Below are 142400 nucleotides of genomic sequence, written 5' to 3' on the forward strand. Positions count from 1 at the left end.
CTTCGTCCGGAGGGAATCTTCGTAAACGATTCGAAAATCGCGTCATAGCTGCTTGGTTTGGAGCTCAGACGAAGACCATAGGGGGCCCACATTATGTGTCTGTGTAGCCGATTGTTATTACAATCGACTCCCGATAACTCCGAACCTTCAAGGGAAATTGAAAAAGGTTCGAGTTATCGGGAGTTCGAGTTATCGAGGGTAAAATTATATAGAAAATGACCTGAAAGGAAAGGAGAATTGGTTCGAGTTAGCGCGAGGTTCGAGTTAGCGAGGGTTCGAGATATCGGGAGTCGACTGTATATAGTAAATGCACTGGATTTACCGTTTGCTTCACCTACAGCGATATATCGCTAACTATGTATATAAATCAATGATAAATAAACGTTTAATTACCTTATCTGTGGTATATAGTCGTCCTTTTACCTCAAAAGCGGTTTATTGAGCGATTTTGAAGAAGTTTGAGTTCGCCGTTGACTGTTCCATATATAAGAAGGAGAAGGGAAGAATCAAAGTTTTGAAAGGGTTCCAAACGCATCGCTCCGCTTTCAAACTTCACAGCATAAACGTGTAGTATATAATATACTACACTGTATATAAACTATACAGTATATACTGTATATAAACAGTATAAAACTGTATATACAGTATAATATAACAGTACAAAACTGTATATACTGTATATAAACAGTATAAAATGCAGACTGCAGACTGCAGTCAGCTGCATTTTATACTGACCGTGATTGAAAGCAGAAATAAAGCTTACTGGTAGTTTCGCTACAAAGTCGTTTCGCTACACTGCAGTTCAGGTGATTCGCTAATATTTGAACTCAATTTGCTTCTTATGGAAACACTGTGAAACGTAGAAACAGCTAAGATAATTTTTCACACGACCGGATACCGAAATTAATGATTCTTCACAGGGGGCCCACACAAACTATGTGACCGTTTGTATGTTGAATTTATAGAGGCAATGTATGGGAATATCGAAAATCCTCGTATTATCGTACTAGATTGCGATAAATATTCTCATTTAACTTCAAAATAAACGTAGTTTTACCTTAAATGTTGTGTGTTGTCGTTCCTGAGGTTGAAGACAGCGATTTTAGCCATTTGAAGGGTTCGGCGTTGAACGTTCACTCGAGCGAAGAGTGAGAAGGGAGGAAAACTTGTTTTGAAAGGGTTCCAGCGCCGGAGCGATTTTTCCCCCAAAAAACGCATCGCTCCGATTTCAAACTTCACAGCATAAAGGTCAAAAGATTTTCGATTCTTCTCGTACCTTCCAATCGAAAATCCATCCAAACGGCCCGGAGCTAGTCCTCGAAGAAAATCAAAATCCCACAGTATTCGAGCGACTGGAATGCGTGGCAAAATTTATACGTGCCAGTGACAAACAGTCCCGCTGATTGCCCCTTTCTGATTGGACGACGTTAAACAATGGCACGTACAAATTTTGCTACGCATTCCAGTCGCTCGAATACTGTGGGATTTTGATTTTCTTCGAGGACTAGCTCCGGGCCGTTTGGATGGATTTTCGATTGGAAGGTACGAGAAGAATCGAAAATCTTTTGACCTCTATGCTGTGAAGTTTGAAATCGGAGCAATGCGTTTTTTGGGGGAAAAATCGCTCCGGCGCTGGAACCCTTTCAAAACAAGTTTTCCTCCCTTCTCACTCTTCTATTACGCTCGAGTGAACGTTCAACGCCGAACCCTTCAAATGGCTAAAATCGCTGTCTTCAACCTCAGGAACGACAACACACAACATTTAAGGTAAAACTACGTTTATTTTGAAGTTAAATGAGAATATTTATCGCAATCTAGTACGATAATACGAGGATTTTCGATATTCCCATACATTGCCTCTATAAATTCAAAATACAAACGGTCACATAGTTTGTGTGGGCTCCCTGTGGATTCTTCGACTTCAGAGGGATTCGTTGACGTTTGGCTTTCCCTGGACAAGTCCATCAGTAAATTTTCTATGGTAGCAAGAAAATGAGTGTTCTAATATGACATTAGGTCTTTAATCACTCTAATTATTTTGACTGGCAAACACTTCGACTCGACAAGGTTCGTTTAGATTTTTCAAAGGATGCCCTTCTCAGCGCGAGACTTGCGGATGAAGTGTGATATGCAAATCAGCTAAGAAATGGTATCTAATGCGCATGTGCACCAGATGACAAAACGATCAAATTACGCCGCCCAATTTTGGCACTGACTAGAGCAGTTCATTAACCCCTCTGAATTTTATACAACATTGCTTCTTTACTGCAATATTCTACAAAAATAAAGCAGTAGCCACATGCGGTCATAGACTGCCTTTTATTTTATTTCCTTCCTACAGAAGTAGCTACATGTAGTCCTCGACTACCTATTTTTTCTTTTGTTGACGTCTTGCAACTGAGGTGGACTTGAAAATACGGGGGAAACTACTCCGTTCTTCCCCGTGAATTCTCGAGCAAAACAGGCGGAGAGACTGCTTGTAGTCTAAAGGCAAAGTAACTATTAAATGTACCACAAAACAGCAAACTTCATGTCACAAATTTATTCAAATCTAAAGACTTGGAACCCTATGGCTCCCTTAATCAAAAGTTAGAGTTACAATTTTCGGTCATGCTGGTGATATAACTGTTCTTGATGTTACAATCTGCTAATATTTTCAGTTCTTCAATTTCAGTGCACTTAGTATGCTCAAGTGCTTCAACAATTTAATGTTTGCCTTCGACGCTTAGTTTGTTTAAACGGAAAGAGGTTTACAGACCGTAATGCAAGAGGTGCTAGACATGCTCGTATATAAATGGCTAAAGGTAATTAATTATTTTGCCATTACCGTCCTCAGTAATTATAAGTACTTCAACCGAGTGCTTTTCACCTTCATAGTTTTTAATCATAATAATAACAGATATCTAAGGTCTTTCGTTCGAAATTACGGTGCTTGAGTGCTTTAGCCAGGTATTCTCTACCTTTCTCTTTTGTTTTGTTCGGTGAGAGGAATAAACTGTTTAGTTTGCATTCACCGTGCTTGAGTGCTTCAGCCATGTGCTTTGCACCTTCATCAGTTATGTGGCACCCACAAAGGCCTAATCTGTTTAGTTTGCAATTGCCGTACTTGAGTGCTTCAGCCAAGTGCTTTACACCTTCATCAATTATCTTGCACCGATTGAGGTATAAGCCGTTTAGTTTGCAATTGCAGTGCTTGAGTGCTTCAGACAAGTGCTTTGCACCTTCATCAGTTATTTTGCACCCAGAGAGGTTTAAGTGTTTTAGTTGGCAATTACCATGCTTGAGTGCTTCAGCCAAGTGCCTTGCACCTTCATCAGTTATGTTGCACCTAGAGAGGTTTAAGTATTTTAGTTGGCAATTACCGTGCTTGAGTGCTTCAGCCAAGTGCTTTGCACCTTCATCGGTTACAGTGCTAAACCCAGAGAACTCTAAGCTGTTTAATAATTTGCAATTACTGTGCACGACTGCTTTAGCAAAGTGCTTTACGTCTTCATCAGTTACGTTCTTACGCAAGAGGTCTGAACTCTCTACAGGCAGTTGGCAATTAATACTACTGTAATCACTGTCAACAATGAAGTTTTTGTTATTGTTGCAACCCAACGACCTAAAGTTGTTTTCAAAGAACTCTATGTGAAATATTCCGGGTGCATTTCTAAGGACATACAAGACAGCTGCACAGTCGGCAGGTTCTAGCAAATATTTACCAACATTTATCGCATTGAAATTTATTTCTGCTAGTTTGCTTTGTATGATAGAATGATGCTTTTCATCTAACTCGTACAAACACTTACATAAGTTCACTGCTAAAAGTTTGTCTTCTTTACTCTCGGCTGGCCAATAGGTCAGTGCGCTTTGCTCTGAATCTACACTCAGTTCCCATTGGTTTTTCCGCGTCAGCCTCTCACATGTATCCTTGGGAAGAAGTTCGGTAAAAATGTCGCTGTTTTGCTCTTTTCCTTCGGGATCAGGCTCGAGCAATCCGGCCACAAACTGCAGCACTACTTCCGATGTACCTTTGTGTATGTGATCGGAAACAAATGTCCGCAAGTCGCCTTTTTTTGATAAAGTGTCTGTTACATGCATAGCAGCAAGAAATTCCTGAACAGTGAGATGGATGAAACAGAATTGCGTTCTGCCCAGTTCAAGGCCGGCTCTATCATTCGGTAATTGATGGAGTAGTCCACAATTCTCTAGTCCCTGCACTTCGGTTGATTCAAAGATCAGTCTCCCCTCTTCAATCCCATGAAAAGCGATTTCTCCCAGTCTCTCGAAATCCCCTCTCACTTGGGAAGGTAGCTCGTGAAATTTGCCTAAAATGAACTTATCATCATCATTGACAGTTGAAGCGGAGCGATATTTACTACTGTGCCTGAAGTAAAACAGTCGCACGGCAATGCTGTATAACTTGGTAAGCTTCGTAGGTAAACTGGAACCGCCGAAACGTAGGAACATCCATGACAAGCAGTGACAAATGATAAAACAATTCACGGGGATATAACACAAGGAGAAGAGGTTTATGTTTGTGCTGATGTGTTGCCATAAGCTTCTCCACATAGCTTCTTTTGTCTTCGTTTTTGTCTCATTTGCACGGGCGTCGTGATCACCTGTCGTAAACTTCCCGACATATTCTTTCACTTTCTGTGATGTAAATCCAAGAATTTCAACAACTCTATCAAAGTTTAAATGTTTAACGTTCGAGGTAGCAGTCGGTCGTGTCGTCGTTAAGACTGTGGCACCGGTGAGAAGTAATCCCGACGCTAGCTTGTTGTAGAGACAATGAAGAGGCATTTTTTCTTCCACATTGTTCTTGTAATCTGAGTGATCTTCAGTCGCGATATGTGACCTTGTAGACATTTCGTCAATCCCATCAAAAATCAAAAGTACTTTGGTTGGATTTGTTATGATACAGTCCCAAACTTCATCATCCACGCGTTCTACTGTTTCTGCGCGTGTCAACAGTTCACGAAGATCGAGGTTTGTTTCCAAATTATTAAAGCGCCTGAATTTCAGGAGGAAGGCTACATTAAACTGCGTTTCTACATTTTTTTCATCATTAAATGCACCACCAGACTGTCCAGATGCCCACTTTCGAAGAAGCTGAGTGCTCAGTATTGTCTTGCCAATACCAGGTCGACCTACAACGAGAACATTCTTGTTTTGAGCGTCAATGATATCGTCTGGTCTTTTAAACCGAGCCTGATTCGCATCGGCGGGTTTTGGGTATACTCTGAGCTGCTCCCACCTGCTCCAATATTCAGGAAACATATAATAAGTTCTACCTTCATAAATTTCCAGATCTACATAAATTTCGTCGATTTTAAGATCTTTAGGTTTTGGGCCCTCGCCTGGATCACGTAGGATAGGTTGTTTAAGATCCACAAGTTTCTCCGTGTATTTAATGATGTTTTCCTTCATGCTTTTTATGGATGCTTGCAATTGTGATTCGTGTTGTTCATCCCGGGGCTCTTGCTGTTCTTGCGGCCCTTGCTGTGTTAACAGAGGAATTTGCTGCAGATTTTGTTCGTGCTGCAGTTCTTGCTCGGGTAAATGATCAGCATCCCGGTGCTCTTGTTGTTCTTGTGACCCTTGCTGAGGTAACAGAGGAATTTGCTGCCGATTTTGTTCGTGCTGCTGCTCTTGCTTAGGTAAATGATCAGCAAAAAACTGCGAGTCTTCCATGAACTTTTTACCTTTCCTGCTCCGTGATAAGATCAAGAAAAACTCCATCAATACCAAAAAGGCAAAATTTCCATTAACCACAGCCACGGAAACAGTCCAGAAGGTTTTCTTTCTTGCTCTCTGATTCTGGCATTCGTAAGCTTGTGTTCGCGTAAAGTTTGCAAGTAGATAACCTGAATTATTGCCTTCTCTTGTTAGAGCACACTCAAAGTTTGAGGGAAAGGTACTTGGATAAAGGATTAGGATTTGCAAGACGATAAAGAGGATTCCAAGAGCAAGTCTGAAAGCAAGTTGGGAACAGTACGCGATAAAAAGTCGTCTGCTTGGTTGGTTTCCTTTTTCAATCTATCCTTCAACATCTGTCGCCACGTTGCGCCTGTTGCTTGCTTCCAGTTGATTCACTCTTGACTTCACGCACTGTGAGTAAATCACAGACACAATCGCAACCACAAAGAAGTTAACAACGACGAAACCGTAAACAGGAATATTGAATTTGTTGTATTCCTTCTGGTATTGATCGAAGCACTTTCTCTCGATGAGCTCCTTGTCGACAGTTTTCGCATCGTCACAGTATACATCCAACTTCGATTCGCTGTTTTCCAGACCAGCAAAGATTCCTAACAGAATCGCTCCGAATAGAATCCAAACGATAACTACTCCAAAACCGAATTTGTTGAAAGTTTTTGGTGTCATCAAATCTTTTAGAGTTTCCATGTTGCTTCCTTACGCTTATCAAATGTCGACTGTCTAGCTACCAAACCGCTTTCGAAACAGTGAAGCGTGTCGGGGGCCTATTCTGATCACATGATTGCATGAGCATGCTTATTGGTCTAGAAAAATTAAAGAAAAAATAAAATAAAACTAAAAATAAAATAACTGTTTATACACTGACGATCAAAAAAGTGCGACAGGATTGAAAATTTGGCTAGAAAATTGAAAATGAAGGGAATCTAATTTTGTAAGTGGGGTGACAAGTCGAAAATAAACGACATTAAATTATGCACCCAAACCCTTCTTCAATTTTGCATAGCTAATTTGAACTGAACTGAACTTTATTTAACATGGAAAAACATGCACTTAGCTATATGATTTAGTTCAAGGCCTGCATTAATCCCCCAGACATCCACTATTTACTAAACATACTCCGCTTTAGTTCCTTAGCCCCGTTTCGCGCGCGTCGAAAAATACAGAAATCGGCTTTTTAGTCCAGAAAACTCCACGAAACGGCTGTTTCGCAAGCTATACGCGCGAATAATATTGACACAATGGCGTTCACTTTTGTCAGGTCTCATTTTGAACTTATCAAACTGACGGCGCACCCTGCTACTGTGTCTGATCTGCGTAATTGATTTCACAATGAAACGTGGCGGCGTTTCAGCTCTAATGCGAGCACTCAAGCATTGTATAGTGTTTGTTTATGAATCAGTGCATGTCTTGAAAGTTATCAAGTTCGGCAGAAAATAAACTGATCAAAATGCGCGTCAGGACATTAAAAGGCAAACATTTTAATTAAGCTAAAAAAATACGGGATCTAGGGTAAATAATTTCGGACATGGAGTGAAAGTAAAAAAAAATAGTTTACTTTAGGTTTATAACTTCATGTACACGTTAATGAAGTCAAATCGTTCTTCAATATGCATAGCTAATTTGTAATAATTAATAACTCAGACATCGACTATTCACTGTCAACAACATACTCTGTTCAACTCCTTTTCTTTTTGTCTCAGCTATCGAGCTGTTGCCCGATTACAAGTTCCGATCCGAATTAGTAATCGGAGGGTCTTAGGTTCGACTCCTAATAGGAGCACTCGGGTTTTTTCCGAGTATGCCTGTGACATTTACTGATTAATACATCATTCTCATTTACAGTGGAACCCCGCCTTACGACCACCTCTTTAATAGGACCACCTCGTTATTACAACCACATTTTCGTGCCCTAAATGAATTAAAATTCCAGTCATCTCCTTAGTATTACAACCTCGTTAATCCGACCACCACGTTATTACGACCGCATTTTCACGGCCCGAAGGTGGTCGTGTTAACGTGGTTCCACTGTATTCACCAAGCTTAAAATACAGTAATAGCCCACGTATAAGAACCTGAATTTTTCAATCTAGCCGAACTAGGTTCTTATATAAATGGTACTTAAAGCAAATTTAGGCTACCAAGGTTCTTAAAATAGGTTCTTATATCTTCGTATGAATTTCATCTGAATATACTATATATATATTATAAATATCATCTCATAATACAGCATAATGGCAAACACAATAGACGTACAACATGGTACTTAAGCTTGAAAGATAAAAGTTATGTCAAGTTACTTTTAAATAGATGATGATCTTAATTCAGCAGTATCTACCTATACACTTTCACAGCAACCCCACTGATAAGAACCTAACTTAAAATTTCAGCCTAAATAGGTTCTTATGTGGAGGGGGCTTAAAATGAAAATTTTAGCCTAACAGGTTCTTAAAACCCAGGTTCTTATACGCGGGCTATTACTGTATTCCATCACATTATTTCCATTGTGCATATACCACACATTGACATTCCAAACCTAGCAGTATGCAGGATGTTTGTCCCATGAACCTAGTTAAATGGCCTTAGCTCCCACGAGTCTCCTGTAGCTCAGTGGTAGAGCATCCAAACTAGTAATCGGAAGGTCCTAGGTTCGACTCCTGATAGGAGCACTCGGATATTTTTTCCGAGTATGCCTGTGTCATTTACTGATTAATGCATCATTCTTTTCTATTCACCAGGCTTAAAACATTCCATCACATTTATTACCATTGCACATATGCCACACATGACATTCCAATCCTAGCAGTATGCAGGATGTTTGTCCCATGAACCTAGTTTAATGGCCTTAGCTCCCACGAGTATCCTGTAGCTCAGTGGTAGAGCATCCGAACCAGTAATCAGAAGGTCTTAGGTTTGACTCCTGATAGGAGCACTCAGATTTTTTTCCGAGTATGCCTGTGTCAGTTACTGATTAAATGCATCATTTTTTATTTATTCACCAGGCTTAACATATTCCATCACGTTATTTCCATTGCGCATATGCCCCACATTAACATTCGAATCCTAGCAGTATGCAGGATGTTTGTCCTATAAACCTGGTTTAATGGCCTTAGCTCCCACGAGTCTCCTGTAGCTCAGTGGCAGAGCATCCGAACTAGTAATCGGAAGTTGCTAGGTTCGGTTTCTGATAGGAGCACTCGGATAGACCATAGACCATCGACATTGTTCTGAGGTAATGTCGGATTTTGTAGCTCAAGAGGTACATTAACACATTAAATTGTGAGGAGTATGCGTCATTTGCAGCCCCCTATTCTCCGTGTGATTGTTGAGATGGCATGCATCAGCCGCCATCTTGGTTTCTAATGGCAAGTGCAACTCTGGGAGACAGACCGAATTACTAACTGGGGGTGGAAGTGGTTATAAGCCCCCCTGGGATGGGGGGTGCCACTGGGACTCTGAAACCCTTACCCTATACCAGATCACGTTCAGCCACATTTTAACACCCTATTCTAGACCAGATACCAAAAATCCCTCCCCTTGCCTAGACTTGAGTCTAAATTTTTATTTCTGGGGTTCTGTTCCATACTAAACTGTACTCAGTGATACCCTATTCAAGAGGAAAACTCTGATTTCTATATCCTATCCCAGACTTGACTGCGTGCAAAACATACCCTTAACAGCGGCACACAGAAGTAGGAGAACCTCCCCCCCCTCCCCCCTGTCCCCACCACCCCCACCACCTTCTCCCCTGCGTTATAAGGAAGGTCATATACAATGTTACGGGAACTTAACAATCACAATGGAAAACATAGGACTGTAATAGGTATATAAAGAGATCTACTTCTTGATTGATACCGGTATGGATCACAGTACTGTGCTGTATTTTTGGCTCCTTCAAATGATTTCAAATAAACAACAATATTAATAACGTTGTCCTATAGCTGACTGAAGAGTGTGTGTGAAAATAAAATACTTACAAGATAGATACTGACATGCAAAAGGCAAAGTAGGCTGCGCACAGTCTCTGTTTTGCTCAAGAATCCGCGGGGAAGAACACAAGCGTTCTTCTCCGCGGATTCTCGAGTAAAACAGAGACTGCTCGCAGTCTGAAGGCAGTTACTACTAAATGTACCACAAAACAGCAAACTTCATGTCACAAATTTATTCAAATCTAAAGACTTGGAAACCTGTGGCTCCTTTTACAGGAGTTGATCTCTACTTAATTACTAGTAACAGTTACAATTTTTCGGTCATGCTGGTGATAAGACTGTTCTTGATGTTACAATCTTTGCTAAGATTTTCAGATCTGTAGTTTGCATATAGTATACTTAAGTGCTTCAACAATGTTATTACTTCCCTGGACGCTTAGTTTGTTTAAAAGGAGGTTTACAGACCGTAATATGAGAGGTGCAAGACTTGCTCGTATAAATGGCTAAAGGTAGTTTGCGTTTACCGTCCTCAAGTGCTTCAACCAAGTGCTTTTCATCTTCATAGTTTTTAAAAAAAGATGTCACACAACTTTCGTTCGGTATTACGGTGCTTGAGTGCTTTAGCCAAGTGCTTTTTACCTTCCTCAGTTATTTTTCCCAGAAAGATGTGTAAGATGTTTAGTTTGCATTCACTGTGCATAAGTGCTTCAGCCAAGTACTTTGCACCTTCATCAGCTATGTTGCACCGAGCGAGGTATAAGCTGTTTAGTTGGCAATTACAGTGCTTGAGTGCTTCAGCCAAGTGCTTTGCACCTTCATCAGTTATATCGCACCTAGACAGGTATAAGATATTTAGTTTGCAATCACCGTGCTTGAGTGCTTCAGCCAAGTGCTTTGCACCTTCATCAGTTATATTGCACCCAGAGAGGTCTAAGCTGTTGAGTTGGCAATCACCGTGCTTGAGTGCTTCAGCCAAGTGCTTTGCACCGTTATCAGTTATGTTGCACTCAGAGAGGTGTAAGCTGTTTAGTTTGCAACTACCGTGCTTGAGTGCTTCAACCAAGTGCTTTGCACCTTCATCATTTATTTTGCACCAAGAGAGGTCTAAGCTGTTTAGTTTGCAATCACCGTGCTTGAGTGCTTCAGCCAAGTGTTTTGCACCTTCTTCAGTTATTTTGCACCGACGGAAGTTTAAGCTGTTTAGTTGGCAACTACCGTGCTTGAGTGCTTCAGCCAAGTGCTTTCCACTTTTATCAGTTATGTTGCACCCAGAGAGATCTAAGCTGTTTAGTTGGCAATTAATGTGCTTGAGTGCTTCAGCCAAATGCTTTGCACCTTTCTCAGTTATGTTGAACCCAGAGAGGTTTAAGCTGTTTAGTTTGCAATCATCGTGCTTGAGTGCTTCAGCCAAGTGTTTTGCACCTTCATCAGTTTTGTTGTACCCAGAGAGGTCTAAGCTGTTTAGTTTGCAATCACCGTGCTTGAGTGCTTCAGCCAAGTGCTTTAAACCTTCATCAGTTATGTTGCACCTAAACAAATCTAAGCTTTCTAGCTGGCAATTACGGTGCTTGAGTGCTTCAGCCAAGTGCTTTAAACCTTCATCAGTTATGTTGCACAGACGGAGGTATAAGCTGTCTAGTTGGCAATTACAGTGCTTGAGTGCTTCAGCCAAGTGCTTTGCACCTTCATCAGTTATGAGGCATTGCGACAGGTCTAAGCTGTTTAATTTGCAATTACCGTGCTTGAGTGCTTCAGCCAAGTGCTTTACGCCTTTAGCGGTTATATTGTTTAGAGGCAGATGTAAGCTGTGTAATTTGCAATTACCATCCTTGAGTGCTTCCGCCAAGTAATTTGCACCTTCATCAGTTATCTTGTTTCCCGACAGGTCTAAGCTGTTTAATTTGCAATTATCGTGTTTGAGTGCTTTCGCCAAGTAATTTGCACCTTCATCAGTTATGTCGTTTAGAAGGATGTATAAGCTCGTTACATGCAGTTCGCAATTACTGTTATTATAATCACTGTCAACAATGAATTTGTGAATCTCTCTACATCCCAGCGGCCCAATGTTGTTTTGAGCGAAACGTATGTGCAATAGTATTCCTGGTGTATTTCTAATTACATGTAACACAGCTGCACAGTCAACAGGTCCTTTGAAATGTTCTTCATTGAAAAAAACTGCATTGAAATTTATTTCCGCTAGTTTGCTTTGTATGATAGAAAAATGCTTTTCATCGATCTCGTACAAACACTTACATAATTTCACTGCTAAAAGGTTGTCTTCTTTACTCCTGGCCGGCCAATAGGTCAGTGTGCTTTGTTCTGAATCTACCCCGCACTTCAACCGGTTTAATATCGGCCTCTTAAGTGTGTCCTTGGGAAAAAGTTCGGTAAAAATGTCGCTGTTTTGAACTTTTCCTTCGGGATCAGGCTCGAGCAATCCGGCCACAAATTGCAGCACTACTTCCCATGTACCTTTGTCAATGTGATCGGAAACAAATGTCCGCAAGTCGTCTTTTTGTGATAAAGTGTCTGTTACATGCTTAGCAGCAAGAAATTCCTGAACAGTCAGATGGATAAAACAGAATTGCGTTTTGCCCAGTTCAAGGCCCGCTCGATCATTCGGTAATTGATGGAGCAGTCCACAACTTTCTAGTCCCTGCACTTCCGTTGATTCGAAGATCAGTCTCCCCTCTTGCATCCCTTGAAAAGCGATTTCTCCCAGTCTCTTGAAATCCCCTCTCACTTGAGAAGGCAGCTCGTGAAATTTTCCGAAAATGAACTTTTCATCATCATTGACAGTTGAAGCGGAGCGATATTTATCACTGTGCCTAAAGTAAAACAGTCGAACGGCAATACTGTATAACTTGGTAAGCTTCGTAGGTAAACTGGAACGGCCGAAACGTAGGATCATCCATGACAAGCAGGAACAAATAATAAAACAATTCACGGGGATATAGCACAAAGAGAAGAGGTTTATGTTTTGGCTTATGTGTTGCCATAAGCTTCTACACATGGCTTCTTTTGCCTCTTCTGTCTCATTTGCACGGGCGTCGTGATCACCTGTCGTAAACTTCTCGACATATTCATTCACTTTCTCAGATGTAAATCCAAGAATTTCAACTACTCTATCAAAGTTTAAATGTTTAACGTTCGAGGCAGCAGTCGGTCGTGTCGTCGTTAACACTGTGGCACCGTCGAGAAGTAATCCCGACGCTAGCTTGTTGTAGAGACAGTGAAGAGGCATTTGTTCTTCCACTGCATTGTTCTTGTAATCTGAGTGATCTTCAGTCGCGATGTGTGACCTTGTAGACATTTCGTCAATCCCATCAAAAATCAAAAGTACTTTGGTTGGGTTTCTAATGATATGGTCCCAGACTTCATCATCCACGTGTTCTACTGTTTCTGCCCGTGTCAACAGCTCACGAAGATCGAGCAGGTTTGTTTCCAATTTATTTAAGCGCCTAAATTTCAGGAGGAAGGCTACGTCAAACTGCGATTCTACATTTTGTTCATCATTGAAGGCGCCACCAGATGCCCACTTTCGAAGAAGCTGAGTGCTCAGTATTGTCTTGCCAATGCCAGGACGACCTACAACGAGAATATTCTTGTTTTGAAGATCAATGATATCTTCTGGTCGTTCAAACCGAGCCTGATTCGCATCGGCGGGTTTTGGGTATACTCTGAGCTGCTCCCATCTGCTCCCATCTTTAGGAAACTTGTAATTAGTTCTACCTTCATAAATTTCCAGATTTACACAAATTTCGTCGATTTTAAGATCTTTAGGTTTTGGGCCCTGGCCTGGATCACGTAGGATAGGTTGTTTAAGATCCACAAGTTTCTCCGTGTATTTAATGATGTTTTCCTTCATGCTTTTTATGGATGCTTGCAGTTGCGATTCGTGTTGTACGTTCCGGTGTTCTTGTCGTTCTTGCTGCCCTTGCTGATGTATACGTAACAGAGGAATTTGCTGCAGATTTTGTTCGTGCTGCTGCTCTTGCTTGGGTAAATGATCAGCAAAAAACTGCGAGTCTTCCATGAACTTTTTACCTTTTCTACTTCGTGATAAGATCCAGAAAAACTCCGTTAATACCAGAGAGGCAAAAGTTCCATTAACTACAGCTACGGAAACAGTCCAGAAGGTTTTGTTCCATACTCTCTGGTTGCGACATTCGTAAGTTTGTGTTCGTGTAAAGTTTGCAAGTGTATAAGATGAACTATTTCCTTCTCTAGCTAGAGAACACTCAAAGTTTGAGGGAAAGTTACCTGGATAAAGGAGTAGAATTTGCAAGACGATAAAAAGAATTCCAAGAGCAATTCTGATGACAAGTTGGCAACAGTACGCGATAAAAAGTCGCCGCCTTCTGCGTGGTTGGTTTCCGTTTTCAATCTGTCCTTCGGCATCTGAGCTGCGCCGGTTGCTTGCGTCCAGTTGATTCACTGTTGACTTCACGCACTGCGAGTAAATCACAGACACAAAAGCAACCACAAAGAAGTTAACAACGACGAAGCCGTAAACAGGAATACTGAATTTGTTGTATTCCTTCTGGTATTGATCGAAACACTTTCTCTCGAGAAGCTCCTTGTCAATAGTTTTTGCATCGTCACAGTATACATCCAACTTCGATTCGCTGTTTTCCAGACCAGCAAAGATTCCTAACAGAATCGCTCCGAATACAATCCAAACGATAACTACTCCAAAACCGAATTTGTTGAAGGTTTTTGGTGTCATCAATTCCTTGAGAGTTTCCATATTGCTTCCTTACTCTTATAAAATGTCGACTGTCTAGCTAGCAAACCGCTTTCGAAATGAAGCGTGTCGGGAGCCTATTCTGATCACATGATTGGCATGAGCATGCTCTTTGAACCGGAAATAAAAAAAAATAAACTAAAAATAAAATAACTGTTTATACACTGACGATCAAAAAAGTGCGACAGGATTAAAAATTTGGCTAGAAAATTGAAAATGAAGAGTACCTAATTTTGTAAGTGGAGTGACAATTCGAAAATAAACTACATTATATGCACCCAAACCCTTCTGAAATTTGCCATAGCCAATTTGAACTGGGCGGAACTTTATTTAACGTGGACTGAAAGACATCCGCTTAGCTAAATGATTTAGTTCAAAAACTGTATTAATCCCCCAGACATCCACTATTTACTAAACATACTCGGCCTGAGTTCTTTAGCCCCATTTCGCGTCGAAAAATACGGAAATCGGCTTTTTAGTGCAGAAAACTCCACGAAACGCATGCTTCGCAGGCTAAACCGTGCGAATAATATTGACACAAAGGCGTTCCTTTTTGTCAGGTCTCATTTTGAACTTATCAAATACGCCACATCCTGCTACTGTGTCTGATCTGGGTCATTGATTTCACAATGAAACGTGGCGGCGTGTCATCTCTAATGCGAACACTCAAACATTGAATGTATATTGCATGTTTATGAATTCATGTCTTGAAATTAATTAAGTTCGGCTAAAAATAAACTGATCAAAATGCACGTCAGGGCATTGAAAGGCAAACGTTTTAATTGAGCTAAAAAATACGAGATTTAGGGTAAATAATTTCGGACATGGAGTGGGAGGTAAAATAACTAGTTTAGTTTAGGTTTATAACTTCATGTACGCGTTAATGAAGTCAAACCGTTCTTCAATATGCATAGCTAATTTGTAATAGTTAATCATCCAGACATCGACTATTCACTGTCAACAACATACTCTGTTCAACTCCTTTTCTTTTAGTCTCAGTTATCGAGCTGTTGCCCGATTACAAGTTCGCATCCGAACTAGTAATCGGAAGGTCTTAGGTTCGACTCCTGATAGGAGCACTCGGGTTTTTTCCGAGTATGCCTGTGACATTTACTGATTAATACATCATTCTTATCTATTCACCAGGCTTAAAATATTCCATTAAATTATTTCCATTGTGCATATGCCACACATTGGCATTCCAAACCTAGCAGTTTGCAGGATGTTTGTCCCATGAACCTAGTTTAATGGCCTTAGCTCCCACGAGTCTCCTCATTAGCTCAGTGGTAGAGCATCCGAACCAGTAATCGGAAGTTCTTAGGTTCGGCTCCTGATAGGAGCACTCGGATAGACCATAGACCATCGACATTGTTCTGAGGTAATGTCGTATTTTGCAGCTCAAGAGGTACACTCCAACTTTAAATTTTGAGGAGTATGCGTCATTTGCCGCCCCCTATTCTCCATGTGATTGTCGAGATGGCATGCACCAGCCGCCATCTTGGTTTCTAATGGAAAGTGCAACTCTGGGAGACAGACCGAATTACTGATTGGGGTGGAGTGGTTATAAGCCCCCCTGGGGTGGGGATGCCACTGGGACTCTGAAATCCTTACCTTATACCAGATCACGTTCAGCCACATTTTGCCACCCTATTCTAGACCAGATACTTCCCTTACCTAGAATTGAGTCTTAATTTTTATTTCTGGGGTTCTGTTCCATACTAAACTGTACTCAGTGACACCCTATTCAAGAGGAAAACTCTGATTTCTATATCCTATCCCAGACCTAACTGCATGCAAAACATACCCTTAACAGCGGCACATAGAAGTAGTAGCATCCCCCCCCCCCCCCCGCGTCTCCACCACCACATCCACCTCTTCCCCTACGTTGTAAGGAAGGTCATATACTTAACAATCACAATGAAAAATATAGGACTGTAATTAGTATATAAAGAGATCTACTTCTTTGTTGATACCTGTATGGATCACAGTACTGTACTATATTTTTGGCTCCTTCAAATGATTTCAAATAAAGAACAATATTAATTACATTGTCCTATAGCTGACTGAAGAGTGGGTGTGAAAATAAAATACTTACAAGATAGAAACTGACATGCAAAAGGCAAAGTAGGCTGCGCACAGTGCCTGTTTTGGACGAGAATCCGCGGGGAAGAACACAAGCGTTCTTCTTTGCGGATTCTCGAGTAAAACAGAGACTGTTCACAATCTGAAAGCAAAGTTACTACTAAATGTACCACAAAACAGCAAACTTCATGTCACAAATTTATTCAAATCTAAAGACTTGGAAACCTGTGGCTCCTTTTACAGGAGTTACTCTCTACTTAATTACAATAACAAATTTTCGGCCATGCTGGTGATAATGATGTTACAATCTTTGCTAAGATTTTCAGATCTGTAGTTTGCATATAGTATGCTTAACTGGTTCAACAATTCAACAATGTGACTATTTCCCTTGACGCTTAGTTTCTTTAAAAGGAGGTTTACAGACCGTAATATGAGAGGTGCAAGGCTTGCTCGTATAAATGGCTAAAGGTAGCTTGCGATTACTGTCCTTAACTACTTCAACCAAGTGCTTTTCACCTTCATATTTTTTTATCAATCATAAAAGATGTCTAAGGTCGTCCGTTCGGAATTACGATGCTTGAGTGCTTCAGACAAGTGTTTTTTTGCCTTCCTCAGTTAATTTTTTTTGGAAAGATGTGTAAGATGTTTAGTTTGCATTCACTGTGCATAAGTGCTTCAGCCAAGTGCTTTGCACCTTCATCAGCTATGTTGCACCGATTGAGGTATAAGCTGTTTAGTTGGCAATTACAGTGCTTGAGTGCTTCAGCCAAGTGCTTTGCACCTTTATCAGTTATGTCGCACAAAGACAGGTATAAGATGTTTAGTTTGCAATCATCGTGCTTGAGTGCTTCAGCCAAGTGCTTTGCACCTTCATCATTTATGTCGCACCCAGAGATGTCTAAGCTATTTAGTTGGCAATTACCATGCTTAAGTGCTTCAGCCAAGTGTTTGGCACCTTCATCAGTTATGTAGCACCCCGAGAGGTCTAAGCTGTTTAGTTTGCAGCTACCGTGCTTGAGTGCTTCAGCCAAGTGCTTTAAACCTTCATCAGTTATGTTGCAGCTAAACAATGTTAAGCTGTTTAGTTGGCAATTACAGTGCTTGAATGCTTTAGCCAAGTGCTTTGCACCTTCATCAGTTATGTTGCACCTAGCCAGGTCTAAGCTGTTTAGTTGGCAATTACAGTGCTTAAGTGCTTCAGCCAAGTGCTTTGAACCTTCATCCGTTATGTAGCACCTAGACAGGTCTAAGCTGTTTAGTTTGCAATTACCGTGCATAAGTGCTTCAGCCAAGTGCTTTGCACCTTCATCAGTTATGTTGCACCTAGAGAGGTCTAAGCTGTTTAGTTTGCAATTACAGTGCTTGAGTGCTTCAGCTAAGTGCTTTGCACCTTCATCAGTTATCTTGCACCCAGGGAGGTCTAAGCTGTTTAGTTTGCAATTAACGTGCTTAAGTGCTTCAGCCAAATGCTTTGCACCTTCATCAGCTATGTTGCACCTGGAGAGGTCTAAGCTGTTTAGTTTGCAATTACAGTGCTTGAGTGCCTCAGCTAAGTGCTTTGCACCTTCATCAGTTATCTTGCACCCAGGGAGGTCTAAGCTGTTTACATTGCAATTACCGTGCTTAAGTGCTTCAGCCAAGTGCTTTGCACCTTCATCAGCTATGTTGCACCCATAGAGGTTTAACCTGTTTAGTTTGCAATTACCGTGCTTAAGTCCTTCCGCCAATTGCTTTGCACCTTCATCAGTTATGTTGCACCAACCGACGTTTAAGCTGTTTAATTTGCAATTACAGTGCTTGAGTGCTTCAGCCAAGTGCTTTGCACCTTGATCAGTTATGTTGTTTAAAGACAGGTCTAAGCTGTTTAATTTGCAGTTATTTCCGTGCTTGAGTGCTTCAGCCAAGTGCTTTGCACGTTCATCAGTTATGTTATTTCGAGGGATGTTTAAGCTCGTTTCATGCAGTTGGCAATTACTGTTGCTGTAATCACTGTCAACAATGAACTTGTGAATCTCTCTACAACCCAACGCCCCAATGTTGTTTCCAGAGAAATCAATGTGTAATAGTATTCCTGGTGCATTTCTAATTACATGTAACACAGCTGCACAGTCAGAAGTTCCTTTTAAATGTTCACCAAAATCTATTGCATTGAAATTTATCTCCGCTAGTTTGCTTTGTATGATAGAACGATGCTTTTCATCAATCTCGTACAAACACTTACATAAGTTCAGTGCTAAAAGTTTGTCTTCTTCACTCTTGGCCGGCCAATAGGTCACTGGGCGTTGCTCTGAATCTACACTCAGCTCCCATTGGTTTACCATCATCCTGACACATGTGTCCTTGGGAAGAAGTTCGGTAAAAATGTCGCTGTTTTGCACTTTTCCATCGGGATCAGGCTCGAGCAATCCGGCCACAAACTGCAGCACTACTGCCCATGTACATTTGCCGATGTGAACAGAAACAAATGTCTGCAAGTCGTCTTTTTTTGATAAAGTGTCTTTTACATGGTTAGCAGGAAGAAATTCCTGAACAGTGAGATGGATGAAACAGAATTGCGTTCTGCCCAGTTCAAGGCCGGCTCGATCATTCGGTAATTGATGGAGCAGTCCACAATTCTCTAGTCCCTGCACTTCCGTTGATTCGAAGACCAGTCTCCCCTCTTGAATCCCTTGAAAAGCGATTTCTCCCAGTCTCTTGAAATCCCCTCTCACTTGTGAAGGCAGCCCGTAAAATTTTCCCAAAATGAACTTTTTATCATCATTGACAGTTGAAGCGGAGCGATATTTATCACTGTGCCTAAAGTAAAACAGTCGAACGGCAATGCTGTATAACTTGGTAAGCTTCGTACGTAAACTGGAACCGCCGAAACGTAGGATCGTCCATGAAAAGCAGGAACAAATGATAAAACAATTCACGGGGATATAGCACAAGGAGAAGAGGTTTATGTTTGTGCTGATGTGTTGCCATAAGTTATCCTTTTTCTCCTCCGCTGTTGACTCATTTGCACGGGCGTCGGCATGATCACCTTTCGTGAACTTCTCGACATATTCATTCACTTTCTCTGATGTAAATCCAAGAATTTCAACTACTCTATTAAAGTTTAAATGTTTAACGTTGGAGGCAGCAGTCGGTCGTGTCGTCGTTAAGACTGTGGCACCGTCGAGACGTAATCCTGACGCTAGCTTGTTGTAGAGACAATGAAGAGGCATCTTTTCTTCCACATTGTTCTTGTAATCTGAGTGATCTTCAGTTGCGATGTGTGATCTTGTAGACATTTCTTCAATCCCATCAAAAATCAAAAGTACTTTGGTTGGGTTTCTAATGATATGGTCCCAGACTTCATCATCCACGCGTTCTACTGTTTCTGCCCGCGTCAACAGCCCACGAAGATCGAGGCTTGTTTCCAATTTATTCAAGCGCCTGAATTTCAGGAGGAAGGCTACATAAAACTGCGTTTCTACATTTTGTTCATCATTGTAGGTGCCACCGGATGCCCACTTTCGAAGAAGCTGAGTGCTCAGTATTGTTTTGGCAATGCCAGGACGACCTACAACGAGAACATTCTTGTTTTGAGCATCAATGATATCTTCTGGTCGTTCAAACCGACACTGATTCGCTTTGGCGGGTTTAGGGTATACTTTGAGCTGCTCCCATCTGCTTCCATCTTTAGGAAACTCATAGTTAGTTCTACCTTCATAAATTTCCAGATTTACATAAATTTGGTCAATTTTAAGATCTTTAGGTTTTGGGCCCTCGCCTGGATCACGTAGGATAGGTTGTTTAAGATCTACAAGTTTCTCCGTGTATTTAATAATGTCTTCCTTCATGCTTTTTATGGATGATTCCAGTCGTGGCAACGGAATTTGCTGCAGATTTTCGTCTTGCTGTTTCTTTTGCCGCGGGAAATGATCAGCATCAGCATCAGTCATACTTCGTGACAAGATCCAGAAAAACTCCATTAATGCCAAAGAGGTAAAAGTTCCATCAACCACAGCCACGGAAACAGTCCAGAAGGTTTTGTTTCTTGCTCTCTGATTGCGACATTCATAAGCTTGTGTTCGTGTTAAGTTTGCAAGTACATAATCTGAACTATTGCCTTCTCTTGTTAGAGCACACTCAAAGTTTGCGGGAAAGTTACTTGGATAAAGGACTTGAGTTTGCAAGACGATAAAAAGAATTCCAAGACCAAGTCTGAGAGCAAGTTGGGAACAGTACGCGAGAAAAAGTCGTCTGCTTGATTGGTTTCCGTTTACAATCTGTCCTTGAACATCTGCCGCCGCGTTGCGCCGGTTGCTTGCTTCCAGTTGATTCACTCTTGACTTCACGCACTGCGAGTAAATCACAGACACAATCGCAACCACAAAGAAGTTAACAACGACGAAACCGTAAACAGGAATATTGAATTTGTTGTATTCCTTATGGTATTGATCGAAACACTTTCTCTCGAGAAGCTCCTTGTCAATAGTTTTTGCATCGTCACAGTATACATCCAACCTCGATTCGCTGTTTTCCAGACCAGCAAAGATTCCTAACAGAATCGCTCCGAATAGAATCCAAACGACAACTACTCCAAAACCGAATTTGTTGAAGGTTTTTGGTGTCATCAATTCCTTGAGAGCTTCCATATTGCCGGCTTCCTTTCTCTTATTAAATATCGACTGTGCAGCTGTTGTAGTAAGCCGCCATTGTCGTCCCCAGAGCCGCCTGGCCCTCTTAGCCGCCAGAGACTAGGGACGAGGACCAGAAAGAAAAACAGGAAGCTCTGGGACGAAAATGGCTGAGAATGACGAAACTGGAGCGTGCCGGGGTTTTTTTAATCGGTTTTCTAGTGCAGAAAACTCCACGGAAACGCTTGCTTCTCAGGCTATACTAGCGATTAATATTGACACAAAGGCGTACATTTTTGTCAGGTCTCATTTTGAACTTATCAAAATACGGCGCACCTATCTACTGTGTCTGATCTGCGTCATTGATCAGTTCACAATGAGACGTGGCGGGGTTTCAGCTCTAATGCGAACACTTAAACATTGTATAGTGTATGTTCATGAATGCATGTCTTGAAATTAATTAAGTTCGGCAGAAAATAAACTGATCAAAATGCGCGTCAGGGCATTAAAAGGCAAACATTTTAATTAAGCTAAAAAAAATACGAGATTTAGGGTAAATAATTTCGGACATGGAGTGGAAGTTAAAAACATAGTTTACTTTAATCTTTCCTCAACATGCATAGCTAATTTGTATTAATTAATCACCCAGACATCGACTATTCACTGTCAACAACATGCTCCGCCCAACTCGTTTTCTTTTTGTTTCAGCAATCGAGCTGTTGCCCGATTAGTAGTTGGCATCCGAACTAGTGATCGCAAGGTCTTAGGTTCGACTCCTTATAGGAGCACTCGGGTTTTTTTTCCGAGTATGCCTGTATCATTTACTGATTAAATACATCATTCTCACTTATTTACCAGGCTTAACATATTCCATCACATTATTTCCATTGCACATATGCCACACATTGACATTCCAGTCCTAGCAGTATGTAGGATGTTTGTGCTATTAACCTAGTTTAATGGCCATAGCCTGCTTAGCTCCCACAAGTCTCCTGTAGCTCAGTGGTAAAACATCCGAACCAGTAATCGGAAGTTCTTAGGTTCGACTCCTGATAGGAGCACTCGGGTTTTTTTCCGAGTATGCCTTTGTCATTTACTGATTAAATACATCATTCTCATTTATTCACCAGGCTTAACATATTCCATCACATGCATTATTTCCATTGTGTCAAATACTTTTTCTGCTCAAAATTCTCTTTAGTTTACCATCATGATATGGTCAAGATAATCGATTTACACAGTGTATCTCTGGTATTCCTGACTCAACTTGAATAATCTAATCTTACCTTTAAATCTTTAAAGTCAGCTTATTACTTGAAATGGTGATTTATGCAACTTTAACGCAGTTTTCAAAATAGTGTACAAAAGCTGCCCAAGTATCCTAACTAGACTATGTTTTCACATTTATTTATCGGAAAATAGTCAAAAGTTATATTTTGTCATTGAAAAGTAACAACTATTTAAAATCGCAAGAAATTGACAAAATTAACTTAAAACAAATAAAAATATTAAACTGCTTTTAGTTAATTGTTACTGCAGATTATAATTATTAATGGAGATGAGCTAATGACCATTCAGAATATATTTTATATGTTTTTCAACAATTTACATTAGCCCTGCGTGACACAGAATACAATATTTACAATACTAAACACCACTTACATTGTTAACGGTAATTACAGTATACTTACAATACTTACAATATATACTTACTATACCTGCCTTACTAACAATTGCAATACTGATGTGAGTCCACATTTTAAAAATTTATGCATGTTTTTTCATGTCATCACACTAGTGTTAAGAAATGTCTGTTTTCCAAGAGGTGCACTACAGTGACTGACGGCGGTGAAAAACATAACGAGTCTCCTGTAGCTCAGTGGTAGAGCATCCGATAGGAGCACTCGGATTTCCTTTTTCCGAGTATGCCTGTGTCACTCACTGAATAATTCATTATTTTCATTTGATGGAATGTTGAACTTCAGGGTGTAGGTTACTGAAAGACGCAGTAAGAAATATAAGCACACGATTGAGGCGGAGGCGCATCTCGGGATGGTCCGGGAACCTCTAGTCTCTTAAGGAAGATTACTACTGATTCAAAGACATTTTTGCGCCGTTTTTAGCCATACGGAAAAACAAGATCTTATAAAGGGCTTTTGAAGTCCAAAAAGAAAATTTGGAGTAACCACGCATTTTCCAGAGATAATTAAGCTTCAATTTTTCATATACTGCCATACACTGTTATGTATTTTAACGCTCTTTGGAGCCTCTGAGTATCTGAGATACGGTATTAGTGTTGATGGCGGAGTACACCCCACCCCCAAATTTTTATTTTGGATTCCAATGGCCCTTCCTAAGTTCTGCTTTTCCCGCATAGTCATAAACGGCGCAAAAATACTTCTTTTTTAGGAGGCACCGTCCTTAATGCCTGGTTTACAGCTACTACGCAAGCATAAGCACAATGATGTTTACACGTGCGATAAGCATAAGGTTACATACGCAAGCACAGAAGCATAAAAATTAGCTGCCGCCAGTTTACAAATGGCAACGCGTGAGTAACTAGAATGTTCGCTGACAATTTGACACCGTTTTTCAGTTTTCTTTCCTTGCGCTTGTGCTTATGCTTGCGTCACCTCAGTTTACACGTACGACGCAAGCACAAGCCCAAGAGAATGGAAATCGTTCCATTCTCTTGTGCTTGTGCTTATGCTTGCGTCGTTGCGCCGTACGTGTAAACCGGGACGACCCAAGCATAAGCACACGTGCAAGCAAACGCATTTTCCAGAGAGGAAGAACACAAGCGTTCTTATTCGCGTATTCTCGAGTTAAACAGAGACTGTTCGCAGTCTGAAGGCAAAGTTACTTCTAAATGTACCACAAAACAGCAAACTTCATGTCACAAATTTATTCAAATCTAAAGACTTGGAAACCTGTGGCTCTCTTTGACAGGAGTTAATCTCTACTTAATTACTAGTAACAGTTACAATTTTCGGTCATGCTGCTGATAAAACTGTTCTTCAGTTGATGTTACAATCTTTGCTAAGATTTTCAGATCTGTATATATAGTATACATATAGAGTGTTTAAGTGCTTCAACAATGTAACTTTTGCCCTGGACGCTTAGTTTGTTTAAAAGGAGGTTTACAGGCCGTAATACGAGAGGTGCAAGACTTGCTCGTATAAATGGCTAAAGTTAGTTTGCGTTTACCGTCCTTAAGTACTTAAACCAAGAGCTTCTCATCTTCAAAGTTTTTAATCATAACAGATGTCTAAGGTCTTTCGTTCGGAATTACGATGCTTGAGTGCTTTAGCCAAGTGCTTTTTACCTTCCTCAGTTATTTTTTCCTGAAAGATGTGTAAGATGTTTAGTTTGCATCCACTGTGCATAAGTGCTTTAGCCAAGTGCTTTGCACCTTCATCACTTATGTTGCAATAAGACAGGTATAAGCTGTTTAAATTGCAATCACCGTGCTTGAGTGCTTCAGCCAAGTGCTTTGCACCTTCATCAGTTATGTTGTACCCAGCGAGGTCTAATCTGTTTAGTTGGCAATTCACGTGCTTGAGAGCTTCAGCCAAGTGCTTTGCACCGCCATCGGTTATGTAGCACCTAGACAGGTCTAAGCTGTTTAGTTTGCACTTACAGTGCATGAGAGCTTCAGCCAAGTGCTTTGCACCTTCATCAGTTATGTTGCACCTAGATAGATATAAGCTGTTTACTTTGCAATTACAGTGCATGAGAGCTTCAGCCAAGTGTTTTGCACCGTCATCACTTATGTTGCACCTAGACAGGTATAAAATGTTTAATTTGCAATTACAGTGCTTAAGTGCTTCAGCCAAGTGCTTTGCACCTTCATCCGCTATGTTGGACCTGGACAGGTATAAGCTGTTTAGTTTGCAATTACCGTGCTTCAATGCTTCAGCCAAGTGCTTTGCAACTTCATCAGTTATGTTATACCCAGCGAGGTCTAATCTGTTTATTTTGCAATTACCTTGCTTGAGTGCTTCAGCCAAGTGCTTTGCGCCTTCATCAGTTATGTTGCACCAAGACAGGTCTAAGCCGTTTAGTTTGCAATTACCGTCCTTGAGTGCTTCAGCCAAGTGCTTTGCACCTTCATCAGTTATGTTGCACCCAGCGAGGTCTAAGCTTTTGAGTTTGCAATTACCGTCCTTGAGTGCTTCAGCCAAGCGCTTTGCACCTTCATCAGTTATGTTGCACCCAGCAAGGTCTAAGCTGTTTAATTTGCAATTACCGTGCTTTAAAGCTGCAGCCAAGTGCGTTGCACTTTCTTCAGTTATGTTGTTTACAGACAGGTCTAAGCTGTTTAATTTGCAATTACTGTGCACGAGTGCTTCAGCCAAGTGCTTAGCACCTTCATCAGTTATGTTGTTTACAGACAGGTCTAAGCTGTTTAGGTTACAATTACGGTCGCCTTCATCAGTTTGGTTGTTACGAGAGAAATCTAAGATCCTTACATGCAGCTGGCAATTACTATTACTGTAATCACTGTCGACAATGAACTTTTTGATCTCTCTACAACCCAACGGCCCAATGTTGTTTTTAAATAGCTCTATGTGAAATATTCCGGGTGCATTTCTAAGGACATACAACACAGCTGCACAGCCGGCAGGTCCTAGCAAATATTCACCAAAATTTATCGCATTGAAATTAATCTCTGCTAGTTTGCTTTGTATGATAGATCGATGCTGTTCATCCAACTCGTACAAACACCTACATAAGTTCAGTGCTAAAAGTTTGTCTTGTTCACTCTCGGCTGGCCAATAGGTCAGTGTGCGTTGCTCCGTATCTAAACTCAGCTTCCATTGGTTTTTCCGCATCAGCCTCTCACATGTGTCCTTGGGAAGAAGTTCGGTAAAAATGTCGCTGTTTTGCACTTTTCCTTCAGGATCAGGCTCGAGTAATCCGGCCACAAACTGCAGCACTACTTCCCATGTACCTTTGTGTATGTGATCGGAAACAAAGTTCCGCAAGTCGTCTGTTTTTGATAAAGTGTCTGTTACATGCTTAGCAGCAAGAAATTCCTGAACAGTGAGATGGATGAAACAGAATTGCGTTCTACCCAGTTCAAGGCCGGCTCGATCATTCGGTAATTGATGGAGCAGTCCACAATTCTCTAGTCCCTGCACTTCCGTAGATTCGAAGACCAGTCTCCCCTCTTGAATCCCTTGAAAAGCGATTTCTCCCAGTCTCTTGAAATCCCCTCTCACTTGGGAAGGTAGCTCGTGAAATTTTCCCAAAATGAACTTTTCATCATCATTGACAGTTGAAGCGGAGCGATATTTATCATTGTGCCTAAAGTAAAACAGTCGCACGGCAATGCTGTATAACTTGGTAAGCTTCGTAGGTAAACCGGAACCGCCGAAACGTAGGATCATCCATGACAAGCAGGAACAAATGATGAAACAATTCACGGGGATATAGCACAAGGAGAAGAGGTTTATGTTTGTGCTGATGTGTTGCCATAAGCTTCTCCGCGTAGCTTCGTTTGCCTCCGCTTTTGTCTCATTTGCACGGGCGTCTTGATCACCTGTCGTAAACTTCTTGACATATTCTTTCACTTTCTCTGATGTAAATCCAAGGATTTCAACTACTCTATCAAAGTTCAAATGTTTAACGTTCGAGGCAGCAGTCGGTCGTGTCGTCGTTAAGACTGTGGCACCGCGGAGAAGTAATTCAGACGCTAGCTTGTTGTAGAGACAATGAAGAGGCATCTTTTCCTCCACATTGTTCTTGTAATCTGAGTGATCTTCAGTCGCGATATGTGACCTTGTAGGCATTTCGTCAATCCCATCAAAAATCAAAAGAACTTTGGTTGGGTTTCTAATGATGTAGTCCCAGACTTCATCATCCACGCGTTCTACTGTTTCTGCCCGTGTCAACAAGTCACGAAGATCGAGGCTTGTTTCCAATTTATCAAAGCGCCTGAGTTTCAGGAGGAAGGCTACATCAAACCGCGTTTCTACATTTTCTTTATCATTGAAAGCGTCACCAGATGCCCACTTTCGAAGAAGCTGAGTGCTTAGTATTGTTTTGCCAATGCCAGGACGACCTACAACGAGAACATTCTTGTTTTGAGCATCAATGATATCTTCTGGTCGTTCAAACCGAGACTGATTCGCTTTGGCGGGTTTAGGGTATACTCTGAGCTGCTCCCATCTGCTCCCATCTTTAGGAAACTCATAGTTAGTTCTACCTTCATAAATTGCCAGATTTACATAAATTTCGTCGATTTTAAGATCTTTAGGTTTTGGGCCCTGGCCTGGATCACGTAGGATAGGTTGTTTAAGATCTACAAGTTTCTCCGTGTAGTTTAATATGTTTTCCTTCATGCTTTTTATGGATGATTGCAGTCGTGATTCATGTTGTTCATCCAGCGGCTCTTGTTGTTCTTGCGGCCCTTGCTGAGGTAACAGGGGAATTTGCTGCAGATTTTGTTCGTGCTGCTGCTCTTGCTTAGGTAAATGATCAGAAAAAAACTGCGAGTCTTTCATGAACTTTTTACCTTTCCTACTTCGTGACAAGATCCAGAAAAACTCCGTTAATACCAAAAAGGCAAAAGATCCATTAACCACAGCCACGGAAACAGTCCAGAAGGTTTTGTTCCTTGCTCTCTGATTGCGACATTCGTAAGCTTGTGTTCGCGTAACGTTTGCAAGTGGATAACCTGAATTATTGCCTTCTCTTGTTAGAGCACACTCAAAGTTTGCGGGAAAGTTACTTGGATAAAGGACTTGAGTTTGCAAGACGATAAAAAGGATTCCAAGACCAAGTCTGAAAGCAAGTTGGGAACAGTACGCGATAAAAAGTCGTCTGCTTGATTGCTTTCCGTTTTCAATCTGTCCTTCAACATCTGCCGCCGCGTTGCGCCTGTTGCTTGCTTCCAGTTGATTCACTCTTGACTTCACGCACTGCGAGTAAACCACAGACACTATAGCAACCACAAAGAAGTTAACAACGACGAAACCGTAAACAGGAATATTGAATTTGTTGTATTCCTTATGGTATTGATCGAAGCACTTTCTCTCGATGAGCTCCTTGTCGACAGTTTTCGCATCGTCACAGTATACATCCAACTTCGATTCGCTGTTTTCCAGACCAGCAAAGATTCCTAACAGAATCGCTCCGAAAAGAATCCAAACGATAACTACTCCAAAACTGAATTTGTTGAAGGTTTTTGGTGTCATCAATTCCTTGAGAGTTTCCATATTGCTTCCTTTCTCTTATCAAGTATCGACTGTGCAGCTGTTGTAGTAAGCCGCCATATCTCGTCCCCAGAGCCGCCTGGCCCTCTTAGCCGCCGGAGACTAGGCACAAGAACCAGTAAGAGGAACTGGAAGCTCTGGGACGAGAATGGCTCAGAATGACGCGAATGGAGCGTGCCGGGGTTTTTTTTAAGTCGGGACCAAGGACCAAGTCGGGGCCCATTTTCGACCACAGAGCCTCTTGGCTTGACCATGTCATACAGCTATTTCAATTAACGTTGTCGGATTAAAATTAAGCTCAAAGACAAGACCGCAATGTTTTGTGGGATTATTTTTTATGAATAATTTCATCAAAATCATCCCTGCTCGTGCAGGTCATTGTACGGCTAATTACAACCTATTGTTTTCTCCAAGCATGACTGATATTGATGAATTTATTCATAAAAATCCCACGTAAACTTTCGGTCTTGTCTTTTAGCTTCATGCTTTGAACCGACAACGTTAATTGAAATAGCTGTATACACCGAGGGAAGAGCTCTGAACTGAGTCGAGAATGATCGGCGGCCTATTCTGATCACATGATTGCATGAGCATACTCTTTGAACCAGAAATTAAAGCTCGCTTGAAAAATAAATAAAACTAAAAATAAAGTAATTGTTTATACACTGAAAATCAACAAAGGAATAAAAAGCCAAACTTTTTATTTTGGCTACAAAAATAAAAATGAAGGGTATCTAGTATTGGCAGTCGAGTGACAATAATTAAGAAAAGAAAACGACGTATATATGCACCCAAACGTTTCTTACATTTTGCATAGCTAATTTGAACTGGCCTGAACTTTATTTAACGTAGAAAAACATGCGCCTTATACCTATATGATTTCGTTCAAAAACTGCATTAATCACCCAGACATCCACTATTTACTATACTCCGCTTTAGCTCTTTAGCCCCATTTCGCGCGCGTCCAAAATTGCCGAAATCGGCTTTTTAAAGCAGAAAACTCCACGGAAATGCCAGATCTTATTTTGAACTTATCAAACTGACGGCGCACCCTGCTACTGTGTCTGATCTGCGTCATTGATTTCACAATGAAACGTGGCGCTGTTTCAGCTCTAATGCGAACACTCAAACATTGAGTAGTGTATGTTCATGAATCAGTGCATGTCTTGAATTAAGTTCGGCAGAAAATAAACTGATCAAAATACGCGTCAGGGCATTAAAAGGCAAATATTTTAATTGAGCTAAAAAATACGAGATCTAGAGTAAATAATTTCGGACATGGAGTGGCAAACTTAGAAAAAGGAAATTAAAAATAGTTTATTTTAGTTTTTACTCCATGCATGTATGCGTTAATTAATTCAAATCGTTCCAGTCAATATGCATAACTAAATTGTATTATATAATCACCCAGACCTCAACTATTTACTGTCAACAACATGCTCTGTTTAGCTCCTTTACTTTTTGGCTTTTACCGAGCGAAGATTTTTTAGCAACATGAAAGAGTCCTTTCTCTCTTTGTTTCTTGTTATATTTTGACCGGAGAGGAGCGTACGCAATCTTGGGGACTAGTCAGGTTGTTTAGTGCGTCAGTAATGCAATTCTTTTTTTCAGTACAATTACTTAATCTAGTCTGTGAGTTATAACTAACGACATCAGGAAAGTTTGATAAATGCCTTAAACAACCTAGTAAAGCTATCAAGTTTTGTTCTGAGTAATTTGTAAGGAATTTATCATTATTCTGATTTGGCCTGAGGGTGAACGCTTTGATCAAGAAATTAAACACAGCAGGATGGATCAGCCATGTAAGTAATCTACGCAACGAGCATTTTTATACTAACAATTCAATTATTAAGTTCACAGATGCTTCTTTGTTCGTCTATTTTTCGTGCATGGTTTACCCTGCAGAGATTTCTTTTTTTTTTTTCTCCTCAAACAGAATTGAGTCACGAAGCCTGCCTCCTCCACAGTCTCCTCTCTTCTTTATGAGAACGACTGCGAATACGTGCTAGCGGAGCATGGGTACCAGAGCGAAGCGGGGGCTTATGGGAAGGAGACCCCCTACAGTTTCGAGCGAGCGACTGGGGACGAGGCAGCCACGAAGCAGCGACAACGATCTGACGATAACAGATACAGCAGTTCCCATGAAGTTTTAGGCTGAATGAAAGAGGAAAGAAATTTGTGTTACCATGTTTATGCCGAGAATTTGCTCCACCCATAACGATACTGACAACTGCCGCTCGTCGGTACGGGCTTTTTCATATTTTCGTGTAAAAAAAAAAAAATAAAAAAAAAAAAAATAATAATAATAATAATAATAATGACTCGTTTGCTCTATTCAGTGCTCTCTATGCAAATTTTGTTGAGAGGTCATGTCAAAAACTCAGGTTTCGTGTTTCATCAAGGGTTCCAAACACCTCGAAACAATAAAAACACTGTTTCTCGGTGTTTGGACACCTGATGAAGCTTTCGCCCTCATTTTTGACATGTTACATCAAGAATACTCTCTACAGGCCAGGCTGTCTCCAACACAACTTAACACGAAAACATAAAGCTGGGATATCATAACTGCATCCCATCCAGAGGCAACAGATCACAAGGAGATGGTCGGTGTTAATTTTGCGACAAGGTATACAAGTGGTTGAAAAGTGTGAACTACCAAAGGACAATTGTTTTTTGAAGCTTTCAAATTTGGTTTGAACCAAACAATAACACGACGCCACAGAAAATGGCACTAAAAGTTAGTTTTTTAACCACCGGATGGAGTGAGCTCAACACAGCAGATTCCAGTGAGCTTAACTAACAAACACAACACAAAACAGTAAATAAAAGGGACGATTTTAATTTCTTGATTTCAGCGCAGCTTTTTACAATTCAATTAACATTAACGGCTCCAATACGCCGCCATGATGACCTTGATCTTTTGCACAGAAAAGCTTCATTTCAAAGCACATATAGCATATATAAATATTAAATTTGCTCTAGAAAATAAATAAAGAATAAGAAAAAAATGTTCAAGTTACTTAAATGCACCGTTTCGTGGATTGTGCGCCTTTATGCCTTACCATGAAAAATCTTCGAAATATTGTGTGAAATACTTTCACTGCTTAAAGTTATACAGCTTGAAGATTTAAAATAAAATTCTCCTTAGTTTAATATCATGATATGGTCAAGATAATCGATTTACACAGTGTAACTCTGGTATCCCTGACTCAACTGGAAAAATCAAATCTTGCTTTTAAATTTACTCAACTACAAGGAAGACGATGTCCAACGGTTCCATTTTTCAAAGCCGCCATTCAATGTGGTGATAGACCACCGAGTCCTTTCATATTTTTGGGTACGACTGTCACTTAGGTCTCCTTTCCACTTAATTGCGAGAGGTTTCAATTGCTTGTTGTGTTCTGAAGTTTAGATTTTCCAAGCTTCGAAAGGTGTCCAAAAAGGCAACCGCCGATCTTTGGCAGTTTCCCTTGCATTTGACAAACACAAGTTGACAAGACAAAATATAAGAAGGTTCCAAGGTTACCAAAATTACACTGTGTATCCACTAACCGCATGATCAACTACAAGAAGAACTCAATTTTTTTCAGTCCTAATCGTGACTGATAAAACACTTCTTTGAGAATGTCATTTCTGAAAGCGTAAAGAAAATGAAAATGCTGAAAATGAAGCATAAAGAAAACAAAAGAAACGAAAAATTGTTCAGGAGCTTAAAAAAGCGTTTGACATCCCTTACCAAATAATAAAGATCTTATAAAGAGGAAAATTCTCAAAAAAAAAAAAAGTAGAAAATAGTATGACTTACATACAACTTTTGCTCATGTGGCGGCAAGATTTTAACGCCAGTAATCTATTTTGCTAACCCCTTTAAGCCCTTTAGTGATCAGCATCAAATTTCTCCTTGTAATATCAATGCATATTCAACCGCTGAGGTCATGAGAATTAAGGATACGATCATCCAAGGTGAATTTGCTTGATATTTTAATGACTTCTCCCCAGTACTTTTATAAGAAAAGTATGGGGACAAGTTACAAGAATTTGTTAGTTTGATGTTAGGGATTAAAGAATTAAGGTTTGATCAAGCAAGCTGACCATGGATTTCTGGAAGCAGTATAAAAATGACAGAAAATTTCTTTATGTCATAAAACATAAACGCCTTGAGCAACAAGGCAGGTTTACAAGTTGTCCTTGAAAGACTTAAAATCTTCGACATAAAAACCCATTATCTCAAATAACTACTATTTAAAAAATGTACCTCTCTTAAAGTTCTGAAATATTTGAAATCTTGGGGTTTTATGATGTTACAGGTCACAAAAAGTCTCATTTTCACAATTCAGTACAAGCCACTTTGGCCTGAAGATTTGGCGACATGCCTACTTTAAAACTGGAATTTTAAAAAATGTAAGTAATATGTTGGTGCTTGAAAAAGATGTTAAAAATTCCAGTAATAAGGCAGTCTGAAATGTTTCTCTAATTTCTCTAATGACAAGTAAGACTAAAGGGGCTGACATTTCAAACTACAGCAAGCCAGCACAAAATCACTGCTCCATATTAATCTTCCACAGTCAGCCCTGTCACCAAAACGCAAATTCTCCTCACTGTTGCTCATGTATTTTCTGATGGTACCAATATAGAGAAGATGAAACACAAAGACAATCAATACCTTGAAATAAATATCTTCTCCCTACTTGCCACCAAAAGAAATGTATGAAAAATAGTGAAGAGAATTTACAGGTTGATATTGGTGATTCAAGGGTTGCAGACTGTTTGACTCTTGGAATAGCTGTAGTAATTAAAACTGGGTAAAAAGTGCACAACGTTTACTAATAATTACTAGAAAACTTGCTATCATAACCAAAACTTTACAAAGTGTTAGATACCACCAAGACGAATATTATTTCAAGAGTGAGTCGACAGCAGAAAAAAAAAACTTCCAATTTTAACACTAAAGGAAAATCTTTTCCCCATTTTAAGGATCAATTTGGACAAAATTCTACATTCATAGACATACGAATGGGTTATATACAAGTAATTATATGGCCTTTCTAATGATTCAAGTCATTTTTGTTCACCGTTCAATTTTTTTTTTCATTTTCCACAGAACATCTAGTAATTTCAATCTCATTCAAATGTACTCGTTTTAAGTTGTCTGGGTTAGAAAACACTTGTAATGTTCCACCATGGGCTGCAGATCATCAACAGAAGCATTGCCAGCATATGCTTCATAACAATAGTTAATCAAACTGAGCTCAATAATATTTTTTAACTACATATGTCCTTTTTGATTTATGGATATTTTTATCTTTAGTGACACTCTTTAAAGAGATACTCCAGATGAAAAACAAATGTTGCTGAAGAAACCACTTCAGTGCTTATAATTAATATGCAGAAACAAAACTGGGGGAAATTTAATAAACTACCTACACTTGTAGTTTAGAAGCCAAGCTGTTCGTTTTTCATGTATACAAAAAAAGAAAATCCTCATTTTAAGGGGTAGTAGTATACAAATTTGATGTCATTTCAAAATCCAAGAATGTTTGTCTGTCAACAGAAACAAAAAATAATACTTGTCTAGTTTTGTAACAAATTATCCCCCAGTGCAATAAAACTGTTGGTTAGTGCCTCTGGCCAGAGACAGAGTAGGTTGGATTGGATTGAAACTTGAAAATTGTTAGGCTAACATTTGCCAAGTTCTCGCATTTTTGTTTCCAAAATGCGCTAGAACAGATCATGAGTTGTTCATTTCAGGAATTGAGTTGATCTCTTTCCTCTCGTTGTTCTAGAATTATTTTGTAGCTAAAGGTCTTGTTTCAACTTTTTAACAAAAGAGTTCAAAACCCCCATAAAACTCTGCCTTTCTATCTTTATTGGACTCCTTTTGAACACGCAAGCATAATCACTGCAGCCCAGATTGTTGGTTAAGGGTGCAAACATTTTATTAAATTGGGTCGTTGTCTATTGCAATAGACCAATAACAAAATGTAAGCATTCTCAATCCATGAGTACAGGCTACTCCCCAACCAGCCCATGTGGAAAAAAAAAAGAAGATGAAGAAGAAAAAGAAAAATAATTTGAGAAAATTCTTTGCCTTGAAAATAAATTGCTCATAGCTATTTACAGCCAAAGTAATTTGTACAGCACGTTTCTTTACAGTTAAACTGGAAATAATATATATATTTTTAAAGCTTATTCACAGAACAGCACTCTGCATGAAGTGAGAAATGATATTTTCAAACTCATTAATAATTGATGAAGATAAACAAAGCTAATCAATACCATAAAGGAGGTTTGAAAATATGATCTTAATAATTATCATAAAATTTGGTGAACTTCTCGAAGTTGGTTAAAACAACTTGACGGCACCTCTTCCTATTGTTAATATTGTACACTCTTCCTGGTGTTAATATTGTATGTTATGTCACAATGGCTGTTTATCCAACTTTGGACAAACCAGTCACAATGGCTGTGGAAAGGATTAACTCAGTGCCTTTTACATGATCAAAAGTTTACAAAAGAAAACAATACAAGGCCAAACAACGAGGTAACCATGGCTCAATGTTGTTTCAATTCCAGTTGACTTCACACAGAGCGGCTGTTGTTCTTACCAATGGCAAAAAAATAAATCCATAAAATTGTAACAATTATTTATCATTACATTTGCTCCTATTCTTAACAATAAAATTATTAAACCTAATGAAATTTTGTTGGTGTAAATAAAATTGGCCTCCTCCCCAAAGCTTTTCTCACCAATATTGATCATAACCCACTCAGCACTGATTTCAATGTCATCTCTGCAGAGGACTAGCAGCACTAGATAAGATTGAGTCTAAAAAATGACTGCTAAAAACAGGGACCACATATACTACCACAACTGTGGAGAGCTTTGCTGATCTGGCTGTGGAGCGACGCCAGAGCTATGAATAAAACAAAACAGCAATACCATCAAGAGCATTGTTCACCAAAGAAGCTACAATTTAATCCTCAAAATAATTCTCAAGACACTAAACATGAAAAATGATGCTCCTTTCAACGCCAACCACTTGTCTTTCTCTAACCAAACACTCCAAGAAATGAGTAAAAAACAAACAACAATTTAAAAAACAAAACAAAAAACTCTTTCCAAGGCTACTGCCTTAAGAAACATTTGAAGGGTTCCACAAGGCCAAAGACTGACTAGTAAAATCTTTAGGTGCCTGGAGCAATTCCTTGGGCGAGCTACTGTTAAGCATCAGCCTTGCCACCAAAATGGACAACAAGGTAGAAATTTCAATTTCAAGTGTCAGGCCCTTTTAATCTTCAATCCCAAGATTGCACAAACCATGCATCACTTTTAAGGGATTGCAAAAAAAGCAGTTCCACAGGAAAAGAATTCTCAGTAAATTTCATTTCGATGGTGGGATAGAAATTTTTATCCACAAGTTAAAAATTATGGCATGAAAATTTGGTTCCGACAATGACAGGGTTAAATATTAAGGGTGGAGTACAGCATGATTTAATTCTGCAAGTTTGTCTTGGAGTGGCATCCACTAAGAGGGAGCTTTTGGAAGGAAACAGACTAGCATTGCACCCCATCTGTGGGGGTGGGGGGGGGGGGGGTTGGAGAACAGATACTGTACTGCTGGATGCTTCATGCTATCGGAACTAGGTTATGCTGTGGCTCTCTGGGTTGCCTGTGGCTTTTGTTTACTTGACTTCTTGGCCATGGGGAAGAAATTATTTTCCAACAGAAAACTGTTTTTGGCAAAAGAAGGTGTGAAGCAGGCTTACCTTTGAAAGCTTTTAAAAGAAGGAGAAGCTACATTGATACATAAAGGAACTGAGTTGTGATGGCGGTTTGTTATAAACTTGTAAAGTGAATCTGCAAGACAGAGAAAATAAATTAGTTTAGAATATATCAGTTTTCAGATTATTTTTTCAAGACTACAGTAAAAGTAAAAAAATTATGCCTGATTGCAGTTCATTATTGTCTGGAGGTGCAGTTAAAATATCACCAATGACAGTCTTGATTCAAGACTCCTCTAACCCATACATTCACAGAGTACCAAATATTATTACTGTCACGTTCCTGACAAGAACAAAGAACAAATAGTCCCTGAGTGTTTCTAAAGTGCATTGTATTCTTTTTAGTTTTCACCACAAGAGTCGTAAATAGACGGCTTAGCCTGATCCTAATAAAAGCATTAGTCCTGCTGCCCTTGCCGTTTACTTCACTGTGGTTGACCTGGCGAACTCCAGTACACAACACCCCGTGTGAACAGGACAGTGAAAAGTCTGCTCCAAAAACGGATATTCGGTAATCATGCAATCAAAGAAACAAAGCTACACACAAAAAAGAACAAATAGTCCCCGAGTGTTTCGAAAGTGCATTGTTCTTGTTAGGAACATGACAACTACTCCCAAACTCAACCAGTAATTTATTTTGTTAGAATTTAACTTTGTACAAACCTTTTACTTGGGATACTGAAAAGAGGTTTGCTTCATAACTGTCATCAAATTTTGATGGACAAAGAGGCTCAAAGTCTGCAATGAAAAACAGCAAGACCTTTCAGTTATTTGGAAGCTTCTTTGCAAACCCAGGTGAAAACTACTTTAAAATGCAAAAGGGTAATAAATAATACAAATTCATGCATTCCTGACAGTGAAAGTCACAAAATGGTTCCCTACGATTTACATGTAGATTGTTTTCACTGTTTCCTCTTACAATGCCACCATCAGGAGAGAATTTACCAGAAATAACCTTGCTATCCAGACTAGCAGCCAATACACAGCCAAGTCCCCCCTTTGGATTCCTCTAAAACAAGGAAATCTTACTAAAAGACACTTCACTTGGTTCTAAAGAGTTCATTTAATACAATTTTTGGACTCTCTCTTCCAGGGAAGAAGACACAGGGACTGGCCAAGTGCTAACAGAGCCATATGTTCTGAAGCAGACACAGGGGCTGGCCAAGTGCTAACATAGCCAGATGTTCTGAGTTGGATGAGGAAGTTCTTGTGGTTTGAATGTGAAATCATAGTGTCTAAAATGACATTACAGGTCAATCTTAGAGTGGATGTGATGATATTGGATGCAGACCTGGTGGCATTGATAATACATGTACATGTATATAATCAAGTCTTGAAACTGAAAAAAACTTCAATCCAACACATAGGAGTTTTGCACCATACCTGAAACGTACTGTCGCCCAGCTGGTGTGGTGTGACAACATTTGCACATGCAAGTGTGAAATCTTAGTCTTCCTTCATCAAGATAAGGGTGCGACAATGCATCAGTACAAGTTATTCTCTTTTTCTAGGACAAAAAGAAAAGAAATGAGCTGAGACTCCTTAACTACTGATTTGAATTAAATGTGAAAATGAAATGCTGACAGACATGGAAACAAATAAAAAAAAAATGACGTTTTGAGCTTGTTACTCACAGGATCAAAAACAAGCATCCTACAGAGAAGATGGACGGCCTCATGTGTCGCTTGGTTGGAGAGATTGTAAAGAGTGGCAAGAGCAGGCTAAAAACAAAAGAAAACAAATGCTTAAATCAGCATCAATCTCATGGACCAGGAACCCTACATAGTGCTTGAAGGCTGGTTTTCAACAGGACATAATCATAAGCATAAGCATACAGATAAGCAAATGAAAACACGAGCTACATAAGCATAAGGGTAGACGCACATGCAGAAAACTATTTCATGATGGCATTCTCGATACCAGTTCCACTTGATGTTAAGCAAGATGGTGGATGAAACGGTTGACTGCTTTGTGCTTGTGTTGCCCTCATTCTCATTAGCATAAACTGCGACACTAGTATAAGCACAAGAAGAACGAAAGTTTTTGTTCTTTTTGTGCTTATGCTTATGTCACAGGTGTTCTCGTTTAATTATACAGCACTTGAGATAATTATGCTGATAATGCCCTTGCCCAGGCTTGACTTTTCAGAGTGAAAACAACTAGAAGCAGCTAAGTACTGTATGTAATTAATCCACCATACAGAGAATGTTGGTATATCAATAAAATAACCCCAGCAATTTTGTAAGTTTCCTTAGCAATTTCTTTGTGCTCTTTAGAGCCCCCAAAACACTATACACATAATGGAGACCTGGCATTTACTTCAGCCTCTGAGATGAAGATAGAGGATTCACAAAGCTGGTCCTGTGCCAGTCAGGTTGCAAAGTTGCCATGTTTGTTAATGAATGTCACAAGTAATTGGACACTGAAGAAAACACTTATCTTGGTGAGTTAGAGAGCATCCATAAAGCTCATGGAGAGCAAACTTTCACTTTATTTCTAAGAACCAATATTGTTGTCATTTTAACCAGAACAGGTTCACAATATTTGTCTACACCTCAACAGTCCATACAGCTCAAACACTTCTGTTGATAGTATAACAAAACTTACTGCTTTATGTCTTTTCTGAAGAATGTACTTAGTGGCCCCTTCACTGGCTCCTGCGCGACATAGATCATCAAGACTAGGCGTTCCCAAAAGATTGATGATAAGGTTGAGCTACAAAGAAAAGAAAGATAGAAATGTTATCAGTGCCTCAACATGTACCAGTCTGCTCTTCATCACATACCAAACAACAACTTTATAGTCTCTTAAAATTATGAGGAATTGAGGATGCGGGGTAGGGTGTGAGAGTTTCATTCCCAGTTTTAATTATCTTTTACCTACAACAGTGAGAGTTTCTTTGCAGGTCACGTTTTCTAATTCTGCACTAAAAATTCATCCCTGTCATATTATTCTTGGGAAAACAAATTAAATATTTTTCAACATCTACAGTGCGATACACCTTACCGTAGCCACCCGACAAACTTTTTTTACAAGTTAGCCAATCAGATCCGCGAATTTGATCAACGGTCACGCCTCCTTGCAAAGTCCAACAGTCAAGTGACACAACAACGAATTATTGAAAACACTTTGGGTGGCCACGGTAAGGCGCATCGCAATGTAAGTCTCGGCAAAGCACTCCCACCAAAAATACCAGGGATGGCTGAGTGTGTTCTGAACACTAGCAGGGTTTGATAATATCAAAGACAAAAAAAATTATATAAAATCACAGTCCTTATTACCTGCTGAACTGGGCTCTCAGCTTGGAACAATATTTTTCTACTCAAGAGTTCGGCAAAAATACATCCTACTGACCACACATCCACTGAGAAGAAAACAAGGAAGTATTTACAGTTACTGTAGTCCTTTTAATTAAAAAGTGTTAGCCGCAGGCCATTCAAGCCACAGCCATATACAGAATATAATTAGTTGGCTTTATTTTGTTTTCATTGTGATATAACTCGTTAATTCAGTAAGTTACTGCAAGAGAGTTCAATAAACGTTTTATTATTATTATGCGCAGTAAAACTATCTGTATGCACAGTATCAGAAAGCAACACAGGGCGCGTAGCGTAACCTGTGAGCCAAGCGAAACTTAAAATAGCACGTGAATAAATTATTATTATTATAATATTATTATTATTATTATTATTATTATTATTATTATTATTATAGCAGTAAAAAACATCCATATGCTATTTACAAATAAAATGGTATGATGGGGTGCTTATATTATTATTATTATTATTATTATTATTATTATTATTATTATTATTTTAATAATACTTAAAAGTTTTCTTTTTCTTCAGCAAAACATAGCTAACATAGCTGTGAAGAATGCTGCAAATTTTGCCTTTTTTTTTTACATGACTGACAGTTATTTGCACATACCTGCTTGACCATAGTTGGTTGCCCCAGCAAGAAGCTCTGGTGCTCTGTAATACTGAGTAACTACCTGTCACAAACGCATCATTGAAAGTGTCAGACGAGTGCAACTGATAAAAGCAGTTCATTCACAGCTTTATCACAAATATAAAAAAATAAAATGTTATTCAAATCTATGCACAATATGTATTGTAATAGTACAAAACAGCCTAAATTTCTAAGGTCTTGACACCTGCAATACAAAGGCCCTTGCACCTAAGTATCATTTGGATGATACTTCATGCACGACGTTTTTATAATAAAATGCTCTTATGTTGATCAAATGTTCCTATAACAGCTCTTTACCTCCTGTGTCATGACTGCACTCTCATGTGGTTCTTCTAAACGGGCAAGACCAAAATCACATATCTAGAAACAGTGACAACATTTCTGTTAACAAAACATAACACAAGTACAGATGAACAAATTCATGTTCAGCTACAAATTAGAATAATGATGATACGCCTGGTTCACACTATTGACATAATGGGATACATGAAATGACATGGACATAACGACATCAAGAAAAGATAATTTTTTCTTTATGTAGTTATGCTTATGTCATTATCAAATGTTACAATGCTCAACTTTGGGACATGAAACATTTGCATAAATTTATATTTTGCATTTGCTTGACTTTGCCCTTACATCGTTATGTCACTAGAAAGTGTGAAACAGGCTTTACAGATAAATCACTGGACATAGAGCAATGGCTATTATGACAGATGATGAATCCAATCCCAACAATAACGTGCTCTAAGAAAAAATTATACTTGAATTCATCAAATGATTAGTACAAGTATTACAATAATATTGTTCAAAAGGATGAACGTTTTTAATGTCAAGCCAACAGGAACATAACTAAGGGCAATTTGGAAGGAGAATTTGGCAATTTATCAGAAATCAAACTGTATAACCAGAATACTTACTTTTAAAAGACAGTTGCTGTTGACTAATAAATTTCCAGGTTTTATGTCTCTATGTAAAATTCCAGCAGAGTGAAGATATTTTAGTCCTGTCAAATAAGAAATGATTGTATGAGATATAAGACATTATATTCAGAAATTTGCGACTTGAGGAAGGCCCAAGCTTGCTATTTGCAACTGCATCCAATCACAGGTATTTTGTATCCTGTAATGGTTTCGAAGCACCATGTGAATGTCAAGCAAAAATGACTGATATATGCAAGAGCAAAATGGAACAAATTGTGTTCTATAGGCATATAAAGATTGTACTAAAGGTTTTATTTTTGGTCCCTAAGAAGCCACGGACTGTAACTTGCTTCTACTCTTTTGCACATAAAATAGCTGCAGGGCTAGCTTCAGTCTTGCACACTCAGGCAATCAGTGGATAACAGACCACTGCTCATGAGAACAGTTTTGCAAATCCTTCAAATTGCTGGATTTCAAGGAAAAAAGAAGCAGCAGCAAATCCATAAAATATTATTTGGATTTGTTAATAAATTAAAATTGATCTCAGGGAAGGATTTCAGTGTGTCTAACTGTTTTTGGATTTAGTGTTTCATTGGGAAATCCAAAGTCTTGATTTTCCAAATAAAAACCACCCTAAGTTTTTAATTTTTTTTCAACATTTGTAGAAATGTGCACAAATGGATTCTAACCCAATTGGTCCTGGAATACAACTGCAGTGTTCTACCAACTGAAGCGAACTAGGAGCTGGTAATTTGAAAACTCATAATATAACCTTGGAAATTGAATATATATTAGAGAACATGAAGGTTGAAATTTCATTATGTATGCTGCAGATGAACAAGTCAATGAATCTCAGGCCACCACAGATATATTTAGTTATCTACATTCTACTGAGAAAATGCAATCCAAAAACTTACCTCTTAAAATTTGATACAGGAAAACTTTAACATGATCTGAACTAAGTGGTTGAGGGGACACAATGATTTTGTGCAAGTCAGACTGCATTAATTCTGAAACTATATATCTAATAAACAGCAAGTCAAGGAATATGGCATCGTAAGTAATTACATTATTTTTATATTAAGCTACATCCCTTAGACCCATTTCAAATGATACTTCTGTTTTCTGAGGGATGGGCAGTACTATTATTTTGATTAAAACTTTTAAAACATTTCAAATAGCCATTACAGACAGGGTCAACAATTGTTTTAACAACCAAATTACATGTAAATGAATGTGGACAGAAGACAGCAAAAAGGTGACACATGGCCGTAAACGAATGTTTAGTTTTTATCGTCAGAGTTGCCAAGGTAATTAGACCACCATAAAGAGATTTGAGCACTGCCATTTTGGGCGTTAGCCCTGTTTTTCACTCTAACGAAGGGCTAATGAACGTCCTTTGTTATTCACTCTGAAGAATGTGTAATGTTTGAAACAACAGCACTTGAATCTCTGAAGTTACATTGGCCAAATTACCTTATCAACTCTGTTTATAAAACCAAACTATGGTTTCTACTCCCCACCGACGCAGCACCAATGTTTCTTTTGAAAGTAACCCCCTTTCTTAAACGAGTTTAACTACATGACGTAAATACATTGAGGCATTTACTTTACACTAACTGCACACACTTCTACAGGAGTAACAGCTATGTGATAGGCTGCTGCATACCTTTAGTTTACATAAAAACATAAAATATTAATTAATTTATTTAAGCTGTGAAGGCAACAGGTGCTATTGCCTTGATTGTCACCTTCCAAGGAAAAAAAATTCATTGCTCCAAGCATGGATTTTCGGCTTTAAAACAATTCAAGGCATGCATGTAATAAAATTAAAAACTTGAAGACATTTGCTGTGACTATAAACCCCAAGGAGTTGAGACTGTTATAAAAACTACAAAGGATGACTCAAGCTGCTCTCACTGATAGAATCTTGCAAGTTACCTGAGGATAATGTTTGCATTTCATAGTTGTGGCTTTGACAATTATTCTCACAGCCACAACTATGAGCAAACCAACCTTTAAATAGAGAGACAAAACTTAAAACAGAACTAAAGTTACACCTAAATGTGAACTAACTACTTCCAACTCCAGTAAAGTAATATGGCAGAGTTCTAAAAAAATCTACAATTTTGTTTCAGGTTTAAAATGTACTCTAGCTAACCCAGAAGTTCAAAAATAGTGTCCTGCAATACTTATTTCTTTTAAGCAACTTGCTGGAACCAGCGCTGTCTTTAGCAGAAAACAGCCTGCTCCAATGGCATGGCTGAAAACTATAGTAAAGATAGCTGGCTACTTTGAGTTTGAAAATAACTAAAACTCAACAATAATGGGGGACTTAAACGGAGTTACCAGAGGTTTCTCTTGCAAAGCCATTTTCTCTAAAGATTAACAACAGCCCTGAGAAATTACTATTATTATTATTATTATGTGTTCACAAATAAAATTTATTGTAATTGTCTTAAGTATTTCCTAACAGTGATCAACAGAACATGAACATGAATCTATTTCCACTGTCAACCATAGCATTGATGGCAAGAGAAAAGAAAAACTACTAACTAGCTAGGTGATACAACAAAGAAGTCTTGGTGCAGGAAACCGACAGATACACTGGACTGATATTTCAAAGGATTTAGAGAAAGTCAGAAAGGAGACTTAAATTAATATTCGAGATAAAGGCCAACAGGAAATTGTTCACATGCAACAAAAACTTGTACTGTAGTTGTTAATTTACTGAAGGAAGCACAATCAAAATTCTTGCAGCCTATATACATGTTACACTTGTGTTCCCTATTTTAATGGGACAAAAAGACCTTTACTATTGGATATTTAAATAAAATACTGAGGCTTTAGAAGAGGTTTGAATAGCAGCCCTGGAAAGGGCAGAATGCAATTCATGCAGGCTTCTTTTCAGAGAGAAAACAACAACAAAACTTTTCCTTCCTTTCAGATAATACAAAGAAGGTGTAAATGTCATGGGAATAATTAAAAACTAAAGAAAATGTACAGTGCTGGATGAAACAAGTAACCACAATACATGACAAACGTTTGCACCTATGCAGATAACAATGTAAGGAAGGCACTGTTTTTAATTTTCCAATAAGCTTGCTTTGGTGGTCTAAACCTCTGTTGCATGATACAGTGTTGATTTTTCACAATAAAACTTTAACTGTAAGATTTATAGAATTTGCTTCATTCACTGTTGAGCTTATGATGCTATGAGCACAGTTCTCACTGCCAAATATTGTCATTTTGCATCTTGAACATTCTTGAAAGTTTTTAGTTACACTTAGTCCAAAGCGTTTTTGAACGTAATCTAACAACACAATTTTACATTTTACTAAGATACAAAGAAAAGCTAGGCTTTTGTTCCAATCAAAATAGAAAGATTTTTTTTAAGAACAACTGATGCCATGGAGATATTGACAGGTGACCTTTCAAATAGCAGTTTACCTTTTTCGTCATTCAAAATGATGATTATTACTGTATTGTAAGCTTTGTAAAATACTTTGAATGATTTCTATATCCAGGAAGTTCAGTTCACATTTGTGTTTGTAGTACAGTATTTTTAAATTCCGAACACCAAGAAAATAGCGACATTTGTAGGATAAAAGCTGGCCAATTTGGCTATGATGTATACTACGATTTCAATTAGGGAATCTTGTAAATTGCCTGAACACAGTTCCACATAAAGCGGAAAAGATCTGGTAAAGATGCTAAAAATACCACACAGGTTTGCGAAATACTTAGATAACAAATGAAATGATGTCTCAGATGCCAAATAAGTTCCGCACTATCAGATCCTTTCGGTTCTTTAAAAATGACAGGATATCACACAAAGGAAGCTACATCTTTTGTTGTCATGGGTTCAAAATACAGATGGGACATTTTCGTACCGGAACTCGACATTACGCACAAAAGAAAGCCGAACTTTCCTACGTACGCAAGTTTAATATACACCGCCATAATCGACAGCAGAAATACTAGACGAAAACGAAATAAGAGGGCCTAGCCAAAAAACTTATGTTAAATATAGCCACTGGCAAACAATTGGCACGAAATGTCGGCGTCTTGGAACTTGCCGAGCAACAGGTGGGAGCGAAAATCAGTCCGATAGCAAAGCGTTATTCAACAAAGAGAATCAAGTTCAAAATTTATGCAATACCAAAAACCCACAAATATTTGTCTTTTCACTGCGAACGAAAAACACCCTTCTACAATCGCTATGGGAGGCCACAACCTTTCTTTAATTCATTTCTTAAATTAAACGACTGATATTTGTTGCAAGGCTTTGAATATTTATTAAAATGAAAGTGAAGTTCAAGATTTCGTGTTTAATACTCGTTTTGAAGAGTCCTTCCGAACTCAACTTCCTTTCCAGAAAGCTTCATGAAACGGCAAATGTGAGCGACAGAGCATCGCCATTCCCTTCTCCGGCTAAACCTATGTCTGAAATTGAATGTCGATTGTTTCAGAACCGCACTCTGTCACGCTACAAAGGTAAATATATCTCAACATTCAAACTTTTTCTTTTGAAACAAAGGATACATCTCTTGAAAGAAGTCTACGTGGCCGGGATGAACAATGTCCAAAGCCGAGAGAACCTACATGATGAAAGAATAATCAGTTTGATATCCACAGACAGCGAAATTTCCTTGTGAACGGCGTAAGTCGAAAGAACGCCACCGGCCGGTGCCTCTTTGAATATTAATATTCACCATTCTAACAACTCGGCATTCAAAGAAATATTTGCCTTATAGGCCAAGAGCATAGAAAAACTTTGACTTACGTTATTATGCTTGAAAAAACACAACATCTTGAGTTCCCTGTAAGCCCTTTTCGAAGACGTCAGACTCTGAAAAACGTTGGGCATTTTCTTCAAAGCGACCCTCTTTCCATTCCTCGGATCTGTCACAGACCTGTGTATAACATGTAGATATAATTGTCAAGAAAAAATACGATAAAAGAAACTGTTGCTGGCTCTAAAAACTCACCACACTACGCCAAAAGCTCCATAACCGATTGGTCTATCCGGTTGAGTTTCTTGCTGTGGCTGTGGAGCGTAATGTGAATTGTGGCAGCCCGTCGACGGCTGTTGGGAACGCGTCGAGGGGAACGCCATGAAAGTCCGGCTCTTGCACACAGCCATTAAAGACGCGATGCTTCTGCCACCCAAGTCATTCTAGTTCCATGGTGTTAACTTACGCCTCAGAAGCGTTGCATGTTCAGCAGCTTGCTGAAATGAAAGGGAGAAGGAAAATCACTTTAGAGAAGGAGCGATTTCCTCTCGCATCCCTTCGCTGGGATCGTTGTTGTAGTGAGTGAGTCTGCTGAACTTTCGAACGCACATGTGGCGGTGTGGCAAATCTGTTCTGCGCACGCGTCACGCAACGCCCAGCGGCGCGAGGCAGTCTGGGTACACACTGCGAAAACAAATGGTCACGAAAAACAGCGCGATCACGCGAACAAACCTATCACATGCACAGTGTGCCAAATTAGCGTTTCTCACGAAATAATCCCTACAGAGGTGTTAAAATACATCTACGTACCTTGAAAAATAAGCCTTATTATTCTTTATCAGTCGTAACTGATTTTCCCTCAATTCTCGTTTATTCCGGATTTTTGCGCAATTGCATGCGAAAAAATACGATCCGTTTTCGTGACCACACAAGGACGACATTTTTTTGGCGTTCAAGGACCGGTAAATGATATTTGGACTGTCAGAACTAAACCTGCGGTGTTTTAGATAACTACGTTCGCTAAACAACAAATAATTCAGAAGAGAATCACGCGACAACCCACGAATTCTTAGGCCTTTATCATGAGACTAAGTTAGAATTGTCATTAAAAAGAAAAGGACAAAAATTAGACAAGGACAGACATGTCGAATGGTTAAAAGAAAAACAGAGGTCAACATTGTAAGAAAAGAAAACCAGAGGTCAGCGAATTAGGAACTTGAACCAACATGGTTGAGACTTGTTTTATGAGTAATGGCAATATTTTTTAAATTGTTTCAGGGAAAGAAAAAAATTCTTTCCCATGAGATTACGTAATGTGCGTGTTAGATGCCATCTAGATGTATTGGCTGGGCGACTTTTTTTCATTAACATACATGACCCCTACGTTTGAAGTGAAAATACAGGTTTGAGAATACCACTGGATTAGTATAGCGGGAACATGCTGATAACCTGTTGCGATCATTGTCTAAATTTTTTTTTATCCCAAACTCCTCTTAACAATATTTGAGATTACTACTTTGTGAACCCTGTAAACTTGAAAATTAAAGACAAAACATTCGCATTGTTATAGCCGTGTTTACGGACAACGTTACGAGTTAACGGCTTTTCAGGCAAAAATCATACAATAATAATAATATTACATTGGACAAAATTATAAGAAAGTTTTCTCACCTTGTGAATACAGAGTGTTCTTCCTTTCCAGTATATTTCAAGCTGTGTTTTGTAAATTAATGTATTGGTGACTATTCCACAGATAGTTGACTAAACTGATTCAGTTTTTTTGTGCCGACATTTTATATACGCAACTTAAGTTCCCTGTGTCATACTTCATATTCTGATGTCACGATTTGTAAACCAACTCCCTCATTACTTCCGAGGCACGAAATCAACCCACGTTGCGTCTAAAAAACGGAAAACGTTCCCCTCTGTTTAACAAGGAAGGTGCGGAAAATCACACGTTAGGAAGTGTATACCGGTCACTGATAAATAGCCAACGTAAGCACTTTCCAGCCCGTTTATCTGACTCTGCTCGTTGCTATCGTGTATGGACAACGGTTTTGTGTTTTTGTTAGGTTTACCGAATGTTTCGTGCCGTCATATTTAAATAATTTTCACGTGTCTAAGATGGACTTGATAACCAACTGCAACACGTGTGCATGTAAGATTCCGTGATTCTAAGTGAAAATAGGTTATCCGGCATCACAGCTAGTGTTCCAGCCAATTATGAAATTAGTGTAAATTTTCAAAATATTTTTTTGGTGAAATGAGCTTTGAGCTATGTCTCGAGGCAAACATGCTAAATTTATTTCTTCCAAATGCCTCGCGTGTTTTTGTAATTTTACGGGCTGATTTCACTACAGAACTCTAAAATAATTCATTTATCTCAAATCAAGGCTACTGCAGGTACTGATGGGGTTTTAAAGATTTCAGCCGTCCGGTAGATGTATTAAATTATCTGTGTCCCTTTATAATTTGCAATATCACATGATGAATCATGTATTAACACCGTTTATTTCAGACTCTTCCAGTGCGACAGAAGGCCTGCACCTTTCCTAGCTCTGTTTTCAATCGACCCAGATAATCTGCAGTTCCATTGTTTCTTGTCTAGGCCCATTGTTTCGTTGTTCGAGATCGCCCCAAGTATATTTTTTGTTATGGTAAGTCGGGTAATGGTTAGTAAGGATAATTTTCCCTCGACCTTATTGTTCAGTCGGTGTATATCACATGCAGGAAATTAATAACAAAAACTAGAACAAGCGATAAGTGATTTATTGGCCGAGCTAAACTCTGTTGGACAGTGGATCTCCCCGGCTGTTATAAGTTCAAAGTGGAATTAACGGACTTTTTACAAGATAATTGTCCATGAATGTAAATATATGAAACATATATTTTGAACTGCGAGGATCTTTCTTGTATTTGATAATTGTCCATCTTCGTTAACGAAAGCCGCTTTCTTTTGTACTGAGCTAGTTTCACCGAAATTTTTGCTTTGCCGAACCCAAACTGAAATCTCTTACTAATGAACGCAACTAATGGTCAAAACCATTCCTATATTCGAGCCAAACTTTGAACTCTCAAATTGATATTCCTTTTTAGGAGCCTCATACAGTCTTTTTTTTTCAGTATGGCATTGAATATCACTGATCTGCCTATTATTCCAAGTTTCTTAGTCGAATAGAAAGGTTCTTCAGCGCGCTGAGTTAAATTCTGTTATTTGATGCAGGTCTTGAGATAAAATCAAGTTGGGCCACCACAAGACCTGTTACCTTCTACCCCAACACGGCAAACTCGTGAGATCACGGGTCTTAACTTTAATTTATACTGCCGCTTGTAAGACCGAGCATTTCAAAAGAGCTTTTGTTAATAGACGTTTTTTTAACTTTGTTTATGGTCCCTTATTTCATGTCATGTATATCTCCTTGGTCTATTATTCCACGGGCGCGCGTTGGATACGAGATGGTAGATACCCAACGAGGCGAGTAGCGCCGAGTTGGCTATAACACATCTCGTATCCAACAAGAGCGAGTGGTTTTACAAACAACCACAAATATCCGGCGCTAAATCTTGCCACATTCTATTTCGAAAAACAAGACCGGAAGAAAAGGTATAGTGTATAAAGTATTCGTGGGGCATGGTGTAATAGCTCATATACCATGGCAGCAAAGCCAATCAAATCCTTGGAATCGAATTATACAATGATCCAGGTTTTTCTTTTGAAGAAATTATAATTAAAAAAGAGATCTTTTGATAATGCAATTAAAGAGTTTTAATTAGCTTAGAGATCACGCAATATCAGTGTGACCATTCAAACTGAAAGCTGCTGAGCAGTACTTCCCTATGATACTGTTTATTACGCTGTACAAGGTTCTTCGAACGTCTGAGTCTGGATGAAATCCTAAAGTGTGACCATTTAAATGAAAACTATCAAGCAGTCTTGAAGTCAGTTATTGAAACGACGGCCCAGTGAGTAGTGCCGCTTTCCTGGGCCCTTGTAGATTCTATAATCTCTTTCTAGAAACGGCGAGGAAAGCATGAAAAAGTTCGAGAATCAGTGAACTAACTCACCCCAAGGCAGCCAAGTCTTAAATATCAAGAGCCTATTTTTCAACTAGCTCTAAATATCAGCCAAAAGCTATTCTTTGTATGGGTGTTGAGAATAGTTTGACGTCGGCTACGATTTTAGACTTCCTTAAAAAATCGACCCTTAGATTTAGAACAAAGCTTAATCGTCATACACGTCTACTACGGGTAAATTCTTGGTTTTGGTCGCTACAAGTAACGTGTTTATATCAGAAACAACTTCGCCTGCTACGTCAGCAGTCAAGTGCCTTTTCAAGACCACGCCGATCCGGCGCTTGAGAGGTTCCAGCATGCGGCAGTTATAAAAACCATTTGAAAAGTCGGCCGGCAAGACTTGCATCATACATATTAAAACAAATCTCAATGAGGTTTAGGGGTCACTTTTAAAGACCATTCTTTCTGTGGCACCAGCAAACCAGTCTATCGTTTCATTTTCGGCCATTTGTCGTGCATGCAAAGCAGCATGAGTGACGTCACGGCACGCAAACCAACAGTCCAATGGGTTCCGCTTATGAATACGAAGTTGCCCAGACGTCTGGTAGCTGAAAATATCAAATACTGAGGTTGAATGAATGACCGGACCAGTTATGTTAGATATCGTTGAAAAACGCAAATGGTTTGTCGTATCCAATTTTAGATCGTGGGCGCCTTCAGACTCTCCTAACAACGTGAAACAAGTTCATTTTTTTCTGGTTACCGCCGGGGCGACTTCAAACTCTCCTAAAATCTTAGCACAAAGTCAATTTTGTTAACGTTGAGGCAAACTATCTGAACCAATGTTTATGAACTAGAAAAGCCTCATCTTTTGCCTTTTTTCAGATCTGGGATGATTTCAATGATTCGGATGCACGAAAAGAAACGACACCTGAATAATCTGTCAATGGGCCGAGGCCATAGGGATCTGGTGCTGGGGTAGAGTATGCAGAGAAGTGGTCAAAACTACTATACTCAAACAGAACCCACCAAACCACAAAACAGATTGTGGCCTCTGCCTGCACCCCCTTCCTCGACCCGGCTCAAAAGATGGTGTCTTTATCACAGTAGCCACCCCTCTATCCTGTAGTAAGAAATGACAATGAGATTCAAACTTCACTTTTCTTGTTTAGCTGACTCTTGCTAGCTGAATATTTTTGTGTCAACTCAAATTTTAAAGCCAATAAAAGTTTGTAAGTAATGCCCATGAGATAGGTGGTGTCTTCGATAGTCCACTACCCCAGACAAGGTGGGTCCTCTACGAAAAAAAAAAAAAAGACCAGTTCCGTGTCGCAGATGGTCAAGTGACACCTTTGGCTCAAAGTCTGCCTCTCCGCGTGAGTCCCCGGTCACTGGCCTCATTCTCCCACTATTTTCGAAGGCAAGGGCAGGTCTCCAGTGTTTCAGTGCGATGCTACACAGCCAGTAGCGACTATGGCCCTTTTAAAACCTCGCACCTTTCATACGCCATACTTAGTATCAAGCTTGGTCACACCTTGAAGTTTTGCCATCATTAATTTGCTAACCAAAAGGTACGGTGTTTGAATGTGATCAAGCTGGTGATGGCTATCAACAAAACCGCTTCACGAAGGAAAGTTTGGGAGAATAAAAAAAAACTGTTAAGTTACGATCCAAAAGTATGCGTTTTTGCAGCGAGTGCTTGTTTCTCGACGGTCCGATGTTTTTTCAAATACACTTTCTGCTAGGCCCAGTTCAGACGCCGAACTTTTCATGAGCCGAACCTAATAGCTTGAATGAAGTACATGAAAAGTTCGGCGTCTGAATCATTTGAGAACGGCTGCTTCAATTTGGAACGACTCAGCCGTACTTCCCGCCTGGCTTAACCGGGAATTTCGGCTTTGGAACGGGTTTGATTCAGACGTCGAACTTTTTATGAGCCGATGCATAAATTATTATTACGTATTTCAGATACAGTCTCTCGTAGAGAGCAAGTTTTGCTTCAAGAAAATTAAAACTTACTTTTAACCAAAAAGAACTGTACAAATAGGAAAAATGTTAAGTAAAACACAGCTATAAAATATTCCCCAATTCCGACAATTGTGAGAAAAACGCCTCAATTCATTCCAACAAATAAAGTTACAACAGGTCAACATTAAGTTTATTTGCATGACTCCAGTATGCATAATACAAGTGTCCTTCGAAGCCTCTTACATTACCACGAGTTCATTGTTGATTTGTTGAGTTTGCAGGTCCAAGTGGAGCACAGAGAATTTCTTTCTCAATATCTTGCATTTTGATCGTTCACTACTTTGTAATAATTTTATTTTCAGCTTAGCAGAGCGGTTTTCAATTGAAGGTCATTAAAAACAAAAGTAATTACTCTAACCAATCACAATAGACGCAAACAGCGCAATGAACCAATCAGATCGAAGCAAATACATGTAACCGGCGCCAAGCGCGGGAATACGCATGCGAGCGAGGCACGATTACTTTTGGTTGTCAACTTGTCATTGGTTGAAAAAGCAGCGTTCGTTTTTTAACCAATCACAGGGCGTCGGGAAGTAACGATGAAGCAAAGGCGAATTACTTTCAGCGCTCATTTGAAAACCGCTCTCAGCATGTTGCTGTTTATAAACTGAATGTAACTTGCCATAAAACCATAGTTTCAACTGAGTAATTACCGCTACAGTTTTCGTACGTTTGACCAGTGTCCAGGAAGTATTTTTATCTACATTCGCTACAAGAGTCTCCATATTTATTACGTTTGCTTTAATATATTGCAGTAGCTTCTTTGGATGTGGTCTTCTGTACAAATCATATGTTTACCACATATTCCTTTTACCAGATCTCATTCACTTTTAAATTCATTTTCTTTGAGACACAAGATAACATGAACAAAGAAAAACAAAAAAACAGCAAGATACAAAGTACGGACAGCGTGTTTCTTTGCTAACAAATTTTTCAATTATTTCGTCAACTCAGTGAAATAGAATAGACAAATCACCCATTTTGATTTGATTGCTTATTTATTTTCTAACAGACTAAAGTTTGATGGGTAATTCAGTAACATGGTGGCAAGTTTCCAGTCAGTAGACGAGGAGCTGTTTATTATGCCGTACAAGGTTGCTCAAACTTGCGAGTCTGTGGATGAAATCCTAAAGTGTGACCATTCAAGTGAAAGCTACTGAGCAGTACTTTCCTGTGGTGCTGTTTATTATGCTGTACAAGGTTGCTCCATCCTGTGAGTCTGTGGACGATGGTATCCTTTGATCATCCAAATAAAAGCCACCAAGAGACCTCGCCCTCTCTTGAAGCCACTGATTAATAATATCTTTGGTGCCCTTCGTTTGCACGTTTTACGATTTTGGGATTCTTTTTTTAATTTTTACAAAGGCAACACTGAACCCCTTATGAAATCCCTCACTCATGCCCGGTTGCGAGTGAAAAAACTGGTGAGTTTATGTACAAGAAATAACTTAAAGAAAAGAGAAAACCTTGGATAAATAAATAATTGGTACTAATGTCGCGTAAGCAAGAGAAAACAAGCAATCACGCACACTCCAACAGCGGCCTCAGTATGCCAAAATACACAATAAATTACCACTAGCAAAAGCCTTTTACTCTAGACAGCAAAAAAACAAGGACAAAAGCAAGGCACCGGCGTACAACAACACTTTTCACTCCTAAATATTGATCCCGATAAATGTGGTTGAAATACAAGAGCACGACCAGTCAAATGAAAGCTACTGAACATATTTTTTGTGGTGCTGTTTAACAAGCTGTACAAAGTGATACTAACTTCTGAGTCTGTGAATGAAATCCTTAAGTGTGACCATTCATAATGAAAGCTACTGAGCAGTACTTTCCTGTGATGCTGTTTATTGTGTTGTACAAGATGGTTCTATCTATTGAGTTCGTGGATGAATCCTAAAGTGTGACTATTCAAATGAAAGCTACTGCACGAGCAGTACTTAACCGTAGTACTGTTTATTATGCTGTTCACATGGGATCAACTCAGAAACCCAAAATATAATTATTGCAACGGAACCTAATCCCCAATTCTTTCCCGCGTTTTTCCCTGTTTGTTTCCTAGTATAACAAAAAATAAAGTTGTAAGGTTTGAAGCTTAACAGTCTAAGGAGTGATAGTGTTAGTGCGCTTGAGTACACACATCAAATCAGTTAACAGTCGCAGCCTGCTGTCGTTCAAGTTCCTCCACCGACATCACCTTCCTGGTGTAGTCAGGCGTGACTGATCGCTGTCCGGGGTGAGCTTGCTGCAGGACGTCTTCGCTGAACCACTTCGACAGGATGTTACCCCCTCCCGCAGGGGAATGACTTTGTGGCGGGTGATTCATCACTGGACTTGCCACTGAAAAATAAACAGATAAAACGTCTGTATAAAGGGGTTTCCAATTGAGTGTCGTAGAACTAAATCCAAAGTAATTACTCTGGCCAATCGCAGCGAGCCAATCAGAATTCGAAGCAAATACATACAACCGGCGCCAACCGCGGGAAAACGCGTGCGGCCAAAACACGATTGGTTTTGGTTTGGATTCTCATTGGTTGAGAAAGTGGCGCGAGTTTTGTTAACCATTCACAGAGCGTAGTAATGCAAAACCAAAAACACTCAATTGAAAACCGCTGTGATGCTTGCAATATAAAACTTAATTCGTTTCTCTTTCCCCACATCTTGGACACAACAAACCCTGAGATAATTACGACAGTTGAGTAATTCTAATCACAAGTGGACAGACAGAATACTAACCAAACTTATAGGAAGACACATTATTTCATTTTATTTTGCTTCGTCAACAGCCACAGGAAAAAAAAAATTATAACTGGCGTGTAGACAGGGAGACCACAACAGCCTAACTAATTACAGCAAAGGGAAATTTTCACCAGGCAAATAAAATTTACTGTCAGTCTTCTAACCAGTTTGGTTTGTTTACGTGTTTAAAAGTGACGTCTGGCACGTGCATCTCTATAACAACTTGCTTTAAGGGCGATTTAGACGGTACGATTTTCTCTTACGACTGTCGCATGCGATTTCTAGAGCGCGCGCTGCTTGCGTCATGTAAAAATCGTACACAACTCTCACCACTCAACATTGCCTTTACCTACGATTGTCGTAGGATTTTAAAGGGCGATTTAGACGGTACGATTTTGCCTACGATTTGTCGCATGCGACACGCTTACGCTATGCCTACAACACGAATCGCTTCGTGTAAATCAACCTACAACATCCTTACGACAGACGCACACAACACGAAAAATGTCGTAGGATTTTAAAACATGTTTTAAAATCCTACGACAATCGTAAGTAAAGGCAATGTTGAGTGGCGAGAGTTGTGTACGATTTTTACATGACGCAAGCAGCGCGCGCTCTAGAAATCGCATGCGACAAATCGTAGGTAAAATCGTACCGTCTAAATCGCCCTTAAAACATGTTTTAAAATCCTACGACATTTTTCGTGTTGTGTGCGTCTGTCGTAAGGATGTTGTAGGTTGATTTACACGACGCGATTCGTGTTGTAGGCATGGCGTAAGCGCGTCGCATGCGACAAATCGTAGGCAAAATCGTACCGTCTAAATCGCCCTTTAGAGATGCACGCGCCAGAGAGAGATCTGTAAGCAAAGAGTAAAATTCAGTAACAGTTTAATTGTGCGTTGTGTGGTCTCTGTATTAAAGTATGTTCGTGAGAAGACATACCACCACGGAATTAAAGGGTTCCTGATGTGCGTTGCTTAAACCCTCGAAAAGATTTCGTACCCGTAAATCTATTTCACATTCACAAAACTTATTACCAAAAGTTCAGTTTTTGATAATTTTGAAATAAAAAACATTTGAAGTTTTCCAAGATTCAAAAACACATTGAGTGAATTTGGACGCAAAACTAACCGGCAATCTGTAGAAATGGGATAAGAAAATTTCTTTTCGGGTCTGAAAGCTATTTGGCAGCTTTGGGGACGTACACCTGAGCTGAAACATGGCGCTACACCTGATTTATAAACACGAACTGTCGGTTTTTCGCTCAGACATTATCATTCCTTAGACGTCCTCTACAAAAGAACAACGTGGCATTCTGGCGCCAGAGCGAAGCTGTAGTGTATTTGTTGTTAGAATACAAAAGCTTCTTCTTGAGAAACAATAGTTGGAAACTAGATAGGGGCGGAACTACAGAGCTCCAAGGCGCCAAGGATCCTGCACGCATCGTGAAGTTCAGGAAAAGGAGTTACGCTGAGCGTGGAATTTACATGTAACACAGCTAGTCAAAACTACCATGATTGATACAACGCTGTATTTTGTAATCTCAGTTTCGTTCATTCGTTCATTGCAATATAATAAATCATTTTTCTTTTCTTATTATGGACATTTCATTCATGTCCTTTAGCATTTCAGATTCCTTTATTTATTCAAACCGAAGTGCTTATTCAACTATCTTTTTCTACCCGACTCGAAGAACCTTTGCTATCTGCAAGCTCCCTTGAACAAAAACAGTTGACATATGAATAAATATCGTTTCAAATGTGACTCAACTGCAGGACGTGTTTGTAAAGGCCTTGCGTGTGTTACGTCACATCGGAGACTTCACAGTAAACAAAATATCACGCAAAGCACGCAAACGAAGACACCAAATTTTAACAAATCATTTATTGCATAAAAATCGCTCTGGAAAACTTCAACCTAACTCGAACTCGAACAAAGTTTCACTCGGTTTACTCATAACAGCCACCTCGAACTGTGTTCAAATACAGGACATTTGTGGGATACACCAAGAATCGCACCGTTTTACAAAGACCCGCGTATCCTGAAAGCCGGCGAGATACACGAATATCATTGAAGTTTATCATTGGTTTTCGCAATGAATGTTTCAAAATACTCCTACGCAAGATCAAACTTTAATTCAAATACGATCGTTGCGGTCAAAGGTGTACAAATAATAAACGACAGCTACTGTTGTTTCTGTTATGTCATAATCCGGCACGCAACGTTTCATAAAATAGCAAAAACAGAAAATAGTGATCTTACGCAACTATCGCGGCAACACCAACGAAAAATTCACGCTGTAAAAATATTGTTTTCGGACACCAATTACACACGAGTAGAATGATCGGGAAGAAGTTTAAGTTCATCTGGAACAAAGTGTCCGAACTGTCCAAGTAGTGAATTGGTAGGAACGGCGTTCAACTTCAAATTATTTTAGGAAGTAAACAATTAACCGTCCTGTTCTCACGTTCTTCACAAAACCTCTAATTTAGTAATTTATCGTACAGCGCCATTATTTTCCTCATTGAACCTCGATGCTGTTCCCGTCGTAGCTTGTCCCTATTACGCCCCCTTTCAGGCACGAACATCAACCGATTGGCTCCTGGTGTGTGCTACCTCATAACGCCATGTTTCGTTTGAAGATTCTGACTTAGTGATTGTCTTGTGGATCGCTTGGTATAATGTTTCTGTGCTAGTTTTACACTTCGCCACAAGACCCCTCACCTGAAACATTAGAATCCCTACAATGAATCCATCCAAATACACCTCAATCATTTTCAAGCAAAATCGTCCTTTAATAAACTGAAAGTATTTTACGATAATAAGACTCACCCCATTCCCCAGCCCATTCCCTTACCACCTTTCAAAGTAGATCTCCCCTCCCTTTCCTCTCATCCTTCCCTCCCTTACAGATGCTTTGGGAACACAATCAAACCAAGGTGAGTAGGGGCTTCTGTTAGCAGTTCATTGAACAATATTTAACAGTCAAGGACACAAATCAAAAGAACAGCTTACCTCGTCTACCCTGACCTTGCTGCAGACCAGACTGAGGGGGGATGTGAGGGGAACGAGCGCCCATCATGGCTGCCGCCGCAGCAGCAGGGTTGACTGGTGGGTAGCCAGGTGAGGGACGCCCTGGATACATCATGGCTGGATGATGTCCAGGCATAACAGGGTACCTCCCCGGCGAGTGTGGCATCTGCATCCTCATGGATACTGGGTTCATTCCAGGAGAAGGCATTCCCATGGGCGAACCAGCTGAAGACATCATCCTCAAGTAAGCTGGATGAACATTAGGCGCCATCATTCCTGGAAGCATGGCAGACCTCGGCTGCATTACCATACCTGGCATGGGGGAGTTGAATGGGGTGCGTCCTGGATTCCTATGCATTGCTGGCATTCCTGATGGTGACAATCGTCCATTGGGTAAATGCGGCCGTGGTCGTGGGCCATGTGTCCCATGGAATGGTCTTGGGACGTGATGAACTGGTGTAGGTCTTGTCTCTCCTCCATGAATTCTATGCGTTGGATGATTTACAGACAAACCCTCCTGTGAAGAAGCTGCCATGTCACTGCTCACCATTCTTTGAACACCCATAGTGTTTGGATTGTGTTGAGATAACGGATGAATCCCTGACAAACCTTCACTTCTTTTCGCATGAAACGGGTCATCATACACTGCGGACACCTTATCTGGAGAAACATGTGCGTGCTGTTCATATGAATGAGTCAATGGCCTTCCTTCATTGGCCGCTACCACTTTAGTGATGCCACTACGAGCACCTTTAGCCTGGCTTTCCAAAGAAATGTTGTGCGCAAACAATCCTACATTTGGCTTGTGGGTGTCACCTCTTGCCATCAGTCCAGTTGAAACCAGCTGATGGGGTGAAAGCAAGCCTGCTTTATCGACTAGAGGATGGCGCTGAGGAGTACAAGGTGCTGAATTGGGCAGTACTGGCTTCAAAGGAGACCCACCACTTTGGTTGAATGAGTGCAGAGGAGTTGTAGGTTCAGAGTGAATGCCACTGTTGAGGCTAGAAAATGGTAATTGGGGAGATCCTGGCAATGGTTTAAAGGCAGTTGGCTTCTGCAACACTGGTGAGCCACCTTGTGACAACTCTGCCTCACCTGACATCATGGATCTTGGAGAAAGTAAATTGTCTTGTTTAATAGCACTGGTTTGAGCTGGAGCCTGTCTCTCGTCCATGTGCTTTTGTAGTAGCACTCCTTTTATGAAATCACCTGCAGCTTCAGGTTGTGATCGTGCCATCAGTGGAGAGGATTCTTGGTCCATCAATGGCTGCTTGGGGAGAGTTCCTGGAGCAGCAAAGTCTTTTCTGTTAACAGTTGTCTTGTCCTCTTGTGAAGTGCTTCTTTCTTTAGACTGATCCAGGGCCTGCACTTTCTCCTCAGTCTTTGGCGTTTTTTGATCCATGCGATCCTGCTGGATCTTCCTCATAACAGATGTCGGCATAAAGGATCGGTCAGTAATGTATGGACTACTGGACTGAGATGACACTGGCTGTGAGTGTGCTGCTGTGTGACTACGCTGTTCAGGAGGAAATCCATGTCTCTCTTGTGGTTTCCTCACAGGCTGCTGATTAGTTCGATGCGGTATACCACTAGGTTGTGGTCTTGATTGGTAGGGTGGCATTACTTGGTGTGGTACCCTCTGCATATTCAGAGCTCCAAATTCAAGGTGAGGGCTGCGCCTCTGCTGTGCTTGCATGGCGTGAGGAGAGGGTGATCTCCGGAGCAATGGGGATGAATACAAATCCTGGGGAGAAGTTACTAGAAAGGACAAAGAGAAATCAGATACTACATTATTTGAATGCGAGCAATCTAACATTAATCCATTTTAAATATATCAATATGAGTGTTTCAGATTGCGAACAGTAACCAATGCTGTAAAAGTTGGTGTGCAACTGACACAAAAGCAACCGGGTAAAAGGAAGGTAGAGTCCTAGTAGGATTCCCTGTATCCTTTCTTGTTCTCTTTTATAACTCACCCATGGAATTGAACTTGTGGAACATTTCCAAAGGAGAAGCAGATCTGTTCATCTGCGGCACCACCTGCGCTGGTGAAGTAGGTCTAGGGTCTGACAAAGGAGCCTGCATGGTCATCATTTTCAACAGTGCAGAAGGTGATGGAGATCTTCTAAAATCCTGCATTGGTGTTGGAGAATTCCTGGGACTTTTCCGTTTGGGGGATGGAGGTCTTGGCAGCAAATGAGTTGGCAAACCGGAGATCTTTGCATAAAGAAAGAGGATATAGTGATATTGAATAACAAACATCAAAGTATTGTTAAGGCCAATCGAAGATAGTCAACAGTTTCTCTATATTAATGTTACATTGCAATTGTTTTTCAATAACACCTATTTAAACTCATCAACAATAAATGAGCGTGGGGGAGGTGCCTGTGAGGTTGGTGGAACCAAGAACTGCATCCGAGTGCAGCAGGTAACCATGACAACCCTGTGAGTGGCATCCACCCAGACACCGTCACACTACTAATCAGTGGAAAACTAACATACTTACCACATACTTACCAAAGGGCAGGTAGGGTAAGGAACGCCAACACTGTCTTCTGTGCAATTCTACCATTATATGCGGTGCATTTTACATTATATGCGGTGCATTTTGTATTATATGTGGTGTATTTTCCATTATATGCGGTACTTTCCACATTATATGTGGTGCTTTTTACATTATATGGGGTACTTTTTGTATTATATGCGGTACTTTGTACATTATATGTGGTACTTTTGTCATCATATGCAGTGCTTTTGAAATTATATGCGGTACATTTCGCATTATATGCAGTGCTTTTGTCAATATATGAGGTAGTTTTTTCATTATATGCGGTGCTTTATTTGTCATCATTATATGAGGTGCCTTTTGTCGTTATATGCGGTGCTCTCTTCATTATGAGGATGAGGTCGAGAATCTACGGGGATCTGGGTAAGAGTTTACTGATATTGCTAATCCGCCATTTTGTTTCAAGCGTACGAATTGACCTCCTCGCTCATGGATTCAATTGAGCTTGGAAACCCTTTCAGAAAGCTTTTTAAACGAAAGGATAGACCCATTATCTATGTCAGATAGCACTTTTACTGACCAAGTAGTCAACACGATTGGTGACCGTATTCGACTCAGAGAACTGTGCACAAAGTATGTGGCTGATCAAAGGTAAACAGATGAGGATGATGAAAACGCGGCTGCCTCAGGCACAACCATGAGTTACAGCGATTCTGTTAGGAAAGAAAGGAGCCTCTTATTCCAACCAAGCAGCACTGGTGGGAGAAGCACTAGCTCTGGAAGGAAGAGAAAACGGAAGAAATCTTGTCCGCAAAGGACATGGACTATGCAGTTTGTGTGCCTGGCATCTCGCTTTGTGAAAAAAATCCCGACTGCAACCGAGAAAAAGATGCTATACCAAGCAGGCTTAGGGTGTAAGACATCTTTTCTCTGTGGGACATGGTAAACATGTTATAGAACGGTTCATCAAACAAGCAAACTCGTATCATCCAACAATCAAATTTACCACTTAAAAATCTCAAAGATTGAGACTGCATTCAATTGCATTCACTCCATATTGGATATTAAAACACTGAAACCTTTCAATACACGCGTTTTTCCTCTAGCCACCCATCAAGAGTCAAAAAAGGATTGGTTAAAGCCCTAAGACTCGAACGAGCAAACTCCTCAAAAAATAACGTTTGAGGAAAATATTAAAAAAATTAAATAACGACTCCTTGCTAGAGGCTACCCGAATAAACTGATTGAAAAAAGTTTATCAGATGTCAAATTTACAGAAAGGTCATCGGCATTGAAGCAAAAAGACAACACCCCAAACAAATATTGCGTTTCGTAACAAAACCATCAGTGCCCAGCCTCAAACATGTTTTAATGGGAAAATGGCACTTAATACAAAACCAGCCTTTCCTGCGAGAAATCTTCAAAGAGCCACCACTAATCTCTTTTTAAAAAAGGAAAATCTTTAAATGACATGCTTGTCAGAACAAAATTCAAAGAAGTTACACTTCAAAAATGTTTCCGTTTTTAGACGTCGTGCAGGCCTATCATCCCTTGCTATTTCCTACAAAGACATCATATCACCGCGAGAAGTTACACCTGTACCGGAGTAATGCGTTCGGTTTCAAATTTCTCAGTTAGACCTCCGAGGCTTAGAGACTTTTAAGACTGTCTCCATAATGAATTCCACTGAATGCAAATCAAAGGAGAGCACCAGCAAGAATGTCCATTCGTAATGTTCGCGCGCTTGATACAAAATGGCGGATTATCGATATCTGTAAAAACTCTTACCCAGATCCCCGTAGATTCTCGACCTCATCCTTATTATGAAGAAAGCACTGCATATAACGACAAAAGCACCTCATATAATGATGACAAATAAAGCACCGCATATCATGAAAAAACTACCTTATATATAGCCAAAAGCACTGCATATAATGCGAAATGTACCGCATATAATTTCAAAAGCACTGCATATAATTACAAAAGCAAGTTGCATATAATGACAAAAGTACCGCATATAATGTACAAAGTACCGCATATAATACAAAAAGTACTGCATATAATGTAAAAAGCACCACATATAAAGTGGAAAGTACCGCATATAATGGAAAATACACCACATATAATACAAAAAGCACCGCATATAATGTAAAATGCACCGCATATAATGGGACAATTACACAGAAGACAGTGTTGGTGTTCCATATAAGGGAGCAGCAACTTTGTGAGCGTGTGCAACGTGAAGCAACACGAACGAAATGACATGACCTCAACAGGGGAGCCGTAAATTCCTGACAGCCCCTGTGAAGTTATGTGGCCACCCCAAATAGTTTGAACGGAAACTGCTGGCCAGCACTGTCTCGAGTTTAACTTAGCCTAAATTGCATTTAGCCACATTCAATAAATGGCCTGACAACTTACTAAGAATGGCATTGATTTGAAATCAAATTTTCCCACACTTAATTCACAACTTTAAATTAATAAAAGAAATGCAACTTACTGCAGGTTGTGGCTTCTCTGGAAGGGTACCTGATGACTTCATCTTCTCCACAAGCATGTTAAATGCGGCCATCTGCTCAGGTTTATTCGTTATTTCCACACCTTTACCAATGTTCTCTTTGTCCTGCTCCAGGTCACTGACCTCTTTCTTTGCAGAGATCTCTGGGTCCTTTTTGACATTGGCTTCGATATCCTCCAGACGAACTGAGCCCATTACTTTGTTCTTTTCCTTTCCCGATGACATGACCTCGTCTAACAGTGGCTGGACACTGACCTGGTTATTTTGAAGCATTGTTGTCAAGCTTTGGGATTCAATGCTATTGTCTACTGAAGATGTTATGGGTGCGAATAAGTAGTTTGGTCCTGGAGACGGCGTACGGGGGGTGTTGGCACCACCACTGGAGAATCCTGTGACAAGAGAACTCACTTAGTAAGAGAACCATTGAACAAGAATCTTTGCCAATAACACACCAATTAAAGATTCATGTGGATTGACTTTTAAGATGTTATGTAATAATGTCAACAGTATAGTACTTCAATGGAAAGCTCCTGAGAGGCTGGATTGGAGGGCAAAAGAGATGGTAAACTGAATCAAGATTCACAAATGGTACAAGACTTCTTTTTTATCGACAGTGGAGAGTCTGGATTGGGGGACAACAAAGACAGTCACCTGAGTGAAGATCAGCAAAATATTGACAAAGCCTCTATTTACTGAGCGTCAAATTACCAACTAAGGAGATACACATTTCTCAGCTTTAACTTAAAACAAACCTTCACTTCCGCTTCTACTGCTGCTGTAATTGCTACCTGGTCTTCCAAAAAACTGACAGAATCGGCTACTCATCTGGTCCACCTGCAATCAATTGTTTAAAATAATAAGGATAGATGTACAAATCCAAGGAGTGCTTTTCACAGCAACATTCAATTCAATCATCTTATTACCACCTTTAAAGCAAAATTATCATATCAATTTATTGCTTTGTTCAATGAAGCGTTTTTTCTTTTCTCAACCTTAATAATAAACAGCAATGCAGCTAATTCTTCAAGTCAGTTATTACAATAATAGTAGAACTGCCTTGTTCAGCCATCCTAAAAGCTTCATTAGATTGTAGCTTGTAAGGACTGGAGCTCCTCGTATTCTACAGGAATCCAGTGTAAAGCTAGTGGAAAAAATTCCACTGCATACAGCAAACTTTTCAAGTGCCAGCACAATGTGAGGTTGCTTGTTGATCTACATTCTTGGACAAAACTTGTTAAGAAAACTGCGAAGTTTGTGCAAATATTTTAATCTACCTCAAAGAAAACACCGCCTGGAGAGTAGCAAACCTTCACTCCCCCCTCCCTCTAACCCAATGTTGCTTTGAGGGCAGGACAATTTCCCAGCCTTTTTTCAGCGGCAAAGCAACATTGATGAGGGGGAGGGGGGCTGCGTTGTTGAAATATCATTGTAGTGGTCGAATTTGGTGATCGACTAAAAGTTTCGTAAAAGTTTTGTCCACTATTGTAAAATCAAAGTAGCTAAAAATCATGGCCACTGTTCCTTATTGACAATCGCAATTCACTTACAAAGGCAACTGTGTTGTGCCTTAGTTACCGTAAGTGCTCTGACACACTGTAAGCATTCTCATTGTGGATACTAATTTAATGAAAAATTTTCACTAATAATAAATAATAAAACAAAACAACAAACAAAACTATATTAAAACACCCAAATCTCATCTAGTTAATGGCTATATTTTATTTTACAGTCATTGGGGAGCAGGGATGGCCCAGTGGTGAGGGCACTTGAACCTCCCACCAATGTGGCCCGGGTTCGATTCCCAGACTTGGCGTCATATGTGGGTTGAGTTTATTGTTAGCTCTCGTCTTTGCTCTGAGAGGTTTTTCTCCGGGTATTCCGGTTTTCCCCTCTCCTCAAAAACCAACACTTCTAAATTCCAATTCGATTTGGAAAGTGTCACCAATTGGTACTCTGTGCTAAAGACATTAACACTTAAATAAATAGAGGATATTACATGGCCGCGCGGAGATACGAAATTTCTCTTCGAGTGTTGAAAAATATTTCACGAGTGAGTGCATCGAACAAGTGAAATATTTTTCAACATGAGAAAAGAAATTTCGTATCTCCAAGCGACCATGTAATTTTCATTTTATTATATAAAATCCTCACAATTTTCTTTGTTCTTTGTTTCAAAAACTAAGGTTTGAAATTGATGTATATAAGCTGACAGTCAGTTGTTTGTATCAATCATAAACCAGGCCGAATTATGTCAATACAAAGTAAGACTTAAAGCGAAAAGGCCACAAATAAAATCTATATTATAAATAGAAAACGTATAAACAGGTAGGTCCCTGGTATAAACTAAAGGCATATTAACTATGGTTAGAAATTTGGCTAACACTAACAAGTAAATCTGAACATACTGTTCTATTAAGCTTACTCCTGGCTTTCATCGTTGCTTTCAACTACCCTCACACAACTGGACGTCGTACGCAGTTTTCCTCTTTGTATTCGGATTTTCTTATTCTTCTATGAATTCGATCAGTTTCTTATCTGTGATCTCGACAAATCTGCTTGTGCTTGTCTCCATTTTAGCATAAACTTAACTGCGACTCGCGAAAAGACCAACTCAAAAACTCCTGAAAGACCAAACGACAGCCAAACGGCAGAAAACCCTTCGAAAAGCCACAAGTGCTTGACAGCGCGCGAAAATACTGCGAGTTGATTCGTCAAAAATGATATCATACATGTGTGGATAAAAATGATATTGCCACTGGCGGGATACCGTTTTTATTGATTTGCTACCACTCGGTATACCACTAAATTTTATATAATAAAGTGATTTATTTTTTATTTTTATTGAGGAGAATTTACATCTTGAGCTTTGAAAAACCTACCCCTCCAGAGAAAGGAAGCAGGGTGTCACTGAGAAAGAAGTCATTGATGTCAAAAGGCTTGGCTTTGTGGTTACTGTTGTCAGTAGCTGTCACACCAGCATCAGTTTCAGTCTTCTTTTTACTAGCATTACTGGTTTGAGAAGGACTGTTACTTGTTTCTGGGGATGACCTACTCACTTCACCATTCAAGGGACCTTTCTTACCCACTGAAATAATAAACAGAAATTATTAGACAAGTTTGTTTCATTGGGTTATTCCAGAAAAAATCCACACCTCCCCGACGGATGGGATTCTGGAAATTCTCACCGGAGGGGGGGTCAAAGACTCTGGAAATCCAGGCGGGAGGGGGGTTGAACTTAAGAAAGTCTTCTGCAGGAGTCATTTCGACTGATAGTTCATGCGATTCGAACGTTTAGTTCGGTGACACTTCAGCGCTCTCAGACCCTGAACATATTTCTCACCTAAAATAAATGATAATCTTAGTTCCTTCGCAGGTCCTTTTATAGCAGAAAACGCGAACAACAAGATAGTAAAGAACGAGCCATCGCAACATTGTTGCAACGAAGAGTTTGAAACGCCTGACACATTTCTACTTGTACCAGACCCAGCGCGCCACCGTTGTGTAATTTCACGTCCACCATTGCATTCTTAGCGTGGATTCCACTGCGTCAGGCGGAAGAATTTTTTACTTGTGCAGGCAAGGATGCAGAGCTATTAGCTGAAGAAGATAATTCCAAAGAACTTTGGTCCAAACATTCCCTCTTCGTAGAAAATACTCGAGAGGAACTTGTAGCCATCTGTACCTCGAAAAAACTTTTGGAAACGTAAGTTATTGCGAAAGCAACAGAAGGAGAAAGTTCTTGGACGGGTTCCTGCAACATATACAGTGGTAACCTCTCTGAAGTCCTATCGTCCGTAGCACAGTTGAACAAGCAGCCAGTGCATTTTCTGAGTGCCGTTTTAAGATTCCATGGGTGTGATGTCCATTGGGCACAAAGGATGAATGCGTTCGCTTTTTCGCATTGTTGCTCCTTTCTTTTTTTAGTTCCACCCGATAGAGTTTTTAATGTTAGCAGAAGCTTTAGAAATTAAAAAAAGAACATCTTCTAGACGTGATTGTGCGTATTTTATATTGAAAATAAATTAAATTTAAGCCTAATATTTTTTTCCCGGAAATCCAGGCGGGAGGGGGGGTCTTTCGTTTTGGAAATCCAGACAGGAGGGGGGGTCTTGTGCCTCAGGAAATCCAGGTGAGAGGGGGGGGGGGTTAAAAAACGACCCCATCCGTCGGGGGGGTGTGGATTTTTTCTGGAATAACCCATTAATAAGTTGTTGTATACTGAGCCATGTGCACACCTTGCTGAAACATCAAAATTGAAGCAATTTCTTTGTATTTAGCATGTGATATACCCAAAAGAAAGTCTGTTTTCATCAACCTACAGTGAATTCAAATGTTCAAAACAACTACTTTCAGTACATGGCATACAATAGGCTCTCCCATCAGTATACTTTGCCATAAAAATTAACACAATGGTATGAACATTTCTAAGAGCTCCTGTTATACCAGAAAAAAAATGAACTGTCTGCTTCACCATTTTAATGTCACTTAAGCAATGAAAGTAACTCCTTCAGTACCTGACAATATCGCTTTGATCTCTTCAGAGGCAGACTTGCGTCTTTCGCGATCTGTAACATGGTAAAAAATGGGGGGTGGGAGAGGAAAGTTAACAGTCATCTAAAAAATGTGAAGGTCCACAAATTATGCTTTCTTTAATTTAGATGTAATGTAATATTCACAATGATTAACTTGTACACACATAACAACTTCATATGAGGAGGAATTGATTTTAAACAGTACCAAGTTTTCTAAAGTTGCAGCTGTTCAGCTCTTTACGCACAGTTTATAATTCTACTCCTGAATTGTTGCTAAATACAAAACTTTTGCCTAGACCTGTTTTTTTTTTGTTGTTGTTGTTGTTGTATGCAACACCATTATGCAACTCCTGTGATACCTTACGAAATGCAATCTCTCAACAAGATTGCTAATTAAGTGCTGTTTGTAGGTTTACAACAGGACATGCCAGATGATTTATTTCATTGTATTCCTACACACTTTCCCTGATCAACTGAGACAGAAAATTTATTCCATTTGAGTAGGATTATATTAATATACAGTATATAAAATAGTGATACCATTTTTTTGCTCATCCACGTCATCGAACCCCTTTAGTTCCATGGTTTCAAACTGACTTGACGGACCAAATGTGAACCATTCAGGCTCATCATTCTGTTCATCCTTAGCTTGCTTCCTTTTGGCTGATTGTGTGCAAAAATTAATTAGTTAATTAGATATAACATTTATCTAAATCTTTACTTAAACAATAAAATGTTGATTGGATTGGATTAATTGCCTCCCGGCAGCCTGACTTTTTTTTATACATATTGACAAGATATACACACCTACTTGTGTTTAACAATCATGTGGTTTGATAAGTTAAAAAATGTAACTTATATCGATTGTGTTTCAATTTGCTTACTGCTAGCCTGGAGTCAAATGGCTACAAGTCATGAGTAAATGTTAATTAAAGAGTAGATTTTTTTCACTCTCAGTTAATCAACAGTTGATTGAAAGATCGCGTTTTCTCACAGCTAGATATCCCCACTAGCACGTACCATATTTTCTCGATTAAACGCCGGCTTCGTATAAATGCCAGGTCAAAACTGCCGATTTTTAAATAAACGCTGGGTGCGAATAATCGGGGCCCCAGCGTTTATTAGGGGTCAAGGTCACAAGGACTGGTTTCAAGTAAATAGTAACCTCTTAATTAAATGGCACTGTTACGACATACCAAGTGCAGTATGCTGTTTTGGTATTTTAATAAATGTTCAAAGGAAAATACCGGCGTAACATAACTGGGATAGTTGCTGCACAGCGAAATAAAATATAGCAATGTATTCGTATTGTATTATTGACAAACTTTCTTTCTTGTGTTGTAGTGCTCACTGTCGTTTAAATCGCGAGGATCTCTCCAAACTGCCCCTAGGTTTCTGAGGCTCGGTAATAATAAATCAACCTGGAAAAATGACTGAAAGTCGCATTTCATTAATAAACGCCGGCCTCGAAAAAACGCTGGGTCATTACTGCCAAATTTTAAATGAACGCCGGGGGCGTTCAATCGAGAAAATACAGTACACCCAGAATATTACTATTTTCTCAAGATAAGTTTGTGCCAAGATGGAGCTAATACCAGATGCTACATGCACAAACTCAGCCTGCTCATCAATATGGCTCAGAGACAAACTATACCCAGTCTGTACCTTGGATATTTCTGCCTCGAGTGGGTTCTTCTCTGCTTCTTTTTCGTTCCTTTTCTCTTTCCCTAAATCCCCTTTCCTTGTCTTTGCCAGGTCCTCTGTCTCTATCAACCCGTTCCTCCTTTTCCCTTGTTCCCATGTACTTTCCTGATAACTCATCAGAATCCTGAAAGATTTGTAGTTGGGTAATACACTTTTCAACATCACTAAACAGTAAGACAGGCACCAAATTGACCAGATGCAGCAAAGTCTACAGTTTACATGTAATATATGACCATTACCCCTGACTCCCAGATCCCCAGATCTGGGAGTCTCCCAGATACAAAGCAAATCTTGTGGTACCTCGTACAGGTCAAGGTAAAGAGACTTTGGATTTTAACCTCACATTTTTCCACTCAAACGTAGAATTTCAAATACACTGTACAATAAATTTAACCAGGACTCTGTTTAAACTAGCCATGCTAAACCAGATTTCCTGTATAAATATTTAATAATAAAAACAATAAAAATAAATAAATTATTTCTGTTTGCATTTTTGTGCGTCTTTTACCTAAACTGTTATTGCCCATAAGGAAATGGGTCAATTTCGTTGGGGGAGGGCGGGGGGTGGTTCAAGTTTTTGGCAGGATAGGTCAATTTTGGCAGGGGAGTGGGCTGATGATAGGGGGTTGGTGCAAAAGGAAAAACAACGACATATAACAAGAAGACAATTTTGTGAGAAAAGCTTGAGAGCTGGGTTGAATGCCAGAATTGGAAGGACAAACGTGCTGACAAGGTTGGTTCAGGATGCAAAGAAAGTCAGCTTTACAGCTTGCCCGATCGCAAAATCCACTAGCCCCGGGCTATCGGACACAGTGTTCTAAATGCACGCTGTTGGTTCAAAAACAATGGAAGGCAGCAGTACCTTACATCATGAGGACAGAATGGATAACAACAATTTATTTCTAGCAACATCAAATGTTGGTACCTTGTTCCTTTCTTGTAAAGGTGTACGTTCTTTAAAATCCAAGGTTCTTCCTCTGCCCACCCTTCCAGTCAGCCTGCTTCTCCCTTCCCTTTCACGATCAGTCGTTCTGCTCAAGCCATTCCTCCCTCTTTCCTGTAACATATGTCTCTCAGGAGCGCTGTGAGGGATTTGGCAGCCTTGAAAAAAGCTTTGACGTTGAGGACTCAGTACTATACCATCCTCAATCCTGGAAAAAAACAGATTTCATTGAATGTAAACCCAACTAACAAGTAGAGCATTGCCTTCGACTACAATCTGGAGAACTTGTAACATGGACTGGACGAAACTTTGAGAAAGTCTCCAAGTGAAGATTGGTCAGCACGTCACACTTTCTAAAGATATGTTTACTGTTCAAAAATCTGTCTACAGCATCAGTTACACAGAGGTAAACTACCCAAAAAACAGCAGTGAGAATGTGGTCGTAACAACGGGCTGGTCAGATTAACAAGGTTATAAACCTAAGGAAATGACTGTACTTTCAATTTGTTCAGGGCACAAAAAAATTGGTCGTAATAGCGAGGTGATCGTATTTAAATGAGGTGGTTTAAGGCAGGGTTTTACTGTACGTCTTATTAAAAATAAATAGCTGAGTTTGTTAATAATTTATTGATGTGCTTTTAAGGACGGTGCCTACTTTTGTTACTGCACATACGTTCTGTGCATCGTGAGATACTCAGGTTTTCTATGGGTGGTGCCTACTAATACAGCGATGTTTTTGGGCGGTTTAAAACCATGCAGAGAAAGCAGAACTTATCAAGTGCTCTTGGTATCCAAAAAGAAAATTGGGGGTAACCATGCATTTTTCAGAGATAATAAAGCTTCAATTTGGAAAAAAAAAATCACATACATTGCTTTGTTTTTTACTGCTTTTTTGAATAATTGTTGCTTTGTTATCTCTGAAAAATGTGTGGTTACCCCCCAATTTTCTTTCTGGATTCCAATAGCCCTTGCTAAAATACGCTTTTTTCAAATAGTCATAAACTACACAAAAAATTAATATACTTCTGTATTAGTAGGCACCGTCCTTAGCTACTCTGAGTTATTTGTTTTTATCATTTTCTATCAGACAGTGAGTGGATTTAAATAAATTTGACACTTGCATTAGGTTAGTGTCAACTGATTGCTTTATTGACCAATTACAAAATCTTCATGGTTTAACCAGACAATCAGGAAACATTGCATTAAAGCAATCTATCAAAAAAGGGTTTTAAAAAATACTTTTTGGTCCTTTGCAGGTTCTTGGGGTGTTTGGGAAACAGTCACCAAATTGTTTACTCACAGTGCTTGTTTTCTGAGTTCCTCAGCGGGTGATGCACATCTTTTTTCACTTGAGTAGGACTGGTGCCAAGCTTCTGGATCCCAAATACCATTTCTAAAAGAGACCAAAAAGATGTGGAAAATCAAACACAAACCTCTCAAGATACAACTTTGACAAAAAACAAGGTGGGGTACTCGTCTCATTTTTTTGGTGGGACCAAAATATGTAATTTTCCAGTACTCTTTTTCAGACCTGGGCCCAGTTGTTGTTGCCCGATTGAGCTAATCCTGGGTTAACGTGAACTTTGATTCGAGTTTATTTACTAACCCATACGAATTCTTCCAAAACATTTTTGTCCCTTAATTTTACCTTAAACTTTTCTTTTCCATTAGCTTAAGCCGCCGTTACACGTTGAAACTTTTAGCTGAAACTTGTGTGCAACGGCAAACGAGACCAGTTTCACGAAGTGGTGTTACACGGTGAAACTCTTGTTTTTTCACCACTGCGACTGTTGCGAGCCGTTGCAGAAGTAGAAAGTGGTTCTACTTTTCATGAAACTTGTCTCGGAAGTTCGAAAAAGTTTCACGAAACCAACCGTGTTACACGGCGCAACGCCTGCTGAAACTTGTTTTAAAGCGCCGTTGCACACAAGTTTTAGCTAAAAGTTTCAACGTGTAACGGCGGCTTTAAAATTAGCCTTTAAAAACTTTCTTAACAAGCGAGATGAAAACCTCGGTTAACTTGTAATCATGGACAGGGTCCGAAATTAACTTTTTCCTTAGGGAGCCAACTGGTGACTAACCTAAAAATTTTGGTCGATAGATGGAAGGGTTTGGTCGCCAAAAGCAAGTGTTATTGTTTTTTTTTTTTTCGGTTACTTGCTTGCCACGCCACGATCGCGGCTTTGCCTCTTAATTTGCCGCAAACTAAAGAAAACAATCTCTCTGGCCAGGGTATAATTTACCTTAATTTATAGTAAAGCACAAAATTAAACCTTTCAAGAAAATGTTATCATTTAACACAATACACATACAGCTATAAAAAGAGACTCACAAAAGCCGTGTAACGGTAACAGAGTCCTACATCTCAAAAAGCGTGTTTGCCAATGTTCTTGCAAAGGTTTCAAATTTCTTTCTCTTATTATTTCCATTTAGTTGGAAGTATGCTGGTATCCTATTAAGTTCTATGTTCAAGACAAGGGGGCCCTCTTTCTATACCTAGACTCAACTAATTGCAAAAGAAATTATTAAAGTATCTGTTCTTCGCCGAAACGGAACAAAAACGCAACAACGATCAATAAGCTAGTGCCAGACCCTCACACTTTTTTATAAATTTGCTCAAACCAGTCCCCCACCGTGCAGGCCTATCACTATTTATAAAATAAAGATAAAGCGCCAATGCTTTTGATCTTGCCGGATCTCGCCACATCATGTTTTCGCCCCCAATATCCATATTGGGAGAAGCCGCTGAAACAATATGGCCCTAGGTAAATATGGTGATCGTAAAATCCTTGCTTCGTTTTACTACGACTGTCCACGGGAGCTTTATGTTTTCTTTTAGAGAAAGCCCTTTTACCTTGGAATGTCAAATGCTGATGGTACAAAAGGTGAATCGCCTTCTGGCGACCAGTTCTAAATTTCTGGTCACCAACACCTAAATTTTGGTCGCAATGGCGACCAGTCTGTTGCAATTTCAGACCCTGATGGATTCACGTTAATCGGCTTTTGAACAACCGGGCCCTGGGCTCTAGAATCCATACCTGTTTCTGTAAAATTCATATATGCATATTCAGACTTTCAGACCAAACTGGTTAAAATCTATATCCCATTTTACACCAAACAACTAAAAAAAACCCAATACCCTTCAGCGCTGCACATGCCTATTTAGCTTTAATAGGGGAGTACCACCCACCCAGTACACAGGAAACCTGTCACAAAAGAACGTAGCAGGTTGAACCGGATTTAGCTTTTGGTCTGGTGGAATTTTTTTGTCTGTGTGCTGGGGGGGGGGGGGGGGGGTGGTGGGTGTAATTCTGAATTGACTAGTTCATTGTTGGAAGAACTCTCAATTGAAACATTGCAGTATTGAGTTAGATGGTTTATCAACTACATGTAGATAATGAATTAAGTTTGGTGTAGGTCACTGGACTGGACTAGAGTATTAATTTTTTATCTACAAAAGCTACATTTTAATAAATTTACCAAAACAAGTGACAAACCTGACATGCTCATTGGAAAGAACAGAAGGCCATAGTTTCGACGCTGGAGACTCTCTCAAATTAAGCAAATCCTCCTGTGATCGAGAAAATCAAACACCTCACAATTAGCAAGCACGGTTGTATTGTACGTAAATAGAATTCATATTCGACATTCTTCATATTTAAAGTTTACACGGTTTATTTTTATCCGTGCTTTGTGCAAAATTATAAGTCTGGAAATTTATCCATTTTCCGTAATGACCTTTCCTGTGTGTATTGGTATGGTTTAAACTACAAGTGCTTCAAGGTAATTTCTTAAGCTACTTCATCTTGTTCAATACACAAAATGTCACCTTCGTGTACGTAACACGTGGCTGGTTTTTCACTATTCCTTCCTCTGTTTCTTTGCTCGACACAGCCAAGCCTCCGGTAGTTTTTCTAGTTTTTCCTAAAAAACAACAGAAACAGTTAAATAAACCATAACTTGATACCAAGACCAGCTATTTATGGAAGGATGACTAGATAATTCACACTTGAAATTTTTAAGTTGCAGTGGTGTTTACAGCAGGGTTTTCCATAAAAAGCGCCAAAACCCTACACTTTCTAGGTTTTTTGCACCCAAAGGCCACAGAAAGAAACAATCTAAAACTTAATTTATCTGTTATTATTCCATAAAATAAGAGTTCTAAACTTTACGGACAAAAAAACAACCTTGACTAGACAATCCTTCTTTTGTAACGACATCATCTGCTGACAACTCGCCAACCTCCATCTAGGAACTCAGCGTCGACAGTTGTCGAAACTGGAGCAGTAATTTCGTTGAAATGAGGTTAATTTCTTTATGAATTTAACCTCAGGAAAAACTCGGTACATTACAAAAGCTCGGAAAATCTCTGTTCCTCTCATACACCGTCAACGTCCATTTTGAAAACCAAAGGAAATCGCACAAAGATGCGCTTGCGTATTTATCGTGCCTCACTTCAAGAGTCGCATTTCCGTTTCTTGGGGGGAGGGGATAGAAGAACTCTTCATTTGTGCCAATATTCGCAATCTCCCGAAAAGGAAGTTCCTTGGAGAAACATTCATCACAACAAATTTAATTTTTATAATTTTTTTAAAGCAAAAAATTTTAAGTTTTCCATTATCAACAGTAGCCAGGACAGATCATGAATTCACAGATTAGAGAATAGCGGAAGTACATATATATGCCGTGGTATGGGGTGGCTAGATAACCAAACAGAATATCAAAGAGATTATAGTCCGTCACGTTTTTTAATGCCTAGAGGCTCATGGGTTTTGGCTTTATGAATGGTGTGTGCTTCGCGCGTTTTCCTGCGAGAATCGCGTTCATTATTTAGTTTTTCAATAGGAATAAGTAACAAATGAGTGTCTGAATGGTTGTTGCCATACTCGTATGGCAATACTCGTATGAATACTCGTATTTAAAGTTGGTATTTCTTAATAAACTTGAAACTTGAACTTGAAACTTGAACTCAAGAAAATGTTCTGAAACCGAGGAATCAGTGGATCAAAACTACTGAGTAGGCTAGGGTTGAGTATAGCTTTAAGAACTCACGCCAGGACCGAAGTGGTCAAATACATTCAACGTTTTCTAAATAAACGGACGATTAACCCGAAAAATTCAGACTAAATCAGTTGATTTACTCCCAGAGGCGTTTATTTCATATCGGAGTCCAGTAATAAACTATTTTCATTATAAGGAGAGTGTGCGTGCTTCCTGAAGCTTCCTTTTTTTTAACATGAACACCTGACTGGGTGTGTAAAACATCTTGTGCGTAATAGTAGAAACTAAAACAGCAACCGATATTTTTACTATGTATGATAATCTATTGCACGGCTCTCAAAAAGAGTATTTTATTTATCATTAAACAGAGAGCACGGAATATTCGTATTTAAAGTTGGTATTTCTTTGGGCGCCGATATTTCCTAAGAAGGCTCAGATTACTGTCCCGAAACGAAACGTCTGAGCCTCCTAAGAAAATATCAGCGCCCAAAAAAAGACCAACTTTAAACACAACTTTTATGAATGGCGCTACACAGTGTTTAACATATTTGAATTTGATTAAGGAGTCAGATTCGAACTCGTTTATTTATTTTATTTATGTCTGGTTTATGATGGCCCGACCGATGATGATGATGATGATGATGATGATGATGATGATGATGATGATGACGATGATGGTGGTGGTGGTTGTGCTGATGATGATAACGACGAAGAAGAACAAGAGGAACAAGGAGGAAGAGGAGGAGGAGGAGATATAGTTTCAGGGTAGTCATTTTCGTCTACAGTTTCAGGGTCACTTTTTAATCTCGGAATGGGAAGTTTGCGTTATGGCCACGATTAGACTAGACAGGAGCGCACTTTTAAGAGGTGGCTTTCAAACAATCCTTCACAGGGGAAGTGGGGCGCTTATAAGAAAGGGGGTGATTATTGGAAGAAATGCTCACTTCATAGACGCCTTGCTTTCCTTTTTTCTGTTATCTTTTGTTGATTTCAAATATTAAAATTTCTGGTGAAATATTCTGATAGAAATCAGTCCTGTCGAATGAGGCTTTTCTGTTTGACCCTTAGAAAACTCTATCAAGTACAGTGGAACCCCTACTAGAAAAATGTGTTCGTTATAACGGGGTTTCGTTATACCGGGGTTCTTTTACACGTACTGCTGGCATTGAATGATGCATTTTACGGCGGTTCCAGGGTATGTCTACTGCCTGTTTCCAAACAAGTGCGATAAATGATGATAAGGATGGCTAATCGTCGTATTAATGGAGTGAATGTCTTGTGACCTGTACAACAGACCCGACGATTTTGGAATAAGATATTTTAGAGAATAAGAATAGACAGAAGAGCCGTCCAATAAAAATTATATTCTGCAATCTGTCACTGATTCATGATAATTAAACAGCAATTTTGCGTTCCAGTAACTCCCCAACCTCCTATGAAGGATTTCATATCATCACCGACGTATTCCTCAGGGCCTGTTCCAGCACCAATCAAACACACCCTACATAAATGAGAAAGGGCTGGCCTCAGTTGTTCAAAGGCCGGATAACTTTATCCGCTGGATAAGGCACTATTCATGGTCTAAAATATACTTCACGTTAAATGTTGTCCAAGGTTTTGGTACACTACCAAACTTAACTATGCTTGGAGTATGCATATTCGCTTGTACAAGAGGAAATACTGAAATATTTGCACAGATTGAAACTGTCGGATAGTGACTTATCCACAGGAAAAAGTTATCCGGCCTTTGAACAACTGGAGCCTGGAGACTAGTAATGGACATTACCAAGAGAGACAAACACGAGGAACAAGTATTAAAACAGTTTTAATTAATACTTGGCAAGATCGCTGTCACACCGACTTTACACATTTCATGGGTAGACTAAATAGCAGCTATACAATAATTGTATAAGTTAACACAAAATAAAATGATTATGGAACTCTGGTTGAGTAGCACTGAGTACAATACAATCACTTTCCAGAAATGAAGTCCTCTCCTTTCTTGATGTTCTTCATTAGTTCCGGCATAAGCTGAAGGTAAGGAAAGAGCACATTGATGAGGAATTCATAGTGGGTCAAAGGGAGCCAACTTACTTAATAAATTTTTTGAGCGTATCCCTAAGAAATATTTAACAATTAGACGGCGAGCTCGAGGTTTCTATCGGCTGATAGTCCCCGAGCCAACTATCCAAGGCGATAGAAAGCGAGAGCGAGCCGTCTAATTGTTTTAGCATACCTCAGTGATCGATCTATGAAGCAAAAGAATCTTTTTATTTCATAATTTTTTATATATTTGTGCAATGATGCATGCTAAATCGCGCGCGCGCTGACAAACTGCCGTCTATCGATCGATAGACGGCACCTGTGTAGCCAATCAGATTGCGCGTTACGCGATAGTCGGTCACTGAGGTATGCTTATAATTGTTAGACGGAGAGTAGTCCCTCACCTGTAGTTTTCTTAGGGATACTGAAGTGAGTGAAGCATGCAAGCGTCCATGAAAATTGCCCTGGGGAGGGGTGACACTCTCATGTATATAAGCTATATGGCTATGTGTCACTGTGAAGGGTATGGGTTTCAAGCAGTTTAGTCTGGGATAGGGTATAGAAATCAGAGAGTTTGGTCTAGAAACTGATCATTTTCATCTGATCAAACTAGCAATTGATCATTTTCCAGGAAACTGATCAATTGCTTGAAGAACGTAGCCCAGACAAGGTTTCCTACTTATTGACGCATAAAAAATGTGTTTTTAGCTGTTGTTGTACACGTAGATTTGCTTTGACTAATCTGTCGCTCAACAATAAATTTTTGTTTATGGAAAATAGCGAGTCTGGGATAGGGTACCGATTTTTTTCTGAACTTGGTCAGGTTTAGGGTAAGCGTTTCAGAGTCCAGGGACACACCCCCAACCCAAACATGTTTACATGTTTTGAGTATCCCCCCCCTGGAAAATTGCCTCCTGCAAGGAGAAGCAAGGGAGGCAGTTTTCGTGCTTGCCTAGGTGTTTTGCTTGGTTTACTATTATTTCCTAATAAAAACAAGGGAGTATTTGTAGTCTATTGGTGATCACCTGCCATATAAGGTGTTCTGTGATTGATCTTGTTTTGTTGCTAAAATGTCATGAGAGGGTGGAATGTTCACTATTTACATGTAGCAATGGATGTTCAGAAAGAATTGCCTATGTGGTGATTTGTCTGGTGCCTAGGAAGTGTCGGTCAAATTGTCCAATGAATGAATCAACCAACTCAAATGTTTAGCCTATCTATGTAACCCCTAGGGTGAGACAAGTAGCCCTACAACTTGATGTCTAGGGAGGTGTTGCATTCAAGATGAACTAGTGTGCTTCAAGCAACTTCTTTATCAGTTTTTTCAAATCTGACAAACTACATTAAACCCACCTCATCAAGCTTCTTTTTCTCATAGCCAGACAGCTTTCCAATCCCAAGGTTCGTTTTCACACCATTTGGCTGAAAAAAAGAAGGAAAAAATTGGATAATGGGATCCAAACATGCTCTGAAGTTGGCACATTCAAGTTGCAGATGAAAGAATTAATAAATGAGATACTATCATAGTTGTGTACCCAACTTAAGAAGCTGCTAAAAGATCTTGAAAAAATTTCAGATTTGAATGGGACTAGAGCAGGTGATCTTTGTGATGCTGGCACAGTTCTCTACCAACTGAACAATCAAGGAAACTTTACAAAAGAGTTCGACAAAGATACACCACGAAAAAGCTCCAGCTAGTGACCAGAGTGGGTGATGCACCTCAGATCTATCAATCAATTTCAAAGCTTGTGCCATAACCACTCAGCCCCACTGACCACATTACATTTTCCAATAACTGTTAAAATTCCGGTGCGCTGATTGCCTCGTAGCTACCGTCCATAAGAGTACAGACAATAAAAATGATGTCCGATGTAAAGCACATGCTTTTCTCATTGGAAACTAAAGCCAATTCCGCTCATACTTTTTCCATGTTATTGTAAAAAACAAACTCACGGCAGTTTTTTATGGTCTATACTCTTATAGCCCATAAAATGTCGTCAAAAATGTTCAAAACGTGGCAGTGAAAACAGTTGCCTGGAGTTTTGAACATTTTCTAACGTCATTTTATGGTCTTTAAGAGTATAGACCATATGAAACTGCCATAGATTTGTTAATTAGACATACCCCAAGTTCAATAGGTGAAGCAAAGTAACTGGCCTCCAAGAGATCTGATTTCACAAACGCACACTCTACCACGCCCTGCTTGCCACTGAGAGCATCAAGCACCTGAAATGATCATTATTTTATTGCAAAACAAAATTTCACCATGATGCTTTGCACTTTAACACTAACCTCGCTTGTTTCAATCAGCTGATTATAAGGCAGAGTTCATGTCCAGTCCCCGGGGCAAAACATGCCAGGCAGTTCATCTTTGTCAAACTTCAAAGGACCTAGTAGCATTTTTACCTCTCCAACTCAAAGTTTATTATACAGCTGAGGCATTCCAGAATTATGACAAATGAAAGGATACTGGTGTATGAAATTTGCACCAATGCATTCATTGCAGGCACACAAATTTCTTCAGGGGAGTGGTATAACTTCCTAATACAAATAGCTTAAACATATCAAATAAATACATTTTTCAAACAGCTTTCTCAGTGGTTTCACCATGACTGAACATGAAAAAGTTACTCTACCACTGGAACAACTTGAAAATAGATCTCAGAACTATGCCAGTTTACACCAACAAAGTATTGCTTATCTTAGCCCATGCACGAGAAGACAAAAGGCCTGGCATCTGAGTTTCCAAGGGGACCCCCATGGAGTCCGCATAGGCCAATTTCTAAGATAAAACCAACTGGAAAACAGTAATATCTCATGGATGTCACAATAGGTACTCACTGACGCAACAAACTTCATCCCAGCATATGCCATTGAAAGTGTTGCAGATCCCTAAAACAACGTTGATTAACAAATCAGTAACTATGTTTTACAGTGACTACCCAATGAGAAGTTTTCTAGTTTTGAATTAAGGTGGCTTACTAAATTTTTGTACTATGCGAGCTTTGATATGCACGCACTGCCCAAGGCACGCGAAAGCATCACGCATGAGCAAAATCATGCTAGTCAGCAGAGGAAATCCCTTGAGCAGAAAAACAAAATGGCGGCTCTCGGAAAAATCTCCTGGTATTCCAGGTAGGTTTCAGAGGTGTGCTTACAGTAGCTAGACTGTGTTTCGGCTTGATAACTGAAAAAAAACGTGTTGTCTAATGGTTGCTGTTTCTTAACAGCCTTACAGCCTTTGCAGAGTTGTGATTTTGCGCCAAATGTTTGAACATGAAGGCAGCATGCACTCACCAGCTGGAGCGAGCACACGCTGGAACCCGGGTTTTCCCGGAACAAGCATGCGCCATGGTCTTCTCACCGGAGGTCCTAATAACTATTTTTTCTTGCTTAATTTCTCCAAATCTAGCCGCAAAACCTATGTTCAAATTTTTGCTGTTGACAGAAAACACTAAAACAGAAACATGAACATTTTTAACAGAAAATCTGTCAGAAATTTTTTTAGGAATTTTCAAATAAGGCAAAATTTCCCAATTCTTTTACTTGCCAAATTTCTCCCTGACAGAATTTTATGTTCTTCCCTGTATATACTTATTTTTGCCCACTTTCCAAATCCTGAAATTTTGAAGTGGGGTAGTACAGCTAGTTTTAGAGCCAGACAACTCTAAAAGGTGTAGTTTCCAGGCCCCAACTAAGACTCTTGAATTCTTTTGTATTAAACACTTTTTGAGCATTCCAAATTTAATTTCTGACTCAAAATTATCTCTATTGTATTTATTGTACAAGAAAAAATCTCCAAGAAAATTCCTGTTGGTGTTTTTCCTAAGTTTGATTTAAGGCCTTCTTTCACCCCAGAAAACCGTAGTAAGCCACCTTAACATTATGACCAAGCACCATCTGTTCACAGCAGGATTAGTGAGCATGGGAGTCCTGACAGAGGTTTTACCCCCCACCCACAAGAAAATAACAGTATGTCATGATTTATACATGAATTCTTATGATTTATTTTATTACAGTACATGTAGAAAGTCCCATTCAATACTTATTCTTTCAATGAGTTAATTCATTTATTTCAAAACTTTTATTTCAATCCTTCTTGAACTCAAGACAAAGAAAACAATAACAAGCAAATTTACTGCAAGACAGCAAACCATAATTATTTTAAGCAGTTTCTCAAGCCACAATGGCAGTTTTTTTTTAGCTCAGATTCATCAGATCCTTTGCATGTGGAATTCAATTCCTTTAGGAAACATTGCTCCAACTGCTTCTTTGCACCTTGTTTTGTGACAAAAATGGAAATCTTGCCCATAACCAAAGGTTTTTAATGCAAACAAGGCCTAAAGCAATGGATGAAACAATGGGGCCATTTTTCCTGAAGGAACTGAAAGCCACATACAAAAATCCACTGAATCTGAACTAAAACAACAAAAAGCTAACCATAGGTCAGTTATACACTGACCTCAACAATTTTATTTTTGACATCTTGTATCCACTGATAAAGGGCATTTTAACAGTTATTATGGGGCAATTTTCAGGACTTTTAAGTGTCCATTACTATTAGTTAAAAAGAAAACACTTACAGATCCAGCTTTAGCATTCACCACTTCTGTGCCCGCATTCTGAATACGGTCAGTAAGGGATTCTACCTCTTCATCAGTAAATGAAACTTTAGGTTTTGTCTAAAAAACAAAAAGCACCATATTGTAGTAGCAGCAGCAGAAGTAGTAGCAATTTTTTTTATTATTGAAGACCACTGTATCATAAATAGATTTAAGATACATCAAAATTAATGTGATATACAGTCAAACCCACCATAAGCAACCACCCAAAAAGCCAAGATTTAGTAGTCGCTTATGGGAGGTGGTCATTTACAAGAGTCGAACCAGAGGAGTCTCTTCCAGGAACAGGTCTGACACATCTACTTATAATAATTTCAAAGAAAATTTATTGGATACGTTTTCGTAGTTACAATATGAGCAGTGCTAAGTTGTCACTGAAAGTTCCTCACAAACTCTGAGTAGTGTAGTACATATACTGCAAACATGGAGATCAGACCGTGTCAAGTGATCGCTTACAAGAGCTTTTAAGCCGTCAGATCAAAAAGTGGTTGTGGTTGCTTACAAGAGGTTCCAACTATAGCGCTTTGACTGGGAAAAATTTGGTGTTTTGGATAGGTGGTCTCTTATGGCAGGTGGTCGCTTACGAGAGGTGGTGGCACATGGAGGTTCAACTGTATATGGTTTCTAGACACGTGGAACAGTACCTGTGACAAAAGCGGCAGAATTGTAATACCAGAGTGACCGCCAATAACAGGAACGTTAACGTTGTCCACATTTAAATCCTGCAACAAAATTAAAATAAATAACACCAGTGTAATCAATGAAGGTTATTCCTGTGTTTTGCAGGGTACAACTCTACTGCAAATAATGTAAAAAATTGGAATTTTTATGTTCAGTTATTGGTAACTACTAAATATCATTCAATCTTACTCGAATCTACCAACAAAATTTGATTTTGGTTTTTTTGATTTTGTAATTTAATAATAATAATAATAATAATAATAATAATTATTTATTTCTGGCGCATTACATTAAAATCTCAATGCTCTTACAATGTACAACAATTTAAGAATTTATATACTGTAATAGAGTAACCTGCTACTCCTGGACAACCAAGGTTTTTTTTTTTTTTTTAATAAACTACAGATAACTTGCCCCACCTTAGCTTCAGCAACAAATGTATTTGCTCTCACAACATCCAGTGTGGTAACACCAAGAATTCTGGAAGGAAATACAACATTTTATAGCATGACAAATCATGTGTAATTGTCTCAGCAATAAATAACACTATTTTTCTTTATAAATCAAAGGAAAGTAATAGCTTCAGTTATGTAAACTATGTATCAACTTGAGCGTTTGCTAAGACTCCAAACATTTGAATTTACAGCTGTACAGTGGGATTCCAGGCTATGACCTTGATGGCACTAGCACTAACAACTTCATATACTGTATCAAAGCTGAACATCAGTCTCAAACAACAGTGTTTACAAATTTTGTATCCCAGAAAATTATATAAAAAAACCTCTGGAAGATTCAAAGTTCTGTGTAATCCACTGATGCCAATTTAAATTAGAAACTTCAAACACAATTTATTGATTCCTTACTTTGCGGGATCATAAACACCTGCTTTCTTGAAAACTTCACTTGCAATTGGAACAGTAGAATTCACCTGTAATTGAAAAATTAAATTAAAAAAACAACAAAAACAAACAAACAACAACAACAATCAACCAAACAAAATAAACAAATGCATTTTATATGCTATAGTTAAGAATTTTTTTGGTTAAAAATTTTCAAACCAAATTATTGTTATTTTCGTTTATGCAGTAATCATTACCATAATGCAAGACAAAGGGAAATAATCAAAGGCTCCTGTGAGCCAACTTGTGAATGCAGATGACACATAGTAATTGAAATTTAGACGGCTACAGAAACTTCCTTGAAAGCTAAAAGAAATTATATCTTTGCCCGATTATGTAACGAAAAATAACCATTCTTGTACTATAAAAATGATTGTCAAATTATTCTGCACAGATTGAATAAGCCGATTATTCTGATGGGCCGATTAAAAAAAATCACGTGTTTTTTTATTCAAAGTTCATAGCAGCACGCCATGTGCAGCTACGTCATGCAAATTCGTGTCCCCGATAGTCCGGGGCTACTGGATTTTGCGATCGGGCTAGTGGGTTCTAACCATCACTTGCCCGATGGGCAAGTGAAGTTTTTTTGGGAATTAAAATTACAAAATTACTGTAGGGCAAGCCGATCTCACAAAGGAAAATCTGTTCAACAAAGCATCGCATTACATTTCATGCCCGACATAAATGCGTGATATTTTTCCTTTGGAATTCAGTCCACGCAATCCTCAAGTAAAAATAATGAACTATGACAAGCTCTTGCTAAATAAGAATATTATTTATCGACCGCGTCCTTTTGCTTTCCCATAAATTACCAGTTGTAAATTTCGAAAATGAAACATTTTTTCCCTTTGAAACCTCTATGAAAGCTGACAAGATCTTAAAGTGTTCATTTCACCAGAAATTTGCATAATTTTGTTTACGACCTCAATGATGCGTGACATGGCACGTTCCGCTTTCGCGTGAAAACTGACAAATTAAATTATTTTTTAATTAAATTATTTCTAAATTAAATTATTTTTAATTCTTAAAAGACACCGCACTTCGTAGAAAAAATGAAAAAATCCTATAACTTTGCTCAGATTCAACGAAAAATCTCCATTCTTACACTAAAATGATTGTCAAATTATTCTCTACAGAATGAATGAGAGAATTCTGACGCGTCGTGAAAAAAATTTTCACGTTTTTTTTTTTTTCACTAATTGAGTTTACGACCCCGGACTTTCTGAAAAACTGAAAAAACTTGTAACTTTGCTCAGATTGAACGAAAAATCTCCATTCTTGCACTAAATGATTGTCAAATTATTCTCTACATATTGAATAAGAATTTCCTGATGCGCCGTGAACAACAAATGTTCGCGTGTTTTTTTCCACTAATTGAATTTAAAACTCATTCACGGCGCACGCCCGAAAGTTAACGACAAAACCGACTGACCGACCGACCGACCGACCAACTAACCAACCAAGTCGACAGTCAACTATCGCTATAACTCGTTCATTGCGCTACGCGCATTCACGAGTTAAAAAGTAAACTGGTTTGAAAACTTTTAAACCACATCATGTAAATTGTAATCATATATTGTAATCATATATTTTGCAGAATTGTATTTTCAGTGCTGTTTAACTGGGTAGCAAACAAATCTGCATTAGTTGTCCAAATGTCAAAACATCTAAAATTAATGCTAATTAATGTTTCAAATAAAAATACACTCAGTATACTTACCGGATTTGAGATGATACAAATTATAGCTTTTGGGCAGTACCTACACAAAAAATTATCACCATATTAATCTGGGCTACCCTTTCACAATATTTGCCATCAACAAATTATGAGAAACAAAAGCATTCTAACTGTAATTGTATAAAAAAAAGTCACAAAAAAATGTAACAATATTTACTTGGCGCAAGCTTCTGTGAGAGTCTGCACAATGGAGGCATTTGTATTGAAAAGATCATCACGAGTCATTCCTACGAAAGAAATAAACAAAAATAAACATTTTATCTTATCAAACATCAAACAACTACTTTCGCAAAACTTTTCCCAATATTTTCCCAGTAGAAATAATCTTCTTATTATTTTTTTCGTTTACACATGGAAACCAACTTCAACTTCACCAATAATTATGTGACCAAAGAAATCTATGTTTCTAAGTAAGGTTATTGACCACTATATGTAACATTTTGATGTTAGCATTTCCTACCTGGCTTTCTGGGAACACCAGCAGGGATAACTACAGCAGCGCAGCCATCCAGGGCACCTTTGAGATCATCAGGACCTTGATGGCTTGATACCTTAAATCATCAATCAGCAACAGTTCAACTCTAAATATTGTGTTTCATCCAAACTGTGTAGCATGAATTTCTTTACCACTTTCTTTGACACTTTTGTACCCACTGTGTGTTTTGTGTCATATTTGTTTATTTGTGTGGGTGTACCAACCTAAACTGGTATTATTACTTTTGTAAAACTGGATACCTGCCTGCTTTCTCTATAGTTATTCCAGGTAGCCAGATCCCTTTCTCTCTTTTAAATAATTAATTAATTAAAAACTGTAATGTGAATGAATGGGGAAAATAAAGCTTGTTGTTGTTGTTGTTATTGTTTCTATGGAAATGTTACAAGGTAAAAATGTTTCAACTTCTACCAGAAGGGATGTCAGTATGCCAGAGGGTTTGAGTGAAAGGTAACCTTTTGATCCCTCCAATCAAAAATTCCTTCATCTGCCAATGTGGAGTGAAAAAACAACACAAGACCACAGTTTCTTTAGACACTAACTCACTTATCCATAAAAAACACACCTCCGTAATTACTTACTTTAGCACGTGTACATATGTGACTAATATCAGCTACAACGCCTAAAATAAATAGATAAAATGTTGGTGAGAAATGCAATGTCGCATTCAGATGACTTCAGCCTGCTTTGGATCCTAGGGTGCATTCCGTGTACGTCCCACACCGAAGATTTACATTTACATAATTTACATGTTATTTGGTCGGTAAAATCATTAGACATCACACCAACCGTAAAAATAATTAAAATCAGTAAATGAATAAAATACAGATATATCAAAAAAGTCTAATAAAGAAAACTATATAAACTATATACCAATACTTAAGAAAAGCTAATAACCTATGTTTAAAAATTTCCAAAGAGGTTGACGAAACAATGGCCTCTGGGAGTCAGTTCCAGTCTGCTTAAGTTTTTGGGATGCGCCAAGCAGCCACCGAAGCGGCTACTCCATTGAAGGAAATGTTACACCAAATGCCTAGTAGACTCCAAGTCCTTCAGGGGGAGAGAAATCCTGGATATTTTGGATAACAACAGTTCATTTCAATGGTAGAAGTTTACAAAACCCTAGGCACTTATGCCAGGCACTACCTCCATCTTATGCTGAAAATTACGCCAAGGACCACAATCGTGCACCAGTGCACCAAGAAATTTGGAAACCCACGCTGAAGATCTTCGGCGTAACATGCATAAAATGCATTCTGGTTTGGAACCGCTTTCACTCACAAGTACCTGGTTCAAACATATTTCTTAAGTTTTGGCAGTAATTTAACCGTGAGTTCTAATCTGTCTCATGCTTTAAAAAGTCAAGTTTCCCAGACCACCCTTGAGATGTACAGAATGCATGCACAGTGTAAATTACCTTATTGTACTAGCTCATATTGAATTTTGTACAGTAATAATGCATTATCTTAATGCTACACCTGAACCAGAATTTTGACGGCCTTCTTTCAATAATAATGGAAATTTTATCCCAAGTATTCCTAGTCATGTGCAGTGTTAAGGCCAACTACGAAGTGACGTAAGTGGAGATATGCAGTGAAAAAATTAGGTCTACCTGGCGTGTTGACGATATCGTACAAGGCCAAGTGGCTAATGGCTGGTGATTGTTTCATTAACAGGGACATAGGCTGGCCAATTCCTCCGGCAGCACCAAGAATAGCAACTTTTTGTTGGTGCTGCAAACGACAGGGAAAAGAAATCCATCAACTTAGTCTTAGGTTACATGCATATGCACATATTTTACCGGCACTAACGTACGGGCGCGTATTCAACATCAGCGTGAATGTTGACAATCAATAGAAACATCGACAATACCTGAGAAGCCACAGAAAAACTCCTTATAGTCTTACTAGCTCCCCGTAAACGAAATGCGGTTCTCGAAAGCATCATGAAAGCTGTAAAATCAGTACAAGATGTAGGAACTTTCACAGATCCTTGAACCAAGATCCAGGCCAAACCGCAAGGGATGAACAATGCGCATGAGCTTTTTTCCAGTCTCCTGCTGCTCCAAGCTGAACTCTGGGGAGAGGTGGGGAGAGGAGGCAAATGACCACGTGCACGTGACCATGTTTATCCCACATTTACCGCTAGCTGTTTTCATTTTCTCAGTAAAATTGATTACAGGTAGTTTTCCGTTAGCATCAAAAGTCAGAATTATTTTGCACTAATTCCTCTCTATGTGCTCGTATGTTTAACTCTGTCGTTTTTATTTTGAGGGTTCAAAGCTGGTAAGTCTCCTGTGAAGCTAACTAAATCATTTTGCGATATACTAAAAAAGTTTCAGGAGCCATTGCCAGGGGTAACCAACCTCCTTTCGAAATGTTAAAATTCAATTTGATATCGAGAGGACACAAACTACAGAAATGAATAAACACGGATTATTCAATTTCCGGGTCTGTGTCCTTTTTGCCTCGTTATCAAGCTGAATTTTGATACATCGAACACTGGAAAACTATAAAGTCCTTTCGTTTGAAGGGCAAATTTGTCGTCAAAAATGCCAAAAAAAGGTCAGCTAGCATTTTCGTAGAAATTGCCCTTCTTTTTTTTACGTTTGACCACGGACGAGGACGGGGACGCGGTGAACGGTGTATGGGTTTGTTATTCCCATAATATACTAAGGGAATATAGGTAACAGTAAAACTTTATTGACCTCGTTGTTTCCTCACATATCATTGTCTAACACCTTTACCTTGTATTCCGTGATTCGTGCACTCATTCTGGCTTCTTCGTTTCTCGCTAACTCCTGTGAGGTAAGCCGGAGAAATGTTGATTTTTGTGCTTGCAATATGAAGCCACATAAAAGCTCACATAATTCAAATAATGAATAATGTGACAGTTGACTGTGACAGCGACTCTGGCTTAAGAAGATCTAGAGTTGACGAGTTGACAACAAGGCTTGGAGCATTTTACAAATCTAATCTTCGTGGGTCTTCGAGAAATCGTTGTTTTCACTAGTCGTGACCACCCTCAATTTAGCGGATATGAAGAGAAAAGGGTTGGTACGTACAAAATTGGGATATTCTTTCAATACTACTATCGTAAATGTGATTGAGCGCTGGAAAATGGGATGGCTGTCTCCTTCAGGGCGCTCCGCAATATTTATTTCCAAGCCCTGTCTAAAAAGCACGACATAAAGTACGTTTCGTGAGACCTTGAGAAAAGGTACATCGATATCATCATGAGAGTTGTCAAGACGTAATGAGGAACAGCCGTGAGTGTGGTAGCCTGTTGCACGCGTTCAGTTTCGGGCAAGGGAGGCTCAGAGGTGAAGGTTTGTGGGAAAATAATGTTGCGGGGAGGGGAGGGGAGGGGAGGGGAGGGTTAATCTTCGCTGCCAACAACCTCAACAGTACGACTGTCAAGCGCGCTAGCGCGGGAAAACCTGCACTAGCTGCCAAGCGCGGGAAAACATACAACTGGTGTCTAGCACAAGGAGAGGTGCTCAGTGCAAGCCGCGTTTAGCCTCAGTATTGGGCATGAATAGCCACAACGTTTAACTTTGATTGGTCAAATCAGTGTCGGTGCATGCGCAATAGTTTTTAAATGAACCATAAAGAACAAATCAATTAAAAGCTGCCCTCCAATAGTTAATAAATTATATTTACAACACATAAAAAACACTGCTAGATGACAACTTAAAAAATATACAATTCTGGCTTCAGTCGGAAATTTTTGAACCGATTTTGCTAGTAATCTGGTTCACTGATGTCAGTTACAATTGAACCGAACATCTTTTCTTCCCAACGCGACAACTGTTCAATAAATCCCCTCGTTGGTTGCATGTTCTCTTTGCATTTCTTCACGTGATTGTAAGCATCCTGGAAAAAACAACAGAAAACACCGTGACCAAAAGAAAATGCTTTTTTTACACCTTCTTCAATTCTTGAAATAATCAAAAGCTTGTAAACTTGTAACAATCCTATAATTTCTATCAATGTAGCTTGCGAATCCTTTTTTTTGTTGTTGTTCTGTATATTACTACTTATTTAAGTTTTATTTTAGTCGCTGCTGTTGCTTTGTAAACTTTGTTAATAATGTCAATTTGTAAACACCAAAATTTATTTGCATTTAGTTTAGTATAGTCATACCTACCCGACTCGACTAGCTTTAGCTATTTGCGGGTAGGTATATACCTAACTTGTAACTATCTGTTTTCAATTAAGTGTTGTTGTTGTTGTTGAACCATATTTTCACATAGTACGTTATATCTTGCTTTTACACGTTAACTTACTCTGTTCCTTTGATATAACAGGTCATTACAGTGATCCTATGTGAAAATATGGCTGATTCACTTAATATGAATATTCCCTGCTGTCTTTGTTTCATATTCCCCACTCTGTGGGGAGACTGGTACGAGTGAGGACGTATGGGATCGTTTGGGTAGACGAATGGAAATCCACCGTACGGAAAAAGATGGTGGCTGTACATTTTACTACAATACTTTGCGAGCCTAACACAACCAATACGCACAAAAGTTGCCATATATTTTTTGCGAAATTCTTCCCTTTACTAACAATATTTTGCATCAAATGAATGTAAATATATGAAACATATATTTTGAACTGCGGATGAAAGATCAAATAGAAGAAAGATCCTCGCAGGTAGTACGCAACTTAAGCAGTTGCGAAAAGAAAGTCTGAATTTTTTTTCAGGCTTTCTTTTCGCAACTGCTCAAGTTGCGTACTAACTGCCAGGATCTTTCTTCTATTTGATTAATATTTTGTATCCTAGGTTTGAAATTTTTAGAACTTTTCTGTTCGTTTTTATGAACGTTTTTAGGGTTTTGCACGCTAAGAATTATGGGTAAATGTACCAGTCGCTATATTTTTCGGTGCAGTTGATTGCGCCGATGGATAAGTGTATTTCTCGGCAGCCAGTTGTGTAGGAAACACTCTTTTAGGTAAAAACTATTTAATGAGAGCTACGCTACCTCGAGAAAATGCCGAAAGATGTGTTTGTTCGTCCACGCGATGCCCGTCTGTCTACCCAAACGATCCCTTTCTCGTTCAAGTCTTTTAAAGGCAACCTAGGAGTTTGTAACTGATCTATGGAGTGTGTGCAATACGCCCCCATCAATATATTAAAATTCAGTTTGCCAACAAGGCCAAGAAGACACACAAAAAAAATTGAATAACCACACGTTTAATCATTTCTGTTTTTCGTGTCTCTGGACCACGATAACACGTTGAATTTTAATATTTCGAAAGGAGCCTATTAATAGTAAGTAAACGACAAGGCGTGATGCAAGAAATCATCCCCGAACCATTGAAACTTTCGCCTTGAGTACGGTCATAGCATATTCTTGAATTGTGAACTTTCGCAGCGGCTTCAAAGTTTTTATAAACGAGTCACTCAAGATGTAAATTGTAAAGAAAAATATTTCACTAGGCTAACAACACTTACCTTCAGAGACACTTTTTTATTCCACATGTAATAAGCTATTGCTACCGACACACTGCGGCTTATGCCCAACGTCGAACTTAGCAGAACTGTTCGGCCATCTTTAGTTTGGTGATCATCTAGAAGGCAATGCAACAAAGATAGGCTGTAGATCGAGACAAAGGAGCTAAAATATCTTTAAAGTGATAACAGAATCTAAGAACACTAAACTCCTAGTTCCCAGAAGAGTCATGACTTGGCGATTTCCCGCGCTTTGCAACGGTAAGTTTCCCGCGCTTTTCGGTTGTCATTAGTTACACGTTTTCAGGTCGCTTACATGTCCCTCATATTTAGAGCCAATTTTTTCCGTGGTTAAATTGATTTTCAGCGCTGTGTAATTAATAAAAAAAACTTGCGCAAACATCTAAAACGATTGGAAGTCCAGCCAAAATCAAACGTGACTTGCTCGCACGTGTGCACCCTCCCTCCCCCCCCCCCCCCCCGTACTTGACGCTATTTTCTTGCATTAGTTTAGAGTTCTGGCCCCACTGAGTTGTTCAAAGGCTGGATAACTTTATCCGCTGGATAAGGCACTATACAGGGTCTAAAATATACTTCACGTTAAACGTTGTCCAAGGTTTTCGTACACTGACTCCCAAACTTAACTCTGGTTATAGTGTGCATATTCGCTTGTACAAGAGAAAATACTGAAATCTTTGAACAGATTGCAACTGTTGGATAGTGACTTATCCACAGGATAAAGTTATCCGACCTTTGAACAACTGGCCCCCGGTTGGTTTATTGTATTGTATATGTCTGGTCACAAGGATAACTCTACGATAACTTTGGTTGATTTCACAATTATTATAATAATTATTGTAATAAACCACTAACTTGAAAAACAGCAATTCCTGTTAGTTTGGTGCAATGTCACGGGTGTACGCTTGTATTGAAATACATCTACAATGGAGCCCCGCTCTACGGACACCCGCAAATATGTTTTATCTAAAATTAACCCGCTAATAATACGGTCACGGGTTAATGCTGACAACGAACACTTTTCTGTGTCCCGAATGACAAATCCTCATATATCGTCAACCCCGCTTTACGGACACTGGTTATCTGCGCACTGTCTATTTTCATTGTAGACGTTGTACCCTGTTCAAATAATGACAGATTTTATTCCTAAAAAATAGTAGCAAAATAGCGTGAAATGTGACATGTATGCCTTTCTTCCTGTGTTTTACCCTTCCATCGCAGTCCTTAAATAAAGTTTTCGTATTACCGTATTAACCCGTATTAACCGGGTGTCACTGTACAAGTTTGCTAAATGTATTAAGCTACATGTATATGCTTAACTAACCTCCAAAACCTCTGCCTCTATAACAAAACTCAAAAGCTTTCATTCAGCCTTGTGTCTTACCAATAAAATTAACAATGTCTGTTAGACGTGAGTAAAGATCCTCCTCCCTATTATCCTCGACTGGTACAGATAGCACTTGCGCAACTCTCTTGTCATCTCGCCCGAGTGTCATACTGTCCGGACAAAATCTACACCAACAAAAAACGTGACCGATGAATAGTTTCAACTGAAAGCTAACTGAATTAAAATCAAACAAGCAAACATATTTGTGGCAAATTTTATGTTAGCCTGTAGACAGGAGACCAAGAACGTTTAACACATGCCACCCAACCCGAGTAAATTATGCTATCAGAGGTATTCGTTTACCTCTTATTAACCGAATTCGATGTCCGCACTGTAAGTTACGGACCGAGTTTTTTCCCGCCATAAATCAACGGGAAAAACCTAGGATCCGTAACTTACATTACGTACCGAGAAAACGAGGTAAGTAAGGCCCCGTTCAGACTAGGTGCCCGTTCCCGGTTCTCGGGCACGGGCACTAGTCTGAACAGAGCTTTTTGTCGGTGTCCGAGCAAAAATCTGGGCACCGTGCCCGGGTACAGGCACTACCTCCAAAGGTAGTACTCGGGCACCGTTCCTGGGCACGGGCACTGGTGTGAACAGGATTTTGTCAGTTCCCACGTTTTTCCCTCATGCCTCCTTGCGATACAGCAAACATAATGGCGGGCGCTAAATTGAAGAAGGAGAACACGATTGCTCCTTGGGCACCAAGGAGTCTGAACAACGTCCTTTTTAGTGCCCGGGCACAGAGCTCTGGCACGGGCACCTAGTCTGAACAGGGCCTAAGATATTTATTATATCTCTGAGGAAAGGAAACGGAAACTAGCAGGCCGTATAGTGAAATACGGCCGCAAAATTGACCAATCACACCACGCGTACTAACTAAGAGATATAATAAATACGGTAACTTGTAATTTAATTTTCCAACGTAAAGTCTTCAGACCTCTCTTTGTGTTTTCCATTTATCGTAACATTATCTTGATCCAGATGCTTGGTCCAGCGACCTTAGGAAATAAAACTGCCAATTTTTTGTACAGTAAAGACGTTTTTTTTTTGGGGGGGGGGGGGGAGGGAGGAGTGTATCCATGGAAATTTAATGCTGCAAATTAAATTTAGTCCAGGAAAGAACGGTCCCACATACTGAATACAATTTCTGGTGGTATATCAAAGTGTCCTGTATAACTGTGCCATGTGATGAACCCACATCCAGTTTATGGAGTTCAACAAACTGCCGTGTTTGTTTTTTCTTTAAATAGTAAACAGATTTCTAGTAAATGTATTTTAAGATCTCAAACACTTATTACACAAACTGCATTCCTGTAGAGGAGTGAAAAAGAGACTTACATTGTGTCATTTTCTTTCGCAACAATCACATTTGCTTTGACTTTGAGATCCTTTATCATCCTGCGGTCCTGGGACTGTTGGAATGTTGCTATATAGAGGAAACCAGGAATTATCTCCAATGGGTAGGTGTCAATCACATCCAACTCCTGTTGATTAGGAATCAAATATTTATGATTTTACATTGTTTACACATGTACTTAAACCTATTAAAGCTCCAGTATGTACAGTGATCAGCACATAACTTCTTTTATCAACAAAGCCAATAATTTATGCCTCAGTTCCATATCTTTGAAACCTTGCATTTTTTTAAACCACTAATTAGCATAATGATAATTACACGGGAGGCCTGGGGCGACCTCGTTAAAATTTTGGTCAGTTTCTTTGTCATCATCTTCATCGTAGTGACAAATGTGCATATTAAATTATTCATTAGACCTGGATTAAAAAACCCTTCTCCCCTAGAGGGGATATTTTTGTCTCTACTGTACTGTCTTCAGCAAAGACTGGCCAATCAGAATCCATTGTCTGTAGTCCACAGTGAAATGAGGACACTTTGTAATCTTACACTTACTGGCATTACATAACCACAATAAAATGTGAGTCAGGCCTGTATGAGTGTGGTCATTGCGTTATCGTTAAGTAATTTGCGGTGTGACGACAAGTAGCATAACGCAAGGATACTGAAACAACACCATGCTATCTTTGTGACTCAAACTATTCCATTAGCTCAATTGTGACAGAAGAACACGTTTCCACCTACACTTAACGCTAATAACATGCATACACTAACTCCGCCAGCATAAATGCCCATAGGCGTCTTTAATTGAACTGAAATGTGAGCATGCAGATTAAAATGAGGTAGGGCTAAGTGATGTAAACAGCAAAACAGTCAAATATTTTTTGTTTGGTTCCCTGTTTTCAGTCCTTCATACTTATCAGTTATCACCATAAGGAAACTGATTCCTCCCACCCAAGAAGATCAAGAAAAAAGATTTGGCTGAAAAAGAAGCTCAGTCCTGATTACCCTTGGCATGTAGATGATCTTCTTAGTACGGTGGAATGGGTACAGTGCTGAAAACTCCTCATATCCACCTAGAAACAAGATTGGCATTAAAATGTTAAAAATACATTCAGTGCTAACTGGAGTAAAAGTTGAGTTACAAAAATGCTAAAACATAATTTTCTACCTTTAATAATTTTAACAGAATTCTTGCTTCCCATCTCCCACATGAGCTTTGCACAAGACAGAGCTGTGCTATCTGAAAGAGAATAGTATTAAAAAAATTTTAGTTCTTATCCAGCAAAGTGCATAATTTGTGAGGTATGAGTCGAAGAATGCAATGTGCTCTGTGCTTATGAAAAAACTGAACACAGCTCCATCCCTGTTTTACTTGGCCAAACTTAATCTGCACCGTTTTTCTCTTCAAAAATATTAAATTATGATCATAGTTGTCAAACCAGAAAAAGTGACTCACTTTTGTCTTTAAGTGAACTTGTGTTGCTGTCATAAACCACAACATGTTCCTTTGTCTCCAGCTCAGCATCATGGGGAACTGTGAATGCACCGATGTCATTCTGAACATAAAGCAAACATGAAAACAAATTTCTTTCATTCTGTGGTACACAATATTTTTATTGAAAACATTCTGTGTCGACTCACCCTTGGAGCAAATTTTGCAGTTATTACATGGCTTTCATTGTAGTCCTGCCTTTCCCTTGTATCTGCAAAAGACAGATACAAAGCATGCCTTTTTACACCAATCAGATGCTAAATCAATTACTGCAAGAACATATATACAAACAACAAAAATATTTCCATTACAGTTTGCAGTTTACTCATCTCATATAATTATGATTGGCTAGAAATTTTTCCCAACACAACAAACATTCCGGGAATTAATGAATGTTGTGTTATTCTGCTGTTGCGAACTAAATAACAGCAGAATACAGTTTATGAAGTACAATCCATATGAAAATTAGCCATGTGGAATTTTTCGTGTTGAGCCAATGACGTCACTTCCTGTAATTTGAGCCTTAACTTCCGAAACAAGGCCAAGTAATGGCGGCCGTGAAATCTCGAATAAAAAGCTAAAAAAAATACTTCTAATCGCCGTAAAGGATTGAAATTTGGTAACATGAGTAAGAAGGTCATATTCTACACAAAAATGCAAAAAGATGGAAAATGAAATTTTCATCCCAGGGGCACTTTAAGTGAGGAAATGTTAGGTCGCACAAGTTCATTGTGTATTTCCTTAGTAAGGAAATGGGAGAATAATATTGTACAATTCCAGGAATTATACATCTTAGTGTTCAGACCACTTTTTGCAGATGCACTGTATTAACTAAAATATTAATGCTCCACAAAATTAGTTAGTTCAAAATAAATTTTAATAAAATAAATTGTGTCAGTTCAACTTGACAGGTGTTATTTTCTTGAAGCATTTTTTTAACATGTGCCCTAAAAAAGTGGAGCAAATAAACTTCCAAGACGCCAATATGTATTAAAAATCCAAGAATAAAATAATAACGTTTTCGCATGAATCACTGTTTTTGCCATGGCTGTATCTTTTCCTCCAGGGAATGTTTAACCTTATCACTCCCAGGAGTGATCAATATGTAATTTCTCGTTACATTATCAACCAGACAGGTGATGAGAATAAAGAAAATCATAAACTAGATGATATAATGTTTGATGTAACACCAAATTCTGTGAACTAACTTTAAACAGAAATGCATGGCAGTCAGTCAGGAGAATTAACATTCAGATCATGGAAGTAAAAGGGTTATTAGACTCTAATTTGTAGGTTTGCTAATCTTTCAGGTGCCTTTTGATATGGCATCAATGTTTTTTTCTTTTCAACACAGAATTTGCAATTCCCCACTCAAGAAACTATGGGGAGTCTTGTATGAGTGAGTTCTTATGGGATCACTTGGATAGACAGATGGAAATTGTCGCGAAGAATAAGTGCATTTCTCAGCAGTCGGTTATATAGGAAATACTATTGGAATACTAGATGAATTGTATTTAACAAGAGCTAGTCACTACCCTGAGAAAATGCCAAAAAAATACATTAAATTTTATTCATTTGCACGAGTTTCATCCATCTATCCAATTAATGATCCCACAATCCCTTACTTGTCTTCCACAGTTTCTGTAGTGGGAGATTCAGAATGAACAACAAGTTGGACAATAGTATTCTTACCTAAAAGGAGAAGATAATTAGGATCACTCAACCTTGGATACTGTCCAGCCTAGCCAGATGAGAAAACCCCAAAATTATTTCAGACAAGATATGCGAGTTAGGCTTTACATGTCACATTTTTATATATAACCGACATGGGACATGGTACAGTCTGCAGAGCATGACAAGTGCTTGCATGAATTTTCAGAAAAAGCATCTGCATGGATGAGATCGCGCGTGTTGAGTTCTGCCATACTCTGTAAACTGGCTAGGCTAGCTTGGAGGTGATTAGCCAAGTACTATTCACCTCCGAGCAACCGAAGAGAAACAAGATAGCTTCCCGTTTCGCCACCGTCACTAAAGGGGAATTTATTTAGATAAACAAGGCAGCTGTTACAAAAAATACAAAAATGGCAACAAAGTTTAGTTTGACGGTATTAAATGGTAAGTTGTTTAATCTTTCCAACCTCACATTCTAAGGGGGAAATGAATCGAAACTACAATGCCTTGTTTACGAAAACTGCCGAGCACTATATTTACAATGTAGACAATGAAACATCTAATGTTTTGGAGCATGGTTTCAAAATCAAGACAAATTTCACACAACAATTAAAGAAATGACACCTTAGCAACTAAACAAGTGTCTCAAAAAGTTTTAATTGTTCGCTAGAAAGCGAGACGGAACTTTCTACAACAAGAAATCGCTTACCATGCGGCGCGCGAGATTTTAAAATTTTCCACCATATTTTGTCAGAAATACTGTCAAAAATAAGGAATTTTGGCCCGCTAGTTATTCAGCTTGTGTGGTATATACTAAAACAATTATTCACCTTAGTGTCGATGAAAGTGGTGGATTTGCGGCTCGGTAAATATCCACCACTATTCACCTCCACTCCGGTGAATAATTGTTAATTATTTTTAATTGGCAAATGAAATTTCACCACAACTTGGTACTTCATACCTAGCATATAAACTCACGTAATTTTACTGTAGCGTACACACTCAAATTTTTCCAACACGATTTACTCGCCATGACTCGCCTGTTATGATTCATTCATCATGATTCAACTCTCTTGATTTGCGCATCATGGTAAAGGAGTTGCAAAGCTACTAGTTCTAGCTACGCATTTTTTCAAATTTGACTCGGAAGTTATAAGTACGTAAATTATGATCATCCGCGTGAGTATAGTCCTGAGAAGGAATGTTTGGGGTGCCTTTGACTGACGTTTCGACAACCTGAGCGGATGTCATCTTCAGAGTCAAGTGAATATTTGTGGAACGTTTGAGGAAGTTAGTATTTTATATTATGCGGCGGACTCATTTTCCCTGAGGATCACCTGATCACGAGACCCTCACAACCATCGAATAATGCCTGAAAAATCCTGATCTATATATACACAGCATTCTCTGCAGCAATGCATTGCAGCAAACGCAAATTCAAACAGGCATAATTGAGTTATATGAAAAAAACGTAGAAAGGAACCCAACAAAACCAACCTGATTAAGAATATTATAAACCTCTGTACATTCACAGAGAATTGTCCCCGTTGAAGACATCTTGTTAAATGATAGATAATATTCACCAAATACAGTTTTGATCAAGCTTTGGAACGTTGCAATGAGTTAAACTTGTCAACTAAAATGGTCTCCGCCATGTTTGTTTTGGTTGCCAATGGTTTAGCCGCTGGTCGCTAATCGTGCTGGCTCAAACACTCACAGAACTCTGAGGAAGTTAGTGTCAGTACTAGTAACCACGAGCCCATGGGCTCCTGCAGTAACCCACTGCTTTGCCTGCTGTACCAAATTATGAAATTAGTAGATTAAGGGCCAAATTATGGAATTCTCTTTCTCCCAACTTAAGACAGAGCAGCCATCGTGTCTTTCAGGGGGTCCTTACCTTTACTCGGTCCCCATAGTTCTTCCCCTATAAGACATTTTTATTGTTGTACGAACTTTTTAGACACTTGAAACAGACAACAAGGAATATTCTTACTAATTGAATCAGCCAAATTTTTCGCATAGGATCACCATAAAAATATATTCTGTCATAGGAACAAAATAAGTAAATGGACCGATCCAATCCAAAAATTCGACCAGATATACCCCTTTTGCTGCGCTTTGGTCCCGGGTATCCGCTCCCAACCCGCTCCTTAACACTGTTCCGGCCAGCCACAAATGAAACCAGCACCGCATAAACACCTTGTCAGGTTCGTTCCGGTACCAGCAGGTGCAGCGAGCTTGGATGCTACTTAAACGTAAACAGACCCGATCCGGACAGGATCCATTGGGGTCAGTCCCCGTGTGAACACGCCCGAATTGATAGCTGTTTTCGTCTTAGGCGTGACTACCGGAAACGGCAAATGAACCATAAAGAAAATATTTGTTTATTTCGTCACGCGTTGAACTACAAGTCGTAGGTTACCTGTTTTTGACGCTGTGTCGTAGGATTTAAATGCTACTAGAATTTTCAGTTTCGGAGAGAAGAACTAATTACGTTCTAAAGGAAAATCTTTCATTGTCTCTTCGTCAGGAAATCACGAAAAGGTTGTGTAAATATCGTCCCTACCGTCTCTAATCAACTAAAGTGTTTAGCATTATGAAGTGTTGTTGGGCAAAGCGGAAAACAGCTGAGATAACGGACTCAAAAAGTGAGTAAAGAATTTAGCTTTAGGATTATTTGCTTTTATATTAACTCTGCTCTGTGTCATTACACGATTTTCCTTCGTTACTAATCAAACATCGCGGGAATCCGACTGTGAGCGAGCGATGATAGTCAGGCAATTGTAATTACGGACTATCGTGTGATGCAGGGTGTATGTATAAGTGAAAAATTTGCAATAAACCCATCCTACATATACAAAACAAATTAGCCGAAAGCTTATTCAGTATACCATTTATGTTACTGAGTTTCCACCATAAAGTCGAGATACCAAGAAATATAAAATTTTCCTGCTTATGTTTTCGTATATTCCGTGTTGGCTATCACGCACTTCACTTCTATGGAATGCTAAATATTGGAGTTTATGCTCAACCATATGATATCATTATCGTGTACACAGTTCAAGAATAGATCACGCGCAGGTTCGCGAAAAATTACGAGAAATCCAAAGTCGGCATCCGCCAGGATGATTCATTGTCACGTAAAACCCACAGTGCACTTGGATCGAAGTAATATAATATATAACAGAGTCTATTATTATTAATTTATTATTAGAGTCTAGATTGTGTACGCCGATAAATCAAACTATTTATAAGACGTAGGAGGTCACAAAGGTTATCTGTGAGAAAAGAAAGGGTTATATTGCGTCAGATTGCCTGTTTTGCAATCTGACAAACAGCTTTTATTTCATTACTTTTCGTTCGCTTATCGCGCGCTGTGACAAGTAAATGAGATAATGTATGTTTGATAAATTTTAAGTGCAATGCAATAATGTTAGAGAATGGTTTAAGATCACCCAAGCGCTCTATTTTAACTATTCTTGGTTTTCACGTGACGTCACCAAATTCTAGAATTCAAAACTGGGAGGCCTACAAAATTTTTACCTTCATTCAAGGAAAGTAAACCTAAAAATATGTCTGTTCACAATTTCTTAGCTCGATGTCGTGCTTCCTTTTGAAAATAGAACAGTTTCAATTTCCGAGTTTCCATCGTGCGTGACATAAGGAGGACGGCCGTGACAGAGCTTTTCCGTATCTTAAAAATGACTCTTCGGGTGATTTTCAGCATTCTAAACAATTTAAATTTGAGGAGAAATATTAATCTAAACATTCGAAAATTCACAAGGGCAAACAAACCTCTTTTCTGGCAAAAGTGAACTTCAGATGTTTTTTCGTATTTCCGGCCGCCATGTTTGTGCCCCTCAGAGGGACACAAACATGGCGTCTCCATACTAAGCTCTATAAATTTATGTGGAACATTTTGTCAAATACCTCGAGTACGGAATGCCGCATAGACCTGACACTTAGACAGATGCCTTATTTATTTATCCTCTATACCATGTCAATTTCTTGACTTCATTCATGGAATGGTTTCGATTTTTTTTTTCAATGGCGTGACAGTGAAAAACCGAGAATACATTACCGGCAGCTTCAGCGTAACACAAAGAGGAAAAAATAAAATAAAATAAAATAAGGGCGAGAGGGGAGAAAAACGGTTAAGAGTTGCGAGTACAAGAGAGAAAGAAAGAAAGAGATACACGCGAACTCACGCAAAAATTGTCTCCCGCGAGGATACGCGCGCTCGCGTGATTTACCCGCTTGTGGCGCTCCTTATTTTGCCGCTCTCCGCCAAAGAAGCTCAAGTTCTACCAACAGCTACCGAGGTCTTCTAAATATTGTGGTCATTGTCTTAACATTTTAAAGATTGTCTAAAATTTGCAAAGACATTTCAAAGGGATATTCGAAGGTGTGGCTCTACCATATCTAGTCAACTCTCCGGTAAGCGACCACCCTTGGGGCACGACAAAGTGGTCGCTTACGGGAGGTGGTCGCTTACGGGAAAGATCAACAAAAGAAGCATAATTTTACCTTAGTAGCTAAATTAGGCAAATAGAAACTAATTTATTTGATTTTTTCACATTTATTCATTCTTCTGATGAAACATTTAGGAACAGATCTGTCCCGTTTACCTACAGATCTAATATTAGAGCCATCTTCTCTGTCTGTAAACTGTTATTATCTGTCAGCAGTCCGGGGAAGCGTCATTAAAAATTGAACTTTTGTCAATTCTAGGTAATGATTTACTAACGATCATACGTGATAATGTTGGGTGGTTGCTTACCGGAAACAGAAATGTATAATTTCTGGCCTAAAAAGTGGTTGCGGTCTCTTTAGAAATTGAGTAGCCTGCGTAGCAGTCGTTTCCGTTTCCTTCAAGCCAAGCGGGGCAAGCGCACGAGGGCATTGGGCAAAAAGGAGCAAAAAAGTAGGAGCGGGGGGGGGGGGGACGGGCCCCTCCCCCCCTCCCGCTCCTACTTTTTTTGCTCCTTTTTGCCCAATGCCCTCGCTCGCTTACCCCGCTTGGCTTGAAGGAAACGGAAACGACTGCTACGCAGGCTATATTGTTGGTAACATAATGTTTCTCAGGTTTTTACCAGCCTGTATATCGTGGCTATAGTAGTAGATCTTCGTTAAATCACGAGGATTTGGTTTTACAACACCTGGTCTGGTTGTGGGCTGAATCGACTTCTGAATTACATGTTTTTGTCGCGTTGCGCTAGCCCGGTAAACAGCGGGAACGTGCTGACTGCTATCAAGTCATGCGCAAATATTTTCCACACACACTTGCCGGTATAGTAACTGTTTGACATGCACGCCAATAAGCCCTTTATCAAACAGAAGTGGTGAAGTTTTTACCTGACTCTTTTTTATTTCAACTTTTAAACATCCGAAAACACTGCACTATTCTAGTAAACGCGTTGTCAGCAAGCAATTAATACTAGCGTCAGAAAAAAATAAAATGTGCTCTATCCACTGCCTTAACCAGATGTCATATCATTGTAAAAACATTTGTTGGTTTTTTTTTTCAGCAGCAAACAAACTTTTGATAATGATACCGCATAAACACTCCTGCATTCTATGTCACTACTGCGTGATATAAGCGAAGTTAAATAAAAGCAATAACAACCACATAATGTGAATAAATTTTTAAAAATAACTGGAAGCAAAGTTAACACGTGAAGAGAAACTCTGTTTCAGATAACAGATGCATTCATATATTCCGTCAGCAGAAAATCTGACCCGTCTGTGTTTTTTAAAGTTAATGTGCAACGTGCAACCCCCGGCCCAGTTATCAAACGTTCATTTAGTTGAAAGGAAATTAAATGTTTGATTGACGTGTATATCACAGTGAAATCTTTTCCACAAAACGATAATATTTGCGCAGTTATCGCAGCGGCCTTCTGCGTCAGATTCCCTGTGCCTGCTGTTTAAAGCACGATAGACCGAAGCCTCGTTCTCTGTTTTTCGTTGACAAAGGTATGTTGTGTTTTTTGCACCGTTCTGTTTGGAAAATCATACAAGGCATAAAGCAAAACTAAAATAATGTTTTACTTTCAAAAAATACGTGAATCTGAAGTGTGGTCAATTGTCAACATCTCGGTACTGCTACTATACGTGTCTGTTGGTGGACGCGTTCCGCAGAAAAGAACAAAGAGCTTAAATCGTTCTTTTTCTGAAAGGTGTTAAAAATTGTTTCATCTCTTTTCATATAAATTAACACCATACAAATTGTTTTCTATCGCACGGAGAAGGCGTCGTTTCAATTGCGAATTAATTTCGCAGTTGAAAGGAAAAACAGCATTCTAGAAGACCCTTGATCTTTGTACCAGCCTGACTGAAGCAAATTTAAGGATAGTAGTTCTTTTATCTTTTTAATGACATTTTTTATAAGCTTTGAAACTGAAAACATTGTATATTTTCTTGTAGATTCAATCTTGATTATTCTTTTGTTTTAATAGTAAATTTTGTCACGAAAAGTACCTACTGCCGGTGATTCAGTAAGACCGTGACAACACGTGTCATCAATGGACGTCTGTCGTTTGAATAATTACCACAAACAATAAACTTTTGACTTCCGACATTAAATTTGCATAAAATTGCTGTTGTGGGTTAGACAAAAACAATTCTGGCAGGTTGGAACACAAATCGAGTGATTCAGGGCTACAGTAAAGCTTCAAAAATAGTCTGGTTGGGCGACAAAAACCTGACTGTGGTATCACTTATTTTTCAGGGGAAAGCTGCACACCGTTGACGGACATGTCTGCTCGGAGCTATAATAGTTCTTCCCCATTTGAGAAGCGATTGCTTCATCGCCTTCAGGGACACGACGGAGCCATAATGCACTGTACCGTCGATCCGAGAGAAAAGATCCTTGCTACCTGCTCAACTGATGGAAAAATCATTATCTGGACAATAGCAACTGGACAGATTTTAAAAACTCTAAAAGGCGGCCATACCGAAGAGGTGACATCTTGTTCGTTCTGTTCGATTGGGCCTATTTTAGCTTCATCTTCCCGCGACAAGAAAGTGATACTTTGGAATTATGACACTGGAAAGCGTGCTTCACGTTTAGGTAAGCTATCATTAGTTTTATTATCGATTAAAGTATTGTCTTTCTTGTCTACGAAAAATCTTGACTTTTCTAAGTTATCTTTTCTTTGCCGATACTTTCGCAATTAAAGATAGATATTTAATACACAGGCACAGGAGGAAACAAGTATTAATTCACCTACAAAGGCGATAGTTATATATATTTTTTATTTTTTTTTTCGTGGGTGTTGTCCACATTGAACTTCGATTCATAAGAAAGTTTACATGGAAGTTTAATGAAATTTCGGAACCGCAAACGTGGCTTTGGTGAAAATGCATTCGGCGATATGCTAACGTGCTTTCTATTGTGTCAGAGACGGTAAATTTGCGTTAAAATTTTCAAGCCATAACACAAATTGTTTCCACGACGAAATACAACGTTTTCACGGCAGCAAAAAAAAAAAAAAGTAGCGACAATTTTCACAGGCATTATAGTAAACTGAGCTTTTGTATTTTTCTTGGCCCTCCCTAAATTTTCGTTCTTTGGCGGAAGCTGTCATCATTTCATTTTGGATTGTTCTGCTAATGCAAATGAGCGACTGACAGGTTTCTTCATTTCTTTTTGCTAATAGTCGCATCCCAGGGCAGAGCGAATAGCCGTGGCAAAAATAAGCAGTTTAATTTTCCACAAATAATATAATGTTTGCTATGGCTTTACTTGTCGCTTGTATTTAAGACGAAATATTAGCCAAGTGACAGACACCTGTTCAAATAAATTCCACATGAAATATTAATGATTTGAACAAAAATCTTGAAGAGTTTAAAATTTGCATATCTGAGATTCAGCAATAGCTGAAATAATACACTGTCACGAGTTTGCTTTGTCGTCTGATTGACTAAATATAACATCTACACACATCGGCTAAATGTTTGTTCTCGGTTACTTGGATGAATTTTGCGGCGACCAGCTCGAACAGCCATTTAAAAGACCGTACAAACTTTTCGCAAAATGCCATGATAATCAGATTCAGGCTCAGTTTTCAAACCACGAAAAATTAACACTTTCTTAAATTACCTGTATTCACACCTAGAAATGGAAACTTAGTATTACTGCATTATAGCGGTTTGGCATATACGCGCGCACGAGGTAATTAACTGAATCATTCTGCGTTGGTCTGTTCCTTTCACCACGCTGAATGTCTTTTAAACAAAAACAAAAAATATATTAAGAGAGATTTAGAATCGCGTTTACGGCCAACTGCAAACGTGAGATTCGCGTTTATGTTTTCTTGATAAAATAAGTACATAGACGGAACAAAGCGCAAAATAATCCTACCCTTTACGATAGCCCGAAACTATTCAATTACTGAGAAACTGAAAACATCGCGCGGCAAGATAGGAGCTGTTTACATGGATGTAGGAAGATCCTAGCACCAGGAAGATCCTAGAGGGCGGATCATCCTAGCGCCATATGTTTTCTCTATTCAGTTCACATTCAAAAAGTTGTACTTGGCCCTAGCGCTAGGATCTTCCTAGAGATAGGAACTTCCTAGCTGAGAGATAGGAAGATCCTAGGACTAGGAAGATCCTAGCTCCATGTAAACTACTTTCGCTCGGAAGATCCTAGTACTAGGGACAAAAAGAAAAAACATAGCGTTAGCCGGGCGTTCAGCTGCTCAAGGCCGACAGTTATCCTTCTTTTCCTTCTCCACTTGGTAACCACTTTGGCCGAAATTTCTGCATGTAAAACAAACGAAAAGTTTCTCCGCCTTCAGTCTGATCTTCCTAATGCTAGGATCTTCCTCCCGCCATGAAAACAGCCCATGGTCACGTGGTCATTCTGCAGTTTGCCGTTTGCCCTGAACATTATTCTAATCTAGATCTCTCTATAAAGTTGTTTGTATAATTTTAGCTAGTGACACAGGTATACACTGGAAAATTTATTCAATTGGCATCACATTTTTTTCACAAAAAATATATGTTTCACCTTAGGCTCAACTATAATGACAGCTATCATGTTAACTTGTAGCGATACACTTCGTCCCTTTTCCGAATTAAGATAAAAGTATACTAGAGTACATTTACGTTATGAGGAATGATGATTGTAATAAACTATTGAATGAAGAGCGGGTCATAAAAATACAGCGGCAAATACAAAAATATAATGACTCGTCCCCTATTCTCTCTCTTTGAACCTGATAATGGGCCAAAAAATATGACAGGCAACAAATGTCATCAACTGATTGGTACTTCTTAAATAAAATGATCGATATGGCATTTTCGTATTTGTATTAATGAAAAACTGCTCTAGGCGTAAACTTAACTTTCTAATTCTGTAATTTTGTATTATCAGAGTTGCATTCAGATGCAGTCCTTTTTTGCGCCTTCTCCAAAGATGGAAAATTCCTCGCGTCTGCTTCGCGCGATAATACCGCTCGGCTGTACAAGATACGCCCGGGGGCCGGGGAGTTTGTCCCAGGGGGCGAGGTTAAACAACTTTCGGGGCACACGGGGCCAGTGAATGTGGTTCAATTTTCTCCGGATAGTGCCGTGGCTTTGACAGGATCAGATGACAGGACAATCCGCGCGTGGAGAAAAGAAAACGATTGGGGCTGCGTGTGTACACTAAACGGATTCACCGCACCTGTCAAGAGCGTAATTTTCTCGCCAGTGGATCCAGTGTTTGCAACTTTGGCTGGCAACAGGACTTCCGTTTGGACCATGCATGGTCAAAAATATGAGGCCGAGAACAGTGTGGATATTAGAAGCACTGACAAGCAGCTTAAGGTTAGATATTAGAAAAAATTCACTTTCAAATTCTTTTTTTTATTTAAACAAATCTAGCTACTTAAAAAGAAGAGCTGCATGACAAGTCTACCCTAGAACACAAAGTTTAATGATAACATACTTTACGTTGCTCTTTATGCAGGCTATTTCGTTTATCCCGGATGGAAGGTACATTGTGGGTGTGGCCTCTGACGTGACAGTCAACATTTGGGACTCTGTGGAGCAGAACAGTTGGAGCACCTGGCCCAACAGGTAGGGAACTGATAAGAAACGCGCGCGGGCGTCACACGCGGGAATCCTAGTCAAATAGTCAAAGGTGAAGAGGAATTGTAGCAACACAACAGTCGCTTGAGACAACTGGATAAGTTTCGGAAACAGTCTACAAACGTAGAACATAACAAATAGTAGAATAGAAAAGTAAAAGTATTTGTCAGTGGTTGTTGTTTGAGTATTCTCACTAGGATTTCGATCATCTGTAAACTCAAAAGTAGCACCATAGGAAAGTACTCCTCGACAGCTTTCATTTGAATGGTCGGTTTGATTTTGGTAGTCAAAACGGTCAACTGGGCTTATTTTTCAGCTATACCTGAAAAACGAAATGCTTTTCTGAGGGATACCTGGCAGTGGAACAGGAACGGGGAGGAGTAACATTGAGATGGATTACGAATGAGTGGGATATCTCTGCTGAACCATTCATTCCCTCTACTTTCTATAAAAATGCCAGTTAGGCCCATTTGACTTTAGCTCTTGTTTTGCAGGCCAAATCAACACGAGGGAGCAATCCTGGCTTGCTGCTTCGCCGGAAGAAACTTCATTTCAGCTGATGCCACAGGCGTAACGTTAATTTGGGAACTGGTTTAAGTGCCTAAAACAAAAACAGCCAAAGGGAAGAAAAACAAAACAAACCACGTCTCTTAGCGCTTCCACGTTTGCTTGCGGTATCGTCCACGGGACGAGCGCAATAATTTACACTGATTACATAGTGCTTCCTACATCTGATTAATGCTTAGGCTTGGATAAATTGTGCTCGTAAATCGTCTCATAAGTATACCTGTTTGCCATGCCCGTAAAATTGCGTTTTCTGCTCAAAATTCTGCTCGGCACAATGTTAACAAATGTAGCAGCACAATACTAGCTACCTGAGCTGTAGCTGACATTATCTTTTTGTAATACGGCTTGGTTTAGGATAACTAATTGGGCGCGTTTCAGTCAGTGTACGTACGTCATGCGAGATGCGAAACACAACCATATTTTTTAACACAATGTTAAGCAATTTGAACTTGTTTTGTTTTTATTACTATTTTTTTAATTTTTTTTTTAACTGTTATGTATATCTTTCCGTATACTGCTCAAATCAATTTGTTCAGAAATGCAGTATTCTGTCGGCAGAATGCTCAATGCCGCAATTGACGAATTATGCTCGAAATTCTGCCGACAGAATCTTTCCAAGCCTACAGAGCCTACAGTAATAATGCTCCTAACTGTTTTCAAGAGAGGATGATAGGTATTAATTCAATGGTATCGAATTCAATGGTATTGAGTTCAATAGTTTTAATTTGACCAATCAGAGGCTACATCTGACTCGTCTACGTCATCAGAAATGATTAAGTTTGACAAGTTTCTCGACTTAGGTCGCATCCATTAGGATGAACCGTTTGAATAAGGCTGTTCTTACAAGCGACAGAAGTGGAAGCGGGATCGGAAACGGAATCAGAAAAATCTTCTGACCAAGTGTGAATCAATACGACGGAAGCAGAAACGGAAGCCTCGCTTTCACTCAAAATGGCGGAAAGCCGCCATGTTTTCCATTCTAAATCTCCATGTAAAGGGATTGGGAATGAGCTATGTGATTGGTTGATTCTTCTGCTTGCGCTTACGGTTCCGATCTACCAGTTCACACTTGATAGTAAGCGACGGAATCAGAAGCGGAATCGGAAACGTTCTGATCCTTGCGATTCCGATTCCGTCGAGCTTACGATTGCGATTCCTTCTCCGTTTTTTGGTTCACACTGGAACGAAGGTTCCTTACCGATTCCGCCTCCGCTTTCAATTACGTCGCCAGTGTGAGCCAGCCCTAAACCAGTTTTGGTTATTTGGTTGAGGTGTTCCGAATAGAACACTTCTCAAACTGCTACTGATCGGTTTTCCAGGGTTTATCCACTAAATATCTTTTGTCTGGGTCCTTTCACTACTGAGCTACTAAATTTTTATTGGATATCATCTGATTGTACTGATGTAATTTAATTGCGCAGCGATGATGTCACGATCGTCATAGAAGGAACAACGTTTGGTAGATCGGTGAGCACAATCATGCATGCGTATATACATGTATTCCTAATAAAGCCACAGACCACCCAAGTCTGTGATTTATCAGCCAATCAAAGAGCACACAAAGCTTGTAGATAATCTACCAGATGAGTGAACGTAAGAATGATGTCAAAGAAGAGTTTAATATGTTGAGGTATACAGTATTTATGTAAATATAAGAGACCGAAATGATATATATCACAAATAAAGGTAAATAGCTTATGAATAGCTTGTAGTCATAGTTTCTCTCGGTTAATAAGCCAAAAGCATACTTAATAAAAGGCAAGGGTTATGAAGTCTGACAAACTTCTTTGTTATATAATTTTGTTAGCATTTTTGGCCTTGACCGTGCACAAGCCACGATGGATTTTGAAATGTGTTGGAGCAACTTATCAATAGAAACGTTCCTGCTAAGCTATCAACTGTGGCGTGAACATTAAAACAAAGGATTGTGCAGGGTCGCTGCCCTTCCAACATAAATTGCAGCACCATTGTTTCCATGGCAAGGTTCAAAACAAGTCCCTCAATTGATTATGGCCAATAGGGACCTTCAGATTTGAGTACAAGTGCGGCAAGATTGAGTACGACAAGAACTTCTGCTTTGGATAATCACTTGCCATAGCTTCAGGTCTCTTTGTCTACTGGTAAGCAACCGGAAAAGAGCGAGAGTTTTGGGGAAGTGACTGTATTGAAATTCCAAAGTCGTATTCATACTCAATCTCGTACTTCTATTCAAATCTAAAGGTACCTAGTAATCTCTTGACAGAAAACAAAGAGAGAGGTTGATAAAATCAAGTCTGCAAGTATATCAGAATTCATGGTAAAGTAAAGGTGACTATATGGAGGGTTAGGGTTATGTGGGTGACTATATGGTACCTTACCATGAAGTACTCAGTCTGCAAAACACGACAACGATGCAATGGTGATAAAGAGCGATTTATTGATAATGATAACAAATAATGACATATACCAATTAACAGCTGGCTAATTATGGAGATAAACAACAATAACAAAAAGCTTGGTAAAAATACATGTGCAGTTCATTTACGTGCACTTGTTACAACACAATTGTAGCATTTTCTTTCGGGTTGTACAATCAAAACTAAGGGTGCTTTACATTTCAGAACTGACCATCCTGGGCAAAAAACATGGGAAAAAATGGAACGAGAAATTTTGAAGAGTTGGCTCTAAAGATTCTTCAAAATGCACATTTTGGAAAATTGTTTGAACTAGGGAGCTCGAAGGACTAGCATCGGAGCCAGTTCTTGAAAATAATGCCGTTAGTCTGCGAAATAGCCAATCTACTGGGCCAGCCAGTTCTGACAAGTGGAAAGCACCTAAGTGAAGCGAGCACTCTTTGGGAGGTTTTCCGTCCCCCGCACATAAAAAGGAAACGATTTTTCGGACATTGTAACGCTTTGGCTGGTTAACCGTTTCTTCTAGTCTGTTTCTCAGTCTGAGGCCTCGCCAGAGAGAGAATTAAACATGTAATAAATCACAATTAAAGTAAAAACTAAAGCATAAAACTTGAACGCATCCTCTAAATAGCGAATTACATTTCAAAACAATGTAATTTAATGTATATACAACAAGAAAATCTGAGTCAGCGTCGAGAGAAAAATCGAGTAAATTCCTGCCTTTTAGTAATGCATGGCTCATGACAGAGAATTTATTTCGTTAGCAGATTTGAGCGTACGACGTGTTTAAAAGAAACTCGAATGTTGCCCGCAAGAAAACGCTTTGCTGTTTACTGTGTAAGCCTAAATACAATTCTTACTCAAAACCTCGCAAGGGGTTTTAATTGTCATAAGCTGACTTCCTAGACTGCAAGACAGAACCTCTTGCTATAAAATAATACAAGTACAAGAGAACTAAATCTAACAGAAGGAAGCACTCCCGTTAGCGAGCGTAAAGAAGCACCAAATGATCACTAGTGCTGCATGCCACAATGGCCGTAATATCCAAGGGATTTTCTAGCTAATGGGCTTTTGGGAGGGTAAGGTTTTTCAATATGCTTTTAGGCGGCAAGGTTTATTTTCTTTCTAAATTAAGTTTGAATTAATCTTCACATTCCTGTCTGTTAGAGGGACACCTTTATCCTGGAATATCCGATTTCGCGGAAATCTCGTCCCCAGAGCCTTCGTTACCCTTGTCCAGCGGAACGAGCAATGATCCTTGGTGCTGACCAATGGGATCGCAGGCTCTGGGAACAAGATTGATTTCACGGTGACTCAACGAACATGCGCATTGCATTACTCAGCTCTGCGTTCCTTAAAACAACGGAAGGGAAAACAAGACTATGACGTGAATTAAACGAGACTCAAACCACTTTACCCCAGTCCCACTCCACGCATGCCACCCTCCTCGATCGCTTTTGGGGAATCAAACTCATATCACAAGGGAGTTGTTTTGCACTCTAAAAGTTTGGCCAATGAAATTACTTGTTACCCGAACAGAAGCACACTTGGGCTTTCTAGTAGTTTCCATAAGATTTTTGAAACTTACTGAGTACATATTCTCCAAAGATAAAAGGTTTGTTAAGGTCCAGCTTTGCGCTAGATGCCTCACTATTATTCTCAGAGGAGATAACATCATCAAGAGATTTAATGAGGCAATCGAGTCCTGACTGGAAAAAGAATGGTGCCGAGATTCGGTGATTTGATGTCGAGTTCTTCACACGGTGCATTGTGGCGCGAAACTGTCCTCGGGTCCAGGCCTCTACCACGTCGCCTATGTTGACAACAAAGGTTCCTATAGAAACGTGAACAGGACAATGAGAAATTCAAATGGCCTATGGCACACTAGCCGTTAATACACACTAGTCCGAATATGAATCGAAAAGAACCCTGAAAATATTAGGTAATGGTTTAATTGAGTGACTACAAAGACATGGCAGGAAGCCGGTGACTATGAAAGCTTTATGCATCTCAGGATAATCAAAATTGGACTAGACCAAATTAATGAATTTCAACATCACAAGCCCAATCGACCGTACCGAAATAGATGGTGTCTGGTGCATTACATAATTCTTAGCATACGAAAACCTTTAAAACACTCATAAAAACGAACAGAAAAGTTCTAAAAACTGCAAAGCTAACATACACAATGTTGTTAGTACAGGGACGAATTTCGTAAAAAAAATGATGACTTTCTGTGTGCCTACTGGCTGTGTTACATTCGCAAAATATTGTGGTAAAATGTACAGCCACCATGTTTTTCCGTAGGGCGGATCGTGCAGACTGCACTCGAAGGAATCGTATTTTATCTCTTTCTTCTTACAACAAAGAAAAGGAATGGAAGATGTTTTGTAGGAATCATTGAGGACTGAATTTTACTGGGTTTAAATAAAATTTTACGCCGTAAAGGAATTTCCAGCAGAAACTATGAATTTTTACCTGGAACAGGAGGGACATCGATCCAGTCCCCATCCTTTGTCTCGATCTGAAGCCCTCCTACGTCATCCTGCATCAACAGCGTCAACACACCGTAATCCGTGTGAGGTCCTACTCCCCATGAGTCTGACTCAGCTGGGACGGGTGGGTAGTGCCATAAGGCTAGCAGGGGGAAGGCTGGGGTGAATTTGTCCAGGAAGAAATCGTCGTTCAATTCAAGGCTAAGAGCTAGGCCTTTCATTATAGCATGTCTAAACAAAATGAAGGGAATTACGATTATTAAGGAAGGATCAAGTGTAACGTGAACTATCTCTGCTAAAACGGGGTCGCTGTCATGTGCGAATTTATACGAGAAGGGTGAAAAATGAAAAACACCAAACGTTAGACGCATTCAGTTAGACAGCCATCCCACGAGAATACCTCGGAATGATTGCAAACTCTTTAGGTGTGTGTTATGAATTTTCCACTTAATGAATCTTAATCACCCTATTTTCTAAATCCTTTTTAATTATGAACGCCTTAAAATTCATGATAAAATTCTGAAAATTTGAATGGGGTCCTCCGATACAAATTTATGATACAATTCTTGGGTTGCGTGAAACTGCGAAAACGGAAAAAGGGGGACACTTAAGAAAAATAGAGTATTCTTGTGTAACGCGGTCTTTTAAGTTCTCGCCGTCATATCGAGCTCAACTTAACGGTGTTGAACTTTACAGAATCTAACTCAGTTCTGCAACCTTCGTTTCTAATGAACACTGCGTCGACTCACCCCACTGAAGACATATTCTTCATGTAACTCTTTATAGTCGCCGCAAATCCGGGTAAGTCGTTCTCATCCGGGAACTGATTAGCTCCCATCAGAGGATTGCTGGGCTTTACATCCGGGTCATCTGAGCAATCTGGACCGAAGTAAATTCCCTCTTTCAAGTCTACTTTGTCTGCTGTCATTTCAGAGCCTTGAAACAAGAAGAAACGTATTCTTGTCGGGTAAGATTTATCTTATAGCATCTTTCATGATAAATTAAATAACATAAGGATCCATAATCAGGGATTATGGCTCCTGATAACATTAACTGTCCTTTTCGGTGTTAAAATATCTCTTTTTTTTTGATAAAATATCGATAAAACCCGTCCCACACCATATTTTGATGCTCCCAGGATCTCAGTTAATAGAATGGTAAGTTCTTTTAAGCTCCTCCTTATGACTTTCAATCCCCTGTCATTCCCCCTATACATTCCTCTGGGCTTACTCCCCGCCCCGCCCCGCCCCGCCCCGCCCCGCCCCACCACCTTGGGACCAGTGGAGGGTGTCACACTAGTTCTTGATCAAATACTTTAAGTACGAAAATTTTCGGACGACAGACACCGAATAGAGTGGAGACTGCATAAAAACCAACTCCTAGAGCGACTGTACATTAGTTATCTTCGCCGATACTGCACCAAAAAATTTCAAGTTTTGCAGTTTGAAGAAGACGATAACTAAATTCACCCCACCCTAGCGAGTGGATTCACACTGTTGCACATTTTGTCGTAAAATACTAAAAACTGTAGTGATTTGCACATTTATCGCAATTAGATATACAGAATCGAAAATGTTGGGGCAACATGTTGATTAAAGTACCTTGTTGAATGTATCCACGATAGGCGGGACTCTTCTTGAGGCTGATGCTTGCTTTCTTCTCCATTGGTAAGTTGAAAAATTCTTCTCCGCATTTCATGAGTTTCTTCATGATGCTATGATCCATCCCGTGCCCAGTGATGTAAAAACACGACAGGCCTTCACACGCCATCTTGATTTGTGCAACAACATGGTTGATATCCTCAGCTGTGCCTGGATTTAATAATAAAAACTGTTTATTTGTAAAGTCAAACTCGTTTAAAAACAGAGAACAGAGCTTTGTATAGGCAGACAATGCCCGTGTCTGTTGTGATCAATTTGAATCCGGTTTATTTAAGTGTCTGTTTCATAAAGGATCTCCTTTAGAGAGGTAATTGTAATTCAATTTTTAAGAACGGTTCCTCCTTTAGCTTCTGCGCATACGTTCTGCGCATCTCCCGATGGTCCGAGATCGAAAGTCGAGCTTCTTAACGGTGGTGCCTGCTAAAACAGAGATATTTTTGCGCGCTTTATAACTACGCGGGAAAAGCAGAACTTATAGCAAGAGTTATTGGTATCCGAAACGAAAATTAGGGGTAACCGTACATTTTTCAGAGATAATTAAGCTTCAATTTAGGGAAAAATGCCATACATTGTTTTGTATTTTGGCGCTTTTTAGAATAATTGCTGCTACATTATCACAAAAAATGCGTGGTTACCCCCAGATTTCTTTTTGGATTCCAATAGCCCTTGGTAAGATCTACTTTTTCTGCATAGTCATAAACCGCGCAAAAATACTTTCGAATTAGTATGCACCGTCCTTAAAAAATGCTCGAATTGATTTAAAAAGGGCAGGGTCATTGGGATTATCCGTAATTTTTTTCTGGTTGGGAAAAGGGTGGTCAAGAATTTCCAAAAGTTTTCGAAATGATGGGCACTAAAGGGATGATATCGAATGAATTTTCAGTAGAAGAACAAGGCGAAGTTTTGTCTTAGACCCGAGGGAAAAACCAGACTTAGTTTCAAGACGATTTCTATTCCTATCACAATCATCCAGGCAAAGATCAGCTGCCTAACTAGACCATACACGGTCTCTACACAGACCGATCTCTCCCATTTATTCCTGGAGGAAGCAGCTAGCTAACTGGAGGGGCTTACAATTTTTTTTGTTTTTTGCAAAAATCTTTCTAGCCTGCAGAACAGCGTAATTTGTAAGTTCCTTTTTTCAGGCGACAGGAGGCAAGCGCGAAGCGCCTCCGCTCGCCTGAAACTGCCGCAAAAAAAAAAACTTACGCCTGTTCTGCAGGCTAAAATCTTTCAAAACCATGAAGTTGAAAGGGAATAAATTTTCTCTTATTTAGCAAGCCTTTACCTCGGTAGTGAAGTGGAAACTATGTAAAAAGAAGGTTCGAATACCAACAGGAGATGGTGATATTTATGTATTTTTGTTCGTACGGCTTACTCTTTTACGTCCTCCCTTCTTGAAAGGTGATGCTACACGGAACGATTTTTAACGCGGCATGGTTGCTTTAAAAGTTTATTACACCCATTTTGAAATCACTGGTGATTCTTGCAATCTGATTGGCTCTCAACAGTGTGATTTATTCCCAAATTGCACCAGTTTTTTGCTCTAAGTCGCATCCTTTCTTTAGCCCATCAAAATGAAAATGAAGTAAACAAAAAAAGAATATTAATATTGTCAATGATACTCTGTGATTTCAAAATAGGTGTAATAAAGTGGTAATTGAGCTTTGTGTCGTGCAATTTTGGTCTGAAATCATGCTTGTGATTTCAAATCGAACTCGCGCTGCGCGCTCGTTCGTTCGCGTACGATTTCAGACCAAATTGCACTCTACTCAGTTCAATTACCATTATTAATTTTGTTATCGTGTTAGATAACGCGAGACAACTTTAACGAAGCAATTTGTTTCGGCAAAACAGTGCAAGTTTTTCATCTTTTTTTCAAAACATTACTGTTGCGTTAAAAGTTCTCGGCGCACTGTGTTACGTTAGAAATCGTCGTTAAAAAGTGCCCCGTGTAACATCATAGACATCACCGCTATTCCAACAAGTCGAATTTGGAGGGTTTTGGTTTTGAATTTATATTTATCCAACCTTATTTGAATCTGAAAATATGTAAAAGAAGAGGGCAAGCAACGCCGATCCATCGGGACGTTTGCAAAAGAAACGTTGCTCCGCAGTGAACTAGATTCAAATCTTAACTTCTTTAATCTTTCTTATTCAAAGATTTAATCATTTTGGTCCTTATACATTTTTGTGCCAGATAATTTTCATTTTATTTGCGTTTATTGCTGAATCATGAGTGGATGTATAAAAGATGCCTGTGCAACTGTTTGTTTAACGGTCATTTGGCGAACCGCGACTAAAATAATATGAAAACTTCTCAAGATCGAATGTTCACATCACAGGAACGTTTATATACAAAAAAGCGAACATAATTCTAGTATGATGTTGAATCTAGATTCAATAGACACAACCCACTGGAAGTTTTTGTATGCGAAATGAATTTTTTACTTATGTAATATTTTGCCCTGAAAACTGAATAAAGAAACTGAGCAAACTCGAAATCATCTACATTCTTATTTTTTTTTAGAGTAAGGAAAAATATCAGCATTTCAAGACTTCTAGCGGTGAAATTTTTAACACAAGCAAACCTTGAAAAGAACAGCTTGAACAGAAATCTTCTAAAATCAATGCGCTTTGTTTCGCCATTTTGGGCCTTTTGTGGCGGTATTGCGTAATAGATATAATTGACATGAAATAAAGAGATAAATTTAAAGGGAATAATTAAAATCATGATGGGTTGAATTATAAAAAATAAATAAATAAATAAATAACACAACTTAATTAAAAAAGACAGTCCCGGTTGTAAGATTATAATGAAATAACTCACAAAACATGTTGCCAAAGCAACTTTTTCAATCGGCGCAAGCGACATAACCGGTTCGCGCTTTCAAATCATAGCTGTAGAATAATTTTGGGATCGCAACAAGGAAACTACAGCATACAGCATTGACTATGATATCAGAGAGTTTTATCAAGTAGTTTCCAAGAACTCCCTCGAATTTCCCGTTACTTTGATCGGTCGCCAAATAGACACATGCTTAGCACTTAAAATTAACTTTAACCGAAGGCAAACTGGAGATCTGTACTGAATCTACCTTGGTACCTTTCTGTGTTGTACATACCGTTGATCAAAGGCGAAATATCTATCTGGGGAATTTCCATCTATGGTCCGAAAAATTCAAGCTTTCGTGAAAGTATCGTTGTCGACACACGAATGAGTCCAATTTTGTTGTTTCCTCTCCTTTTCTCATAGTCAGAAAACATTATTTGCGTCAATCGCATTTCACACGAAGGTTATGACATCAGTGGTGTTTTTGCAGAGACTGCTAACAACAAATCTGTTCCCTCTTTGATCCTTATAAGGAGATCATGCCCTTTAAAGGAGGTTTGAAATCACGTGACAAAAAGAAATCCGCTGATTCGCCGATAGCATAATTTAAGCGGGAGTATCTGTCGGTGCATGATGCTTTTCCGCGGTCATGAAATCATATTTAGCATTGCCCTTTTTCAGCGTATCATGAAAACGAAAACTCTCAATATTGCTTACGCAATGTTCCTTTAAATTCTAGAAAGGAGAATTTGATTTTACATCGAGCTGAAGTTATCATTCTCATGTCTATTTATTTTTTTATTTATTTATAAACTTCGCCAGAGGAGAAAAAAAACAAAATGAAAAACCTCTGACAGGAGAGAACTCACAGAACGATATGTTCCAATAACGAGGCTCCTTGTATAAATAAAATCACATCATAATAATTAATTAACAATTAACAATTAATAATAACTAATTAACTAATTAACAACACATTTTAACTAATAATACAGGTAACGGTCTGCTTTGATGACATTTTATGCAGACACTTTTGAACGTTTGAGGTACTGCGGGATCGTACACATTTAAAGTCAAATCTAGGTAGTATGCCCTCAAATTAGTTTTAAATACATCTATAGATTTTGTATTGTCCCTCAAGAAGTCTGGAAGTGTGTTAAATGCTCTTGAGGCTCTTGAGTAAAAACTGTTCTGGAACGTGACAGTCTTAGCTTTAGGTATATCTAGTAATATACTCTTAGTTGGAGCAGAACGCCTGGTAACTCTAATAGGTTGAAATATCTTAAAATTGGTGTCAGAACTATTAACAATAGATTTATAAGTGTAGACTAGATCCAAGTATTCATGCCAATAGCAGAGAGGGATAAGGCCTGTGAGTGTTAGTCTGTTTTTATACGAGATACCAATCCTGTAGGGTAGTGAGAGTATATATTTAGTTGCACGTCGTTGTATTCTCTCGATAATTTCGATCAGTTTGACTGACTGCGGGGCCCATACTTGTGAACTGTACGAGAGGTTGCTCATCACTAAGGCTGTATACAGTGCTTTGCGAGCAGATTGATTTTTGACCTCAAGTGTCGACCTACGAATAAAACCCAGCATCCTATTAGCGTTAGAGGCAGCCGCTAGTACTTGACTGTTCCATTTCAAGTCCTTACATACTAATATCCCGAGATCCTTTTGAGCATCAGTACGTTTGACTGGTGTATTTTGAAGTAAGTAAGGTGTTTCCACTAGATTGACATTTCTCGTTGTAGACATTACTGTACATTTAGACTGGTTGAGATCCATCCTCCAATCATGACACCATAAAGTGATTCGATCGAGGTCTTCCTGGAGTAGTCGTCCATCATCAGTGTTCGTGATGGGACGGTAGCACTTGGTGTCATCCGCGAATAGTGCTATGGAACTATTGACAGTGGCTATGGCCAGATCGTTGACATATATTAGAAACAATAATGGCCCTAGGATGGACCCTTGAGGCACTCCAGAGGGAACAGGGAGAATGTTTGATGTTTTACCGAGAACAGTTACTTTCTGAAATCTAAAATGTAAATAATCGGAGAACCAGCAGAGGAGACTGCCATTGATGCCATGTCGAGCCTGGAAGTGGTATTGTAACTCTCCGGCAACATAGAAACATTGATGAGTTTTGTCTCGCATGGAAAGGATAAAAATGTCGTACGTAACACGAAATAAAACCAGCTAATTGCATGCTTTTCATATCTCGGAGATTTGGAGATTTCGTTGCGTACGTAAAGATTTCTACGTTGTTCATGCATCCAAAGAATTCGCTTTCTTTCAAACGCCGCTCCATTGTGGTACCACACAAACTCAGTACCATTGCTTTTTCGGTTCTTTCCTGAAAGTTTGTAACCGACAAATTAATCAAACATTACGAATTGCAGTTGGATACTAAAGATTTGTGATATATCAGTGATCGGTGAGTTTTAGGTAAATTTAAAGTGTACCCCCTCTCTCCCAGCCCTCTCCTCCCTTACGGTTATCACCTTTCAAATCACGGCAATCGATCAAAGTAACGGGAAATTCGAGGGAGTTCTTGGCAACTACTTGATGAAATTATCTGATATCATAGTCATTGCTGTATGCTGCAGTTTCCTTGTTACGATCCCAAAATTATTCTTCCGCTATGATTCTGAATGCGCGAAGGGGTTATGTCGCTTGCGCCGATTGAAAAAGTTATTTTTTTTGCATCATGTTTTGTGGACTATTTCATTATAATCTTACAGCCGGGACTATCTTTATTAATTAAGTTATGTTATTTATTTATTTATTATTTTGTTTATTTTTCATAATTTAACCCATCATGATTTTAATTATTCCCTTTAGATTTGTCTCTTTATTTCATGGCAATTATATCTATTACGCAATGCCGCTACAAAAGGCCCAATATGGCGAAACAAAGCGCATTGATTTTAATGCAAAACGAAGAATTCTGTTCAAGCTATTCTTTTCAAGGTTTGCTTGTGTTAAAAATTTCACCGCTAGAAGTCTTTAATGATTTTTTTCCTTACTCTAAAAATATAAGAGTGTAGATGAATTCGAGTTTGCTCAGTTTCTTTATTCAGTTTTAGGGCAAAATATTACATAAGGTAAAAAAATTCATTTCGCATACAAAAATCTCCAGTGGGTTGTGTGTATTGAATCTGGATTCAACAGCATACTAGAATTATGTTCACTTTTTTGTATATAAACGTTTCTGTGATGTGAACATTCGATCTTGAGAAGTTTTCATATCATTTCAGTCGCACTTCGTCAAATGACCGTTAAACAAACAGTTGCACAGGCATCTTTTATCCATCCACTCATGATTCAGCATTAATCGCAAATAAAGTAAAAATTATCTGGCACAAAAATGTACAAAGAGGAAAATGATTAAATCTTTGAACAAGAAAGATTAAAGAAGTTAAGATTTGAATCTAGTTCACTGCGGAGCAACGTTTCTATTGCAAACGTCCCGATGGATCGGCGTTGCTTGCTTTCTTCTTTTACATGTTTTCAAACTCAAAATAAGGTTGGATAAATATAAATTCAAAAACAAAACCCTCCAAATTCGACTTGTTGGAATAGCGTTGATGCCTATGATGTTACACGGGGCACTTTTTAACGACGATTTCTAACGTAACACAGTGCGCCGACAACTTTTAACGCAACAGTAAAGTTTTGAAAAAAAGATGAAAAACTTGCACTGTGTTGCCGAAACAAATTGCTTCGTTAAAGTTGTCTCGCGTTATCTAACACGATAACAAAACTAACTTTTACGCAACGATGCTGCGTTAAAAATCGTTCCGTGTAGCATCACCTTACAAAAAGGAAGGACGTAAAAGAGTAAGCCGTACAAGAAAAAAATACATAGATATCACCATCCGGCCTGTTGATATTCGAACCTTCGTTTTACGTAGTTTCCACTTCACTACCGAGGTAAATGCTTGCTAAATAAGGGAAAATTTATTCCCTTTCATCTTCATGGTTTTGAAAGGTTTTAGCTTGCAGAACAGGCGTGATTTTATATTTTGCGTTTTTCAGGCGAGCGGAGGCAAGGGCGGGCGCTCGCCTGAAAAAAGGAACAAATTACGCCTGTTCTGCAGGCTAGAAAGAGTTTTGCTAAAAAAAAAACCTCTTGGTTAACAACTAAGAATTTCCATCGGAGGGATGTTGTCTCCACGGGGACTTCTGTCTTCATCTGGGTGCGTAAGGAGGGTTAACTTGATTTAAAATGAAACAAAGTCATATACTCTTCCTCTGTTATAGTAAACTGCAAAACAGTGGTTTTCCTCTTGAAATTCACACGAGGAGATGCGCATGGCCGATAGTAGCCTGGATCTTTATCACCGCCTCTCCCTAGTCTCACCTTACATTTCCGCGCACGCTCCAGATATTTTTTTCTTCGAAGGCCTCGTTCGTTCGTACGAAAGGACAACTTTAAAAGTACGCACTGTTTTGCTGTCTACTATAAGAGATACTCTACCATAATAGTTGTGCACCTCCCCTCCATGTTGCAGACAGTTTATATAGTATCAAAGGCAACAAAATTCAAAAACTAAATTCTGGTGAAGGATATACTGAAAAGAATTCCTGTCTTTGTAGACTCGCTATTGTCATAGTGGGAAACGATTGTACTAGACTAAATAGCGTAAACTGAGTCCTTCCCTTTGCAGTCACAACAAGGTAGAAGTGGCCTGTTAACAGCTTTGCTTACGGTCTCGTGTGACTTTGTAAACTGTTAAAACCTACAATGGTGTATATCGGGTTAACGTAATAAAATTAAACTTGAGAAGCAGTATAAACGAGTGCTATTGGATGCGATTTATGAACTTGTACTCTCAACAGGGTAAGGCTACTTTCGATTGGCGTATAGAGCGGTTTTCAATCGAGTGTCGTAAAACCAAAACCAAAGTTATTACTCTGGCCAATCCTAACAGGTGCAAACAGCGCAATGAACCAATCAGAATTCAAAGCAAATACATGTAACCGGCGCCAAGCGTGGGAAAACGCGTGCGAGCGAGTGGTTTTGGTTTTACATCTTATTGGTTGAGAAATTGACGCGAGTTTTGTCAACCAATCACAAAGCGTAGTAATGCAAAACCAAAGCAAAAACGCAATTACTTTCGACACTCAATTGAAAACCGCTCTACCTTACTCCGCTATTTATTTTTCAGCTAATCCAGTGAGCTGTTCCAAGAGCCGCGTGATGCCACCAAAATCTCAAATAAGGGTTTTCATAGTTACCAGAAAACATGCAAAGCGGCTCTTGAATATAGCGTGTGAAGAAATCTCCAAATGTACCTAAAGCGAGACATCTAGGGGCTGTTCAGTTTTATTCTTATTCCGGAACACGGTCAATTGAACGCGACGTCGGTTGATCTATTCTTAAATTTTGATTCTGCGGCTCAAATCCTTGAGGTATACACACACTCGGGCCGTGACCACACAAGGGCATTCATGATCGTACCCTGTCCCGGGAACCAGTTTTAAAATCTAGCGTGTGCTTCCTTAAATCATATGGTGGCAAATTTAGCTTTAGTAATACTCATGTGAATAAGAGTTTCGCTACCTTGACTCTTTACGATAGTTTTTGGTTGTGAATGAAATTATCTCAAATGTCAATGAGCAGGAGCCCTACAATGGGTAAAATTGCTGACATCACTACGATCCCTCCCCCCCCCCCCTCCCATAAGTTACCCCTTTACCCCCACCAGACTCCTCCCACTTTGCTAATGAGAAATGTTCCAGACTTTAGTTACATCTCTTTCGAAAACCAGTCAAAACTCTTCTGAAACTTTGCGTGGTAATAATCCCCATATCTAAAAGGCAACTGCAGCAGGAACTCAGGTGTGTAACTAAGGTCCCTCGTCAGGACACTGTTCAATGTTTCTATGAGGCACTTAGGGTTTGGCCCGTAGAAGAACGGGGCAGAATATCGGTGCTCATCTGGAGAGCTCTTGACTCGGTGGAAACGGGCGCGATAGAGTCACTTGGTCCAGGCCTCCAATGCGTCACCCACATTTACCACGAAAGTAGCTATGGAAAAAGCAAAAAAGAAAAGAAAACTTGGGTACATATGGTGTCAAAACGCAAGTGTGTTTTAGAGAAAATGCAAATGAAAACAAATTGGGGTGAGGCCTTTCTATAACAAATTGGAGTTAAATTGTCCGACGTGCGATAGCTCTACGTTCTGTAAACTTCACTTAGTCGCTCCGTGGAATAATTACTCAAGGACGGATTATAGCAGTCTGTATAGTGTACGTAAAGGGGATTACGAAAGAGTGAATTGCTTCCATATTTGCTGGACTTCGGTGCCTACGTATTCGCATTCTAACATTATCTAACCTGCAGTGTCTTTACAGTTTAACAGTCCAGAATTACTGAGAAGTTTCCGTTTATTATTGTCACAAAGGAGTGCGTACTGATATTGTTTTTCAGCAATTTTGGGCATATTCGTCCGTAATCTGTAAGCCACTAGAAGTCTCTTGAACAATATCCAGTGTTTTTTTCAATGTTCTGTCGGCTCCGTCATATATATGAAGTTGTCCGTGGAAAACGGTGCCTACTAATACTGAAGTATTTTTGCACGGTTTATGACTATTCGGGAGAAGCAGATCTTAGCAAGGGCTATGAAAATCAAAAAAGAAAATTAGGGGGAACCACGTAATTTTTAGATAATTAGGCAACAATTATTCTAAAAAGCAGTAAAATACAAAGCAATGTACGGCGTTATTTTCCGAATTGAAGCTTTATTATCTCTGACTGAAAATGCATGGTTACCCCTAATTTTCTTTATGGATACCAAAAGCACTTGCCAAGTTCTGCTTTCTCCGCATAGTTTTAAAGGGCGCAAAAATATCCCTGTGTTAGTAAGCACCACTCATAGGAAATCCGAGTATCTCAAGATGCGCAGAACCTATGCACAGTAATAATAGTAGGCACCGGTTCTTAATTTGATAAAAGCTGCCCAGCCTCATGGTCAAATGTGACGTCACCAGTTGAACTGATCGGGAAGATGCGCTATCGCGTACGGCTCCAAGCCCCCGTAAGCAAGCTCGGTTGCTTAGATAAGCGCGTTGAGGCCTGTTAACAAGGCTGGGCTCTGCCATTTGGTACTATCTGTGAGTACAGTCGAACTTCTTTATTACGGACACCAAGGGGACAGGAATAATTCCCTTTTTATGGAGGTGCATGTCCGTTTTAGAGAAGTAACTTTTGTATGGAGTTCGGTCTCTCAGGGTGCAATTGAACTGGAAGTAATAGAGACGTGTCCGTAAGGAGAGGTTCCACTCTACGCTTTTTCGAATTAATGTCTAAAAAATACAGGATGCTAACTCTTGCCGTTGTCATGGATTAGGGTCTGAAATGAACAAGAAAAAATATTTGCGTTCCATCTTATCATGATCACATGGTTCCATGTGTTTAAATTCTGGCTGCAAACTATCTGCAGTGAATAAGGGTTTTAAAATTATTTAAATGCGCACACATTGTGTGTGGTGATCATTTGTAAAAAATAATATTAAATACGTGTTTGAAGCTTACCATGCAGACGCCCTGCATAGGATGTTCCGTGATTTGCCGCTGATAGGCCATTTTACAGTTGTTTGCTTAGTGACCTGGCCTTGGATTGGAAGCGAGGCTGGGTGACCTTGTTTTGATACAAACCACACTGTTTTTCACATGTAAATTCAAACTAGTTAGCATGAGAACAGCATGATCTATGTATGAAAAGCGGTGAGGTTTGTATCAAAACAAGGTCACCCCAAGCCTCGCTTACAATCCAAGGCCAGGTCACTAAGCACACAACTGTAAAATCAGCTATTGTCAATCTCGTGCCAATCGCACTCAGTTTCTTTAGTCAGCGGTTGGTATCCAGGCGACCAACAGCTGATCAAAGATCCTGACGAGTCTGGAAAGCTTTTTGCTGTGAAGAGCTGATACTATTTAATCCTTAAACTACCTGGGATGGGTGGCACATCCATCCATGCTCCATCAGTTTTCTCAAGTTGCAGTCCTCCCACTTCATCCTGTGGTATCACAGTGAGTACGTCATGATCCGTATGAGGCCCCACTCCCCACGAGTCACTCTCACAGGGGTGGGGAGGGTAATGCCACATGGCTGTAAATGTAGTTGGATCAGCAAACATGAAGTCGAAGTAGGTTTTCTTCAGTTGTAATCCCATGGCTATAGCGCGCATGAGTGTAGATCTATGAATAGAAACAACAGTTTAGAGCGGACAAAATTGTTAAAAATACCTGAAGAACGTATGAGCTAATAGAGACACAGGTCGCCAAAGCGTATGTGACACAGGTTACCATGCAAGCGTGATTTAGGAGTTTGTATGGAGTTAAAATTAAATCGAAATTTAGACAACAATTTTCCCTAAAAAACCCACAAAAAATATGCTTAAGTCTGAAAAAGCTCACCCGGTGTGTTTTGCTGTGTTTTCAATTCTCTGCAGTGCTTCCAAACGCTGTTTTGAGCGGTTTATCTCTCAGCAGCTGGTCCACGTGCATCACTGTATTATGTTAATGGAAAGGTAGGAAACTACAAGTCGAATTTCAATGAAATTTGGCCCGTCATTTAAGGAGAGCACTTCCAAAACCTCGCTAAAATTTGCTTGAAACTTGAGCTCTCGCTTACCTGCCTTCCCATATGGCAAGAAGGATGATGTGCGGTCCCTCCTGGGTAGCTCATTTACGGAGGAGTTTATTTATGAGACACAATAGGGAAAATTGTTGTCTAAATTTCGATTTAATTTTAACTCCATACAAACTCTTAAATCACGCTTGCATGGTAACCTGAGTTTTCGTCTGACTTTGAACTGCTTTGAAATATATATAGTTTCCCTATGTACTCTTTAATTATTTCATCTCCCACTAGTTTAAGAGATTAACCAATCATATTGCTGAAAACTGTGTGACGTCTACTCACGTTTGTTTTGTTGTTTTAGTTCGCCGGTAATCATTTCATGATCAAACGTAAAATATCTCTACCTAGTAATTTTAATCTAGTAATCGTAATCTAGTAATCACACATAAACTCACCCGATAGTTTTCATTTCGTCCCTGTATTCCCTTACAGTGGTGGAAAAGCCAGGCAAATCTGATTCATCCGGGAACTGATTAGGCCCCACCATTGGAATTCCAGAGATAACATCCGGGTCATCAGCAGTGACGTCAGGTCCAAAATAGATTCCTTCCTTAACATCAACTTTGTTATCCGTCATTTCCCATCCTGAAATAGTATTATTGGTCAAGCGTGAACTATTATTGGCCGATTTGTCCAGAAATGCACGCTGATGAGATTCATGAACTATGTGATAGATATCACAAGATATGATAGATATCCGCTAACCCTAATTCTCACTAAAACACACATAATTCTGTCAAACATGAAGCCATATGAAAACGACAAAAAGGCCTGTTTTTTATGAAGTACCCAAATTCAGGGTTAGGTACATTTCTAGACATAAGTGGTTTACTTCTGTAAGGAGATCCCTGGAGGGGAGGGGACATCCATGTAATGGATGTACGGGGAAGCTTCGCCCGAATGGCCGTTCTTTTATACTAGGCCTCGTAGTATCAGTGTGGAGATGGGGAGGAATACAACTCCCCTGAAAACGACTGCTTGGGAGGCTTACATTCTTAGTGATTCTTAGTGAACCGAAAGCCGGGGTGACAATTAAGGTGGCTCACATCAATTTCCAGAACTAGCCATCACTTATACTTTGAATTGATGGATCCGCAATATCGGCACTCTTTATTAGTGGATACTACAACAATGCCGGGGTATCAAACAAATGCCGTATCGTTGATAAACAAGTTATGGTCAGTTTATCTACTTAATAGGTTACCATAGCACCAATATAATCTTTTAAAAAGAGCCCTAATTTTAGATTTAAGTGCTTATATAACTCCGTGAAAACGAACTCGGTAATTCACATCTCGTACAAACGAATTTAGAAAATTATGCTGATTCTTTGTACAGTCGAACCTCTTTATTACGGACACCAAGGGGACAGGAATAAGTGTCCGTTGTATGGAGGTGTCCGTTTTAGAGAAGAAGGCTTTATATGGATTTCGGTCTCTCAGGGAGCAAACAACAACAACAAAAGCTTTATTTGCATGAGTATAACAGATACAGTATTGCAAAAGCTATTCATAACTAATTATCGATTCGTTAACTAATTCTTAAGAGAACTTAACATAAAATAAAATAATAATAATAACAAAAATAAATGAATAAAGTAACTAAAGTCTTTGCTTATTTTAAACTATTCATACAGTAGAAGTAATCATTCCAGAGAGAAGTTTATCTCTCAATTGGAAGCACGAGGAAACAAATGAAGTTAATTGAGTGTTTATAAAATAGTCAGTTGAGTTCATTATATGCGATAGTAAAGTTTCTTTTGCTTATAGTCGTGGAAATGGAAGGCTAGGTTCTATTTTAACAAGGAACATATCTCTTAAAGAAAAGTAGCGTGGGCAATCTAATAAAAAGTGAATTTCATCTTCAGTGGTTTTACAGTTGCAAACATAACACACCCTTTTATTACGGGGTATGTTGTCGTATCTTCCTGTCCGTATTATAGAGGTGTCCGTAAGGAGAATGAAGTTCCACTGTAAACGTTTTCTGCATTACGTCGTACATAATCCTGCAGCTTCATGTTACAGTTACAAGGTTCGAGTCCTGATCTCACCTTTCTGAATGTATCCCCTGTATGCTTTGCTGTTTCTGATGCTAAGAGCTATTTTCTTCTCAAAAGGCAAATCAAAGAACATTCTTGCCATTTCCATGACAGAAGCTGTAGTTGTTTCGCTCACTCCATGGCCTGTGATGTAGAAAAACCCTACATCTTGACAAGCCTCGTGAATACTCTGCACTACTTGCTCGGCTTTTCTAGTGTCGTGATCAATACTCAATGAGTTTTCATCTGCGAATTCAATTAAAAGAGACAATTGAAAGGTAGGCAGTAAAGATCACCTTAGCAAGCTACGACGCAGTCACTCTGATCATATACGTTTCCTAAAAGCAAAGAGTTGGGCTTTAAAATGCAGAGTTTTTTTAAACCTCGTCCTCTTATGTTCCGGGTCTTATTGTGATAACTCTTTTATTAACTGAAAAACTTGACATTTTAACTGATGCGACACGAGAAGTAATGCTTTACTGAAATAAAATGTTTTGAGACTTTAAAACTCTACAAGAATCATATCCAGTCACAAAATACCACTAAGGCAGATATCAAGTGATTTTTTCCGTCGAAGGATAAACAAAGCATAATGTGTTTTGAGCGAAGGTTGGATTTAAAATAATTGACCCAAGTTTGTCAAGCTGCAAAGTATATTTTTCCTGGCCGTCCGTAGGCGAATACCGTCATTAGTAGTTTCACAAGACCAGCGAGTAAACGAATAATTTTCAAAAAATTGATACATGATTTCAGTGCATGGGCATTTTCTGATTGCAATACTATACAATATAATACTTTATTAGCCTTCCCCTAAGGCTTTTCAAAATTAATTTACAAATCTTATAAAATTAATAAACCGAGCCAGTTATACTGATACTCACAATAATAAACAATGCCAGACAAACCTCATAACAATGATAAAACCTGAATGCTCACTGACATGCAATAATACGAGGAAAATGCGATCGACGAAAAATAAACTAATATCCTATGGGTATTCATATATGTTACACTTGTTTACTCCCCAACTCTTGTCTAAACTCCAAGATGGTTTTACAATTCAATATGTACCAGAATACCCGCCTTATCTTTGTGTCCGTTTCTAGTAGTTCTGCTGTAAACTCTTAGCAACCAACCATGATATAGAATCAACCAAACTGTTTGCCAAGACTAACACTGCAGCAAAGGACCTTTTAAATCAACCAATATTTCTACTCGGTCTTCTTTACAATCACAGCTAATTTGAACGTTGTGTAGTTCTCTGCTGAAAAGGTTCGTCGTTTCAACCTAGAACGGGGCCGGAGACTGCAGCTTTTTAACTAGTAAAAGCCCCTTAAATCCCCTGTCCTTTACTAAATCTTTTAAATGTCTTCCACATGTTTAACTAATTTGCTGTTCCCGATGGCCCGATGGTAGCGGCCATTCTTAACAAGCGAGATTCATCCGTATTCTATATTTACCTTTCAGCAGGGGAGAAATGTCGATTATTGGTGGTACGGGCTTTCCAAGAGAGCTATGAAGAACTGAACACAAGTAAGTAAACTGTGAAACATTTACAGTACATCTCAAGTCATATATTTAGTAGGATATAAAAACAGTTTTATTATAGTAACTCTGGGAAGAGCTATGATACTTTTGTCATAAAAAAGACTCGTAGGAGTTCTCAAATATCTTAAACTGTAGGCAACAATGAATTGTAGCTGCATCTATTCACTTCTGTAAATGTTTCAGGCGCTTCGAGAAAGTATAGTCGCCTGTAACAACTAGCAACAATTTCACCATCCTTCTCCACAAACAAAACTATATAGACTAAGGTATGAGCAGGGGCGCCCAACAGTTCATTACGGTGGATATCTGTTCGGATTTAGTTTTAAAGCAAAGGTAAATGTTTCTTCGGTAAAATGTTAGCTCAAAATTTCGTAACAGTGGAAAAATAATTCCTCAGTTCCGTTTTACGGAGAGGCAAATGTTTCGATAATGTCAACCATCATTTTACACGGGGGTCGAGGAATAATTCACTTCGCGAAGTCTTGCATTAGTTGACGATGTGCGAAAGTTACGAATTTAAAACCACTGAATGCTTTTAAGGTTAAATTTACGAATTATAAATCTTTTAACGGTTTACAAACCTGACATGATTACCAGTTGACGAATACTACAAATTCACACTCCAGAAATCTTTTACGTCCACGGCGTCCTGTAAAGGCGATGGAATTAATGAATAAGTTCCTGATAATAAAAAAAAGCGGCTGAAAGAAATGTGATGCCATGTTTAAGCCTGTTAAATAAATGATAGGGAAATTTTTCAGACAGTGATGCAGGCATACTCAGAAAAAGAAAATCCGAGTTCTCCCGAAAGGAGCCGAACCTATGACCTTCCGATTTCTAGTTCGGATGTTCTACTCAGCTACATGAGACTCGTGGGAGCCGAGCTAAGGCAAACATCCTGCATACTGCTAGGATTTGAATGTCAATGTGTGGCATGTATTTTAAGCTTGTTGAATACACAAGAATGAAGTGTTACAGCGCCCTGCATAGTCCTAACTCAAAGCTAGACGTGTAAATCGTTGAATGCGGAAAACGCTCGTCAAACGGGCCTTGAATTTTTCGAAAGGAATTACATCTTGTACCTGAAACATACAAAAGAGCCGCAATCATCACAGAACATTCAAAACATCTCAACTTTCTATGAAGTTCTTGAACTTGCCAAAATCTATTTTTTGAAAAAAAAAAAAAAAATAGGATGATTGTACCTAAGCATAAAACCAGCGATACTATTTCGCTATTGATGAGTCGAGGTTGACTCTTTAAAATTCTCATCAATTGACTATGATGAGTCTTGCTTCGTTGCTTCATGGCTATGTTCTACAAATACGGCAATAATGTATAACTAAAATAAATAAATCACTTACTTGATCCTCGATGGTAAACAGCAAAATGAATGCCGGATTTTGGCAACAATCCTACTTTTTCTAATGTACCTAGTTTCCTTTAACCTCATTTGATTGTTTAATATGTAACTTCCCGAAGTCGCCTGCATTGCCTTTTTTGTAGAAGCTTATATCGGCCTTGCTGGCGCCATGCCAGGTCTGCAACATCTTGGAAGCTACTGGATAATCATTTTAAACGGAGGAAATTTTAGATCAACTAAATTTTAATCTGTTGTGAATGTCCTTGTCTCACAACACTTATTCCTAATAATCTATGGAACACATAGAACCCACACACTGCAGTTCGAAAATGGTAGGGTTCATAGTCCCTGCGGTGTGGTGGGCTTTCTCTATAGTAGTATAGATGTCTATAGAGAATGAGGGCGTCATGTGGATTCCGTTACGGCGCTGACGTCATACGTATAAATAGACCAGAAGAGCCAAAACAGTGACGTCATTGTAGGAAACAAGGGACCTGGAAGGCTTGCCCAAGCTTCCCCGGGTCGGTAAAGTTCATGCGTACACATCTAGTCAGCTGTTGTTCACTTTGTAGGCAGACATAATTGACCTGATTTTCTCGCAATTGGTAAAATACAGATCGGAAGCGAGTAACAAAGTATTCCTCATTCTGTATACTACTCTCTATCAGCTCTGATTTCAGTTGTTTTTCAGTTGTCTTTGCGTGGGTTGAGTGAGTGGCTGAGATCAAAATATGGACTGATAGCGGTTGCCAGTGGCGCCTTTGCACACTGACGTCCGACATCACCTGGCAGAAGAATTGTAAACCGCCATGAGACTGTGTCAGTGATATGTTTGGTATATAAATACATTACCATTACCATAACGACCTCGCATATTTGCTCGTGGTACACCACAAATATATTTTGTTAAATATATCGTAGATATTACACTGAGAATTTTGATGGAAGCCTTAAAGGCTATATCAGTACATGTTTTTCGTGCTCTTCGAAATTCCACGAAAAAACGTCCAGCCATGCCGAACTTTCAGTCGGCCCACTTTTCTATTTTCCAAATTCCATTTTTCCATTTTTTGATAAATCCCCCGAAAAACTCATTTAACAGGTTGAGCAATGTGTCAAGACTTGACACATCATCATCATCATCATCATCATCATCATCATCATTTATTTGCCTTGCTAAAAAATTGAAATCATTCAAATTACGATAATGGCGAGGAGACCTCAAGAAACCACCAGGCTTATAAGAGATGCCACCTCGGCTGTCATTAATAGATAAAAAATATGGTGCTGCGTAAGTGAGGCTTGGTCAATTCGTGATTTTATAGATAAAAACGAAACTGCACCTTATTTTTCTTAAAGGCGAAATAACTAGATGAAGAAGTAATTGATATTGGGAGAGAGTTCCAGATTTTTGGACCTGGGTAAAGGACTGTAAATTGCTTAAGATTTTTGCGACAAGAATACGATCGATAGTGATTGACTGACGTTAACAAGTATATTTGATTGGTTTACAGTAACTTTGGTTAATTTTATAGTTAGTAAACACAGTGTTTTAATTCTCTATTTTATAAAACGACTCAGTTTAAGCTGCGTAGGACTAAATCTGAAAGTCTACTCGTAACTTTCTTCATCTTCAAAGACGTTAACAGTATATTTGTCAGGGGTACCCGACGGATCGTTTCGGTAAATTATCTGTTCGGAAGGCCCTTAATCCCCTACAATTTTCTCAAGGGAATTTTCACCTCGAACTTTAGGAGCACTTTAAGGCTAGTGTTTTCGTATTAATAAAAATTGATTGTTATCAGTATTCTCACTTTAAATTGTAAATTGTTTTCCCCTTTTGTGATGCGCGTGTGAGCATCTTACTATGTAACACACGCAATAGAAGTAAATAAATTATTATTATTATTATTATTATTATTATTATTATTATTATTATTATTATTATTATTATTAATAATGTCGTTTCGGGTACCGAAAAAAGGTCAGCTAAGATTTTCGGAAAGGAAATAAGACCTAAGGTTTTCGGGAAATGGACAAAGATGCCCCAGTAATTTCAAAAAGACTCAAGTTCCTCTAGAATGACCGAACAGATAAAAATATTATAGTGCGGCCTTAAATGAACCTATAGAGGCACTCCAGATAGCTTTAAATAGCGTTTCAAAGGATCTGAGAAAAAACTGTCGTTGGGTGCCCCTGATACGTGATTGAATTCAATCCAATATTGCCCATTTAGTTTCAGAAATCTAGAACTGAGAGTCCGATCTGAAACAAAACTAAACCATTATTATTAGATTCCAATATATCTCTTGGCTTTTTAAAGCAAGGCTAAAAATAAATTACATTACGCTTTCAATCAGCAATTTCCAAGAGCCAAACAAATGTAAAATATCATCTCGATCGATCTCGAGCTTCGTGTTTTGATAAAATGTACCAGCCAATGCTGTCCATAGATATTTTTGTAATAAAAAATTGACATTTTGATAGCATTCCATCGATCTTTTTCCATTTGAGGCGTAATAGAGCTGGGAGCCGACAACAAACTTAATTTTCAACAACAATGCAAGTAACTGAGCTGGAACATGTATTCACATTGCTTTTAAGTACATAGAGCGGTTTTCTGTCGAAGTGCTGCGACTCGCGACAATCTATAGTTTTGCTTTCTTTCCACCTTTTGTTTCGGTCTTCCTTAATTTATTCATTGTGGTTTTTTTTTTGTGTGTCTGGGGATCGAATTAAAGTGATTACTCTGATTAATGTTTTGCGATATTCATTTGAAAACGTCTCTAAAAATTATTGTTAGATTTCCTCTTGAGTCGACATTTCCAAACGTGTTTATAAGCTTAGAAATTGACCAACGAATATAAATGCCGTTTTACTGTTTTGTATGAAAGTGAAAAATACTCTGAAATCCTGGAATGCAACAAGAGTACTCGAAGAACCGTTTCAGTAAATTATCGGGCTCAGAGGGACCTGGTGCATTCAGATACTTGAATTCAGTATGTCACTTCGCGCAAATTGACCTCCATTTTGAACTATGGCTGAACATGCCCTACGCTCGTACTGTTTTTCTGTTATTTGTATGGGAATCCGATGGCAAATAATTCAAATACGAATCATTTTCTGACAGTTAAATTTCCAAACTCAGATAACTGAATTCTCTTTCTAATGCCTTTTACTTTCGGAGTGGGGGAGGGGGGGGGGAGGGGGTTAAAATCAGTTAGGGCTAAATGAAGCTTGGATCAACCAACGAATGTAGCTGCTGCAGCTGTATAACTTGTTGTTTGTGTGGTAACTGGGCTGATATGATTTACTACAAGATTCCGTTCCTTAGTTGTGTCACTTAAATATCCATTTAAAGTAAATGCGAACAGGTCAAACTAAATTACCTTTTACAATTATCCATTTAAAAAGCACTAAAACAACTTGGTTGAACAGAAAAGCCTTCAGCTTAAATTTTCCCTTCGTATAGTTCTAAAAGGGACAGCTAATGTCGTAAAACGAGGTGCTAAAGAATGTAAAACTCCGTAAAAGTTATAGGATTTTAAGCCGTTATTATCCCGTTATTTACTACAAAACGCTAAGTGTCCCTTTGCGAGGAGATTTCCTTTCTTTGAAACAATTTCTCATCAGTACAGCTTTTCTGGGGTAAAGTTGACTCTTTTGTTTTAAAGAGAGTTGTGTTAAATCAGTGATTACGTTTACTATCTTCACTAAGTGATCTTCTACAATAGGCATATGTAAGCGTTAGAAAGTTGTTGGCAAATGGGGGTTCAAGATTCAACCGTTCAAGCAATTTTTAACAAGTGAAGTTTTAGATGAATTGTTTTTGTTGTTTACTGGACAAACCACTTTCAAAGTAGCAAAAATAATTTCCGTGGAATGTTAACAACTTTAAAATCGCTATAAGAAAGTTTTACGTCAGCCCTCTGTTGGACGACGGATGTGTGCGTTGTTCTTGCTGTTCATCCATCCAGTTAATTGTCAAAAAAATAATTTTTTAGGTGTTAATTAATGATTAGGTGTTTCTTAACTTTAGTTAATCTTAGTTGAATAGATTTTACTTTATATTTTTTGTTAGTCTTCCCAATTAGTAGGGCACTTGTGCTCGGCTATCCAGATTTGAGACTTGAGTAAAGTTGTTATTATTGTTATTACCAACACAAACACAAAGTGAATGAAATTACTTGAGACTGAATTTTGTGGTAGACAAAAGTTAAGAGCTGGTTCACACTGGCGACGGCCGGAATCGGAAGCATAAGGAATCTTCTGTTCCAGTGTGAATCAAAAAGCGGAGATGGAATCGCAATCGTAAGCTCGACAGAATCGGAATCGCAGGGATCAGAACATTTCCTTTCTCTTTCGATTCCGCTTCTGATTCCCTAGCTTGCGATCAAGTGTGAACTGGCTGATTGAAATCGGCAGCGTAAGCATAAAAATCAACCAATCACATAGCTTATTTCCAGTTCCTTTACGCAAGATTTGGAACAGAAAACATGGCGGTCTTCCGCCATTTTGAACGAAAGCAAGGCTTCCGTTTCTGCTTCCGTCTTGTTGATTTACACTAGGTCAGAATGATTCTTCTGATTCCAACTCCATTATTTGAAATTTTAATTTAACTTAATTTTATCTAATTTGCCACAACTAGGAAATACACGTTATTGATAGAAATACAACGCAAACGAAGAAAGAAATTAGAATAAGGAAAAGAAGATGGTGACAGGAAGCTATGAAGTTTATATATAAATCAGCCTCCTCACAAAATACATGATCTAATCTTAAATTACAGTGATGGCATCGAACATTGAAACGACACTGAAATACGGTATTTACAGAACTGATACAAACAAATCATCGTTTTACAGCAAGAGTTTAGAGATAAACAGTCATCTACTGATAAGTTACAAATTATGAACAATGTATGGTCAATGTATTTATATAGCTGTTACTGAAATGAAATCTTAAAGGAAGTTGGAGAGGTAGAAAGAACGATTTCGTTGTGAAGGGAGTTGTAAAACTTGGTCCTTGTTAAGAAGGGGAAAATTATTTAAATATACTGTCAACGCCTTTGAAAATGAAGAAAGTTACGAGGAGACTTTCAGATTTAGTCCTACGCAAACTTAAACTGAGTCATTTTATAAAATAGAGAATTAAAACACTGTGTTTACTAACTATACAATCAACCAAGGGACTGTAAACCAATCAAATGTACTTGTTTACGTCAGCCAACCACTATCAATCGCATTCTTGTCGCACAAATCTTAAGCAATTTACGATCCTTTACCAAGGTCCCAAAATCTGGAACTCTCTCCCAATATCAATTACTTCTTCGTCCAGTTTTTTCACCTTTAAGAAAAACATGTTGCAGTTTTTATCTATAAAATCATGAATTGACCAAGCCGCACTTACGCAGCACCATACTGTTTCTATCTATTAATGACAGCCTAGGTGGCATCTCTTATAAGCCTGGTGGTTTCTTGAGGTCTCCTAGCCATTATTGTAAATTGAATGATTTCCTTTTTTTAGTAAGGTAAATAAATGATAATAATTGCTGGCTTGCTGGTATGTCGGCTGATAGTGTCCTTGGCTGAGAGATTGGCCTCAAAATTTCACATTGGCCCTCGAAGCATCGTTTCTCGGCCAAATATTTATTACTAAATAATTTGTATAAACAGAAATTATAACTTTAAACCAAATGATAAAAATTTCAATCAATTTTCACTAAGTCTTGACACATTGCTCAATCTGTTAAACGCGTTTTTCGGGGATTTACTAAAAAATATGGATTTTGAAAAATAGAAAAGTGGGCCGACTGAAAGTTCGGCATGGCTGGACGTTTTTTCGTGGAATTTCGAAGAGCACGAAGAACATGTACTGATATAGCCTTTGAGGCTTCCATCAAAATTCTCAGTGTAATATCTACGATATATATATAACAAAAAATATTTGTGGTGTATCACGAGCAAATATGGGAGGTCGTTATGGTAATGGTAGTGTATTTATATACAACACATATCACTGACACAGTCTCATGGCGGTTTACAATTCTTCTGCCGGGTGGGATCGGACGTCAGTGTGCAAAGGCGCCACTGGCAGCCGCTATCAGTCCATATTTTGATCTCAGCCACTCCCCCAACCCACGCAAAGACAGCTGAAAAACAGCTCAAATCAGAGCTGATAGAGAGTAGTATACAGAATAAGGAATTCTTTGTTACTCGCTTCCAATTTATCTTTTACCAATTGCGAGAAAATCAGGTCAATGATGTTACTGCCTATAAAGTAAACAACAGCTGACTGTACCCTAACGACCCGGGCAAGCTTGGGCAAGCCTTCCAGGTCCATTGTTTCCTACAATGACGTCACTATTTTGGCTCTTCTGGTCTATTTATACGTATGACGTCAGCGCCGTTACGGAATCCACATGACTCCCTCATTCTCTATAGACATCTATACTACTATAGAGAAAGCCCACCACACCGCAGGGACTATGAACCCTACCCTTTTCGAGCTGCTGTGTGTGGGTTCTATGTGTCCCATACTGATTATTAGGAATAAGTGTTGTGAGGCAAAGACATTGACAACAGATTGAAATTTAGTTGATCTAAAATTTCCTCCGTTTAAAATGATTGTCCAGTAGCATCCAAGATGTTGCAGACCTGGCATGGTGCCAGCAAGGCCGATATAAGCTTCTGCAAAAAAGGCCATGCAGGCGACTTCGGGAAGTTACATGTTAACCAATCAAATGAAGTTAAAGGAAAGTAGGTACATTAGAAAAAGTAGGATTGTTGCCAAAATCATTCATTTTGCTGTTTACCATCGAGGATCAAGTAAGTGATTTATTCATTTGAGTTATACATTATTACCGTATTTGTAGCATATAGCCATGAACAACAACTTCTCATTTTCTTTACTTTAACATGCGAAGCAAGACTCAGGGATAGTCAATGAGAATTAATTACAGAAATTACAACGATTTTTTAAAAAGTCAACCTCGACTCATCAATATCGAAATAGTATCGCTGGTTTATGCTTAGTACAATTATCCTATTTTTTTTTCTTCAAAAAATATATTTTGGCAAGTTCAAGAACTTCATAGAAAGTTTAGATGTTTTGAATGTTCTGTGATGATTGCGGCTCTTTTGTATGTTTCAGGTACAAAATGTAGTTCCTTTCGAAAGTTTCAAGACCCGTTTGACGTTTCATTCAACGATTAACACGCCTAGCTTTGAAATAGGACTATGCAGGCCGCTGTAACACTTCATTCTTGTGTATTCAACAGGCTTAAAATACATGCCACACATTGACATTCAAATCCTTGCAGTATGCAGGATGTTTGCCTTAGCTCGGCTCCCACGAGTCTCGTGTAGCTTAGTAGAACATCCGAACTAGAAATCGGAAGGTCATAGGTTCGGCTCCTTTTGGGAGAACTTGGATTTTCTTTTTCTGAGTATGCCTGCATCACTGTCTGAAAAATTTCCCTATCATTTATTTAACAGGCTTAAACATGGCATCACATTTCTTTCAACCGCTTTTTTTATTATAAGGAACTTATTCATTAATTCCATGACCTTTACAGGACACCGTGGACGTAAAAGCTTCAGTGGAGTGTGAATTTGTAGTATTCGTCAACTGGTAATCATGTCAGGTTTGTAAACCGTTAAAAGTTCAGTGGTTTTAAATTCGTAACTTTCACACAACGTCAACTAATTTAAGACTTCGCGAAGTGAATTATTCCTTGACTTCGGTATGAAACGCTGTGTAAGATGATGGCTGACATTATCGAAACATTCAGTGCCTCTCTGTAAACGAAACTGAGGAATAGTGTTACGAAATTTTGAGATTTTTGCCGAAGAAACATTTACATTTGCTTTAAAACTAAATCCCAACAGATATCCACCGTAATGAACTGTTGGGCGCCCCTGTTCATACCTTAGCCTATATAGTTTTGTTTGTGGAGAAGGATGATGAAAATGTTGCTAGTTGTTACAGGCGATTGTGCTTTCTCGAAGTGCCGGAAACATTTACAGAAGTGAATAGATGCTACAATTCATTGCTGCCTACAGTTTAAGATATGAGAACTCCTACGAGTCCTTTCAATGGCAAAAGTATCATAGCTCTTCCCTTAGTTACTACAATAAAACTGTTTGTATTTTTATAGCCTACTAAATATATGACTTGATATGTACTGTAATGTTTAACAGTTTATGTTTGTGTTCAGTTCTTCATAGCTCTCTTGGAAAGCCCGTACCACCAATAATCGACATTTCTCCCCTGCTGAAAGGTAAATATAGAATACGGATGAATCTCGCTTGTTAAGAATAGCTACCATCAGGAACAGCAAATTAGTTAAACATGTAGAAGAACATTTGGAAGATTTAGTAAAGGACAGGGGAATTAAAGGGGCCTTTACTAGTCTCCGGCCCCGTTCTAGGTCGGAACAACGAACCTTTTCAGTAGAGAACTACACAATGCACAAATTAGCCTAGCCTTCTACGCAGTCGTTTTTAAGGGAATCGTATTACCTCCTCCCCACAAACAAATCTGCTCCGAGTTTCGGCACCCGTAAGAGGCGATATCTTCTCCGATTGTCAACTCGATCAGGCGGGGAAGATCGATTACACTTTCCCGAAGCTTTTGACTCTCTCAGCAGTGTCAAAACGTCGCACAAGAAACGCTTGTATTCACATTCGATATTTGTTTTGATGTTTCAGCCATGACAAGCCATTCCAGAAGTGAAAAAATATATATATTCCAACTTAACTCCCGCATCTCTCAAGACTGTAACAGAGACTGTAGACACTGTAGAACTGAGCTCGCGGGAAACGGAAGCGACCATTGTAACCAGCAATTCGATTTGATGTCATTAAACAATGCCTCGATGGTGATTGGCTAGGGTGCTTGGGGAGTAAAACAATGGGAAAAGAATGTGGGGCTTGGGTAAGCAGGCGTTTGTGGGGAGGAGGTAATACGAGTCCCCTAAAAACGACTGCGTGGGAGGCTAAAATTAGCCGTGATCGTAAAGAAGACCGAGTAGAAATATTGGTTGATTAAAAAAGTCCTTTGCTGCAGTGTCAGTCTTGGCAAACAGTTTGGTTGATTCCTTATCATGGCTGGTTCCTAAGATTTTACAGCAGAACTACTAGAAACGGACACAAAGATATAAGGCGGGTATTCTGGTACATATTGAATTGTAAAACCATCCTGGAGCTAAGGCAAGAGTTGGGGAGTAAACAAGTGTAACATATATGAATACCCATAGGATATTAGTTTTATTTTTCGTCGCATTTTCCTCGTATTATTGCATGTCAGTAAGCTTTCAGGTTTTTATCATTGTTATGAGGTTTGTCTGGCATTGTTTATTATTGTGAGTATCAGTATAACTGGCTCTGTTTATTAATTTTATGAGTTTTGTAAATTAATTTTAAAAACCCGTAGGGGGAGGCTAATAAAGTATTATATTGTATAGTATTGCAATGCACTGAAACACGTATCAGTTTTTTGAAAATTATTCGTTTACTCGCTGGTCTTGTGAAGCTACTAATGACTGTATTCGCCTACTGGAAGGTCAGGAAAAACATACCTTGCAGCTTGACAAACTTGGGTCAATTATTTCAAAGTCAACCTTCGCTAAAAAACACATTATGCTTCGTTTTCCCTCGACGGAAAAAATCACTTGATATCTGCCTCAGTGGTATTTTGTGGTATGATTCTTGTACAGTTTTAAAGTCACAAAACATTTGATTTTAAAAAAACATTCTTTCTCGTTTCGCATTAGTTAAAATGTCATTTTTTTTTAATAAAAGAGTTGTCGCTATAAGACCCAGAACATGAGCTAGAAGACGGGTTTTAAAAAACTTTGCATTTAGAGCCAGAAATCTTTTCTTTTAGGAAACGTATATGATCAGAGTGACTCAGTACGTCGTAGCTAAGGTGATCTATACCGCTATTTATTAATTGAATTCGCAGATGAAAACTCATTGAGTATGGATCACGACACTAGAAGAACCGAGCAAGTAGTGCAGAGTATTCACGAGGCTTGTCAAGATGTAGGGTTTTTCTACATCACAGGCCATGGAGTGAGCGAAACAACTACAGCTTCTGTCATGGAAATGGCAAGAATGTTCTTTGATTTGCCTTTTGAGAAGAAAATAGCTCTTAGCATCAGAAACAGCAAAGCATACAGGGGATACATTCAGAAAGGTGAGACCAGGACTCGAACCTTGTTACTGTAACATGAAGCTGCAGGGATTATGTACCACGTAATGCAAAAAACTTTTACAGTGTAACCTCATTCTCCTTACGGAACTCCCTCAGCCTTTAATACGGACACCTCTCTATTACAGGAAGATACGACAGCATACTCCGTAATAAAAGGGTGTATAATGTTTGCAACTGTAAAACCACTGAAGATGAAATTCACTTTTTATTAGATTGCCTAAGCTACTCCTCTTTAAGAGATATGTTCTTTATTAAAATAGAACCTAGCCTTCCATTTCCACGACTATAAGCAAAAGAAACTTTACTATCGCATATAATGAACTCAACTGACTATTTTATAAACACTCGATTAACTCCCTTAAATTTGTTTCCTCGTGCTTTCAATTGAGAGATAAACTTCTCTCCGGAATGATTACTTCTACTGTATGAATAGTTTAAAATAAGCAAAGACTTCAGTTACTTTATTCATTTATTTTTTGTTATTATTATTTTATTTTATGTTAAGTTCTCTTAAGAATTAGTTAACGAATCAATAATTAGTTATGAATGGCTTTTGCAATACTGTATCTGTTATACTCATGCAAATAAAGCTTGTTGTTGTTAAATTGCTGTCTATTACGGACAGTTCGATTGCTCCCCGAGAGACCGAAATCCATATAAAGCCTACTTCTCTAAAAACGGACACCTCCATACAACGGACACTTATTCCTGTCCCCTTGGTGTCCTTAATAAAGAGGTTCGACTTTACAAAGAATCAGCATAATTTTTTAATTTCGTTCGTACGAGATGTGAATTACCGAGTTCGTTTGTGAATTATAAGCACTTGAAACTAAAATTAGGGCTCTTTTTAACAGATTTTATAAAATAGCCAGGGTCAAGCAAGCACTGTGATTGGTCAAACCGAGTTCTGTATAACTCCACAATGCACGAAGCATACGTATGGTGCGTGCATTATAATTGTACATATGCACGGAGCACACGTCAGATTTTTTGCCGGTGAAAAATCTGAGAAATTCAGAGACAGAATGCGCTGTCACTCCATGCAGCGATTCGCAAAGAACAGTCTCTTGTACTGATGTTTCCAGACTTTTAATTAACTTGAACTTGTCTCTCAACACCTTAAAACTTAAACTTGACTTGTAGTTAACTTCTTGAACTTGCTTACGACGAGACGAAAAACTAAAACAGTTTGACTTTTTACTTGATTGCGCGCGCTGTCGCGTGCCCTGTCGTGATCGTGTCGTGATCTGCAAGAGCGCGCGCTATTAAATTACGCTTTATCTCGCGTAAGGAGAAACTTGATGTTGAATCATTAAAATTCGCACTTGTCTGAGGAGTTGCGATTGTTTATATTTTATAAAAGAAATAAAAAACTTGTTCCTCGTGCATTGTTGAGTTATATAAGCACTTGGGAATTTTTAAGAACACTCGAGAAGTGCAGAGAGGCACTCGCCTACGGCTCGTGCCTCTCTGCACTTCTCTCGTGTTCTTAAAAATTCCCGCGTGCTTATATAACTCAACAATGCACTTGGCGCGTTTTTTATTTCTTTAATATTGGTGCTATGGTAACCTATTAAGTCGAGAAAATGACGATAACTTGTTTATCAATGATACAGCATTTGTTTGATACCCTGGCATTGTTGCAGTATCCACTAATAAAGAGTGATATTGCACAGATCCATCAATTCAAAGTATAAGTGATGGCTAGTTCTGGAAACTGATGTGAGCCACCTTAATTTTCACTTTTTTATTGACCCTATAAAATACTAAAAAAAAAATTAAGAATGTAAGCCAACACGCAGTCGTTTTTAGGGAAGTCGTATGACCCTACTCCCCACCCCCACAAACACTACGAGGCCTAGTATAAAAGAATGGCCATTCGGGCGAAGGTTCCCCGTATAAGCCATTACATGGATGTCCCCTCCCCTCCAGAGATCTCCGTACAGAAGTAAACAGAAAAGA

General features: G+C 39.0%; 11 protein-coding genes across 17 annotated transcripts in view; 2 read left to right on the forward strand and 9 right to left on the reverse strand.

Moving 5' to 3' along the window:
• Nucleotides 1–2302: 2302 nt before the first annotated feature.
• Nucleotides 2303–14469, reverse strand: LOC146458934 (uncharacterized). Its single transcript, XM_085090171.1, has 4 exons — nucleotides 11975–14469; nucleotides 10901–11944; nucleotides 10359–10465; nucleotides 2303–3395 (listed from the first exon to the last, which is right to left on the reverse strand). Exons 1-4 carry the CDS (start codon nucleotides 14380–14382, stop codon nucleotides 2881–2883), a joined length of 4074 nt encoding a protein of 1357 aa, XP_084946297.1. The 5' UTR covers nucleotides 14383–14469; the 3' UTR covers nucleotides 2303–2880.
• On the reverse strand, nucleotides 9851–21225 carry LOC146458935 (uncharacterized). 5 transcript variants are annotated; one of them, XM_085090115.1, is made up of 3 exons: nucleotides 17698–21224; nucleotides 17591–17610; nucleotides 16647–17155 (listed from the first exon to the last, which is right to left on the reverse strand). In XM_085090115.1, the coding sequence occupies exons 1-3, from the start codon at nucleotides 21084–21086 to the stop codon at nucleotides 17073–17075; spliced, it is 3492 nt and encodes a 1163-aa protein (XP_084946241.1). In that variant the 5' UTR covers nucleotides 21087–21224; the 3' UTR covers nucleotides 16647–17072. The 5 variants fall into 5 exon arrangements, with proteins under 5 accessions (XP_084946237.1, XP_084946241.1, XP_084946238.1 ...); XM_085090111.1 differs by adding an exon at nucleotides 9851–10160 and having other exon boundaries at nucleotides 16955–21225; XM_085090112.1 differs by having other exon boundaries at nucleotides 16647–17610; nucleotides 17698–21225.
• A 2756-nt stretch (nucleotides 21226–23981) lies between these two features.
• LOC146458936 (uncharacterized) lies at nucleotides 23982–28933 on the reverse strand. The gene is made up of 3 exons (XM_085090117.1): nucleotides 28811–28933; nucleotides 24742–28551; nucleotides 23982–24480 (listed from the first exon to the last, which is right to left on the reverse strand). The coding sequence occupies exons 2-3, from the start codon at nucleotides 28289–28291 to the stop codon at nucleotides 24320–24322; spliced, it is 3711 nt and encodes a 1236-aa protein (XP_084946243.1). The 5' UTR covers nucleotides 28292–28551; nucleotides 28811–28933; the 3' UTR covers nucleotides 23982–24319.
• A 2173-nt stretch (nucleotides 28934–31106) lies between these two features.
• On the reverse strand, nucleotides 31107–47596 carry LOC146458937 (serine/threonine-protein kinase NLK-like). The gene is made up of 15 exons (XM_085090103.1): nucleotides 47373–47596; nucleotides 45957–46198; nucleotides 45752–45881; nucleotides 45511–45566; nucleotides 41883–41989; nucleotides 40963–41048; nucleotides 40340–40402; nucleotides 40001–40064; nucleotides 39352–39434; nucleotides 38678–38785; nucleotides 37705–37791; nucleotides 37454–37577; nucleotides 36734–36808; nucleotides 36056–36146; nucleotides 31107–35202 (listed from the first exon to the last, which is right to left on the reverse strand). The coding sequence occupies exons 2-15, from the start codon at nucleotides 46109–46111 to the stop codon at nucleotides 35151–35153; spliced, it is 1281 nt and encodes a 426-aa protein (XP_084946229.1). The 5' UTR covers nucleotides 46112–46198; nucleotides 47373–47596; the 3' UTR covers nucleotides 31107–35150.
• Nucleotides 47597–51851: 4255 nt separating this feature from the next.
• Nucleotides 51852–74157, reverse strand: LOC146458938 (uncharacterized). Its single transcript, XM_085090116.1, has 14 exons — nucleotides 73909–74157; nucleotides 73551–73645; nucleotides 73219–73292; nucleotides 71022–71114; nucleotides 69704–69929; nucleotides 68740–68902; nucleotides 67615–67737; nucleotides 67057–67107; nucleotides 65422–65627; nucleotides 63295–63376; nucleotides 62525–62931; nucleotides 59495–59735; nucleotides 57501–59276; nucleotides 51852–54086 (listed from the first exon to the last, which is right to left on the reverse strand). The coding sequence occupies exons 1-14, from the start codon at nucleotides 73967–73969 to the stop codon at nucleotides 53893–53895; spliced, it is 3792 nt and encodes a 1263-aa protein (XP_084946242.1). The 5' UTR covers nucleotides 73970–74157; the 3' UTR covers nucleotides 51852–53892.
• A 2374-nt stretch (nucleotides 74158–76531) lies between these two features.
• LOC146458939 (malate dehydrogenase, mitochondrial-like) lies at nucleotides 76532–87203 on the reverse strand. Its single transcript, XM_085090141.1, has 14 exons — nucleotides 87071–87203; nucleotides 86811–86931; nucleotides 85780–85820; nucleotides 85166–85256; nucleotides 84863–84932; nucleotides 84688–84727; nucleotides 82932–82996; nucleotides 82488–82548; nucleotides 82032–82109; nucleotides 81349–81447; nucleotides 79607–79657; nucleotides 78890–78991; nucleotides 78119–78187; nucleotides 76532–76753 (listed from the first exon to the last, which is right to left on the reverse strand). Exons 1-14 carry the CDS (start codon nucleotides 87143–87145, stop codon nucleotides 76694–76696), a joined length of 1023 nt encoding a protein of 340 aa, XP_084946267.1. The 5' UTR covers nucleotides 87146–87203; the 3' UTR covers nucleotides 76532–76693.
• Nucleotides 87204–88834: 1631 nt separating this feature from the next.
• LOC146458940 (serine/threonine/tyrosine-interacting-like protein 1) lies at nucleotides 88835–98264 on the reverse strand. Its single transcript, XM_085090104.1, has 10 exons — nucleotides 98081–98264; nucleotides 96605–96653; nucleotides 95062–95123; nucleotides 94877–94976; nucleotides 94589–94660; nucleotides 94426–94493; nucleotides 93402–93547; nucleotides 92058–92185; nucleotides 90659–90774; nucleotides 88835–89073 (listed from the first exon to the last, which is right to left on the reverse strand). Exons 1-10 carry the CDS (start codon nucleotides 98138–98140, stop codon nucleotides 88942–88944), a joined length of 933 nt encoding a protein of 310 aa, XP_084946230.1. The 5' UTR covers nucleotides 98141–98264; the 3' UTR covers nucleotides 88835–88941.
• Nucleotides 98265–98934: 670 nt separating this feature from the next.
• Nucleotides 98935–109012, forward strand: LOC146458941 (uncharacterized). 3 transcript variants are annotated; one of them, XM_085090105.1, is made up of 5 exons: nucleotides 98935–99231; nucleotides 103314–103655; nucleotides 105966–106399; nucleotides 106542–106651; nucleotides 107158–109012. In XM_085090105.1, the coding sequence occupies exons 1-5, from the start codon at nucleotides 99180–99182 to the stop codon at nucleotides 107258–107260; spliced, it is 1041 nt and encodes a 346-aa protein (XP_084946231.1). In that variant the 5' UTR covers nucleotides 98935–99179; the 3' UTR covers nucleotides 107261–109012. The 3 variants fall into 3 exon arrangements, with proteins under 3 accessions (XP_084946231.1, XP_084946232.1, XP_084946233.1); XM_085090106.1 differs by lacking the exon at nucleotides 98935–99231 and adding an exon at nucleotides 102446–102559; XM_085090107.1 differs by lacking the exon at nucleotides 98935–99231 and adding an exon at nucleotides 103153–103215.
• A 2126-nt stretch (nucleotides 109013–111138) lies between these two features.
• On the reverse strand, nucleotides 111139–113888 carry LOC146458942 (putative iron/ascorbate oxidoreductase DDB_G0283291). The gene is made up of 4 exons (XM_085090172.1): nucleotides 113720–113888; nucleotides 112868–113054; nucleotides 112102–112349; nucleotides 111139–111457 (listed from the first exon to the last, which is right to left on the reverse strand). The coding sequence occupies exons 1-4, from the start codon at nucleotides 113886–113888 to the stop codon at nucleotides 111180–111182; spliced, it is 882 nt and encodes a 293-aa protein (XP_084946298.1). The 3' UTR covers nucleotides 111139–111179.
• A 10670-nt stretch (nucleotides 113889–124558) lies between these two features.
• On the reverse strand, nucleotides 124559–129509 carry LOC146458943 (putative iron/ascorbate oxidoreductase DDB_G0283291). Its single transcript, XM_085090173.1, has 5 exons — nucleotides 129439–129509; nucleotides 128770–128832; nucleotides 127322–127555; nucleotides 125667–125856; nucleotides 124559–124826 (listed from the first exon to the last, which is right to left on the reverse strand). The coding sequence occupies exons 1-5, from the start codon at nucleotides 129443–129445 to the stop codon at nucleotides 124559–124561; spliced, it is 762 nt and encodes a 253-aa protein (XP_084946299.1). The 5' UTR covers nucleotides 129446–129509.
• Nucleotides 129510–137796: 8287 nt separating this feature from the next.
• Nucleotides 137797–142400, forward strand: part of LOC146458944 (putative iron/ascorbate oxidoreductase DDB_G0283291) — a 7362-nt gene continuing 2758 nt past the window's right edge. Inside the window, exons 1-3 of the mRNA XM_085090166.1 lie at nucleotides 137797–137865; nucleotides 138439–138501; nucleotides 140187–140420. Of these exons, the coding sequence (XP_084946292.1) occupies nucleotides 137859–137865; nucleotides 138439–138501; nucleotides 140187–140420 (304 nt within the window). The 5' untranslated portion in view covers nucleotides 137797–137858. The remainder of the gene's footprint in view (nucleotides 137866–138438; nucleotides 138502–140186; nucleotides 140421–142400) is intronic.

Source organism: Pavona decussata, unplaced genomic scaffold (genome assembly GCF_977016875.1).
Source record: "Pavona decussata unplaced genomic scaffold, jaPavDecu1.1 SCAFFOLD_225, whole genome shotgun sequence".
Taxonomy (NCBI): Eukaryota; Metazoa; Cnidaria; class Anthozoa; order Scleractinia; family Agariciidae; genus Pavona; species Pavona decussata.

Excerpts from the sequence above, each read along its gene's own strand:
- LOC146458939 (XM_085090141.1), bottom strand. The coding sequence starts at position 87,145 with ATGATGCTTTCGAGAACCGCATTTCGTTTACGGGGAGCTAGTAAGACT. Across the intron at positions 85,821-86,810 it reads CGATATCGTCAACACGCCAG|GCGTTGTAGCTGATATTAGT; the intron begins GTAGACCTAATT and ends TATTTATTTTAG. Across the intron at positions 78,992-79,606 it reads GGATGAAGTTTGTTGCGTCA|GTGCTTGATGCTCTCAGTGG; the intron begins GTGAGTACCTAT and ends TGATCATTTCAG.
- LOC146458934 (XM_085090171.1), bottom strand. The coding sequence starts at position 14,382 with ATGGAAACTCTCAAGGAATTGATGACACCAAAAACCTTCAACAAATTC. Across the intron at positions 10,466-10,900 it reads AACAGCTTAGATCTCTCTGG|GTGCGATATAACTGATGAAG; the intron begins GTGCAACATAAC and ends ATACCTGTCTAG. Across the intron at positions 3,396-10,358 it reads GTGCAACATAGCTGATGAAG|GTGCAAAGCACTTGGCTGAA; the intron begins GTGCAAAGTACT and ends TAACCGATGAAG.
- LOC146458942 (XM_085090172.1), bottom strand. The coding sequence starts at position 113,888 with ATGGCGTGTGAAGGCCTGTCGTGTTTTTACATCACTGGGCACGGGATG. Across the intron at positions 113,055-113,719 it reads TCGTGGATACATTCAACAAG|GCTCTGAAATGACAGCAGAC; the intron begins GTACTTTAATCA and ends TCTTGTTTCAAG. Across the intron at positions 112,350-112,867 it reads AAGAATATGTCTTCAGTGGG|ACATGCTATAATGAAAGGCC; the intron begins GTGAGTCGACGC and ends CATTTTGTTTAG.
- LOC146458937 (XM_085090103.1), bottom strand. The coding sequence starts at position 46,111 with ATGGCTGTGTGCAAGAGCCGGACTTTCATGGCGTTCCCCTCGACGCGT. Across the intron at positions 39,435-40,000 it reads AACCAACTATGGTCAAGCAG|TGGATGTGTGGTCAGTAGGA; the intron begins GTATGTGCAAAT and ends TTTTCTTCTCAG. Across the intron at positions 36,809-37,453 it reads TGGGCGACAGTACGTTTCAG|ACTTTGAGCCTCTTTGTCCA; the intron begins GTATGGTGCAAA and ends TTTTCATTGCAG.
- LOC146458943 (XM_085090173.1), bottom strand. Across the intron at positions 127,556-128,769 it reads CATTTCTCCCCTGCTGAAAG|ATGAAAACTCATTGAGTATT; the intron begins GTAAATATAGAA and ends TTGAATTCGCAG. Across the intron at positions 124,827-125,666 it reads GACGAAATGAAAACTATCGG|ATCTACACTCATGCGCGCTA; the intron begins GTGAGTTTATGT and ends TTCTATTCATAG.
- LOC146458938 (XM_085090116.1), bottom strand. The coding sequence starts at position 73,969 with ATGGAGGTTGGCGAGTTGTCAGCAGATGATGTCGTTACAAAAGAAGGA. Across the intron at positions 67,738-68,739 it reads TCGAGGCAGAAATATCCAAG|CCAAAAGGAAGCAAGCTAAG; the intron begins GTACAGACTGGG and ends GCACACAATCAG. Across the intron at positions 62,932-63,294 it reads CAGTAGAAGCGGAAGTGAAG|GATTCTCCAGTGGTGGTGCC; the intron begins GTTTGTTTTAAG and ends CTCTTGTCACAG.
- LOC146458935 (XM_085090111.1), bottom strand. The coding sequence starts at position 21,086 with ATGGAAGCTCTCAAGGAATTGATGACACCAAAAACCTTCAACAAATTC.
- LOC146458941 (XM_085090105.1), top strand. The coding sequence starts at position 99,180 with ATGAAGTGTTGTTGGGCAAAGCGGAAAACAGCTGAGATAACGGACTCA. Across the intron at positions 99,232-103,313 it reads TGAGATAACGGACTCAAAAA|GGGAAAGCTGCACACCGTTG; the intron begins GTGAGTAAAGAA and ends CTTATTTTTCAG. Across the intron at positions 103,656-105,965 it reads AAAGCGTGCTTCACGTTTAG|AGTTGCATTCAGATGCAGTC; the intron begins GTAAGCTATCAT and ends TTGTATTATCAG.
- LOC146458936 (XM_085090117.1), bottom strand. The coding sequence starts at position 28,291 with ATGGAAACTCTCAAGGAATTGATGACACCAAAAACCTTCAACAAATTC. Across the intron at positions 24,481-24,741 it reads GTGCAACATAACTGATGAAG|GTGCAAAGCACTTGGCTAAA; the intron begins GTGCAAAGCACT and ends TAAGTGATGAAG.
- LOC146458940 (XM_085090104.1), bottom strand. The coding sequence starts at position 98,140 with ATGTCTTCAACGGGGACAATTCTCTGTGAATGTACAGAGGTTTATAAT. Across the intron at positions 96,654-98,080 it reads TTTATAATATTCTTAATCAG|GCTGGACAGTATCCAAGGTT; the intron begins GTTGGTTTTGTT and ends TCATCTGGCTAG. Across the intron at positions 94,977-95,061 it reads CTGCAAAATTTGCTCCAAGG|AATGACATCGGTGCATTCAC; the intron begins GTGAGTCGACAC and ends CTTTATGTTCAG.